This window comes from Pinus tabuliformis, chromosome Q (genome assembly GCF_031772625.1).
Source record: "Pinus tabuliformis cultivar Carrire ecotype Pingquan chromosome Q, CPIR1, whole genome shotgun sequence".
Classification (NCBI taxonomy): domain Eukaryota; kingdom Viridiplantae; phylum Streptophyta; class Pinopsida; order Pinales; family Pinaceae; genus Pinus; species Pinus tabuliformis.
In genome coordinates, this window is record NC_142296.1 from 1,268,418,989 (window position 1) to 1,268,563,167 (window position 144,179).

General features: G+C 38.3%; 1 pseudogene; it reads right to left on the minus strand.

Annotated features, from left to right (window-relative positions):
• Window positions 1-45,023: 45,023 nt before the first annotated feature.
• On the minus strand, window positions 45,024-120,827 carry LOC149224471 (putative serine/threonine-protein kinase At1g54610 pseudogene; annotated as a pseudogene).
• Between the last annotated feature and the right edge of the window lie 23,352 nt (window positions 120,828-144,179).

Consider the following 144,179-nt stretch of genomic DNA (forward strand, 5'->3'; position numbering starts at 1 on the left):
ATATGAGACCACTGCAGCGTAGGTCTCCCCATTGTTTCCCATGTATGATTAGGTAGGACATTTGCATTAGATCCTAGATCCAATATTACTTTGTCCATTTCATATTCACCGATTTGCGCAGCCAACCTCATCTCGCACCCCGTGCACTTCATATGCTTGCCAATTTTCCTCACATTGTGCTGTTCAACAAGATTCTTTTCTTTATTTGTGCACTTGTCGATTAACTCTTGCAACCCTTCTACTAATTTCCTATCACGCAATAACTTCATACAGGTCTTCATAAAAGTATCTAGTACCGAAGGATCTACCTCTTGCGTTGTACTAGTTTCTGGCATTTTCTCCTGGCTTCTTGAGGTGGAGGCCTCAGCGAAGTTCCTCTTTGCTTCCATGAAGGTCTCTTTAGCACGATTAAGATCAAAGTCTACTTCCTTCTCAGCAGCCTTGCGCACCCACTCGTTAGACTCATGCTTCTTGCCTTGATCTGCACCAGTGGCTATACTGCTTCTAGTTACTATATTTATGCTCTAATCTTCTTCGCAGGGCTCTTCCCTCATCATTTGAATGTTTTGCGTAGGATGCTATGGTTGTGCCTTCTTTTCTTGCCTCTTCGCCATAAGGACTAGACATTCTTCTATCACATGGTCAAATTATCGACAATACTGACATGACAGATGCGTGGGGTTTGTACAATCTCACGTGAAATGTCGTGCTTTGCCACAATTATAGTAGATTACATGCCCACGCCCTCAACTAGCTCCGCCCCCTCTTCTTCGTACTCGTCCCTGGAATCCTCCACGCGCTACTTCTACACCCTGATTCTAAGGCCAACTCTCTTCTTGCATTTGGTAGGTAGGGGTTCTATCCATCATAAAATCATAACTCCTACAATAGCATTCATCATGTCCCACACATTTACAAAAATTGTGAAACAACTATTGAGGGGTCTATACAATTTTTTGTAGTAAATGGGAATTATCATTTCCCTACTGTCCTGTAACCTAACAGATAGTGCACCACAACGCATATCCCGCGCTCATCCCAACAATATTCTCTGGTTTCATGGGAACATGCCCTCCCCCCATAATATAGTTCTTATAAATTGGGCAATGGTCCTTATCATATCCGTGGCTCTTGCACTTTAAACACCAAACTTCAGCGTGCACCTCTGGCTGGGCTTCCTTTCCTTTTTTTAGGCTCTGCAACTCCAAGTGCAGACTTTCCAGTTGTGAGTGAATCTGTTACACTCCAAGGTTTGTATCCTGTATGGGCAAGGCATTTAGCCTCATCGCAATTTCTAAGGCTTTAGCTTGCGTTGCTATCTTTTGTTGTGACAGAGGCACTCTTAAGTGTGGCAAGGGTGATGCTATATACTAGTCACGATGCTAGGAATATGTAATCACCATGTTAGCTTTGTTGATCAGGGATTTCAACCTTTGATTGAAATCCCAAGGTGTTTCATTTACCTTTTGTCGAATTTCTTTAAACTTAGTCAACAACTGCACCTCTAACTTAGGCTTTATGAACTCCTTATTCAGATCTTGCTGGGTCTCTGCTAATGTCACGGTGGGATTGTCAGTGCAATACTTGATACCATGTCAATGATCAATCTTTTAAGAATATGACTAGCTATGCTCTCTTGATGCTATCACCTATAATTTGATGTGCCATCCATACATCTCCTATGACAAACCAAAACTGTTAAGGATCTTCACTCCGTACTTTAAAAATCGACATCTTCATCGTGTTCACCATGTTGAATGGTGGTAGTGGAGGAGAAGGGGGTGAAGGTGTAGGTGTATGATGTGGAGGTGGAGGTGGAGTGGATGGATAAGGTATCCTCGGGATACCCTGCATAATTAACTGAATTGAACTTTGTGGCGTAGTAAGCATTGCCCCTTCGTCATCACTTGAAGGGGGTTCAATGAGCAGACTATATTCTGATCTTGATCCTTCGTTTCTTCTAAATAATCTCCCACTTCGTGTAGCCCCAAACATCAAGGTAACTGCATAACCCTATTTTCACATAACAACATTTTAATCCAAGTCTTTATTGACTTCAAATACTTACCTCACAGTCCCTTAAAGAGCCTTCGTTTCACTTCTCTATAGCTGATATTTCTATCGATCATGAAATAAGTCACAAAACTTCCCAGTGTGTGATCAATCCAATGATCCACAACCCACGATATTTCTTCCTGATGCCTCCAAACATCGTGCTAGTTCAGGAGTCCATACTATACTGCCATAAAGCATCGACGTCCCTTGACTATCGTCCAATTTAGACAATCAGTCGTGCAGTTCGTTAGGGAAGAAAAAAAAGAACATGTTGATTTTGTCTCTGCACAAAAAACTTAGCAACCACTTCTCCTTCGATAATTTAAGGCTCATGCTCTCTTGAGTCGCAAATTTGTGCATGTTTTGGTCAATCCAATTCTCAATCTCTTTGTAGGAAACCATTTATCACACATCTCTTAGATAGATCCTAGTCCTGGAAACAAAACCATTTATTGGCTTAAGGGGGCCTGACCTAGGCTCATAGTTATTCACACCAACCAACAAGACCATAACTACTGGCCCTTTCTGCAACAACCTGCATAGCATGTTCTATAGTCTTACTTGAAGCAGTATTGGGGGATGCTAGAACTAGGTTTTTGCATCCAGAGACTATGTGATAGTAATCTAAAGCCCTTGTAGCTCAGATATGCCTTCGCACAGATCTATGTATTCCTATGGTCCACTTCTGCAAATTTATGAAAATGGCTCTCATACCTTCACGAAGGTTTGTGATCAGAATTTATGGACCTAAAAGAAGTAGACTGCCCACTTTTGCGAAGTAATTACTAACCCTAGATCTACCTTCACGTAGATCTACCCGCTTTACATAGTTATCATAAAAAAATTTAACCATTGGCTTCACGAAAATAGATTATTACTTAATTCATGCATATGTATTGAAGATTTAACATATTCGCGCAACAATTACACTTTATTTCACAAAAAATAGATCGTTAAGACATAATGCATAACTTGAATAGAAATAATAATAAAACACAGATGCAAGATATTCAGTCCAAAATCAGTCTTTATTAGTTTCAATGTTCAAATTACAAACTCTTCCACCCTACACACCCAACTGCAGGGGCTTGCACACTCAGCTACGAACTTGCTAAGGTCTCTGTGCATTCAGCTGCATGAGACTTCCCCTTTCACTTAAGTACAGGAATGTTGGGCATGGAATCCCCCCAAGGCATGTTTTGGGGCTCAAAGCCCAAGTTTTGACTTGATATTGTTGTAAAGACTCTGCAAATTGCTGGCACGGAGCGCAAAATGATAGAGTCACAAGGTTGTTTGCCCTAGTATTGTAATGTAAGGTCAGCCTACCCATGGTCCGCGAACCATGGGATTATATGAATAGAGCGAGGCTCTAAGTGTAAGAGTAAGCAAGGAAGTAGGAGAGAAGAAAGAGTCTAAGTATCTAAGACTGTCTTTGGGTCATAGAGTAGGAGAAGGCTCTGCAAGTGAGTTCGCAGAGGCCTAGTAGTCAGCAACTGAGTGCGTGGACCCCTGCAGTAGAGTGCATAGGGCGGAGTCGAGTCTGTAACAAAGGAAGGAATTAATAAAGAGAAGTTTGATATCATATTTGTGTATCTGTTCTTGGGTCAATACATGTTTGATATAAATTTCAAATATACTATTTATTTACTCTGCACACCTGTATGAATGGTTTGTATTGTTAAGTATAACTTAAAGCATGCAAGTAGGCTAAGTTAATCAACTAACATTGGAATACTAGTAAGGACTTGGGTAATAACAATGTTTGGCCCCCGAGTAGGGCTGCGCAAAGGCAAAATCTCAGGCTATGAGGTATGGGAAAGTGCGTGTAGCGACGTGTGCACAGGGTCAAACTGCGAAACACTTGACCTCATCAGACATATCTAGGGTGTAGAAACCTGGTTCTAGCACACTCCCATACTACTTCGGGGTTGCCGAAAGGGCCAGTAGTATCGGGATTTGTTTGACTAAATCAACCCTGAACCTGGGTCAAGCCCCAACAAGCCAACAAATGGTTCCATTGCTGGGACCGGGATCTGCATAAGAGATGTCTGATGTCGTGTCACTGGAATTCGACAAAGAAAGAAATTGAAGAGTGGCTAGATAGGAAAATACACCTGTGAGTATCAAAGGAAGAGTTGTTAGAACGCTACTTATAAAAACAAATCCATGAAATTTTATTTGCATCCTTCTCCTCTGAGTCGTACGATTGCATTGCGAAGCTAGCAGACAATGAAGGAAGGTGCAGGCTCGACAAACCTATTGTGTGGACTCTAGAGCTGGTGTGCAGACTGGAAGCATCAGAAGATAAGATCGCGCATGTTGTGGACCATTGGCTCGATCAAATTATAGGAGGGTTTATCCCTGTGTTCGCGGTAGATACTTCAATCAGCTACAGCGAGGCGGAACGATGCTTCCTCAAGGGACCATGAGGTAAGTATGTTAAATCTTTGAATACTTGGATTAAATGCTATTGCGTGAAAAGCAAGTTATGAAAATAAATTGATGTTTGGGGCTACGCGAAGTGGGAGGATCTACAGAAACGAAGGTAGCGTAGAGATAGAAAATAGCCCCTTGATTTCACCTCCATGAGAAAGCGAGGAAGAGCTCGCAAAAGTTTCACCAAGAAGTGCGATCAATCTGATAAGGTAGTGAATTCCACACATACCACCCCCACCTACACCACCACTAGTTTCACCATCTTCACCCCCATCTTTGCCCACACCACCTCTGCCACCACCACAGTTCAATATGGTGAGCGTAATAAAATTTTCAGTGTTCAAAGGAGTGGGGAACGAAGATCCAGACCAATTTTGGTTCGTGGTAAAGGTTGTATGAGAAACCCAAGGAGTCACGGATGACAATATAAAGAAGGCAACACTGGTAAGTGTGTTGCAGGATTGGGCACTGATGTGGTAGATTAAGCATTCCAATGACAATCCAAACGCAGGGATCATGGATATCCAAGCTACACTAAACAAGGAATTTAGTAGGCCAAGATCAGATACACAGTCGATTGTTGGATTTAAGGAAATCGTGATGCTTCCAGGTGAGACCCCCTAGGAGCTAGATCAGAGACTGAAGGGTATGATTCGTGAAGCCAACATGACATTGACGGATGGGAAACACCATGCATGGTTTGTAGCGTCGCTAACGCTGCATCTAAGGACTACACTATCACAACAGAAGCTATCCACTCAGGCCGAGGCCTTGGAGATCACAATGAGAGTGAATGAGACCCCAATACAAGATCCTAACCTGGAAGCCCAACAGATCCATGCACAATTGAAAAAATTGTGTCTGGAGATAAAGAGTTTGAAACAAGATAGGATAAATTGCCCAGAGGCGTGCAAGGAGGTATGGTGCATAAAGTGCAAAGGCCAGGTACATGACAAGGACCATTGTCCAGTCTTTGCAAACTACCTGGTGGGAGGAGGGCCAATGCCATTGAGACCAGAGGCACAAGCAGGACTGAGTGCGGCACCTACATTATTGTGCGTGATATGTCAAACAGGAGGGAAGCATTCTACAGATAACTGCCATCTATTACAGAAGTATACGTAGATGTCCCAATAGTTGTTCGGTAATTTTTGCAGATTAGTAGGCCGTGATGAGGGCACCTACAGAAGTTATGAATTGATGATGGATCAGACTCCTACCTACAGAGTTCAGACCAAAACACGAGCCCTCGATCAAAATGCAGGGATGGCATTCACTGGATTTCAAGGGCACGGACACGGTCGAGGTGGAATGGGACCAGGAAGGGGACGTGGATAGCTGATTTGTTACAATTGCAGGGGGCCATGAAATTATGCCCACGATTGTACAAATACGACGAGAGCATCATGTTTATATTGTACCCAGTTTCATCATGAGACAGAGGACTGCCCCACACTGATAGCGAGGTTGTGCGATAAAGGAACACTCTAGCCTCCCCCGACTCAGAACTTGTAAATGATGAGGTTTGAGCCACGTGAGGAGGACCCGAATGTAAAAATTGTGCTCCAAAGTGGTATCATGATAGGAGATGACAAGGGCAAGAAACTTGAAGAGAGTGCCTAGGTTCGCAAGGCTCCAAAAAAGGAACCAGAATTTGATTTGGAGTGCATGAAGGAGACATTCATGGAAGCTAAGAAGAGCTTCACAGAGGCCTCCACTTCAGGTAGTAAAGACAATTTGGAACCAGGAATGGACCCGTCAATGCTCACTACCTTTCTGGAGACATGCATGAAGCTGTTGCGTGACAACAAAGTGGTAAAGGGCCTTCAAGAACTCATCACTAGATGTTCTAGACCAGGAGAACCGCGCATAGTCTGCGAGGTCAGAAAACACACAACGCAAACATGAAGGGAGATGAGATTGACTACGCAAATAAGAGAATATGAAATGGATCAAGTGATTTTGGATATAGAATAGGACACAAACTTCCTACCAAAATAGACATGGGAGTGCATGGGCAGGCCCGCGTTACAATGGTATCCTATTAAATTGCGAATGGTGAACCAACAAAAGATCCTACCGATGGGAAGATTACAAGGAATAACGGTAGATATTGAAGGTATGGGCGCGCTTGCAGATTTCGAAGTGATAGAGATTGTTGATGACAACAATCCTTATCCTGCGCTACTGGGAATAGATTGGGCCACTGACATGAATGGAGTGGTAAATTTAAAGAAGCACAAGATGATTTTTGAGAAAAGAATCACTACGTGTAGTGGTACCTTTAGACCCTGCGGAAGGATCGCGCTACATAGAGCCGGTGCGTGACTGCGAGAGCGATGACGATCTAGAATTTATCTACAAGATAACCACGCAGTAGCATGACTGGGTGAATCCCACAGCAGATGGCAGGATTTCATGGGAGCACAAAAGCTCCTGCACCTCAGATTCGGACAAAGAGATAGAACGATGGTAGAACCAGTTACACGAGGTAACCACGCTCAACTGAAACATGATGATAAGGTCACTAAGTTGCATGACAACAGAAGTAAGAGATCTGCCTATGTATGAAAGGTTAACAGTGGTGGATGATTTCCTGAACAAATTTGAAAAAGAAGTTCCAGATCAAAATCGGTTCGATGCTCTGAAGTGGGTACTACGCGCTACGCCCGCAGGGTGGTGGCATACGCATCAAAGAAGTTTTGAGGACTGACACGACTGTAAAAATATGATGCTCATGCGGTTTGGAAAGTCTCAGATGTGAATGAAAGCTAGTTATGATGGAAGAAATAGTCTACATGCCCACCTCTCCAGATGGGTACAAGCATATGGTACGCAACCTACATGAATGCACACCATTCTCATGATAGGAAATAGGACCAATAAGTAGGAGCAGGCAAGATGATGGCGCGAACGACAAAGTATGATAAGACCAAGCATGCCGCAGATTATCCATGTTGAAGCCTTTGACAAAGTATGCAAAGTACTGAACATGATCCACCATGTGAGACACACTGACTGGGACCTGCGTGTACCAACGGTTCTATGGGCTTATGGGACCATGTGCAAAACCATGACCATATGGGAACTTCCAACGCTAAAGTATGAAGTAGATGCTGTAATCCCTATGGAGCATGCAAAGCCTAGTCTACGCATAGCAACACCCATAGATACGATGGTTTGCAAAGCCCAGAAAGAGGGAATCACACAACTGCAAGAAACATAACACATGGGACTTGAGGAAGAAATCCAACAGGGAAATCTTAGACTTTGCGAACTTGAAAAAGAAAGGGTATGGTTAAGGAAGAAAAGCGCTTTGAAGGATGTGAAGATCAAAATACTAGAGGACGAGATAAAGGAATAGTTTCTCGCCGAAAAAACTAGGATGGTAAGGTAAGGTGAGTACAATCATACTAACAAGTTTGAGAACTATTTCCATGAATTGGTTAGTCTGATGCCTTGTCTTGGACCGCATATTGCTAGGCGTAGTGAATAGGGTAGTGCGTTGCAAATTGGGAAGTGAGTGATGCCGACCACAACCATAGAAGGCGGGGATTCTCCAAGAACCATGATGGAGGATAGGATGGAGCTCTACATGGGTGGTGCGACCACCTGACTAGCCAAGGAAAGGACAGTCTTAGCGCTCTAGGCAGTTGGAAGGGAGTGCGAGACTATAAACTATTCTGCCTAGGAGTTGTGTGTTATTGGAGATGAGCGCAGAGACAGAGAGTCGCAAGGTCCACGACTGCACACGAGGGGTTGCGCTGCCACGCAAGTTGGCCAAAAAGTGACCGTTGAAGTCACTATTCATGATGGGATGCTCAACTTGAGGCCAAATGGAGCGGGAGACAGGCATTTAAAACGCAATTTATGGGAATATTTGGGAAAATCTACAGCCAAGAAAGCATTAATGAACCAAAATGGGGGGGAACGGTCAAATTCGAATTTAAAAAGCACTATAAAACAAAAAGGGCTGCCCAAAAAACAACAATTGGGCATTTGAGAATTGAACGATTGAGCAGAGCCTTGAGCATTGTGAGCCAAGCATTGATTGAGCCCCTGAATTTGCGAGTGATAGATTACAACCCAGATATGATGACAACAACTAAGGATGATCTGGGAATAGAAGAGGTAATCGCCAGTAAGGCTGCGCAAGCCCTAACTATGGAGGATGTTTCAGAAGGTGTCGGGGTTGTGGCAGAGATCCCCAAATCACCGCATACGTTAAGACCCAAGAAGGATAAGAAAACAATGGCTCCTATACACGTGTCCCTGAGGAACCCGCTACGCAACAAACTATAGATGGAAGAAAAAGGAAAAGCTGTCACGATAGAAACATATGAGGAAGAAGAAGATTTGCAGGCCCTTATCATCACAAAGGAAGAAGACGAAGGCATGGAGGTGGATATTCAACCTACACACTCTGTGAAAAATTGCCCGCATATGTCTCGCCCGCGAAAAGGGAAGGCCAAAGTGCCCAAGAACTTGGATGAAACCAAGAGTTCACTCCAGACCTTGCTCCTCCCAGATGACATTATGTTTAAAGGCATGCACCTGGGCTGTGTGCCAACCATGAAATTTGAAGATTGGGACCTTGCCAATTGTAAGAAGTTCCCTCACTTGGAGACCAAGAACCTCATGAAGCAGAATACCGTGGGGGTGGTGACAACATTAGAGCCGCGGAAGTGGTTGCGTGGAGTGGAAAAGGCCGAGCTACTGAACCTACTATGGGTGTCGCATTTCCACTGCACCCCAATAGCCATTTTTATCATCAGGAAGCTGCTCTTCCTAGTGCATGATGGGTGTCTATGGCTAGAGGAGCCCATCCCCATCATGACAGACCTAATTCATCGCATTTCCCGGCTACCATACAAAGGAAAGGGCCCCAGAACAATATCAGAAGGGAAGGGTAGTGATTTGGCCCTCGCAGAGGCAATGAAGATGAAGTACAAGCTGGAGAAGAAGAAGAGAGGCTACTCCATCTCCAACATCAAGGACAAAGAGGTACATGTAGCAACCCAAATCTTGGTAGGCAAAGTTATGTGAAAGTGCCGCACAGATGAGGTGTGGAGCACTTGAAAGGTATGTTTTTGACAAACAATTTAGTGACTTTTCAGTAACATTTGTAACCTTTTCTGCATCATGAACTCAAAGAAACAAAGAATTCTAATAAAACGAGTGAGAACTAACATGGGAAGCTTAATCGCTAATAATTGTCATTTTTTCTATGCAGGGAAAGGTGGAAATGAAGAGCTGCCGTTCAAAAAGGAAAGACAAAGGAGGAATAACTGCTATCCCTCTAGAAGGGAACCGAATGCAAACGAGATCGAGAAGATTGAAGCAGAATGACCCAGGAAAGGAAGAAGGGATACCAATTCGGCGGAAAAGGGAAAGAAAAGTTAAGGATTAACAGCTTGGCGAATCCCTCAAGATCTTTGATCCTGAGGGATCACTGTTTTACTTATTTTGTTACCTAGATATCTCCGCCGTTACTTTTATAAAAAGGAACAACATCATTAAGCAAAAGAGACTTTTTGGATGTAATTTTCAGTTTCAGACTAAACTTTGATCATCGACTCTCTCCGAGACTTGGTTTACTGTACATTTGTTGATGCGTTAATATAAAAGACTTGGTGTTTATTTCATATTTGCGTCTGGAGTAATCTAAGGCGGTGTACCATTGGAAGCTAAGGGCCCGGCTCCGAAGGACACTTGCTTTTGTATCATTATAACTTGATTTCTGCGTGGTTTGCTTATCTTTATTGCTCGATAATCTGATATGATTTTCATGTGCTATTACATGCTCTGCTACGATTAATTCATTAACGGTTCTTTAAGGAAATCCATGTAGAGACTCTGCATTGCATGATTGAATCTTTTCAGAGTTGATTGCATGTTATTAGTCTAAACCAGCTATTTCTGTTACAGAGCATTTGTACTGAATATTACTGTTATTGGGTTCATTTGAAATCCTGATTATTGGAATCCGAAAGTAATGTTGTTCTATTTTGGAAACAGAGTCATATTCTCCTTAATCATCAGATTACTATATTAGCATGTTGCGTGTATGTATGATTGATTCCTGCTATTCCATAATTCATCAATGAGTGTTGTTCCATAAAGTGCATTTCATCCAATTTGCTTTAAGAAAGAAGATTGTTATTTTATCGCAGAGTGTGAGTTTGGTTCAATAGAGCAAGTTTGGTTCTGACTCGCGAGACTTAGTCTATTTATTTCTATTCCATTTACTGCTGTTCCATTTTAGACTTGCTGTTCCATTTCCTATTTGCTGTTCCATTTTACTTTTTTCCGTTCCATCTACTTGCATTTGCTGCTTTGGTGTGAGAGAAGGTCTAAGGCTGTAGTGAGCCTCAGCAGTCGCTGCCTAGCTCCCAGACCTATGGTCCATGCTCTAATTTCCTTTCCATCAGTTTCTAGAGGGATGGGTTATCGCTTCCGCACCCTTGACTGATAAGCTGTCTTGTGTGATTTTATCCTTTTGAAGTAATTTAGTCATAGTTTAGCATCCGTTTACTCTTGTATTTTTTGAACACTGTACTACTAAGCATTACTCTGACAAATAGCCTCGGATTGAGCTACTCTTTGCAATAACAAAACGTTCCCGGATTGACTTGTTAATGTGGGATAACTAGAGGTGAAAGAGACCCTTGTTACAGCTCTACATTTTGGCGCCGTTGGCGGGGAAAGAGTGTAGCCATTTGTCTTTTACAGAGTAGTGTAAGAATCTGCTAGGGGAGAGTTGGATTTTAAAAACGAAAGGTAAGAACCTGCGTACGGAGCATGTAAAAGCCCTGCTCCACCATCCGCTTTCCTAGCAGAATTGTTAGTTGAATAGGATCTAGTAGTTTATTAGAGTGCATGCTTAAGCAAAAAAAGCCAGAAAAGAGTATCAAACCTCCATTCAAACCCGAAAAAACCAAAGGGACGGTGACCCTTGGTCGAACAACCTTCATAGACGAAATCTATAAGAAAACTGAATCTCAGCCATCAGTAGGCCCCAGGAAAACCAATTCTAAATAGCCTACTAGCTCCCTTCAGGCCACAGGATCACCATCTGTAGCCTTTGCTGAGGTGAATAGTCAGACTGATGAATAAGACTTTCAAGAAATTGAAAATTCTATTCTAGAACGACTGCAGGAAGGGAATCTAAGCAATCTTTGTGAAGGAGAAGGGGAAACAGGGGAAGTTGGGGAGCCAAGATCTCCTCCTAGGATAATTCAGCCATTCAATAGCCCAGATAAGAGGAGCACGGTAAAAATTATTATTGAAGACACCCCATTTCCTCAGACAGAAATTCCAGATAGGGGAAGTGCTATTAAAACTGTTCCTGTTAAAAATATTCCTCCTCAACCTAGGAATACCCTCTTAGATCTTCCGGAAGGTTATTGGCATATATTTGACCTAACGGCTCAGAATCCGCCAAATACCCAAACTTCTACATTACAGTACCCCATAGTGGATTCTGCAGCAAATGCTCTTATGAAAGCAATCCCCCTTCAACACATTCCTACATTTCACGGGCTTACATCAGAGGACCCCGATGCATTCTTAGTTGAATTTGATGTGCTATGCAGGGGATATGATTACACCACTGACCCCCAGAAATTAAAATTGTTTCCCTCCACTTTGAAAGGGGCGGCTTTAAGATGGTTTATGGGTTTAGGTGGTGGAGTTATAAATAACTGGGAACAAATGAAAGAATCTTTCCTAAAGAAATATCAGGATTATTGTAGGTCTAGAGAGTTAAAAGATGAAATATTTCAAATGACAGCTAGACCAAATGAAACATTAGAGGAATACGTAGAACGTTTTCAGTATAATTTACAAAGATCTCCCTATGCATCATTACCTCTGCCTGATAATGTGTTAAAAACTGCATTGATCGGAGGCATGAAGGAACAGTGGATTGAAACATTAAATATCATGGGAAAAGGGGATATTTATCAAGAGAATTTTGCTGACATCATTGACTTATGTATCAGGAGTTCGAGAGGCAGCACAAGGATAAAACCAGCAGAATATGATCGGTTTGTCAAAGATAACAAAATATCAACAGAAGGAGTAACACGTGTAGAACTTGGAAATTTATTAGAAAATTTTAAAATTGATATTCTGGGGACATTAACTACACAACTTGATATTGTGCAGGCTAAACAGAAGCAGATGGAGGCAGAACAGAATTTGGCGATCTTCTGCCCCCGATGTAGAAGAAAACATAGCCACAAGGAATGTCCACTGGATGCAGTTCAAACATGTGCTATCTGTACAAAGGATCACCTTACTGAGAGCTGCCCCTCACTTCCTGGATTGAAGGCAGTATATAAGGAAGCGGAAGAAGAGCCAGAATCAGCATACTTCATTAACCAGCGTCGCCAATGGCAACCAAGGCAATCTGGTATGTTTACAGACCCAACTTCTTCTTTCCAGCCTCCGCAGTATAATGCTCAGCAATATAGTATGTGGCAAAACCAATCTCAACCCCCATTTTCGAACTGGTCACCACAGTCGTTTCCTTCTCCAAATCCATGGATGAATCAGACAAGCCAATTTGGTTGGCCGAATTTTCCTTACGCCCCACCTTATTGGCAGAATAACCCATATCCTCCACAATGGACTCCCCCTACTTCACAAGGTTCACCCTAGCAGACAAACTGGCCAAAATCGACATATCAGCCAGTAGGAACTATTCCGCTCCCTCAACCGACTCTGCCAGCTTTACAACAAAACCCCCAGTCTAATCTGAGGCCGCAACTCCTAGCCGAACCCAATCCCAATCCAAATAATAGACCGGTCCAATCCCTCCAAATCATGGAATCATCAGAAATCGGACCTGACCTGAGGGAGTGCAATGATCTTCAGTTAAGATCTGGACGTATAATAGAAACAGAGGGAGATAAAACAGTTCACATTGAAGATCAGTTACCAACAGAACAGCCGTTACAACAAGAGGGTGTAAATAAGGAGCAGACTCATCATCAAGCAAGTACATCCTCTCCTCCCTTCCCAGAACGATTAGTCATACCACGACCTATACAATATCCAGACTTTGACATCCTGGGAGAGTTACAAAACTTGTACATAAGAATTCCATTCCTCCAAGCCATTCAAGACATCCATATATATGCAAAAACTATAAAAGATTTGTGCATAAAGAAACCAAGGAGGAATGCAACCACTAACCCAAGAGTCCAAGTAGTCGGTACTTTATCTGACCTGTTATCAGGAACGCCCATTAAATATGAAGATCCGGGAAATCCAATCGTAACTGTTCAAATCTATGGTTAGACCCTGACTAATGCTTTAGTTGATCTAGGAGCTGCAATTAATATTTTGACAACTTCTACTTGCCAAAAGCTCGGCATTACATCGGTAGAACCTACTTCTACTTTGTTAGAATTGGCTGACCGATCTGTAGTTCGACCAGAAGGTACTCTATACGATGTCATGGTCTTTGTAGATTCCTGGGAATACCCAACCGATTTCCTGATAATTAATCCAAAAACCCGACTGGATGGACACCTGCTAATTTTAGGTAGACCTTCGCTTGCTACCGCCGATGCTTACATTGGTTGCCGGCAGGGAAATATGACTATAACCAGAGGACCAGATATTAAAAATCTAGTTCTATACCCTCCAGCACAACCAAGTCTTACAATGATAAAAACTAACCAGCGCCCTGTGTCATACCTTACTGACAATATCAGATCCCCATTGACTGTACAGAAGGCTCTAGACTTTAAAGACCAAACAAAAGACGATGCCATCAATAATTTCATTAGTCAAACTGAATCTAGATCTCACACACAATGTTTCATGATAGAAGCAACATTCGATAGTGAACTAGAAGAAGATCCTTTGCAAGATGCGCATGACCAAACAATACCTGTGACTTCTGTTGCCAATAGCAAAGTAGTGGAAATTGAACCGGGAAAGACTCTAAATATCAATGCCAACCTTACACCGGACCAAGAAATAAAACTCATTCATCTGTTACGAAGGTATCAAGAAGAATTTGCGTGGGATTACCCAGATATGAAAGGGATTGATCCCCAATTGTGCACCCACCATATTTATATAGAAAAAGATGCAAGACCTGTTCGTCAATCGCAAAGAAGACTCAACCCTCATCTAAAAGATGTTGTAAAAGCTGAACTTCAGAAACTTTTAGATGTTAATTTTATCTATCCTTTTTCCGATAGTAAATGGGTCTCTCCGCTTGTGGTGGTACCCAAGAAGAACGGGAAATGGAGGATTTGTGTGGATTACAGGGAGTTAAACAAATCCACACAAAAAGATCACTTCCCTCTCCCATTCATAGACCAAGTATTGGACACTTTAGCAGGAAAGAAATTCTTTTCTTTCCTAGATGGCTTCAGTGGATACAATCAGATCCAGATTGCCCCTGAAGACCAGGATAAAACTACTTTTACTTGTCCTTGGGGAACGTTTGCCTATTGAGTTCTACCCTTTGGCCTATGTAATGCTCCTGCTACATTCCAAAGGGCTGTCCTTAGCATCTTTGCAGATTTAATAAATGATGGACTTGAAGTGTACATGGATGACTTTACACCATATGGAGATGATTTTGATCCAGCTTTGGACACTCTAGAAAAAGTCCTACAATGTTGTATTGCTACCAGACTTTGCTTAAGCCACGAAAAATGTTATATGATGATGATTGAAGGGCTCATTCTAGGACACTATGTTTCAGTAGCTAGCATTCAGGTAGACCCCACCAAAATTCAAATACTTTTTCTTATCCCCACCCCCACTACTCAAACAGAGGTACGCAACTTTCTTGGATTTTCTGGGTATTATAGACGATCTATAGAACATTATTAACACATTGCCGCACCTCTATATGCACTAACTGGTAATGTTGATTTCTTGTGGACAGAAAAATGCGACCGTGCTTTCAAGGAATTAAAGAAGCTTGTATCAACAGCTCCAGTCCTTCGAGGACCAAACTGGAATTTACCATTCCAAATCTCATCTTATGCCTCAGATATAGCAATCGGTGCAATCCTTGGGCAGGAAGAGGATAAAAAACCATATGCTATCTATTATATCAGCAAAAATTTATCCCCTGCTGAATTAAATTACACTGTCACTGAAAAAGAATTCCTGGCTGTAATACATGTTGTCAATAAGTTTAGACATTATATCACAGGCTATCCTGTTATTTTATATACAGATCATTCTGCTAATATTTAGCAAATAAGCTTGTCACAAATTCTAGAATAACTAGATGGTTGATTTTATTGCAGGAGTTCGATATCACAATCAAGGATCGACTTGGCAAGGAAAACCCTGTAGCTGATTTTCTCTCACGAATACCAAAATCAATTGAAGCAGCAGCAGTGGAAGATCAATTTTCGGATGAGCACCTGTTTGTTGTTGCTGTTCAAACACCCTGGTATGCTGATGTTGCCAATTACCTTGTAGTAGGTAAGCTACCAAAACACTTAACCCCTAATGAACGTAAGCAGATTGTTCAAAAGAGTACTCAATTTTCGTGGATTGGGGGCTATTTGTTCCACACAGGGGCAGACATGCAAATTAGGAGATGTATTCGAGAAGATGAAATTTTCGACATCTTAAAAGCCTGTCATGACGGACCATGTGGGGGACACTTTGCTGAAAAAAGAACAACACATAAAGTATTGCACACAGGATACTACTGGCCTACAATTTTCAAGGATGCGAAGAAATTTGTCCAAGCCTGTGACAGCTGCCAGCGAGCAGGACGACCTGGTCAAGCCGACGAAATGCCTCTAAGGCCACAATTAGTCATTGAACCATTTGAACGATGGGTTCTTGATTTCGTTGGACCCATCAACCCATCATCAAATCAGAGAACATATATCTTGGTGGCAACAAAATATGTCACCAAATGGGTTGAGGCCGAAGCATTGCCTAGAGCTACAGAAGATTCTGTAATACAGTTCCTGTTCCATTTGTTTGTACGTTATGGCCTTCCGAGAGAAATAATTACAGATGGAGGACCACAATTTGCCGGAAACAAATTAGCTGCAACACTTAACAATTATCACGTCCAGCATAAAATTACTACCCCATATCACCCGCAGGCGAATGGGCAAGTAGAAAGTAGCAATAAGGTAATAGAATCAATTTTAACAAAAACCATTGCTTCACATAGGCGTGATTGGGCCGCCCGATTACCTGAAGCACTGTGGGCTTATAGAACCACATGGAGAAGTACCACCGGTTATTCACCCTATCAATTAGTGTTTAGAAAAAAACCTATTTTCCCCATAGAATTCGAAATCAAAACGCTACGAACTGCACAGGAAGTTGGCCTAGATCTAAGTGAGGCACAAATTAATCAATTACAGTAGATGAATGAATTGGACGAAATCAGGCTCTCTGCATTACAAAATACAGCACTTATTCAACAGCAGCGAGCTAAATGGCATGATGCACTTATCAAGAACAAAGTCTTCCATGAAGGAGACTGGGCTCTGTTATATGACTCTCGGTTTCAGGACTTCCCGGGGAAACTTCAGACTCGTTGGTTGGGACCATACGAAATCCAGAAAGTACATGATAATGGGACCCTTACTCTGATCACAATCGACGGTTCTGGATATGCATTCAAGGTAAATGGCCACCGAGTTCGTCTCTATCGCAAGCCACTCACTCGGGAATCCTTCTGTCAGCAGCTACGTCGAGACACTGATATGGAAATTTTAGGAGAGGAAGCAAAATCTTCCTCACCTATAATTCAGTAAGGAATTCATTTTCTTCTATAACTTGTACATAAGTTCTTTGTATATATGTTTTCTTAACATTTTCGTTGATCTTTCTCTTTTTTTCAAAACTTTGATTTTTGCATTCTGCGTGTCTTTGCTGTTCCTTTTCCAAAAGGAACAACATTTGCGTGTTTCTGTGTTTCTGCTGTTCCTTTTCAAAAGGAACAACATTTGTGATTTTCTGCTGTTCCTTTTCAAAAGGAACAACATTTGTGATTTTCTGCTGTTCCTTTTCAAAAGGAACAGCATTTGTGATTTTCTGCTGTTCCTTTTGAAAAGGAATAGCATTTGTGATTTTCTGTTGTTCCTTTTCAAAAGGAACAACATTTGTGATTTTCTGCTGTTCCTTTTCAAAAGGAACAACATTTGCGATTTTCTGCTGTTCCTTTTCAAAAGGAACAACATTTGTGATTTTCTGTTGTTCCTTTTCAAAAGGAACAGCATTTGCGATTTTCTGTTGTTCCTTTTCAAAAGGAACAACATTTGCGATTTTCTGCTGTTCCTTTTCAAAAGGAACATCATTTGCGATTTTCTGCTGTTCATTTTCAAAATGAACAGCATTTGCGATTTTCTGCTGTTCCTTTTCAAAAGGAACAACATTTGCGATTTTCTGCTGTTCCTTTTCAAAAGGAACAACATTTGTGATTTTCTGCTGTTCCTTTTCAAAAGGAACAACATTTGTGATTTTCTGCTGTTCCTTTTCAAAAGGAACAGCATTTGTGATTTTCTGCTGTTCCTTTTCAAAAGGAACAGCATTTGTGATTTTCTGCTGTTCCTTTTCAAAAGGAACAACATTTGTGATTTTCTGCTGTTCCTTTTTAAAAAGGAACAACAATCGTGATTTTCTGCTGTTCCTTTCCAAAAGGAACAACATTCGTGATTTTCTGATGTTCCCTTTCAAAAGGAACAACATTTTTGCTCTTCTACTGTTCCTTTTAAAAGAAACGGCATCTCAAGTATTTGTTTGCATGGATTCTTCTCTGCTGTCCCTTTTTCAAAAGGAACACCATCGGCATGTTTTTTGCTCTCTGTGATGATTTATATTGAGGATGATTTTCGCCCATGTTCTCTCCAGTCTTTAAGATACAGCTATGCACTTATGCAATGAACATAAATCACGACATACCGAAGTCAACAGATCATAGATTGCTATCTTTATAAGGCCTAGTATTGATAAGAGGACAAGAGGAGGGACACACTTACTTCTCATCTTCGTTGTCATTATCTTATTGCCGTTGCTCTGGTTGGTTATCTTTATCATGACGATTTCCCTAAAAAAATTCTTTGATTATTACTTAGGGAAAATAGCAGAGGATTTATCTCTTCCTGTTGGGATGATAAGACTTCTTCCACCATTCCCACTCTTAAGGAGTGCTGAACCACCCTTATGTGTAAATAAATAAGAGCAGTGCTCTGCAAAAAGAAAAAAGTAAATATGGATTATCAATTGTCAAATGCAGGATAGGGGGTCTCATCAAGAGCCAGCCTACCATGATCATAAGGATGGAAGCGAAGTGGCATTCCCATTATGGCCACCACACCAGGGATATGGTCCAAAAGGTACACTAAATAAACATACCTTGGAACAGGGGGTCTCACCACGAGCCGACCTGCCCACGTTTTGCACCTTCCCTGTGAATGGCATTATGGCTACCTGGTTGCCAAGCCAGCATAATGGCCTACATTTTGACAAAATACTCTTCACAATACACACAAAGGATCATGGTTCTGAGGGTGAAATAAACAACTCTGCCAAGGTTATGAACACCTGTCGGCAGCAAAGCTCTGTTAATGGTATCGAAGTTGTAATGGTTACACCAATAGGTATGATATCAATACTTCTTTGTCTCTTATATCCTATGAATAAGTCATATTTTATGTTCCGATGTATACATCGCATGAACACTCATTACCACCAATCATGGCAAAGGAACTGACAATGACCTCTGGAGATTTCGTACGATTGACAGACGTCCCATCCCCCGGCCTCGCATCATATCACACAGGATCTTATCTAAAACACGATCCACCTTTTTGCCTCGATCTCGGTATTTCGTTGTCCATCTAAAAAATGGCATAATTTCATATGCTGTTCCTTTATGACTGGGTTACAGAATGGCTGCTGCTCCTCTATTTGATGGCTGGGACAACCTATCATATTGCGGGGGGGAAGGTAACCTCATTACTCCACGAATTACATGTCAGCACACCATTCGGGGAAGATAGTGTACGAAGGTATGACATGGTTTAACGGTATGATAATTCTATTTTTACGAACGTTGCCATTCACAATCCATTTTTGTTGCATACTCTATTTTTTCTTGCGACGATCACTCTCTCTGCGTCTCAAACACCACAAGTAGTTGCTGTTCCATTTGGAATTCTTAGTGGAACCATGGGGGGAAAGGCAATCCGAAGAGAACCTCAGGAGTTGACAGTCTCCGCTGCTGCCTGGGAGATCCTGGAAAAGGCAGGATGGCTGAATTATTTTAGTCGCCTACAAGAATCAAACGAAACAGTGGCATTGGAGTTTCTGCAAAACCTGCAGGAGAACTGCTCCATAGTAAGAGAGAGGCGGATAGCGGTCACTGATGATATAATTGCAGAAGTCTCGGGACTACCAGCCGCCGGACCTGTATGGACGCTGAAGAAAGAAAGATTACAAAAGATTATGGAGATTTTCCAGGATGAAGGCCAAAACTTGACAATTAAGGGGAAGGGAGTTCTGCCAACAATGTTAGGAGAACCCTGGACCGAATTAGCAAAGATAGTGCAGCGCTACATCACTTGTGAAGGAAGGAAAGACGTGGTAAGACCACGTCATCTTAAACTCTTAGCTGTTTTGAAAGAAAAATGTTCTGTAAATCTTCCTGCACTTTTAAATTCATTATTGCATGATGCGGCCCGAAGCCTGAAAAAGGCACGGCACGTAGAAACAGTTGTTAGCCACCATGGATTGATTCGATTGATAGTGAGCCATAGTCTCACTCAACAGCAGAGCAGATGGGAGGAGCTTGTTGCAATGATCGAGGGGGGATTGGCTGCACCATCCCCAAAACCTAAGCATTCTTCAAGTACACAGGAAAGATCAGAAAAACGCAGAGAATTGGCAACAAAAAAACATGTTGCTCCAAAACGAAAACATTCTTCAAGTACACCGGAACGATCAGAAAAATGCAAAGAATTGGTAGTAGAAAAACCTGTTGCTAGTACACCCGAACAACCTGAGAGACCAAGAAAATCAGCCCGGCTAGCCCGGATACGAGGGAGGCTGGAAAAGATCCAGGAGAGCACCAGCCAGCCAATCGAGATTACGGACGAACCTCCAGAACCAGAAGGAGGACCTTTCGAAGAAAATGCTGAACAATCTGGGGGCGAGGCTGAGCAGCCCGGAGAAGGAGTCGAGGAGGGAAACGAGCACTCCGAAACAGAAACAGAAGCTGAACACTCCAAGGCGGTCACTGAGCAGGACAATCAAGAGGAAGAACTAGTACAGCCGGAGGGCAGCCCGCCGCGGGACCCTGTGGGTGAAGACGAATTGGCCGCAATCCTGGCCAATATGGGGGAGTATGGCCAACCCTCCAGCCCAGCAGGCCTCCCTGACGGACCTCCGGAGGAAGACACACCTGAGAAATCACATGCAGAAAAGGCAGGAGAAGAAAACCTGCCCGATCATGATGAGGAAATAGGAGACACCAATCGGGAACAATCTGTTCCCAAGACACTAGAAGAAATTCTAGAAGGAGTAGGAGCAGATTTGAGGGCCAGTCATGAGCCCTCTGCTGAGGCAATATAAATCAAGAAATTAAGGAGGAAACAGCAGAGGTTGCTGAAAACTATAGCCCAGCTCCGACAGAAAATTCGGATTCTGAAAGCCAACCTGAGGATACGAAGGAACACAAGGAAAAGAAAAAGGGCCACTGCAATAAAATCCCGTAGGACAAGAAGACGAAGGACTCATAGCTGCCCTATTGGTCAAAACCATGCTGGAAGACCTACTGCCGTTCCAAATGACACTGAAGAACAGACTGCTGTTCCAAATGACATTGAAAAATAGACTGCTGTTCCAAATGACGTTGAAGAACAGACTGTTGTTCCAATTGACATTGAAGAACAGGCTGCTGTTCCAATTGACACTGAAGAACGGACTACCGTTCCAATTGAGGCAGAGGAACAGGATGAGGTTCCATTAACAGGGGGACCACAACAACCTTTCATTCGTGTTAAGAAAGAAAAGGAGAGTAAGGAGATCCAAACAGAGGCACCACCCTCAGGGGTAATTCGGGTTCTGAACTCCAAACAGTATAACAAAAAGTTTCAGGTAAAACTCTCGGCCTCTACGGCTCTATGGAAAAAGGATCCGAAAACAAGAACCTTGCACAAGATGATGAAGCAAGCTCAGCAAGAAGCTGAACAACTGAGAGAACAAACAGTCCCCCGAGAGAAATATGAAGAGTTACAACAGCAACTTCGGGATATTAGTCAGTTCGAGAGCCAGGCCTTCGAAGGATGGCAAAAGGAGCAAGAAAAGGTTGCCAAGGTAACTCATCGATTAGATATTGTTATTAGGCAGATGGACACTGTGTGTTCTTTGTATAATGACGTTTTGACCTGTAGAGCCCCTGCTAAAAACTATGCTTTATTTTTGCTTGAACGATATTTACGATTAAAGATAAAAGCTGTTAGGGCGGGTGCCCCTATACAAATCAATACTGTTAATGATTTCATAGATTGTTGCAAGCATTATGGAATTAAGGTTCAAAGATTATTGTGTGAATTTTACTTGCACAACCTCGTGCTAGACCAGGAAAATGACTTAAATCCTGGCCCTTTTATTGGGGACATACAATTGCAAGCCTTCATTTCATTCGGGGTTAATCAACTGAAATGGCTCAGAGCTTATAACACTTTTCAGAGACAGGAAAATAGCCTAGACTTGTGGGTGAGAGCCGAGCCTAGAGACCCAGTGCTGTTATGGAGAGCACATAGGAACCTTATGAGAACCCCGAGTGTCATGGAGACATTAGGACCCATGCACGAGGACCTAATCTGACACAGTCTGGAATATTTTCTGACTATTAAAGACCTCGCCATCGATGCTGCAAAATTCCGATACCAGATTTCTAACCCAAACATCCAGCTCAGGGAACCATTCAAATACGAAAATTTTGAGCTGGCTGCCAGCCGATTGAACCTTTATGGCGAGCGTATTTTGCAAGCAGGGCCATCCTGGTTAGGGTATCGATTTCGTAGTCCAATCATTTGGCACCCTGCACCTGGATATCAGGCCTTGTATGAAATGCCTGAAGGTCAAACAAATCAGTTCTTTGATGATCTAGTTGCTCATCACGGTTGTAGGCCTCCACACGAGGTTCCCTCTCCGGCCTATTCTCTTACTGCCTTGCATGTCAACTATAATGTTTTCATGAGGGCATGAAACAGGGTAAGCAGGGGGGTGTGTGGAGCACTTGAAAGGTATGTTTTTGACAAACAATTTAGTGACTTTTCAGTAACATTTGTAACCTGTTCTGCATCATGAACTCAAAGAAACAAAGAATTCTAATAAAACGAGTGAGAACTAACATGGGAAGCTTACTCGCTAATAATTGTCATTTTTTCTATGCAGGGAAAGGTGGAAACGAAGAGCTGCCGTTCAAAAAGGAAAGACAAAGGAGGAATAACTGCTGTCCCTCTAGAAGGGAACCGAATGCAAACGAGATCGAGCAGATCAAAGCAGAACAACCCATGAAAGGAAGAAGGGATACCAATTCGGCAAAAAAGGGAAAGAAAAGTAAAGGATTAACAGCTTGGCGAATCCCTTAGGATCTTTGATCCTGAGGGATCGCTGTTTTACTTATTTTGTTACCTAGATATCTCCGCCGTTACTTTTATAAAAAGGAACAGCATCGTTAAGCAAAAGAGACTTTTTGGATGTAATTTTCAGTTTCAGACTAAACTTTGATCATCGACTCTCTCTGAGACTTGGTTTACTGTACATTTGTTGATGTGTTAATATAAAAGACTTGGTGTTTATTTCATCTTTGCGTCTGGAGTAATCTAAGGCGGTGTACCATTGGAAGCTAAGGGCCCGACTCCGAAGGACACTTGCTTTTGTATCATTATAACTTGATTTCTGCGTGGTTTTCTTATCTTTATTGCTCGGTAATCTGATATGCTTTTCATGTGTTATTCCATGCTCTGCTACGATTAATTCATTAACGGTTCTTTCAGGAAATCCATGTAGAGACTCTGCATTGCATGATTGAATCTTTTCAGAGTTGATTGCATGTTATTAGTCTAAACCAGCTATTTCTGTTACAGAGCGTTTGTACTGAATATTACTGTTATTGGATTCATTTGAAATCCTGATTATTGGAATCCGAAAGTAATGTTGTTCTATTTTGGAAATAGAGTCATATTCTCCTTAATCGTCAGATTACTATATTAGCGTGTTGCGTGTATGTATGATTGATTCATGCTGTTCCATAGTTCATCAATGAGTGTTGTTCCATAAAGTGCATTTCATCCAATTTGCTTTAAGAAAGAAGATTTTTATTTTATCGCAAAGTGTGAGTTTGGTTCAATAGAGCAAGTTTGGTTCTGACTCGCGAGACTTAGTCTATTTATTGCTGTTCCATTTACTGCTATTCCATTTTAGACTTGCTGTTCCATTTCCTATTTTCTGTTCCATTTTACTTTTTTTCGTTCCATCTACTTGCATTTGCTGCTTTGGTGTGAGAGAAGGTCTAAGGCTGTAGTGAGCCTCAGCAGCCGCTGCCTAGCTCCCAGACCTATGGTCCATGCTATAATTTCCTTTCCATCAGTTTCTAGAGGGATGGGTTATCGCTTCCGCACCCTTGACTGATAAGTTGTCTTGTGTGATTTTATCCTTTTGAAGTAATTTAGTCATAGTTTAGCATCCGTTTACTCTTGTATTTTCTGAGCACTGTACTACTAAGAATTACTCTGACAAATAGCCTCAGATTGAGCTACTCTTTGCAATAACAAAACATTCCCGGATTGACTTGTTAATGTGGGATAACTAGAGGTGAAAGAGACCCTTGTTACAGCTCTACATGAGGTACCTACACCGATGATTGCACTAGCTGAGCAGTGCATGGAGGGTGTCTAGTTTAATTGGGCTAAATTCCTCTGCACATAATTCTAGAAGAATTGTTGCGAAGCCCGGGAGCAGGGTAAAACCTTCCACTATGCATGGCTATTGCTGGCCATAGTGCTCATAGTAGGGGAATTACCAGAGGATAGTCAATTCCCCATAATTGACAGAGATTTATCGGAGGCCACAAAGTATGCTTCTCTTTGGGCCATGAAGGATGCAAAAAGGATATGCGACAGCAATATCTTCTGGGTGCTCATGGAGATGAACATCCGAATGTGGATCAACTAGAAGCCACACTTGTCGCCCATGGTGTATAACAGTTTATAGAGTTTTTCAGAATTCAAAGCAGAAATGCATAATATATACATCAGGGTGCGAAAGGATCCAACGAAATAGTGGACCAAACTACCCTTTGTGGCCACTAATGACACCATTTTCAATGTCTTGGAGGCATGGCCACCCAAATGGTGCACCCCAGACATTGCAAAACTTGAGAGGTCGGCAGCACAAAAGAAGATGGACGATGCCAAGTTGCGTGTCACACAATTGGCCGAGAAAGGGTGGAAGGAAACAACAGTAGTTGAGGTACATGCAGCGTGGGAAGTAGTACAGAAGGCCATTAAGTAGAAAAAGGATGTAGAAGCAGCAGAATGAACATAGGAAGCCACTACGAAGGCAGGCAAGGGCCAAGAAATGCCCTCGTAGGGGAAGGAGGCAGAGGAAGCAGAAATAGAAGAAGGAGGCATGGACCCATGAACCACGTCCACACAGTTGAAGCGCCCACACATGACAAAGTGAGCAGGACCAAGGAAGAAGGTCAAGGCCTCGAAATTGGCCATTGACCCAATCACCCTAACTGAGGGTGATCTGCATGACATTGGTGAGATGGTGCGCGATGTCACAAATGAGGCCCTTCAGGATTTCATGCAGGAGCACCAAACTGTGTTGGGGGCCCTCAGAGCACAGTTGTAGGAGTTATAGGTGCATACCCCTCAGGTGGGTACCCTTTCAACCCACCTCGTAGTAGGATTCTTGGTAGCAGAGCAGATGTTGCACGCATGGATGGCAAACATAATAGTGTTGCTAGAAGGGGCTCTAGTGACATCGAATGAGGCCGATAGATTTTCAGTTAGCATGATGAAAGGCCTTGGCCTTAATTTGGTTTCCCTTCCACGTGAGACACTATATCTGTTACAGGATGGGATAATGACAGAGCTGCGTTCTAGGGAGAGCTACACAGTCCAAGTCCTCAGTGAGCAAAAGATAAACATGGAACAACTCAGCTTGCAGCATGATGAATTGGTGTCACAAAATCAACAGTTGGTGCAGGTGGTAGATGATGCTTGCCGAAGCGTCCTGGAGCTGGCCATCCCAGTAGATCTACCAGTGGAGGTGCGGATCCATAGGTTAGCAACAGGAGTCCGCAAGGCCAGGGAAGAAACGACCAAGGTTTAGCTGGAGCTGAATCTTTAGATCACCGAGCTGTGGTTAAAGGTGAAACCATCCACTCCCCTGGAAATCAAAGAACAACGCGCTAGTGCTATCACAACAGGACTGGAGGAAATCAGAGGTGTAGTACAAGACTATACCAGCATGTTGGAATAAGCACTTGAGGTCCTCACAACTTTGTAAGAGGACCCCAACATCCAATGCTTGGATACAGAAGCGCGAGAACTTCAACAAAAATACAATAGTGTTCGAGGAACTACATAGATAGTAGTCCTCACCCAGCGGCTTGTAAGGATGTAGCAAGCTAAAGCACTGAAGGAGCAGGTGGATGTGGCGTGACACAAGGAGGTAGTTCTCAAAGCGCACATCCAGCCTTGGATCGATGAGGCTTTCGCTATCACAATAGCCATCGAAGGAAAGCTCGTGCATATACAAGGTATGCACGCACAGATGCAGAGAAGCACTCTAGACACAAAGGTCTCCGAATAGCGGATGCAACAAATCCAGCAAACAATAGCTCAATGCGTCACCGACCTTAGCACAGTACAATAACTGTTGGAGGGACTTCATGCAAATATTTCTGCGCCAACAGAGTGACTTGAGGGCGAGTCACGATGTTTGTGTTGGGGGCTTGTTGGGCATGGAATACCCCCAAGGCTTGTTTTAGGGCTCAAAGCCCAATTTTTGACCCGATATTGTTGTAAAGACTTCGCAAATTGAGGGCACAGAGCGCGAAATGTATGATAGAGTCACAGGGTTGTCCACCCTAGTCTTGTAATGTAAGGTCGACCTACCCATGGTTCGCGGACCATGGGATTGTATAAATAGAGTGAGGCTCTAAGTGTAAGAGTAAGCAAGGAAGTAGGAGAGAAGAAAGAGTCTAAGTATCTGAGTGTGTCTTTGGGTTGTAGAGTAGGAGAAGGCTTTGCATCTGAGTGCGCAGAGGCCTAGTAGTCTGCAGCTGAGTGCGTGGACCCTTGCAGCTGAGTGCGCAGGGCAAAGTCGAGTCTATAACCAAGGAAGGAATTAATAAAGAGAAGTTTGATATCATATTTTTGTATCTATTCTTGGGTCAATGCATGTTTGATATAAATTGCAAATATACTATTTATTTACTCCGCGCACCTGTATGAATGGTTTATATTGTTAAGTATAACTTAAAGCATGCAAGTACGCTAAGTTAATCAACTAACATTGGAATACTAGTAAGGACTTGGGTAATAACAACGTTCAACCCTCGAGTAGGGCTGGGCGAAGGCAACATCTTAGGCTATGAGGTACGAGAAAGTGCGTGTAGCGACGTGCGCGCAGGGTCAAAATGTGAAACACTTGAACTCATCAGACATCTCTAGCGTGCAGAAACCTAGTTCTAGAACCCTCCCATACTGCTTTGGGTGAGACTTCAGTCTGCGCTCCACGGACTATTGCCAAAAGGGCCAGTAGTACTGGGATTTTTTTTGGCTAAATCAACTCTGAACCTCGGTCAGGCGCCAAAAATCCAACAAGGAAAGAAAGCTTTCCTGCCTTACCACTTGCCCAAAACAATAATATTCTATCTCAGTTATCATATCAAGACTCACTATGACTCATTACAATACCATGGCTCGCAGCCTATGGGTGAGTCTCAAAACCAACCTATCACTTACCCATACAAGGGGCTAAAGCCCCTTTAAATATTACTTAGCTTCAAAATTTCGCGGAGACTTTACATTCTTTACAAAATCTTCTCAAAAATTGGTTAAACTAACCCAAAATTGACCCTAGGGACCCTATCCCAAAAAAGTGGAAGCATCTTAACTGCTCCTGTATGATCAAGAACTAGAAATAGTCAAGATAAACACAGTTCTACGATTACTAATTATTTTGAAAATCCATAAAGGATAACATAGGAGATATCATGTAGGGATATTGGAAATAATAGGCTACCATCAGCTAGTGTTTCTAATGAGATATTGGGTATAAATTATCTAAAATAAGTAACAATTTACATCATTAGCTAAACAATGCCACTTCATTTAGTAAACCTCATGAAAATGGTGGTTGCAAAGCTTAGGAACTAGATTCGTCCCCCAGGGCCTACGTGTCACGAATCTGGTGAATCCGACACGATTCATGTCTGGAAATCATGACATGACGTGTCTGATCGAGACACGATCAAATCCAAATCATGTCCCAATTGGACATGATGTGTCATGATTTCTAGACACGAATCAGAAAAAGGAGCGACTTGCCTTTCCTCACTTCTTTTTTCACATTCACTTGTTTACTTTTCTGTGGGTTTGTTGTGGTGTTTGGGAGCAAGGAGAAAATTGTATGGGATAATTTTCAAGGAGATTCAAGCAACAGGTAAGTGCATTTTCTATCTAATATTTTTGAATTTTTATTACAACAGTTTTCATATGTTTTTCTGTTACGCGTTTGTGCATTTTTGGTTTATTTTTTACAGCATTCATGGCTCAATCAAGGGAAATTGGGAAGGGTAAAAGGAAGGGGAAGAATGTACCCATTGGAGATGCCCCTCCTCTCCCAATTTCAACAGAGTCTATTGCAAGTAATGTTGAGGGAAGACTTCCTCCCAAATGTAACATTGACAAATATCCCTTGCGGAAATATGTCACAAGAGAGCAAGGGCCACTAAGCAAGGTGAAGGGAGGAGTTAATGTTAGTTGTAAATTTAGCTATTACCACAATACTTTCATGAGCACATATTTCCATGTGAAAGGTCATTTATTGACTTTACCAGGTTGTGGAATTGGAACTTGTACAAAGGTGCCTTTATCAAATAGGAAATAAATGGAAAGGGAGTCGAATATTGGTATGGAAAATGTAGCTGCAAAATAAAAATAAAAAATCCAAGAATGATGACCCCCTTCCATTCTTGAGGAAACACATAAACAAATTCCCATTTGAGAGTTATAGTGGGGAACAAGCAGTAAAAAGAAATTTAATTTCACTTGGTCCAATGGACAAGATTTTTCAGAAGGAGAAACAGGAAGAGCTTGATCTCACCATTGCCTTTTTTTTTTTCTATCAAAACTTCATATCCTTTAATGTTGCATGCTCACCTCTATTTATTGAGATGTGCCGAGCTCTAAGTCAAGGGGATTCATCAGGGTATGTTCCTCCTGGGTAGAACCAAATTGTTGACGAAGGCAAAAAAAGAGGTGGAAAAAATGCCTGAGACTATTAAAGCATCATGACCAACATCTGAGGTTGTAATTGTTTCTAATGGATGGACAAATAAAGCACGAAATAAACTCATCAACTTCCTGGTGTCTTCCTTGAATGGTCTAGTTTTCTCGAAAGTAGTGGATACACTTGGACAATACAAGGATGCACAATATATGGGTGAGTTGTTTATTAAAGTTATTTGAAGATGTAGGTGTTGATTCTTGTGTGCAAATTATTACAGATAATGCACCTATTTAGAAGGATGATGGAATTATTGTGGAAGCTAAATATCCACAAGTGTTTTGGACACCTTGCATTGTCCATTCATTGAACTTAGCACTGAAATTAATTGCTTCTGATGTGCTTTGGATTGGTAACATTATTGAGGATGCACGACATATCCATAACTTTGTACAAAATCATACAAATTCCCTCACTAACTACAAGGAGTACAACAACCTATCATTGTTGAATAATGCAAATACACGGGTTGCCTCTTCATTCATCATGTTGAAGAGGTTGAGGGTGGTCAAGGGCGCTCTTGGGAACATGGTTATTTCATAGTTTTGGTGTTTTTGGAGAAAGATAGATCAAGTAGCCTCTAAAAGAGTGAAGGACATAGTGTTAGATGATGCTTGGTAGGAGAGGGTAGATCTACCAGGTTGTGAAAGGTCATATGTTGGCTTTATCAGGTTGTGGAATTGGAGCTTGTACAAAGGTGACTTTATGAAAGAGGAAATAAATGGAAAGAGAGTCCAATGTTGGTATGGAAAATGTGGCTGCAAAATAAAAAAAATCCAAGAATGATAACCCCCTTCCATTCTTGAGGAAAGGAAGAAACAAATTCCCATTTGAGAGTTCTAGTGGGGGACAAGCAACAAAAAGAAAGGCAATTTCACTTGGTAGAATGGAAAATATTTTTCAAAAGGAGAAAAGGGAAGAGCTTGATCTCACCAATGCCTTTTTTTCTATCAAAAATTCATATCCTTTAATGTTTCATGCTCACCTCTATTTATTGAGATGTTCCAAGCTCTGACATAAGGGGCTCCATCAGGGTATGTGCCTCCTGGGTCAGAGAAGCTTAGAACCACATTGTTGATGAAGGCAAAAAAAGAGGTGGAAAAAATGCTTGATCCTATTAAAGAATCATAGCCAAAATCTGCGGTTAGCATTTTTTCTAATGGATGGGCAGACCCAACATTGAACCAACTCATCAACTTCATGTTGTCTTCCTTGAATGGTCCAGTTTTCTTGAAAGCAATGAATACACTTGGACAATACAAGGATGCACAATATAGGGGTGAGTTGTTTATTAAAGTTATTGAAGATGTAGGTGTTTATTCTTGTGTGCAAATTATTACATATAATGCACCTGTTTGCAAGGATGTTGGCATGATTATGGAAGATAAATATCCACAAGTGTTTTGGACACCTTACATTGTCCATTCATTGAACTTAGCACTAAAATCAATTTCTTTTGATGTGCTTTGGATTGGTAACATTATTGAGGATGCATGACATATCTGTAACTTTGTATAAAACCATACAAATTCCCTCACTATCTACAAGGAGTACAAAAATCTATCTTTGTTGAAGATTGCAGATACACAGGTGGCCTCTTCATTCATCATGTTGAAGAGGTTGAGGGAGGTAAAGGCTTCTCTTAGGGACATGATTATTTTAGAGTGTTGGTCTTTCTAGAGAAAGATAGATCAAGTAGCCTCTAAAAGAGTGAAGGACACAATGTTAGATGATGCTTGGTGGGAGAGGGAAAATCTACCAGGTTGTGAAAGGTCATTTATTGGCTTTACCAGGTTGTGGAATTGGAGCTTGTACAAAGCTGCCTTTATCAAAGAGGAAAGAAATGGAAAGAGAGTCCAATGTTGCTATGGAAAATGTGGCTGAAAAATAAAAAAAAAAGTAAAGAATGATGACCCCCTTCCATTCTTGAGGACATGCAACAACAAATTCCCATTTGAGAGTTCTAGTGGGGGACAAGCAAAAAAAGCAAAGGCAATTTCACTTGGTCTAGTGGACAATATTTTTCAGAAGGAGAAACAGGAAGAGCTTGATCTCACCAATGCCTTTTTTCTTCTATCAAAACTTCATATCCTTTAATGTTGCATGCTCACCTCTATTTATTGAGATATGCTCTACTCTAACTCAAGGGGCTCCATCAGGTATGTGCCTCCTGGGTCAAAGAAGCTTAGAACCACATTGTTGACGAAGGAAAAAAAAGAGGTGGAAAAAATGCTTGATCATATTAAAGCATCATGGCCAACATCTAGTGTTAACATTGTTTCTAATGGATGGATAGATCCAGCACGACACCAACTCATCAACTGCATGGTGTCTTCCTTGAATGGTCCAATTTTCTTGAAAGTAGTGGATACACTTGAACAATACAAGGATGCACAATATATGGGTGAGTTGTTTATTAAATTTATTGAAGATGTAGGTGTTGATTCCTGTGTCAAAATCATTACAGATAATGCACCTGTTTGTAAGGATGATGACATGATTGTGGAAGCTAAATATCCACAAGTGTTTTGGACACCTTGCATTGTCCATTAATTGAACTTAGCATTGAAATCTATTTCTTTTGATGTGCTTTGGATTGGTAACATTATTTGAGGATGCACGTAACTTTGTACAAAATCATACAAATACCCTCACTAACTACAAGGAGTAAAACAATCTATCATTGTTGGGGATTACAGATACACATGTTACCTGTTCATTCATCATGTTGAAGAGGTTGAAGGAGGTCAAAGTCGATCTTGGGGACATGGTTATTTCAAAGTTTTGGTATTTTTTGAGAAAGACATATCAAGTAGCCTCTAAAAGAGTGAAGGACACAATGTTAGATGATGCCTAGTGGGAGAGGGTAGATCTACCAGGTTGTGAAAGGTCATTTGTAGGCTTTACGAGGTTGTCTAATTGGAGCTTGTACAAAGATGCCTTTATCAAAGAGGAAATAAATGGAAAGGGAGTCCAATGTTGTTATGGTAAATGTGGCTGCAAAGTAAAAAAAGCCAAGAATGATGACCCCTTACGTTCTTGAGGAAAGGAAACAACAAATTCCCATTTGAGAGTTCTAGTGGGGGACAAGAAGCAAAAGGAAAGACAATTTCTCTTGGTCCAATGGACGAGATTTTTCAAAAGGAGAAATAGGAAGATCTTTATCTCATTATTGCCTTTTTTTCTATCAAAACTTCATATATTTTAATTTTGCATGCTCACCTCTATTTATTGAGATGTGCCAAGGTCTAACTCAAGGGGCTCCATTAGGGTATGTGCCTCCTGGGTCAGAGAAGTTTAGAACCACATTGTTGACGAAGGAAAAAAAAGAGGTGGAAAAAATTCTTGAGCCTATTAAAGCATCATGGAAAACATTTGGGGTTAGCATTGTTTCTAATAGATGGACAGATCCAACATGACACCAAATCATCAACTTCATGGTGTCTTCCTTGAATGGTCCAGTTTTCTTGAAAGTAGTGGATGCACTTGGACAATACAAGGATGCACGATATACAGGTGAGTTTTTTATTAAAGTTATTGAAGATGTAGGTGTTGATTCTTGTGTGCAAATAATTACAGATAATGCAACAGTTTGCAAGGATTCTAGCATGATTGTGGAAGCTAAATAACCACAAGTGTTTTGGACACCATGCATTTTCCATTCATTGAACTTAGCACTGAAATCTATTGCTTCTGACATGCTTTGGATTGGTAACATTATTGAGGATGCATGTCATATCCGTAACTTTGTACAAAATCATACCAATGCCCTCACTGTCTACAAGGAGTACAACAATCTATCATTATTGAAGATTGCAGATACACAGGTTACCTCTTCATTCATCATGTTGAAGAGGTTGAGGGAGGTCAAGGCCGATCTTGGGGACATGGTTATTTCAGAGTTTTGGTCTTTTTGGAGAAAGACAGATCAAGTAGCCTCTAAAAGAGTGAAGGACACAATTTTAGTTGATGCTTGGTAGGAGAGGGTAGATCTAGTTATTTAGATCATGGACCCTATCATTTCCTTGCTTTTATTTGCAGATACAGACCAATCCATCCTAGGAGAGGTTTATGAGGGATGGGGTTCCATGATTGAGTTTGAGAGGAGCATAATTTTACAAAGTGAGTGCCCCGAGTACGAGACATCATTAGAGGCCTTCTTTACCACTATAAAGGATATTATCGTAAGCCTATGGGACAAGAATTGCACACCTTTGCATTGTTTGTCTCACTCATTGAACCCTAAACAATACAACCATGAGTGGCTGAATGGTTGACCTCCCCACATATTCCCTCCTCAAATGGTTGGTTAAATCTCACGGGGGAGGAAATATGCATTTAGGTGGGCTTTTCAGGATCAAGCATCCCTTGATGAGGTGGAGGATGCCCTTGTAGAGTTTTCCACTGGCACTGATCGATTTGTAGGATATGATCTAATTAGAAACAGGGGGACTAAGAAGCCCTATTCTTGGTGGGAAAATCATGGGGAAACAAGCCCTCCTCTACAATTGTTAGCCATGAGGCTCATCTCTCATGTGACTTCATCCTCTTGGTGCGAGAGCAATTAGAGCACATATGGGAAGTTTTATAGTGTCAAGAAGATCAGGGTTGAGCAATGTATGTGCACACCAACATTCATCTTATTTACAGGAAGAGGGATGAGTGGTTGAAGGGAAAGAAAAATATGTGGGATGTCTTTCCTGATGATATGGGTCTAGACAACAATGTTGAGTTGGCATTAGCCAACTTGGATCTCAATGATCCAGTGCTAGAGCCTATTAGATTTGATGACAATGATAATGTAGAGGGGCCATCGTCCACACCAAAAGATGCAAATATGACTTTGGATATAGAGGAGGAGGATGCAACAAAGGAGAGCAGTGGTGACCATGATGACTAAGACAGTGATGCTGATTTTGATGATGACTATGAGGATTGATGACTCATGAGTCATGAGCTACCTACTTCCTTGAGGATTGTATACTTTTATTTGTTTTGTATTTTCTATTTCTATTTTCCATTGGCATTGCACTACCTATGTAACACATTTTGATTATGATGACTTAATGAGAAAACTAGAGTTGTCAGTACCTTTATCTTACTATATTGTCTTTCTCCTATTGGACCATTGATGAATTGAATATGTATTATGATTTATCATTTATGTCGCAATTGTATTTGTATGTGTTAAGCATAATGTTACTTTGTAAACAGTAAAACTTACATCTAGATGAAGATCTATGTTTGAAATCAATGAATTTGTATCATGAATGAAAATTTGTGTAAGAAATATCTAATTTTTAATATATATATATATATATATATATATATATATATATATATATATATATATATATATATATATATATATGTATATGTATATGTATATGTATATGTATATGTATATGTATATGTATATGTATATATATATATATATATAGATATATATATATATATATACATATACATATACATATATATATATATATACATATATATATATATATATATATATATATATCTATATATATATATATATGTATACATATATATACATATATATACATATATATACATATATATACATATATATATATATATATACATATATATATATATATATATATATATATATATATATATATATATATATATATATATATATATATATATATAAAATAATCTATAACGTATCTGAACATGTCTTGTTTCGAGGGGTCAACGTGTCTGTATCCGACACTCGAATCCCCGTATCCATCAAATCCTGTATCCACATGTCAGGTGACTTAGTTGCAAATTTGAAAGTGAAAAGGATAAGGTGATCTCCATGGTAAAATATCACATGAAGCGCACACTCACAAGTGAACATATAGGTAAAAGCATCTACATTTTTCCTTCTTTTATGGTTTGTCCCTATAGAGTTGATTTTACTAGGTGTACATTGTATGCATCTCAAAATTTCTCTTTACGGAATCCTATTTTTATTCCAAGAAAACCTCTCCAGGGAAACCCAATGGATGTTTCCCGACATTCATGGATGGCATCCTTGGTAAACCCATTGGCATTGACTAGTGCACTTCACCCAAGGGATTTTGAACAGGGCACCTGTCAGCACAAAACTAGTCAAATACATAATAACATTAATGACATCCGGTTGGGCTAACCCCTTGGGCTCAATAAATCATAATCAACTACACTATTTTCCACATTAACATATTGACTTGTTTAAGATTTTTTTAGAGTAACCATAACGATCCAATCATATTCCTATTTTTAATTTGGTTTTTAATTCTTCAATAAAGTAGTGGTACACATTCATAAACAATATATATGCATGAATAACATAAGGACCAAAATCAACAATATGATTCTTCACAAAATGAAAATAAGTAAGGTTGTCTACTCAATGAAACCATGTAATAATTCCACCAGTACAGAAGTGTTTGCAATATCAGCAATTTAGGAAACCAAATCCAACTGAAATTATGATATGTTACTAAAAAATATGTGAGCTATATTAATCTATTATCTACTATGCTATTCCGGCTTACTGCATAGGATTCTAACTGTAATGTCGATAATCTTTAGGCTTAGAGAACAAGAGCTCAACTACCTTTCCTCTGGGTACCTGTAGCCCAAAAGGGTAGCTTGTTCAACTCTCTACACAATATATAGTCATAGAATTATTGTTGGAATGGATCATATGTCTGTTGTAGGGTGTGGTTTCCATAATGTTGTTACTTACAGTCCTGGGAGGGCTAATTCCAAGGTTTTTCCTTCAAAAAAATCATAGAATAACTTCGGTCCTTTGTTGTTTCTTTATTGTGCCTGGAATGAGCCTCAAATGTACCTTTGTTGTTCTTAAACACACCCTAGAAGATTCACAAACCAAATTCTTCTTAATGAGTAAGTGTTGTGCTATCTTGGTTAGCGTTTATAACCTTAAGGAGGACTTCTTCTGCCCTATATTCCCTTGACCAAATAAACTAGAGCTTCAATACACTACCCAACAATTAATAACAACCAAAATATTGTAACACGCCCCCTTATAGCCTAACCCAAAGGAGGTGGTTATTAGGTTGACCCAACTCCGTAGGTGCAATTAAAATAATGGAGTGCATTTTTTTTCCTTTTAGATTCCAAATATAAAAGTCTCCAAAATATCAGAATGATTAGGGATTTCTCCTCCATTCCAACCATGAGTACCAATGAGGAAATGCATCTCTATTTATAAAGAGATGCTCAACTAATATTTCAAGGAAATTCCACTAATGTAACCTATGAAGTAAAACACACTTCTATAACATTAACCAATCCAAAATAAAGAAATTATTTGATGTTCAAGCCACATGTTTAGTAATCAAGCGAAACAAGCCCCAAATAGAAAGTGATTGGATCCAATTGCATTGTTAGAACTAGTCTATCGAAATTGGATGCAGAAAGCTCCATTTGGTTGAAAATAGAAGTAGTCCTCAAGCACTATAAGAGATATATCTACCATCACACCATTCAATAAATTTTAATACAATGGAAAGATATACCACTTGAGGTGGCACCTTCCAACCTGCTAACATTCTACACCAATTTCCACATCCCAACTCTTGAGGATATGGTTGTTCTCTACGGGGAAGGACTTGCTAGGGTCCTAGCCTCCCTAACCCTTAATAGATAAATTAATATATGGTTATATAAGAAAAGTTGTCATTATTGACACTGATGGCAGTAGTGCGATTGCAACTATTGTGAGAGGAATTCCTAGAAGGTTTTCCTCCTCTAGGATGTTCTAGAAGGCTAGAAAGTAGTACATATAAAGGTAGAAAAATTGTAAAATATGTCCTTGAGAATTATTGTAACTAAGATTTACTCTACTATAGGTTCCCCCTAGAAGAGTGTTATGCTCTTTACCTGCAAAATAATACCCAAATACAGAATATGCGAAGAAAAAGATACCCAGAACACAGAATAACAATGATTTTATTATTCAGAGAGCAATGTTCACATGCCTCTTCGAGGGGGAAACCTCCAATAGAGCAGAGCTCGATTACAAAAATAAGACACAATGCTCCTCGTAGGGAGTCTCTATCCTTTATATATGACTCATACATGCAATACCACGGGCCAATACCGTGGGTTTTATTAATACCATCTATCTAATACGACGACCCATTTGCAACTAACTGTGGTCCCGTCATTAATTGCGGGTTAACCACTTACAAATATTAATATGGGCTTTATTGACTCTTGACTATGACGTGATCCCATGACATAAATAAAGGGGTTAGGGTGGGACCCTAACATGCCCTCCCCCTTAAGACTAGCCTTGTCCTCAAGGCTGAAGTTGCGGAAACTGCTGAAGAATAGTGGCTAGTTCCCAAGTTGCATCTTCCGGAGAGGTGTCTTTCCATTTGACGAGGACTTCCTTAATCATGCGGCCGCGCAGGTGCTTGTCTCATGTATCTAGAACCTGTTCGGGTTGAAGCCAGATTGACCCTTCTTCGTCCAATTCAGGTAGACTGGTTTGAACTCGGCAATTGTTCCCAATCACTTTCTTGAGGCATGATACATGGAAAACTGGATGGATTTTTGCCGTAGGTGGCAAAGCCAACTTGTAAGCCACTTCTCCAATGCGCTGTAGTACTTGGTATGGTCCGTAGAATTTTGGAGAGAGCTTTTGACAACCCTTGTCTTTGAGTGATGTTTTCTTATATGGTTGTAGCCTCAAAAAGACCTGATCCCCTTCTTGAAATTGGCTCTCTGAGCGATGTTGGTCGGCCTGTTGCTTCATGCGGTTCTGAGCTTGATGAAGATTCTCTCTAAGATGGGCGAGCATGGTTGCACGGTGTTGTAGGAGTTGATCCACTGCTTATACTTTGGAGCACCCCTTGAGATAAGAAGTAGGGGAAGGCGGAAGTTGACCATAGACTGCTTCATAGGGAGTCATTTTGGTGGTGGCATGATAGTTGGTGTTATACCACCATTCAGCCAGAGGTAACCACTGTACCCAAAGGTGTTGCTTTTCTGAAGTGAAACACCTAAGGTAGGTTTCTAGACATTTGTTGACGGCTTCGGTTTGACCATCTATTTGCACATGATATGAAGTACTGAGTTTGAGTTGAGTGCCTTGTATTCTGAAGAGTTCCTGCCAAAAATTACTGGTGAAGATCGGGTCGCGGTTGGACATAATAGAAGTGGGCATGCCATGCAATTTGAAGATCTGATCCATGAAAGATTGAGCAACCAAAGTTGGTGTAAACGGGTGGGGTAGGGCGCAGAAATGAGCATACTTCGACAGTCGGTCCACAACCACCATGATGACTGACTTGTTCCCTGACTTTGGAAGACCTGTAATGAAATCCATAGAAACCTTCGTCCAAATTGATGCCTGAATGGGCAATGGTTGTAATGAGCCTGGTGTGTTGACGGTTTCCCCTTTGTGGCGTTGACAGACATCACATTTTGCTACGAAAGTAAGGATGTCCTGTTTCATGCCTGTCCAAAAAAATGATCTTCTGGTGCGAGCATACGTCTTCTGAAAGCCCCAATGTCCTGCAATGGGAGATGAGTGCAATTCTGCCAAAATGCGACTTTTGAGGGTGGATGTTGGTGATATTACAACTCTGTCCTTGTAGCGAAGAATATCATTCTGCCACGAGTAGCCCTTGCTGGAATTAGGATCTACCTGCAATTGAGAAATGAGTTGGGAGAGCCCGGGGTGTGAAAACCATTCCCTGCGAGCCTCTTCAATCCAGTCTGGAATGGGGAGGGAAATTGTGAGCAGAGTACTTTCCTCCTCAAATTGGCAAGATAATGCATCTGCTACACTGTTGTCTTTCCCTTTCTTGTAAATTATCTCATAATCATATCCCAGCATTTTGGCTAACCATTTATTTTGTTGTGGGGAGGATAGGCGTTGCTCCAAAAAATATTTAAGACTGTGATGGTCTGTGCAGATTTGGAAACGTCGCCACAATAAGTAAGGTCGCCAGGTCTCGGCTGCATGTAAGATGGCCATCATTTCCTTCTCGTAGGTAGATTGGCCCAGATTCCTCCCACTGAGTTGTTGGCTTGTGAAGGCCAATGGTCACCCTTCCTGCATTAAGACCGCCCCAATACCTGTACCCGAAGCATCACATTCAATGACAAAGGATTTGGTGAAGTCAGGTAGTACTAAGACTGGAGTGGAACACATGGCGTTTTTGAGAGCGGTAAATGCTTGTTGTGCTTCCTCATTCCAGAAGAAGGAATTTTTCTTTAGGAGTTGAGTGAGGGGCTTCGCTATGCAGCCATAGTTGCAGACAAATTTACGATAATAGCCTGTGAGACCCAAAAATCCTCTCAAACTCTTCAAGGTCTTAGGTTGAGGCCATTCTTGCATTGCCTGGATCTTTTTTGGGTCCACCTTGACACCTTCACGCCCCATAATGTGGCCCAAATACTCAACTTCTTCCATGCCAAACGAACACTTAGACATCTTGACAAATAATTTATGCTTGCAGAGTAGTTGCAAGAGTAGATCTACATGCTGAAGATGTGCCGCCCAAGTACCACTATAGATGAGGATGTCATCGAAGAAGACAAGGACAAATATTCTGAGATATGGTTTGAGAATGTGATTCATAAGGCTTTGAAAAGTAGAGTGGGCATTACAGAGACCAAATGGCATGACCAGGAACTCATAATGGCCTTCATGAGTTCTGAAAGCCGTCTTGGGAATGTCGACTTCCTTCATGTGAATTTGGTGGTAGCCTGAGCGAAGATCCAACTTAGTGAAGAATTGAGCCCCATTGAGTTCGTCCAGCAAATCGTCAACCACCGGGATGGGAAATTTATCTTTGACTGTCAACTTATTGAGGGCCCTGAAGTCGGGACACATCCGCCACTCCCCATCTTTCTTGAGGACCATGACCACTGGGGATGAATAAGGACTAATGCTGGGACGAATGACACCTGCTTCCAACAATTCCTTGATGATTTTTTCTATTTCATTCTTTTGGGTGAACGAATATCTGTATGGCCGCAGATTTGGGGGTTGGGCCCCTAGAACCAAGGTGATGCTATGATCATGTTCCCCTCGCGAGGGTGGAAGCTCATGAGGCTTGTCAAAGACCGTCCGATGGTTATTTATAATCTGTTGCATCTCAGGATGAATTGGCAGAGACATGGTTTCGACTACCTAGATGGCATTAAATTGAGCGACCACTCCATGATGGCCCTTTTTTAACAATTTTTCCATCCTATGCGAGATGATGATAGAGGGGGCTCACGCCTGGAGTCCACAGAGGGTATGTGTGGAGTTGTTCTGCTTAAAACTCATATATAACTCCTGGAAATCCATTGTGATTGGCCCAAGAGTGCGGAGCCATTCAGCGCCTAGGACAATGTCGCAACCCCCCATGTGTATGGCAAACATGTGGGTTTTCAACTGATAATCCCCCATTTGAAGTTTGACATTTTCACAACGGCCTTCACATTTCATTGTGCCCCCATCTGCAATTTGGATTTGGAAGTTAGAGACTGCCCATACAAAACAATGCACTGCTTTTGCGATTTTTTGATGGATGAAATTATGGGTACTTCCACTATCAATCAAGACTACTACTGGGCGATGTTTAAGAAAACCACTAATTTTGAGAGTTTGAGGGGAAGAAATTCCTGCCAACGCATTCAGCAAAATAACTGGTTCGTCAGATACAATCTCCTTTTGGTTGTCTTCTTCGATCGCCTCCGGTTCCTCAAGTGGTGGATCTTCCTCGGTGGAGCTGTAGTCAGTGGCATCTATTTGAAAAAACTTGGGCTCCTTGCATTTATGACCCGAGGAATATTTTTCATCACAGTAGTAACATAGTCCTTGCTTCCTTCTTTCGGCCATTTCCGCAGGTGACACCTTTTGAATCTTAAGTGTCTGAGTCATGTTGGGAGCCTGTGGGGGACGACCTTTAGCGGGGAAATTGGGGCGGCTGTATTGGGCTGCTAATTCACGTTCCACCTTACGAGCTATCTGGCAAGCCTCTGTCCACGTGGGAGGGTGGTGGAGTAGAACTTGAGCTTTGATGGCTTCTTTAAGACCGCTGATGAAACATTCCATGTAGAACTCATCTGTGAGACCCTTAGTGCGGAAGGCTAAGGCTTCAAAAGCGGTAATATATTCATCCACTGTACCCATCTGTCGGAGCTTAGTGAGATGCCCCAAGAAAGAGTCTTCCTGTTCAAAGCGATTTCGAAGAGCTTTGGTAAATTGGGCCCAATTCTGAAAAGGTCCATTGCAACGTTGATGCCATTCCCCCCATTGCCATCGTTCATTGTCCAAGTACATGGTCCCCACCATAAGCTTAGTCCAATCATCTAGGATATGATTCAATTTGAAATACTGCTCCATTTGTGCTAGCCATGCGGACGTGTGAGAACCATCAAATTTATGCATATCCAACTTGGGAGGTCGCTGACTGGGTGGTGGATGGGTGGGCTAGACGTGAGGAGAGTGGCTAGACTCACCCTCATGGTATTCATGGCCATTATACGCCTCCTCATGGGATGGCTCCTTGCCCTTCTAGAGTGCTTGCTGTATCTGGAGACTTAGTCCGCTAATCTCACGTTGGAGGGAGCTCATATTTTCTTCAAGTTTGTCCAGCCTTTCATTGGCCATCTCTTGAGCTCTAGTTTCGACCATACACCAACTTGATGAAAAAATTGGGACCGCCTAAAATTTTTTTTACTAATAAATTGAATGGTACCACCTTGCTTAGCTCGTCATCCTGATGCTGATGGGCTAGATCACCAATAAGCGCCTCGGAAGATCTCAGACTCTTTTTTTTTTTTTTGGAAAACTCCTAACGGAGTTTTACTCCTTCTTGATCAATACTGTAGTCGCCAAATCCTCAAAATGTCAATGCTGCCAAAAGTCCTGCGAAAAGTATACCCCGGTATAGGAACCCTTCACCACAACTCCGATCTGGTGGATCTGAGAGATCTGAATGGTGGAACAACTACTGTTGCGGATCTGATGGAGCTGCGGGACTGATGTCTGCTACTGCGACACGTCTTTGCACACGCGGATCTGGAATAGATGATGTGTGATCCCCCGATAGAAAAGGGAACTATGGTCTAGAGGAGTGTCAGGTGCTACAGATCGCAATATACATAAGGGTCTGACAATAGTACTCGGCCCAATGTTTCAGGGCTCTAACTAAGGAGGATCGACCGTACCCTTAGCCGTACAACCCGACTACCCTATCATACGGGTGAGTAATCTCTCTGAGTGCTGTTCTCGATGTACTGTAGCCACAAGATGGCCGAAGGTTTATCTATGGCGAGGTTTCAAGGGAGCCTAGGGGGCTTCCTATATACCCAGAGGGTACGTGGAAGACAGTCCGTGCACGGTTCTGTCTAATGCGCTACTACTCGAAGGGGTACCCATAGGGGTTACAAGGGAGTCCAACAGACGTGACCACCTCTTGTATTTCCTGCGTGCATGCCTCCCCAAATCCGCATGTTTATGCGCTTAACGACAGATCCCATGGTTTAAAGACGTCGGAACACGTCTCTAACCAAAAATTTTTTTGCTAAAAATTGGAGATCCCACCGAGCCCTGGAAAGTGCTCTGATACCACTTGTTATGCTCTTTACCTACAAAATAATACCCAAATACAGAATATGCGAAGAAAAAGATACCCAGAACACAGAATAGCAATGATTTTATTATTCAGAGAGCAATGTTCATATGCCTCTTCGAGGGGGCAACCTCCAATAGAGCAGAGCTCGATTACAAAAATAAGACACAATGCTCCTCGCAGGGAGTCTCTATCCTTTATATATGACTCATACATGCAATACCACGGGCCAATACCGTGGGTTTTATTAATACCATCTATCTAATACTACGTCCCATTTGCAACTAGCTGTGGTCCCGTCATTAATTGCGGGTTAACCACTTACAAATATTAATATGGGCTTTATTGACTCTTGACTATGACGTGATCCCATGACATAAATAAGGGGGTTAGGGTGGGACCCTAACAAAGAGGCAAGTGAACATTATGCTCCTAAAAATCAAGGTACCTTATTTTGGTTACCATTACAATTGCATTGATTATTTTTATTTCTTTATACTAAATATTTGGATGTTATTTTCCTTTATCTTTTTTTTCTCTATGGCATATTACACTTATCTTATAATACAAGCTTTGAAATCCTCAAACTCTACTTATATATCTTGTGAATTCCATATATGCTTACCACATTATATCGTAGAGCTTGTTATATTAATTTCTTATCATAGAGTAGATGACAACCCCTAGGAGGATTATCAAGGTTTGGAGAGTAGAATACAAACCCTAGTAGTAATATCAAACTCAAGTTACTAGGATTGGTTGGTTTTAGGTGAAATTACACACCCAGTGTTTGGAGCCTATCCAAATATTGATAACATTAGATTACTCTCTAAAGCTGAAAAAATAAATATTTCTCTTGTCCTTACCTTTGAACACATTTGATAATTTGAGATTGGTTTTGGTAGAGTGCCAATGGACATTACATTCTCTCACTGGATAGTCTCATTTACAAGAGGTTTATTTACCATGCTCATCTAAAGTCTATCCTTGCAATATAGAACCACATTTCCCCTGATTTGATCCAAGCCAAAAAATCCATTGAACTTTCTTGTAAATTAAGGCATCCCTCTAGTATGACATCATCTTCCCTAAACAACCTACATGTATGAGCACTAAGCATTGTGGAAAAATATTGACTTTCAATCTTCTTCCATTGATTTTCTCGCTAGTAGTCCTAGATTGGATCCTTTCTTGTCCTATCAATCAAGGGAGAAGATAAATCATATTACAATTCAATATGATTTAAACTTGTCACCAAATATAGCAAATGGATTGTCATTGAACCAATATATTAGCAAGAGGGGCCAACAACCCAAGGTTATATCTCCACTACAACTAATGTAATTCACATGTCAAAGAAGAGACTTGGTGTGCATTATTGAATCAGAGGTCGAATTGGGCTTATAGGAATGTCATAATTTTAAACATGTTGGTCTTAGCTCACTTCCTAAAATGTTATGTTATAGATTTAAGATGCACACTCCATTCTTTAATAACCTTACTCATATTCTGTTTGTTCGTTATATGTCTTCAATCATGCAACTAAGTTTTCTAACATCTTCTACACTCTTCATAATTTAATCATTGTTTCCAATAAACTACAATAGATCCCCGGTTGTAACATTTAGTGCTAAAAAGTCTAACATTTTACCTTGCCTGGAAGGAATGGCTCAAGGGCTTTTTTTCAACTTTCTTGGATTCTCAATTGGCACATTGTTTCTTCCCTTTACTAGTTTTTAGTTGACATGTATAGGAACTCAAAAGATCTTGGGATTCTACAGAAGGAATGGAACTATAACTACCTTGATATTGAGAATATGTTTAAATAAAGAGAGCTGTGATGATCTCTATAGTACTCAACATCCCTCTGCAAGAAATATTACTACATTGACATTGTTATGCTTTTAACTCTTGTTCATCTTTCAATGCAAGTATCCAGTTCACTGGACATTACTACTTTTCCATATTCAGTATCCATGATAACCTTTAGGTTTTAAACATTGGGCCATCCATCTAGAGTATAAACTATTATTCATTTCAACCACTTTATGGTAGTTTTCAATTTTCATAGAGAAATATTCAAACAATTATACATTGAGGACTTCATCTCAATGGAATAAGCATCACACAAATTACAATTGCTGAGAGGGGTGCCAAGGAATGACTTTTAGAACCATTAGAAATTGACCCAGGAACCATCTAGAAAATTATGTCGCACCCAAGGGAATATAAACATTATCTTACATCTTGCACATCTAATTTATTTTTTCAAAAAAGCTAGTAGTTGCATTGGGAAATTCTCAAGAAAGACCCAACCTGGAAATTTACTAGAATTGTAGCAGTATATATTTTGCACGCAGAGAGACTGACCTAACCTTCATTCTTCAGTGTAGCAGAAGCAATACAATAATCTGTTGGATCAATTGACAGAATAGTTTCAATAAGTGATAAGGATGATGATGTGAATCTTTAAAACTCTCTCATATACACCATGTATATGGTTGTTGTGGCTTGAAAATAGTTGCATGTAGCAATTTCAACTTTTTCCAATACTCCTCTGATGGTGAACCACATATCTTAAATATTTTGTTCAACTATTCTACCTCTGTGCATCCATGAATTATTGGTTTCCCTGCCAATAATTATACTAGGAGGAAACAACACTCCAAAGATAAATAGTTGCATCATACTCTGTAGCCCCAACAATAGTTCTGGGGGTCGATACCAAAGGGTAACTATACTACTAGTCATAGGTTGCTTCTGATTGGGATAGTAAAATGTAGCCAATCCAAAATCAACAATTTTCAAGGCGCCTCCATTGTAAAGAAGCAGATTGGAACCCTTAATATTATGATGCAAGACACCTCTATTACAATATTGTTCAAGCCATGAAAGAAACTATTGCAAATAGCATTTTACCTGAGGTTTAGTAAAAGTACTTATTGGAGAAGTTGTAAGACCTACAAGGTCATGCTCCATGTATTCAAATACAAGGTACACTACAAGACATTCTCGAGCTTACCAGTCCCTCCAGTTTGACCAAATTAGGATGATCAAGCCATTTCAAGACCAAAATATCCCTTGCCATAAACTTTACACTTCCAAATTCCAAATTGTCAAAACGAACCTTCTTTAGGGCAACAATTTTCCCAGTATCTATATCTTGAGCCTTGTAAATGTTGTTGTATGTCCCAAGTTTTCCTAGTATCTATATCTCAATCCTTGTAAATGTTGTTATATGTCCCTTAACCAATCTTATTGAGTTTCCCAAAGGTGTTAGCTCTACATGGAATCCAGCCTTTAATTACTTCTCTAGAAATGGTAGAAAACCATGTAGGCCACCCGGCCACAACTTGTTCACCCTCAATATGCTTTGGAACATTTCTTGATCTTGTAATCAAGTCCCATAGCACAAACCACCCTTCTCGTTTTTCTTCTCTAATAACCCATCTCCATTTTCAGCTGCCATGTGGCCATCCTACCCATTCTTTTGGTCAATTCCCTCTTTCTAATTCTTAGCATTCTCAAGGTTAAGGGACACATTATCAAATTCCATGATAATCTTGACCCTTGCACTAATAAAAATTTGCAAAAATATTATGAGTTTATAATCAATCATATCATAACAATGCATAAAGATAGTTGCATTTGTGGATGATAGCCTCATTAATATATAGTAACTCCATTCCACGATTTTCATCACTACAAAACAAAACAGCCACAACCATAGTTTCATAAGGTTTTTCCCTGGGTCTTCTTTTTTTCGAAAATAAGACTATCACTAATGGTGCATTCTTTGTCAAATTCAAATCCCATTCATATGCATGGCCTAGTGTTTGCATGAAGTAGCTTACTCTAATTGAAAACTTGTTTACAATCAGTTGGTTTCCCATGGCTCTCCTGATTCGGTCTACCTCATCAGTCTATTTGAAATTTCATAATGGTACTTGAGACAAATAAAAAAAATTCTTCATCATTGTCCAAAATCCATTTATAATTTATTTTGCAGTGAAACACAAAGAGGTTTAAGGAATTGGTTCATTGATTATACAGGAAATGGACCAACAAACAACAAAGGGATGATTAGGCTGTTGTAGGGGATGCTTACGACATACTGCTGGAGGTGTGTACAGTCTGTGTGGCTTGCATATGACTGCGTACAATTCTGGTGCAGCTTCAGAAATTACATTTGGTTTGGGGGATGTCTATAGGCTCATGGACGTCCAACTCTAACCTTGAATTTTCCCAGCAGAAAAAACATTTCTAAGAGGAGAGGGGACCAACCTAGGAAAAATGAAAAACACCCAGCAATGCTAAATATGCCCAACAGTCCACTAGACTCAAGTAAACCAATTTGGAAACCTCCTATGTAAGTGCAATGACTCTGAGATGATTTCCATTGATCTTCAATCTCTGAGTATAATGGATGGAGGAAAATAGTGAGCTGTTGAAATTCATTAAATACTAGTGGGGATTATAGGATGAAACTCTTTATCATAACCATGTGTGCAAATGGCACTAACAATACACCATAAATGACAACAATAATCTCACATAGAGTACATAACATTAAAACACACAGATATGGAGAGATTTTCTTGGAAACCCAACTGGGAAGAAAACTGGGTTGATTGAAGATTTTATTAAGCAGGAAATTAATTACAAAAGGGTGAGCTATACACATATTTAGTGTATTATTACTCACTGACAGGAAATTTGCAGATGGTTATGGCTCAACAACAATCTTCACTCATCATAGGACAGAATATGTCCTCCTCTCATCTAATCATCAAGCAGATTACTTCTTTGAGCTCTCATCTCTGCTATTCTCCATTTCCTTGTCATCTCTTCTCTCTATTGAATGCCCTTCTTCTCTAGAGCCTTCATTTTTAATGGACTACCTTTGAAGGCCAACCATTACAATGGTTTGTTTCAACTTCCAAGTGAATTATGGACATTTCCTCAACTTTTCCAAAATAAAAACAATTAAATGCTTGTTACAAAATTTACAAAGAGATTTTGGTGAAGATCCAATTCAATCAAATTTCCTCTTTCTCCATTTGACCTTGTTTAGTTTTTTCTTGTGGTCTAGGACTTTGCTACTAACTCAGTTATAATTTTGTAGCATCTTCTATCACCACTATTTATGCTCTCAACACCTATAGAACATCATAATTTTTTAGCTACCCCAATGGTTTCCATCCCCATAGCTTTTGCTTCTTTTAAAATTTGGAGGTAGAGCTCAAATGCTTATCCCCATTCTTTTCCAAAAACCTTTCCTAATTGCAGAGCTTCAAATGCCATCATTACCAATCATGAAACCCCTTGTAAAATCCACCAAATCTATTTCAATATCTAAGATACCTCTTTCCATGTAAGGATACCTTCTATGTTACAATTTCTTACACAATTGATGATGTCATGCAGATAAAGGGTTCCTTGATGCTTTGTTGATGCGTAGCTTGTTCCATCCTATTTTAATTTGATATTTGATGAGAAAGTTGTTTTCCTGATTCTATTTTGGTAAGACTAAAGCTAATGTATCTTTTGGATGTGTTTTGTTGCTAGAATAGACAACGTAGGCTTATTAATACTACCAAAACACTTTTCATTATGCATTACATTGTGGGTACCACAAAAAATTCGAATTTAAGAATGAACATCCTTGACAGATTTTTCCACTTGGACATTTTTCTGGTATCGTTCTGAGATTTTTTTCAAATTGGACCATTGAAAGCAAGCCTTTAGTATATTTTCCCCTGGAGAATGAGATCTTTTTGATAACATAATATGGATTGTGTATTAATTCCCTTCTATTATCACTTATGAAATTCTATCTCTAATTGGTCTTTCCCAATTTCCAGATTCATTACAAACTCTAACCAACCATGTGCCAAGTTTTGTATTATCTAATGTGTATGAATCATGCCAGGCCCTCCCTTTTTGTAGTCATCTCTTGAATCAAGAAACTAATAACATAATTTTCTTCTTTTTCCTTGCACCAATAAAAAGGTTGTGAGAAGACTGTCCATTTGCAAGTAATGTATTTGGGAAAGAATCTAACATGACCAGTAGGCATGGATGGTAGCTATCACTCCTGAAGTGTGTCCCATAATAGGCCTCTTTGTATAATGTGTTTATTAAGGGGTGAATTCATCCCCATTTGGGAGGGAATCATCACCCATTCCACATTTATTATTTGTTTCCTAAATAATTATGAATATCCAAATTGTAGAAATATAGAATTTTGTCAAAACTGTGGTTGTAAGTTGCTTGATATTACTTTAAAGTCTTTATACCACAATCAATGTTGCATTGTTTTGAATTTTCTTCCTAATCCCTTGATATCTTGATCCACCGAAAATGAAAATTATATAGATATATGCATCATTTTATTTCAAGGTAGGTCAATATGAAAGATGGTGAAAAACAATCATGACATTTACATAGTCTAGGAACCTATTGTTGGTAGATGTTGTCATAGTTATCATGCTAGATGATTAATGGATGAACTTGCATTGTTGAACTTCCCCCATCTTCACAAAAAAATCCTAGTTTTTTGTAGCTTAATGCAATATAACACCACAAAGAGAGCATTTTTCATCCTGTTTCATTAAATCTGGCATTTTCATGGGCTTATACTATAGCCTGAAATATAAAGAAGTCGAGAAAGTGTTCAAAATGTAGAAATGGTGATGCTACAATCTTCTAGTTGGAAATATAGCTTCACATTGATTTAAATAGCCTCTGCATTACTTCATTCAAAAAATTTAAGTTGAATGAAATAATTATGTTGATCTCCTTATGGATGTATGATATTCCATATAATATATAAAAGAAATTTTTTTATTGGGTTGTGTTGTTCCTTTATCACTTCATTCTAACTCAAATACCCGTTTGTTTGGGATGCATTGACTGTAGTCCTGTGTTTATAAGTACAGAGAGACAATTGACTGAAATTTATATAATTGAAATAATAGTTGTTGCTCCCAAGACCCTTACAGTTCCAATCCAAACTGAGACATTTTAAAAACATATGTTCTATAAGATGACTTTCAACCTCTGGAATGGTATTTTCCTTTGAATAATTTCTAGTGATGACTTGATAAGTGAATTAATTGCACTATTTTGTTCTTTCTCAAATCTTGAACCCATAATTTTTGTCAATGGTTTAATGGCTTTCCTTCAAGCATTACTTCTGAAGCAACGTCCATAGTAATATCTTTCATGTTGGGAAAGCCTTTTCAAAATGCGATCAAAACCATCCACAACACTAATATTCCATAAATAGTCTCTACACACTAGATTTATAGCCACCGATTTCTTAAGGATATAATTGACAGTGCAAGGTATATCTAATTTTATACACTAGCACATGATGTATTTGTAGAAAATAATGGTACATTGCACCATCGAAAATGAGAGAACTAAAGAAACAATAGCAAAGTTGAAAACTTTATGCCCCTTTATGGAACTAGAATGCCAAGAGCATCTTGAGGCAGAGAACATTTGACATCTAATACTAAGGAGTTACACAGGTAGGATGTCCTTCTCGATTTGGGAAATACCAATGGTAAAGGAAACTACTCTTTCATTAGGATGATGTAAAATTTGAGCAAACACAGAAAAGAGAATGTAATGCATAGGACCTTGTTGTGACTCCAAGTATTTTATATGTTGTAATGAAAACTAGAAATGTTGACAATCAAGTATTACCAATTCTGAAATCCCTAAAATTGTTAATTCTATTGAATTTTGAATGAGATGAAATTCTACTTTCTCCATATAAAGTATGAAGAGATTGGAACCACTCTCGAATATCCTGAAACAGTTAATGGCATTGCTAAAAATTTAAGTCAAATTAACATTCTCTTGATCTTAAAGAGAAAGCTACTTTCACTTTATGAATTTAATATTACCATTAATTTGTTTAAGGGTCAAGAAATACCTAACAACATGGTGTTGGTTAATAAGAATGAAGAATCCATCGGCCCATTCTTTAGAGACCTTGAACTATAGGTATATTTACTTCGTGTATGCCCCATATATATAACAAAGTAAACTTTGAAATGGGAACTATAAACTCAAAACGGGAACTATGGCCAAAAAACCTCGTAAAATCATCAAAAACAGTGCAAAAAACGAAAAATGTTAATGCTGAAATAACACCTTTTTTTTCTAGGATAAATTTTCAACATGTTTTAAAAATGGCGGTGAAAACACTTTTTTGTGCAAAATTGTCCAAAAAACACCCTCAAAACGAAGTGTTGATGTTCAAATAACATTTTTTTTTCAATGGTAAATTTTGTGCAAAAAAACCCTCAAAATGAAAAGTGTTGACGCTGGGATAACAAATTTTTTTTCAAGGGTAAAATTTCAACATTTCGAAATAATGGCATAAAATATTTTATCATGACCCCGAAAAACATTAAAATTTCAAAAAAATAATGAAAACATAAAAAAAAATTAAAAATTAAAACAATGAAAAAACACAAAACAAAGATAAAAGTAACAAAACATAAATTAAAATATATACTAAAAAAAAATCAATCATAAAAATGTAAAAAATAAAATAAAAGATAAGAATTAAAAAACTAAAAAAAAAAAAATTATAAATTATAAACAAATAAATAGTAAAAGAAATATATTTAAAAAAAAATGGAAAAAATAGATATATATATATATATATATATATATATATATATATAAACCATAAAAAAAATTGGGAAAAGAAAAAAAAAAAACATTAAAAAAAACTATAAAATTAGGTAGGTAAAAATAGAAAAAATAAAAAAACATTAACAAAAGCCAAAGAAATGAAAATTAAAAACAAACTAGATTTAAAAAAAAATGGAAAACTAAGAAAACAAAAATTAAAAACTACAGAAATTAAGATTAAAATGTTGATTACTTAAAAAAAACAAATATAAATATATATATAAAAAAATTGACAAACAAAAAAAATAAAAAATGTTAAAAAAATTATCTCATAAATCATAAAAGAATTTGGAATATATATATATATATATATATATATATATATATATATATAAGTAAGTAAAAATAGAAAAATTTAAAAAACCACTAACAAAAACTAGGAAAAAAAAATAAAAATAAAAAACAAACTAGATTTAAAAAAATAGAAAATTAACCAATTTTTTTTTTTAAACTAGTAAAATTACTATTAAAAACATTAAAAAAAAAACACAAAAAAAACGAAAATTTTAAAAATATATGTCTTTTCAAATTAAAATTAAAAAACATTTTAAACTTATAAAAAAATATGTGTTTTCGAACTTTTTTTTTTTTTTTTTAATTACACTTTCATTGTTTATTTAAAAACAAACAAATAAAAAAAAGTTAACATTTAAATTTGTTTTTTTAAACAAAATTTTGTTTATTTTATATATATATATATATATATAGTTATATATATATTTATATATATCTATATATATTAAAAAAATATAATTTTTCTTAAACAATTTTGTTTTTATTTAAAAAGAATTATTAAATTTATTTTTTTTTAAACATATTTAATTTTTTTATTTAAAAAAAATTCATATTAAAAAAAAAACAATGGTTTAAAAAAAAAAATGCCCGCTGCCCCCGTGTTGGCTCAAAATCACCCCACATCTAGCCCGCTGCCCAATGGTGACGCGGCCATGGGCAGAGGGCCTTGGCTGCAAACAGACCCTCCGCCCATGGCTGCGCCACCATCAGGGGACGGGTGAGCTGTGGAGCGATTATGAGAATCTCCCCACAGCCAGGGCCTGCACGCAGCTGCGACACCACGGGGGCGGCAGGCATTTATTTTTAATTTTTTTTTAAAAAAACCCATTTGTTTGTTTGTTTGGTTGTCTTTTTTTTTAATATGATTTTGTTTTTTTTTTTCTCTAATAAAAAATTAAAGATGTTTAAAAAAAATATTAATTTTTTTAATATATTTTTTTAAATAAAAACAAAATTGTTTAAAAAAAATTATTTTTTTTAATAATTTTTTTTTTAAATAAAAAATCAAAATTTTGTTTAAAATATATATATATATATATATATATATATATATATATATATATATATATATATATTTTAAATTTTTTATTTGTTTGTTTTTAAATAAACAATGAAAGTTTAATTAATTTTTAATTTTAATTTTATTTTATTTTTTAAAAATCGAAAACACATATTTTTTTATAAGTTTAAAATGTTTGTTTGCTTTTTTGTTTTTTTTTTAAATTTGAAAAGACATATATTTTTAAAATTTCCATATATATAATTTGAGTTTATTTTAAATGTTTTTAATATTAATTTTACTAGTTTTTAATTTTTTTTTTTTGTTAAATTTTTTTTTTTTTTTCTTCTTCTTCTTTTTTTTTTTTTTTTAAATCTAGTTTGTTTTTAAATTTTTTTTTTACATATATATATATATATATATAATTTCGGTTTTTTTTTCCAAATTCTTTTATTGTTAATTTTTTTTTTAACATTTTTTTTTGTCTTTTTTAATATATATTTTTATATTTGTTTTTTTTTAAGTAATCAACATTTAAAACAAAAAAAAAAGAAAAATAAAACAACTTGAAAATTAATCATAATTTAAAAAAAAAATTAGACATAATAAATTTTAAAGTGTGAAAAATAAGTCCTCTAAAAAAAGGTATGCATCAAAACGTTGCATCTACACGTTTCAAAATCAACATGAAAATCATATATATATATATATATATATATATATATATATATATATATATATATATATATATATATATATATATATATATATATATATATATATATATATATATATATATATATATATTTGATACATAAGAAAATTTAAAATGTCAAAAATATGCTCCCAACAAAAAGAAGTTTATTCTGCATAACCACTTTTGAAAATCGGGTCACGTTTTTAGTACCCCTACAAAACGGGTAATCACATTGGTTATTTTAAATGCCAAAAACTGTGCTCTAAAAAAAATATGTGTGTTCTGCATCGCCCCTTTTCAAAATCGGGTCAAGTTTTTGCTATCTCTATGAAACAGGTAATAGTATGAGTTCTCGTTTCAAAGTTTACGTTGTTATATGGAATGGGGGTGGGAAGCAGAGAATGAATGCCATTTTATCCCTATTCCTAGTAAACATATGGGCTAAAAGGCATGGGCATGTATTCTTTATGAACAGTCGGGATTCAATAATCAATCTCCGCACCATAGCAGTAACACCAAGGCCATCCTTACTCGAGTGAGTATGCAAAAATAAATAATCATACCCTAAGTTGTTTGATAATAAGACCAGAAATTCACCTTGGCCTTAAGACCCTTGGATAAGCTCTAGTTATTATCCCTAGCCTAAGCCCTAATTTCTCAGAAAAGAGCTCTTCCTTCTCTTGTTAGATTAGGACCAAAATAGCATCTTCTTTCTAAATCAACAAGTATTGGTTAAGCTAAAGTTGGTATGTATGTAGGTGGATATGGCACTTTCTTTGCTAGATGTATCAGCACTTGGAGCAATGGGAGAGGCACAATAAGAAAAGGAGATAACAAAGTTAGAAACACCACGTAATATCTCCAATTCCTAGGGAAAGAAGTAGTGAGATCCCCGAAGGCGGATGTAGATGAAAATGCATATAAAGATTCAGGGTGAATAGTTCCAAATCCAAGCGTGGACTAGAAGGTAGCCATTTTGAGAGTATAAAAAGGCATGCCAATTCAACTAGGCTCTCGCCTGGGTGTTGGGTGATTGTCCAACTAATGGAAAAGAATGCATCAGATCAAATGTAATTGCAAGTGCGATGTAGAAATTCTAACTGTATATTAACCTGATAATGCAATATAACTAAAGCAAAATACGTTAATCTACTTCTACAATCAAACTTGCAGAAGCTTAATATATTTGAGCAAGATCAATCAGAACACATATAACCAAAAGAAGAATCAATGCACATGAAACACAGAAGAATACTCTGGGGAAAGCCTCCGCTAAAAACCCTACTATCTGTATTATCATACAAGGTGGAAATATCTCAGAATTACACAAATCCTTAGCTCCCACAGCTAACCAGCTCTTAGCACAATCCTCCTGGATGCCCATAGGCAAACAAGGCTTCTCACAAACCTTCTCCTCTACCCTCCAAGCCTCCTATTTCCTTGCAATGTTTCTCCTGGGTGATCCAGCTGTTACCAATTGTAACGTTGATCACTCACACTGATCTAACACCCTGTAAAACTGCGCAATCCTCAAGGAACTTTGTTCCTTCTGCATGGATGAGTTTCCTTTATAGGAAAACCCATGCAATTGATAGTACATTGTCCCTATATTTAATCTCAACTGGGTCTTTCTCTGAAAAGACATGCATGAGTTTCTGATGAAAGAATCTTCAGTTATCTGGAGTACACTAGTTGGATGCATGCATGCATTAACTGACTGAACTCACAATTAGTTCCTCAAACTGTTTGGAACTAATTTAACCAGATTTAACTCAGTTAACTGAGCTAACTAATTACAACTCAAATACAACTCAATCTTATCTCCTTAATTAAGGGATAATCTCCTTAATTTAAGGGATAACTGTTGCATGAATTCACAAATACTTCTAGCTTGAATTTTTCCAACTAATTAATCCAAGATGAATTAATTAATTATTTTTCAAGTAGCTGGTGAGACTAAATTCGAATTTTAATTCAAGGACAAAATAAAATTGGAATATACTGGATTCTTTTATCATTTCTGGTTGCTATTTTTAACACTCCCTCTCAACAAGAAAGGAATTCAACTTGATCCGATCCTTAACCTTTGGAAGGTTCTGCATGCAACACTTCTCTCTAGTGTTGTTGCTCCAACAACTCCAGAAACAAAAAAAAAACATCCAACTTGAATCAATATGATGCATCTGTCATCAAAGTCTCTTACTATTATTGCCTCTGTCAACTGAAAACTGTGTGCTTCGTCTAACTCTGCCTTTCTGCACTGTTGTCAATCCTTCTCTGCACTCTTCAGTATCTGACTGCTCTAACCTCTGTCACTTTGATCTCTGACTGCATCAATCCCACTAATTCCTCTCGCTACTACGTACTTTGGGCTCCCATAGGAAGGTACGATCCATGAGATAAAACCTCTCAATGAACCCTACCCAATTTCAGCCTTATTGGGACTATCACTTCACATCGCTCCACCTCACACCTGGAGGTATGGTTGCATGTGATTCCTCTGTCCACTTGGATCAAAATTTCCCCCTACTAGAGGTCTCTGTATGAGTGTATGCCTCCACTCAGTCTCCTCTCAGCATCTCCAATTGTGGCTCCTGTTGGAAATAATACTGAGAGGGGGGGTGAATCAGTATTATCAAATTCTTTTCAATATTCCCTCTAGATTTGTAATTTAATTTATTCTTTAGATGTTGACCATTAATTTGAATGTCAGTACCATATAATAATGAACAGGAACAAGAAAAACAGATAGTCACACCAAAGAACACCAGATATAAGGTGGAAACCCAATGTGGGTGAAAACCACCTGCTGCAATGTGTCTCTATCTTCTTTCAAATAGAAACTTATTTTACAATGATTTTGTACTGCCGCAGTCCTTTACCAGTACGCAGGCTGCAACTTGTAGAGAGCTACAACCCTCTCTCATTTTCCAGACTCTCTTGGAAGGGAGCTACAAACCCCTTAGCTCTTGTACTAGCTAAGCTACTAGTACGTAGGTGCTAACCTACTTCTTTTCTTCCAGGGATCACGTTTCATCAATTTTTAGACTGGATCCATAAACATCAAATAATCATCAAGTACATGTGAATCAACCAATCTCCTTTTACAATCAACTAATGAATCAACCAATAGCTTCTCAGAATGCAGTAACCAGACAAGGAATACCAGTAATCTAAACCCAGAACTCTGCAGCAATAGACAAAAGGTAGCCAACAAATATTTCAAGAAAAGTCCGCAACTTCACCAATAGAAACCTGTGAATATCCGCACTTCTTCTGTGTCTAGCCTGCGCAGCTCCGCACCTGCTCTGTCTACTCGACAGCGCACCTCCGCACCTGATCCGTCTACTGGACTGTGCACCTCCGCACCTGTGCCTTCTACTGTACTGCGCACCTCCGCACTTGCGCCGTCTACTGGACTGCGTACCTCCACACCTGCGCCGTCTACTGGACTGCGTACCTCCGCACCTGCGCCTTCTACTGCACTGCGGACCTCCGCACTTGACCCGTATCTCACCTGCGGACCTCCAGATATAAACACTTTATCAGTCCTCAATTGTACCCCAGTCTGTCGAATTCACAGATCTGATCATGCGCCAAAGAGACCTCGACCTATCAGTAGATCCGCCTTACAATTCATGGTTTTCTCCTTGATTTAGATCTAGCTTCACAAACCGATCACCAAAATTTCAGATCTTAAGATATTCAATGTTCACAAGTGTGTGGGCCAAATGATCTCCTTCCCTTTTTATAGTCTAGGCCTTTCTCAAACCATGGACCAAAACCATTGAGAAACAATACCACAGACTCAATACTTGGGTTCAACTCTTTTGAATGCAATACCACGGACCAAAACCATAGGATCAAAAACTTCGGACTAATACCATGGATCAATCATAAAAATTCCCACGTGCGCACGCTTTTCTGCATTGAAGTGAGTGAATTTGACGTCCGCACCTTTTGTTCGAAGAACCTGCGGGTATGTCCGCACTTCTTGTTTGGGGCACCTGCGGGTCCGCAACTTTTGTTAGGCGCACCTACGGGTATCTCATTTTTTATTATTATTATTTTGAGAGCCTGAACAGTGATTTGCCACTTGAGAGAGTTGCCATCAAGGACAACACCTGTGCCATAGCGCCAAACCTGAGTCATAATGCCAACAACTCCTCCACAATTGTCTGAGACTTCTTCTGGGGCTGCAGGTTGAGAGGTAATTTACTCTCCCTCTCAACCACCAAGTCTCTAACATTTGCCTTGCTCCTCAAGGCTCTGCATGCATATTGAACCTCAAGAGCATACAAGTTCTTAACTCGTGAACCAATCTGTTCCACCTATCCCATGCTGATGTGTCTAAGGAAAACCTTTCCCTTACTGAAGACAAATCGTAGCCTCCAACATTGCAATCGATACCAAATTATTCTTCAGTCCAGGTACACACTTCACATTTGACAAGGTGATAAGAGCTCAATTCTCCCTCTGAAAAGAAACCATGCCCACTCCTGAAACACTATACCTTTCATCGTCACCCATCTTTATGCGCATCTTGAGGTATTTCTCCTCCAAGGTACTGAATAAAATTTTATCACCGGTCATGTGGAATGAGGCTCCACTGTCAAGAAACCAACCACAATCCATCATCGATGACACCACGCATGCGATGAGGGTGAAGTCCATCTCGAACTGAGAGGTTAATGCCTCACCTTTAGATCCTTTCGAGGATCCCTTCTTAGACTTCTTCGATGGGCAATTAGTCGCATAATGACCCATATCATGACAATTAAAGCATCTCACTTTAGACTTGTCAACCTGCTTCCCTCCATGAGAAGAATTCGATTTGGAATGAGAATCCTTCTCCTTCCCTTTCCTTGCCTTACTTGCTAAGGCCAGATTTTCTTCATCATCCTTGGATGAAGAACTATCTTGAGTGCTCCTCCTGATCTCCTCCGGCATGAGATCTGACCACAGTCGTTCCCAATCCGACAGTTTCTCCCTTCCATTCACAGAGTCCTAGTAGCTATTCCAGCTCTTTGGAAGGCCAAGGAGAGTGAGGCTCGCCATATCGTCATCAACAATAGCTATTCCCACACTGCTAATCTCATCTCTCCAAGTGGTGAGCTTGTTCAGATATGTGGAAATATCATCACAGTTCTCCATCTTGATTCTTTGAAGCTTATCCTTGAGTGCCAATTTCCTCTGGTCGCTAATGTTCTGGTAGAGGTCCTTCAATGTCTTCCACATTGAATATGGAGTATCCTTCCCATGGAGACTTGAGACAATATGGTCTCGAACTCCTCAGGGATGATCCATCTCACCCTTGCCACACACTTCTTCCATTCAACCAACCCTTGTGCATTAGTTGAACCTGGCTTTGGGATTTCTTGATCAATGAAATCCTTCAAGCTATTGTCTTCTAATACAGCCTCCATGCGATCTTTCCATGCTACGTAATTTGAGCTGCCATCCAAGGCATACTCGAGTCTCAAGCCATAGAATGCCATTGACCAACCTTGAAGTATGAGATGAATTCAATTTGAACCTGCAACCTTGAACTTCAAATTTCAAATTCTCTTCTCAGTTTACTGTTCACCACTCCGATAAACTTGGCTTCGGAAGCATGTTGAAATTTCTACACATCCAGCTCTGATAAACTTGGCTCTGATACCATGTAGAAATTTTGACTGTAGATTAACCTGATAATGCAATATAACTAAAGCAAAATACTTTAATCTACTTCTACAATCAAACTTGCGGAAGCTTAATAGATTTGAGCAAGATCAAGCAGAACACATATAACTATAAGAAGAATCAATGCACATGAAACATAGAAGAATACTCTGGGGAAAGCCTCAACTAAAAACCCTACTATCTGTATTATCATACAAGGTGGAAATATCTTAGAATCACACAAAGCCTTAGCTCCCACAGCTAACTAGCTCTTAGTACAATCCTCATGGATGCTCACAGGCAAACAAGGCTTCTCACAAACCTTCTCCCCTACCCTCCAAGCCTCCTATTTCCTTGCGTTGTTTCTCCTGGGTGATCCAATTGTTACCAATTGTAACACTGATCACTCACATTGATCTTACACCCTGTAAAACTGTGCAATCCTCAAGGAACCTTGTTCCTTCTGTATGGATGAGTTTCCTTTATAGGAAACTCACGCAACTGATAGTACATTGTCCCTGTCTTTAATCTCAACTGGATATTTCTTTGAATAGACATGCATGAGTTTTTGATGAGAGAATCTTCAAATATCTGGAGTACACTAGTTGGATGCATGCATGCATTAACTGAGTGAACTCACAATTAGTTCCTCAAATAGTTTGGAACTAATTTAACTGGACTTAACTCAGTTAACTGAGCTAACTAATTACAACTCAAATACAACTCAATCTTATCTCCTTAATTTAAGGGATAACTGTTGCATGACTTCACAAAGACTTCTAGCTTGAATTTCTCCAACTAATTAATCCAAGATGAATTAATTAATTATTTTTCAAGCAGCTAGTGAGACTAAATTCGAATTTTAATTCTCAATTTTAATTCAAGGAAAAATTAAAATTGGAATATACTGGATTCTATTTTTATCATTTCTTGTTGCTATTTTTAACACGCGAGACAATAATTTCCCTCCTGCATGGGAATTTCAATGCATGTTGATGACGTGTCACACATATATGAAATTAATTAAGGACATGTAGCACATATATGACATTAATTGAGGACATGTAGCACATATAAATACATAAGCACAAAAATATACTATATCATATACATTAATATTTAATAATATAAATTAAAAACATGGAACTTCGTAACATAGTTGTCAACATGTTTAAATTACTAAATGTGATACATGTAATTTGTTGTTGTTATATAGCACAATGCTCTGCCCTTGGTCCTCAATTCGTCAATGCTCATTTTCCTGGTATGCCTTTGTTCTCAAGGTGCTTTAATTGTAGAATCTCTTCATGGACAAATCTCCCTCTCCTTTTGAGTTCTCCTTCTAAGTTGAGTTCATTAAGGTTCACAATAGTTAGTAAAAGAGGCAATATAATGTACCTTTTTTTTTGGCTAGTGAATAGCGAGATGTAACCTACAAGACAAACAATAATGTTGTTTATATCTGGCATAATTTTGCTCAGAATTTTGGAAAAGTGACCATTTCACCTGAATCAGTTTGTCAGTCATGTGTTGGCATTCACCCATTGATTTTCAAATCTTATTTAGTTTATCAAGAAAATATGCTCATCAATGATTTTATAAATTATATCTATAAATCCATTTTCCTTATACTGACTTTTTTGGTATTGAAGAGCAATGACCTCCCAAACTAGTGAACAATTCAAACTCATGAGTGGAGGACATCTTAGACATTAGAACATTAGAACAAGGGGACATTAGAACATTGTAGGAGCTACAATCTAAAGATAATATCTAAATTTCTAGACCCTAAACTCTATATTTATTTTTCCTGTGATAAATTTTTATGTCCCTTATGCCATCCATTGTACTCTTTGGAGTTTTACTGAGTCCCTGAGATTTAGCGTGGTAAAGTTAGGGATAAGGAGGGAGTTGGTGTTATATATGTCTAAACATAAATAACTTAAATTCCCTTCTTAGTCAGTGTAGCATTCTTTGTGTTTATGTCTACACCCCAGTTTTGAAGTAATGTAAATTAAGAAATTAAAAATAAAAACATACCTATAGAATAGGGGAAAGAATGAAAGTCGTAAAATCAATATCAATGTTGGAAACAATACCCAAGGGATTTAGGGATGGTGGAGAAAAATATGCTTGCAGAATTAGAGATAATTTCTCAACATTTTCCCTCTAGAAAATATTCATCAAATACAAGTTGGTTAGCCCTATAGTCCAAATGCACTGCAAATTGACTTGTTGTTCAACCACTCAAAATAACAAGGGAAATTAGCATTTTTGGCATGAAAATTGGCAAAAAGAATTTGGGATTTGACGGAATTGCAAAAAATATATGTTAACATTGTACAATCTAAATTAAGATGTGTACAATTGTGGAGCAGTAGTGAATTTTCTTAGCTCACCAACAATCATATAATTTATTGACACCTTTCAAAGGGTTCCATATAATAATCTATTGATTCTGAGCAATGTTACAAATATCTTGGATTTCTCTCAAAATATCTTGTATTTCTCTCAATAATTTCCATTTTTTCCAAGCTTTTCAGTTTGCCACTGTTTCTCATATTTTTTGAGGTTGTCAGGCCAAGTTTATGTTGACCAATAATTTTCAATAACTTCTAATATTTTCCCCAACATTTATGATTAGTTTATTTTGGACCCTTAGAGATAGATTCCCCAAAACAGTATTTACAACATTGACTCTGATATCATAAGGATATGTTGCTTTAACTCATGTAGTGTAGCCTAGAAAAATGTCATAAAAGACGTAGGTAGATGGAATGTTTTTACTATCATCCAAGATCAATCTCTCTACTCTCACAGTTAATAAATTAGTGATGAAAGGTCAAATTATACTTCTTGGCATGCTCCATAAAGGTGCCTACTAGGAGTTTGGATCTATTGTCTCATAGTCTTAGTAGATGATTTATACAATTGCGTAGATCTTTGAATGTCAGCATAATGTAGAGCTTAATCATTCCAAATAGGGGTGGAATTGATTGAAAGTAGGTAGAAAAATAGTAAAGTACATCATCCATAAGGGAATCTTCTCTCTCTACCTATGGAAGAGAAGATCTGCATTAAATAGGGAAGTATTCTTCTGCTGGTATAATATGCTAGAGCTTTAAAGATAGTAATATATTTACACAAGGGGGATTTAAAGATAGGTACTATATCAATTGTGCCCTAAAAGTCATAGAAAAAACTTCCTCTTGTTGATTTTGTCTTTGACATGTACATTGATTTGTAGTTGGCTAACACTACCTATTCCATATTGGTGTAGGATACAAATATTTGTAGCAAAAATATACACTTAATAGTCTTGATTTTATTCATTGGAGCACACTTGGAGAATAACCATATTTTATACAAAAATAGTTAACTTAGTTCATATAGATTAGGATCTAAATCATGTCCTAAGACTTCTTATAGATTGGAATAAATGTATTCTACTTGTATGTTTGGTATTTCCCAACACCTCATTTACATTAGTTTATTTACATATACTATGATGTGATTATTCTAACATCCCCCTCAATTAATTCAGACTCTTAGAAGTACAAGATAGAGAATCTTGGAATTCCTCAAGATTTTCACATGCAAGTCACTTCGTGAAGATATCTGCACACTGATATTGAGTGGAGAAAACTGGAGGTGCATGTTGTATTGTTGAACCTAATCTGGGAACATATCAACCACATAATTATCTTCCTTTTGTGATTCACTTCATTCACAAGGTTCTAGATTCTTTTTTCTAAAGGAAACCTTCAACCTTTCCACATATCAAAGCTTAAATGTCCTAATATTAGATGATATATTTGAAAGGGATGTATGCACCTCACAATTCAGAAACAACATGGAGGTAAATACTGGTGAAGATACTGAAAATCACATTCACATTAACTTATATCAAAGTTGTATATGGAATTAAAATTCTCAAGAGTTGACAAGGAAAAATTAGATACTAAAAACATTGCAAGCCCTAGAGAAGTTGAATTCATTGAGGTTCATAATAGTTAGTAAAATAGACAATCTATTTTATCTTTGAAATTTCGTTTTGCTAGTGAATAACCAGATGTAGTGTGGTTTACATTTGGCATAATTTTCTTAGAATTTTGGAAAAATGACCATAACACCCCAATTAGTTTGTTAGTGGTGTGTTGGCATTCCCACATTAATTTTCAACTCTTATTTATTTTCCAAAGAAAATAGGCTCATCAATGATTTTATAACTTATATCTACAAGTCAACACAATATTCTAACATCCACCTCAATTAATTCAGACTCTTCGAAGTATATGAGAGAGACTTGGAATGCCTCAAGATTCTCTCATGCAAGTGACTTGGTGAAGGTATTTGCACGCTGATCTTGAGTGGAGAAAACTGGAACCATATGTTGTATATGAACATGTTTTCATTTGAATTGGTATTGAATCTCAATGTATTTTGTGCACTCATGAAATAGTGGATTGTAAACAAGTTATAAAACACCTTAATTGACACACTACAATATAGTTTGATGTATTTGTGGTACACCCAATCTTACAAGTATGCGATGTAGTTGGTTTGTAGACAGATCCTCCTATTGTGAAATATTTTGCTTCAGTGGAATATTGAGAAACAAATTTCCACTTCTTGTTCCCCTATGGCATAAGACTAGATCCTAAAAAGAAACAAATCTAGAGGTGGATTTCCTTTCATCAATACAACCTCTACGATCTGATTTCATGTATCCTTTCAAGAAGAAATAATAATTTTTTTTGTATTCTAAGTTGTATTACATAGGACATTGAACATCTTTCAATTTTTTTTTGCTAGTTTCTAGTGGCTCAGCTTTGGTTCTTGTGTGAATCATAAAAAATAACAACAACATTGCTAATTTCTGGCCTAGTGTATGTTTGTTTGTTTGTTTTTTTTCTATATAATACTACCTAAGCACCCATGGGGGATTTGAACTGGTGACCTATCGCAAGGAGTGCCTTAAGAGTACACCCATTCACCGTCAATCCAAAGCCCCGTGGGCCTGGCCCAGTGTATGTTAGGTAAATAAGGTTCAAACAATTGATGATAGAAATTCGCATTTACCTACGATTATGGATCAAACTGAATGAGTTTCACCATGATTTCCTCAGCCCTTTGCTCCATGTGGCTACCCAATTGTCCAGATTGGACACATGTTCTTCTCTTGATTTTTTGTTTGGCTTGGCTTCTTGCATCTTGTTGATGCTTTTCTCATATAGGAATTGAAGCCAGCTGAGAGAAATTTAAGTGAAACGACTATAGACAACATTCCTCTGCATTATGCAAGCAATTATTGGAGAACAAGGTTAGTTGCAGGCCTATTAGGTATGCTAAACATTGCATAATTTGAGGAGGCCTTACTTTGATTAGAGTTTTCTTTTTTGTTTTATTACATTATTTAAGTTATGCATGTATATATGTTTTTGTAATTAGATATACAAGGTAGGCTCGTTACTTCATTTTTTTCCTATGTGTTATTTTAATAAATGTTTGCCCTATATTCTATGGTTTATAGACTTTATTGTTTTTACATTGAACTTCCTAATAATTTGTAATTGTGATGATTGTAGACTTTGTCTTGCTTTTACATTGAACTTACTAATAATATGCAATTGTGATGTTTATGTACTGTGTGTTTCTCTTACACTAAAATTCCAGATAATATGTAATTGTGATGTGAAAGTAGTTGGGATGTTCATGGATATTATTTCATTAACACTATTGATTATGTTTTCTTATAATCTTCACAAATCTGGTTGAGAATTGTTTATGTAAATTGTCTCAAATGTAGTGCATTATAACACAAATCAACAATGTTATTATCGTCATATCTATTATCATCCAAGAATGAAAAACAATAGTATTACAATATGGAAATGTTATCTTGGAGATCTTGATGCAATATTTCACTTCAAATATCAATATAACTCGTTCTGCCTTAATGTTGGTTCATTGGATTTTGATCCGCACCTTTTTTTGCATAATTTATTTTTGTAGTTTTTTTCAAAATAATCAACAACTTACACGACTATGGAATACCGAGTTAGATCGTGTTTATGATGTTGATGATAAAATTGTTTCTTCAGGTGCCTTTTCTTGAAAACCTCTTCTTTTACCTGATTAGGAGTTTTGAAGACGAAGTATAGAAAGCACCAACATTGTAGTATATTGTCCTACAAAATTAAGTTGGCAAGGACTTGTTGCCTCTGCAACCACTCTTGTTTTAATGTTGGAGAGTAAGCATAGAGTGTAGAAAAAAACCCCAATTCCATACATAGAGGATTTATTCTAGAGGACAATAGAAAAGAGGTTGGGATTTTCTTCCTTTTTACTAAAGAAGTAAATTCCATTTTATCAAGTGTATAATCAATCATGATGGGTGCTTTTGTTTCCTCTAATCTTTGAGTACATGTGGACACATGTTCAAATTAGTAGATTTCGTTGCTGCTTTTTTTTTCTTATCATCTTTATTTTTCCCACTATAATCCTATGGATCTTTTTGTTATTCCCCTAGATCTATTCTATAAAGGTAGAGGGGGAATGAACTGTATTTTTGTATTGTGTAGTTTTTTTTTTCTTTGAGGTTCTTGTCTTCACACCTCTTTGCCAGTTGAAGTACTTGTAGGAGGAAATAATTATCATTAAGAGGTAGAGAGTGCTTTCCTTGTATGCATGCAATTGCATATTTGGATACTTATGCTTGGAGTGGATTTGGAAGTGTTTGAATACTCCTTGGATATTTTGTTAGTGTAACAAATATTAGAAAAACTTTGTGCTTACAATTTTAACATTTGTTCAGTGGTTACATTTCAGGATCATTGTTATTGGTCATTATATTTTGAAATTTTGAATTTATTAATAATGAGAAGCACTCCCAATTAGTTTTCTAGATCCCATAGCTAGTGGGGTTCAAGCATGTAGATCATTATTCATAATTATATCATATATACTCATTTTTTTTTTACTTTTTGGCATTCAAATAAGTGTTTTAGAGGTAGACTTTTATGCTGTCACAATATATTTACATGATTCACAGGTGTTATAGACATTTTTGTGCCTTACAGCTCTAAGCATGAAATGTCCATAAACCAAGGGATCCTAAGTCCCTAAAAGTGTTGTTCCGGCCCCTAAAGGAACAAGGTCAACAAATTACAGCTTCTCCCAGAAGTTCTCCACCAGAAACTACTCAGAACTAGTCAAATCAGGATCATTTCAGCTGCTCCACTAGCTAGCTACGTTGCAAAGCACCCAAATACACTAGCTAGGTGCGTTGCAACGCACCTAAATGCACTACCAGGGTGCGTTGAGCGGGAAATGACAAGTGGCAAAGTCATTCCACGAGGTGGAGAGACAATGGAAGCTTCCAGAATCTTCCCCAATGACACTTGCCTCACTGAATTCGACCAGTGATGAGTAAGAGGCTCTCAGTCTCCAAGTGGAAGCAAGAACTGACAGAGAGAAGCCACTAATCAATTCATGAGCTGACTCATCCTCTTTGCATACATCTATATATGGATCCCTCATCCAAGAGATCTAGAGGCTGGAATTTTGTACATTGCAGAGAATTGCTGTTGGTTTTGAGATAGATATCAGAGTATTGGGTGATTTATGCTTTGTTGGAGGTGAAGAGGGGATTCTATGCTGGGAGGTTGATGCTGGATCAGGAATCATCGGTTGTAACTCCTCCTGGATCTTCTTGTTTTATCAATAAAACTATTTGAGTTTCTCCTACATGCTTGTGTATCATTGATGTTTGTTACATTTGTATGTTTAGCGTAAATCTGATCCTAAGCTATTTATGAATATAAATCCATGTCTTTGTGTAGTTTCCTTCTTCTGTGATCTTACAGGAACTTGGTGAAGCTGGGCAAGTAAGGGAGCAGGTAGCTGGAAGCTGTCAAAGAGGAGAGAGATTGGATCAAAGGACTAGCACAAGACACAGGTTGGTTCATCCTATTCCTCTTCGTTTATAGTTTATAAAGAAGAATACGAAAGTAGTTTTCTCTGTTTGTTTCTGAGGTCACTGTCACACCTTCGTGGGATAGGGTCGTTCTGAATAGACACTTTTCCCATTAACAACAGGGTGAGGAATCAATCTCTGGTGTAATTGTAGATTTTAGGTTTGATAATTATAAGTCATTTATAGGTTATAAATGTATTCAAAGTGTTGGGTCCCTATAATACTAGTGATTACCCCATTACTATTGTAGTTATACCCCTTATTTATATTGTTGTGCCCCTATTACCCCCATGTTGTTATTTCTATGCCCCATAGAATCCCTCTATTGTTATTTTTGTGGCTTTATATTATTATTGTTAGGTCGGCTGGATTATATTGTGACTCCTTAGACTCCTATATATAGAAAGGAGGTTTTGTCATTTGTATCATCCAAGAATTGTTCATTTATGTAATGTAAAGGAGGTTTCCCCCTCGAAGAGGCTGAATTCTAAGGCGTTGATCTATCTTTTCTATCTTTTCTTGAGCTGGTTTCATAACATTTGGTATCAGAGCTTTGGATTCTAGGGTTTCGCTGCTCCAAACAGGTCATCGTGGCATTTTCGCTATAAATTTTTTCTGTGACGTTTCAGAAGTCGCAAAAAAAACCCATTTGAGAAGAAATCACGCTGAACCTTGGGTCCAAATTTCAGAGTTTTTTGCGCGATATTTGCGGAGATATGATCTGAGGAAGTTGGTCTTTTTGCAGACTCCTGAATTACATTCAAAACAGGTGACATGGGGAAAATCGTCATAACTTTCTCTCTGGGGATTGGACGGACTGTAGTTTCTTGTATGCATTTTTCAGATCCATAGGTCGAAATAGTGACTCGTGGCACGTTGTACAAGTTCGCTCTACTAAACTAGTCTATAATCAAGTCACTGTGGGAGATTTCGCATAACTCTTCCTTGGAGAATCCAAATTGGGTCAGACTTGTGGCATTGGAAAGAGGACATAGAAGGCTACTACAGGTCGCAATTTTGAAAGGAGGATTTGGAATTACAGAGATACATCAGATTTAATATCAGGATTCTACAAAGTGAAAAAAGGTGTGTAGTTTTTTATTTTTTATTTTTGTGTAAGCTGGGTTTGAAGGAATTCAAAGGGCATAGTAAAGAATTATTATCGGTAACTGATGCCCCGAGGAAAGAAAATGCAAACACCTAGTAAGGAACCTAAAATCCCTAGCATGACTCATGAAGAAGAGGAAGAAATGCTACATGATATATCAAAATTACAAGAACAAGTGCAACAAATGTCACGCTCACAAAAGCTAATAGAAGCTAAGATAAATGGCGTGGAATCTAAGATAAAGGGCATGGAAGCTAAGATGGATGATTTGAAGACAGATTTGAAGACAGACATGGCAGATTTGAAGACAAATTTGACAAATTCTCTACAAGAAATACTTACTAATGGTGAAAAGGTTGTAAAGGAAACTCATGATGTGAACAAAAGTAATGTTAATCATGATTCCATAGACTCTAATGTTGGATCGAAGACCCACCATATTCCAAAAATCGATATGAGGAAGTTTGATGGCAAGGATCCCGCCACATGGATATTACAGATGGAGCAGTTCTTCGATCTCAATAATGTGCAAAACACACAAAAGGTACGTATGGCAACTGTATATTTGGAACCAAATCAGTTTGTATGGTATCAATGGCTTTGCTCTCGTAAAAAATTTATCACTTGGGAAATTTTTACGGAAGAATTGATAGCACATTATGAAGATACAAAAAGCAACACTTTTTTTAGCCAATTGATAAGTCTCAAACAAAAGGGTTCAGTAATGGAGCACATTGAGGAGTTCCAAAAATTGAACATAAGGGTAAAAGATATTCCAGAGGAGCATAGGATTGATGTGTTCATAGGGTCTTTAAAGGATAATATCCAACATGATGTTCGCCTTTGGGAACCTGATTCATTAGAGAAGGCATTCAGGTTAGCAAGAAAAATGGAAAGCAAAATTATGGCAACCAGGAAGCATACCACTCACAACTATAAAGACGGAAGTGTTGTTGCCCCTAGTCTTCCACAACCTATAAGGTTGACACCACAACAATTGGAAGAAAAAAGAGCAAAAGGGCTTTGTTACAGTTGTGATAACAAATACACTAAAGGTCATAAGTGTGCTGAGAAGAAATTATTCTACATAGATTGTGAAGAGGAAGAAGAAAAGGAGCAAGAAAGGTCAAAAGAAGAAGATATACTCCAGGAACAAAGCCTAGATGAAGAACAAATAAATCCGACCATATCTTGTAATGCATTGGCGGGAATTACCACTCCTCAAACCATCAAGATAGAAGGACAAATCAAGAAGAAAAAGGTAATAGTGTTGATTGATTCAGGAAGAACCCACAATTTTATTCATTGTAGGGTAGCAAAAGAATTGAATTGCTTCCTATATCCAGCACCAGAGTGTCAAGTGATGATTGCAAATGGAGGAACAATAAATTGCTCTGGAAGGTGCCATAATATCAAGCTATCCATGGGAGAATATGTATTGACTAGCCCAATGCTTTCCATTCCAATGGGAGGTGCTGATGTTGTACTAGGAGTCCAATGGCTACAATCCTTGGGTACAATAGCTTTTAATTTTCAAGAACTTTTCATCAAATTTTCTATGGAAGGAAAGGAAGTTGAATTAAGGGGTATTGCAGGGAAACCAGGAAAGATAATCAGCTCTAATGGTATGACAAAGCTTCTAAAAAAGGAGCAAAGAGGTGTAATTGCACAATTATGTTCGCTAGATGTTTCCACATTGGAATCATCTATTTCTCCAGATCTCCAAAAAGTCCTGGACAATCATTCCAAGGTATTTGAGACTCCCAAGGGTCTCCCACCTATGCGTGATCATGATCATGCTATTCATCTGATTCCAGGAAGTGTTCCTCCAAACATCAGGCCGTACAGATATCCCTATGTCCAAAAAAGTGAAATTGAACGTATGGTTGCAGAAATGCTAGAGGCTGGTATAATTCAACCAAGTCAAAGTTCTTTCTCTACTCCAGTAGTATTGGTGCACAAGAAGGATGGATCATGGCGCATGTGTCTGGATTATAGGGAGCTCAACAAGCTCACTATTAAAGATAAGTTCCCCATTCCTGTCATTGATGAATTACTGGATGAATTGCATGGATCAATTTACTTCACCAAGTTGGATCTTCGTTCAGGATATCATCAAATCAGAATGAAGATTGAAGACATTCCGAAAACGGCATTTAGAACTCATGAGGGTCATTATGAATTTTTGGTCATGCCTTTTGGCCTTACCAATGCACCTTCAACATTTCAAGGTTTGATGAATTCAATTTTCAAACCATTCCTTAGAAAATTTGTGTTAGTATTTTTTGATGATATACTAATCTACAACAAGTCTTGGAAGGATCATGTTGAACATGTTGACAAGGTGCTACAACTATTGGAGGAGAAACAATTATATGCAAAAAGATCCAAATGTTTCTTTGGAGTCCAGGAGGTGGAATATTTGGGTCATATTGTATCTCATGAAGGAGTTAAGGTAGACCCTAGCAAAATTAAAGCCATTAAGGAATGGAAAATCCCCACATCCATAAAGCATCTGCGAGGATTTCTTGGGTTGACAGGGTATTATCGCAAGTTTGTTAAGAATTATGGGAGAATAGCAGCACCTCTAACAACATTATTGAAGAAAGATGCATTTTCATGGACTCCGGAAGCAACAAAGGCCTTTGAACATCTTAAAGAGGCAATGTGCCAAGCACCGGTCTTAGCTACACCGGACTTCACAAAAACCTTTATTGTGGAATGTGATGCTTCAGGAAATGGAATTGGTGCTGTTCTAATGCAAGATGAAAGACCCATTGCTTTTGAAAGTCGTCCAATCAAGGGAAAGTTTTTAAGCAAAGCTATTTATGAGAAGGAAATGTTGGCAATACTCCATGCACTTAAGAAATGGCGACCCTACCTAATGGGAAGACACTTCAAGGTAAAAACGGATCATGATAGCCTTAAATACTTTTTAGAACAAAGATTATCCTCTGAAGAGCAACAAAAGTGGGTCACAAAGATGTTGGGTTATGACTTTGAAATCATCTACAAAAAAGGGAAGCAAAATGTGGTGGCAGATGCACTCTCAAGAAAGGATGAGGATGTGGAAGCATTGTTGTGCGCCATTTCTATTATCCAACCAGATTGGATAAACGAAGCAAGGGAGGAATGGAAGAATGATGAAGAAGTGTGGGCACTTATTCGAAAGCTACAACAAGATTCCAGTACGTCTGATACATTTAGCTGGAAAAATGATTCGTTATGGTACAAAGATCGCTTATACCTCTGTAAGAATTCCCAGCTAAAACAAAAGATTCTTATGGAATTGCACACTTCTCCCTTAGGAGGGCACTCAGGATTTTTAAAAACTTACCACAGGGTTAAGAAGGAATTTTTTTGGGATGGCCTTAAATCAGATATTCAAAAGTTTGTGGCAGAATGTTTGGTTTGCCAACAAAATAAAGTTGAAACAATTAAGACACCGGGTCTATTACAACCTTTATCCATTCCAAGCCAACATTGGGAGGAGGTTTCAATGGATTTTATCACAGGTTTACCCAAGTCTGAGGGAAAGAGTGTCATCATGGTGGTAGTTGACAGACTTACCAAGTATGCACACTTTTGTGCATTATCACATCCATTTAAAGCCAGTACAGTTTCTACTGCATTTATGGAAACAATTCAAAAGCTACATGGAAACCCAAAGATTATTGTAAGTGACAGAGATCCCATTTTCACTGGAAATTTTTGGACAGAATTATTTTCTTGTCTTGGTACTCAGTTAGCTCATAGCTCATCTTATCATCCTCAATCTGATGGGCAAACTGAGATAGTAAACAAATGTTTGGAAGGATATCTTCGTTGCTTTGTATCTGATAAACAGACACAATGGGTCAAATGGTTGCCTCTGGCTGAATGGTGGTATAACACTTCCTTCCATACAGCAACAAAAATGACCCCATTTATGGCACTTTATGGGTATCAACCACCATCCATCACATCATATTTAAGAGAAAATTCTAAGGTTCAGGCAGTGGAACATCACATCGAACATCAACAACAAGTCCTCCAACTCTTAAAGGATAACCTCGTGTTGGCACAAAATAGAATGAAACAACAGGCAGATCAACATCGCAGTGAAAGAAGTTTTGATGTAGGTGATTGGGTATTCCTACGGCTACAACCATATAAGCAAATGTCCCTAAAGCAAGCTAAGAAGGATAATAAATTATCACCAAAGTATTATGGTCCGTACAAGGTGTTGCAAAAGATTGGTACTATGGCATACAAATTGGAGCTTCCTGCAGCTTCTCGATTGCACCCAGTTTTCCATGTTTCATGTTTAAAGAAGGTTATAGGCGACAAGCTCCCAGTTCAAACAATATTGCCAGAACTTGACGAGGAAGGAAAAATTATATTGGAACCAGAAGCAGTCACAGAAAAAAGAACTCGACAGCTACGAAATCGATCAATTTCAGAGTATCTTATCAAGTGGAAGAACTTATCCGCTGAAGATTCCACATGGGAGGATGAGAATTTTATGCAGAAGTATCCAGAACTACTCAAGCGTTGAGGACAACACTTTTTTGAAGGAGAGGGGCATGTTGGGTCCCTATAATACTAGTGATTACCCCATTACTATTGTAGTTATACCCCTTATTTATATTGTTGTGCCCCTATTACCCCCATGTTGTTATTTCTGTGCCCCATAGAATCCCTCTATTGTTATTTTTGTGGCTTTATATTATTATTGTTAGGTCGGCTGGATTATATTGTGACTCCTTAGACTCCTATATATAGAAAGGAGGTTTTGTCATTTGTATCATCCAAGAATTGTTCATTTATGTAATGTAAAGGAGGTTGCCCCCTCGAAGAGGCTGAATTCTAAGGCGTTGATCTATCTTTTCTATCTTTTCTTGAGCTGGTTTCATAACACAAAGTTTCACTTCGAATTGATTATTCAAATGAACATATTGAGTATCATATATGTAACTATTTTCCCCTCCACCTACTTTTCATAACTTCCATAATCATTAGGTAGGGACTTGCAACTTTGATGTTATTTTTCTCGTTTAGTAAAATATTTTCCAAGGCTTCACAATGTTTTATAATTTATTGAAAGTTGTGTAATTTACAATTTATAAAGTTTCAAGGCGTGATTTTTAAAGTCTAATTCTTTAAAGGGTTCTAGTTCAATGGAAGAGCACTTGCTTTACAAGTAGGAGGTTGGTGGTTCGATTCCATCGTGCCCTGATATTCATTTGGAATGACGACTATCAATTTTTGGTGACAAAGGCTATTTTGACCATCACCAATGAGTTTATGGTGATATTTTTCAACCCTCACCCAAATATGAAATGGTGACGATCAATGAACACCACCATATATGTGCATCAATAGTGATGACCATGAAAGGTCCATCCCCATAAATTGTTGTTGTTCATATGAAATTGTGACGGTCACGATCTGTCATTATAATCATTATTCATGACGAACCTTGAATGTCACCACATGTATACTTTTGGTAATGAAACCTTTGTTGACATTCAATTTTTTTGTGATAGAGGCTCTTTTGACCATCACCAATGAGCTTATGGTGACATTTTTCGATCTTCACCAAAATATGAAATGGTGACGGTTAATGAATGTAGCCATATATATGCATCAATAGTGACAACCATGAAATGTCCATCACGATAAATCATTGTTGATCATATGAAATGGTGATGGTCATTATCCGTCATTATAATCATTACTTGCGACAGACCTTGAATGTCACCACAACACCTATACTTTTGGCAATGCTCAATTTTTTGGTGATGGAGGCTAAGGTATATCATCATTGCTCATATGAAATGATGACAGTCATTGTCTATCATTATAAATCATTATTAGTGATATACCTTTATGTCACCATAACACCTATACTTTTGACAATGCCACCTTTGGTGACGTTCAATATTTGGTGACAAAGGCTCTTTTGGCCACCACCAATGAGCTTATGGTGACATTTGTTTACCCTCACCAATGTCCTTTTTTCTTGTATTGGATGCTCCTGTTATAATTGAGGCCATTGTTTTCTGGGTTTAAAGCACACTATATGAATGCACATTGAATGCAATAATGCACACTACATGCATCACGAGGAATGCACACTGAATAAATTGTGAGGAATACATGTTGAATGCAAGAATGCACAAAAAGCAAATCATGAGGATTGCACACACAAATGATATATTTTTTTAAATTTTTGGTTTATTTTTCTATAAACCACTTCTATAAAGAAACAAATTTTCTATTAAGTGAATAAAATTGTTTGTAACGTGCTTTAATTTTGCTCCTTTACTCCTATTTTTCCTCAGACACATAATTAAAAATTAAAATTTAATATTTAGATATAAGATATAATTTATTAAAAATAACACTTTTAAAAATAGGGTTGCAAGATTTTGATGGCATGTAAGATGGCCATCACTTCCTTCTCATGGGTAGAATTTACCAAATTTCCATCATGCAACGGTTTATTCATAAATGATAGAAAATGGGGCTTTTTTCATTAAAATAGCACCCATACCTTCCTATACTAAATGTCCTAACTAGATCACTTGACTTAATCTTAAACTTTAAACCCTAAAAAATATGTACAATTTAGAAAAACACTAAAGTAGACCCTACAAACCCTAGGTGTTATCTCTTTATATATCCCTTAGCAACATTTAAACCTAATTACTACTAAAATAATTTCATTCAACCTTACTTATAGGGTTTTAACCAAGAAACTACAAGTTTCAACTATTAAAATTCATGTTTTATTTTTCTTAGTCTATCACCTTGTTCCCAAACTTTCCTAGTGTGCATTTATTTGAGGCACACAAAACTTGCCTTTTACCCTTTGAAATCCATGCAATTTGGAGTATTTTTGAACAAAAAAAACATATATGTGAAAAATAAAAAATATTTAATTGCATTAATGTTACCTATGGCTAAAAAAAATTCTCCAAGTTCAGTCACTCGATTTGGCCTTGAAATGAAGGTTGGGTGTGAATTTTTGTGAAGCGGACCAAAATTGCCTTGCTTCACTTAAATGCATGCCCAAGATTCATTTATCGACCAATCTGATTGATTCAATTTATATATTGTTTATTTAATGATTTTATACACTTTTGCATTGTTATATCTATTCTTTGAGTTTAAATATTTATAGTTTAAGATGTCACTATAACATTCTAGGTTTTGCTTCGACTTGCCTTATATGAAATTTGTGTATAAGTGGGAAACATAGTTATGTAAAATACTTTTTCAGACATGATGCAAGGTTATATCCTAAGGTTAGGTATTTTCCAATCATGTCCCATTTCAAAATTCATTACAAAGAGTGTAATTGGTTTGGCCCAGGAATGCACATTTGTTCCGACTTGATCATTGGTAGATATGATGAATTGCTACATTAAAAGACCTGGATTTTAGTGAGTAAGATTTCTTTTAGGATAATGAGTATCATATGTTGTAGAAAATGTTTGTATCTTTAGGATGGAATGATCATTATTTCACTGCCAATTAATTACAGGTCCTGGTGTGCATTTATTTGAGGCACACAATCCCTTCCTTTTACCCTATAAAATCAATTCATTGTCCACCCAAATTTAATGAGGATGTACTTCATGCTATGTGGGGAGTCATGTTCCCCACATATTTTGAATGTCTCTTAGGTCTTGTATAAATAGGAAGAGACTTCTAATTTGTAAATCACAACACATTGGTGACAAGAGGAAGGAGTTCACTTTCTTTTACCTTTTGTTTTTTCTTGTTTCGAATTATACTACTATTGAGGAAGAGTAGCACTATTGTGTAATTAATGCTCATAATGATGAAATTTGTTGTTTTATGAGATAGGTTTTAAGTTTACATCTTTTAATGATTTGTTTAACATTGAAATGTTATGCATTTTATTAAGGTACTATCATGGCATGTTAGCACCCGGGTGGATCTTAAATACTAAATACTAGTAGAAAGTCCCTATTTGATAATGAATCCCATAAGTTCCTTCATTATAACCCTATAATTCTAGTCACCATTTTCATGTGTGTTGGAAATTCCTATTAAGGTCTTTTCCAATCGATGAGTAGCATTGAAACCCTAGATCTACTTAGACTTCATTGCCAAACAAGAAATAATAACTAGTCCTATTTGTCTCCATTCTACCTACCTATTTATCTTCAAACCCTAACTAGGTAAGTTATCCTAATCATAAACTTAAAACCCTAAAAAATATGATAATATAGAAAAACCCTAAAATAGACCTTGCAAACCATAGGTGCTATCTCTTTATCTATCCCTTGGCAACATTTAAACCTACTTAATACTAAAATAAGGTCATCCAACCTAAATTGTAGGGTTAACCAAGAAACTACAAGTTTAAAATATGAAAATTCAAATTTTAATTTTCTCAGTCCATCCCCTTGTTCCCAAACATTCCTAGTGTGCATTTATTTGAGTCACACAAAAATTGCCTTTGAAATCCATGCAATTTGGAGTTTTTTAACAACAAAACCATATATGTGAAATAAAAATATTTAATTGTATTAATTTTATCTATTAGTAAAAAAAAATACTCTCCAAGTTGAATCATTCAATTTGGCCTTGAAATGTAGGTTGGGTGTGCATTTGTGTGCAACAGACCAAAATTGCCTTGCTTCACTAAAATGCATGAACAAACTTCATTTATTGGCCAATCTGATTCAAATTTTATATATTTTGTAATTACCTAACACACTTTTTGAATTTTTATATCTATACTTTGAGCTTAAATATTTATATTTTAATATTTCATACAACATTTTAAGTTTTTCTTCGACTTGCCTTATTTGAAAATTGTGTATAAGTGGGAAAGATAGTTATGTAGGATAATTGTCAGACATGATCAAAGGTTATATCCCGAGGTTAAGCATTTTCCAATCATGTACCATTTCAAATTTCATTACCAAGAGTTTAATTGGTTTGGCCCAGAAGTGAATTTGTTCCAACTTTATCATTGCAAATATGATGAATTGCTACTTGGTAGACTTGGATTTTAGTGAGTAATATTTCTTTTAAAATAATGAGTATCATATGTTGTAAAAAATGTTTGTATATTTAGGATGGAATGATCATTGTTTCATTTCCAATTAATTACATGTCCTCATGTGCATTTATTTTAGGCACACAATCCCTGCCTTTTACCCTATAAAATTAATCCAATTTGGAGTATTCATGCATAATAGAATTTAAGGAGGATGAATTATTCTCCACCCAAATTTAATGAGGATGTACTTCACGATATGTGGGGAGTCATGTTCCCCACTGATCCGAGTTGACTCAACTCCCAGATTTAACCAAGATCTTTTACTTCCATGATGTTGTTATAATTTCATTTAAAAGAGCATAAAGGAACATATATGCATGTTGTAAAGAAGAGGGAACATGACAAGAATCAGTAACATAATACATAAGACATTGATAACGGAGTTTGTCCAGGAGGGACTATGTCTCCGAGCCCCGGTGTTAAGATGGTGTAGGTCGCTGCATTAAGTGCTGGAAAGAGTGATGATGTACATGCATGTGTTTTCTCTATCATGCAAGGAATATTCCCTCACACAGGAGTGGCTCCACGAGATGTTCCGCTGTAGGAACTCTCATTCACAAAAGGACTCCTATCAACATGACATAATTTCACGTATGATAATAATGAGCATCCTGCCAACATGGCATCAAAGGGATCTCAATTCAAACATACATGGCAACACATGCGTATCTCGTCAACATGGCGAAAAAGGGATCTCAATCAAAACATGACAATAAGTACATCTCACATCAACATCAAAACAAGATCCCACATCAAACATCAAACAAGGACCTATATAGCACCATGCATCTCAAGCAAAGAGACAAATAAGTACATGATCACATTGCATATACCTCACATCAAGGAGTTATTCGAAGAAGAGGATTATAAATTGCTGGATATGGTTGTACCATCAATCTCGTGGCGTCGAATATCATTGAAATGATTGCTCACAAATTGAATGCTAACACCTGCACTCCACTTTGAAAAGTGGATGAAAAATGGAATGATCAAATGGAAAATCTGATTACACCATCAGATTTGTGGCATCGAATAATGTAAAATCGACTGTCAAATTTATGAATTCTGACAAAGTGAAAATCTGGGGCTACAGGAATCTTTTAGATTCCCCCTAGATTCCTCAAAGATTCCCTCCTCTGGGTCATCTGAAGATCTACTGCTCAGATCAAAATTATGTCTACGCCATCAGGTTCATGTCACCGAGAGGTGTAGGATTGACATAAAATTTGTTCAATTTTGACACTGGAAAAATTTCGCCCACCTGAATGTTGGGCTCAATCATGGTTCCACCTGCAATTAGTTAAAAAATTGTCTCGAAAAGCGTGCTTTACCTTGGCATCCCACACACTGAGGAAATGAGGGTTTAAATAACAATCCCTCGGCAGACTTTCCAACAGAAGTTATTTGGCATTGTGGTAAGAAAGGCAAATGGTTGAGGAGGGGTCGAGGGATCAAATCTCGCCCCTCTATTTTTATTACCATTTTGTTGTAATGGGGGTGGGTCTTCCGGTCTAGTGGCCCGCTCACCCCCATCTCCACCGTCAAATCTGACACATGGTAACCATTGATGTGAATGTTACGTGTTGGTGCGATATCGTTGGAGTTGAATGTTACATATATATATATATATATATATATATATATATATATATACCACACATTTTTTCTTGGTTGTATTGATGTGTGGGTTGGTGTTAGTTATGATGTGGGCACCTGACTGGTGGGCTAGCCATCCCGTCCTGACGGGTTCAAACCCCATCACCCACAGTCTTGTTGACAAGTGACAAATGGGTGGGGCATGGGCCGAGTCCACTAGAGGTGGCCTTGTTATAGACATTTTTGTGCCTTACAGCATTGAGCATGAAATGTCCATAATATAAGGGATCCAAAGTCCCTAAACATGTTGTTCCTACCCCTAGAGGAACAAGGCTAACAAACCACAACAATTCACAAAAGTTCTCCACCAAAAAACTGCTCAAAAACAAGTCAATTCAGGATCAATTCAGCGGCTCCACTAGCTATCTGCGCTGAATGTCAAAGTCAACACTGGCTACCTACACTGCAACGCAGGTAGAAGCACTACCCAGGTGTGCTGAACGAGAGTTGACAAGTGGCAAGTTCATTCTTCAAGGTGTCAAAGCCCAGGAAGCTTCCAAAATCTTCCTCAATGACACTTGCCTCAGTGAATTCGACTATGATGAGTAAGAGGTTCCAAATCTCCAAGTGGAAGCAAGAACCTCCAAGTGGAATCAAAAACTGACAGAGGGAGAGGACACTAGTCAGATCTCAAGCTGACTCATCCTCTCTCCAAACATCTATATATGGATCTCTCCTCCATGAGATCTGGAGGCTGGAATTTTGTTATTGCAAAGAATTGTTGTTGGTTTGAGATTGGAATCATTGGGTGCTTAATGCTTTGAAGGGAGGTGAAGATAGGAATTTCATTTTGCTGGGAAGGAGATGCTGGATTGGAGCCCTCTGGGTTGTATCTCTTACTGAACCTTGTTATTCATCAATAAAGCTATCTTGGTTTCTCCTATATACTGATGTATCTTTGATGTATGATTGCATTAGTATGTTTAGTTTACTTCTAATCCTGAACTAGTTATGATTATGAATCTATGTCTTTGTGTAGTGTTCTTCTCTTGTGATCTTGCAAAGACCTGTTGAAGCTGGGCGAGCGAGAAGACAAGTAGCTGTGAACTCCCAAAGAGAAGAGAAACCGGATCGGGGGACAAACGGAAGACACCGGTTAGTCCATCCATCTCTCTTCATTCTTAATTCATAAAGGAAGAATACTAGAATAGCTGTCTCTGTTTGTTGCTAAGGCACTGTCACACCTTAGGTGGATAGGATCGTCCTGCATAGGCATTTTTCCCCACAACAAATTGGCGACTCCGCTGGGGAAATTTGTTTAGTCATTTTATTTGTGTCTCTATCATTGTTTGTTTCATAGAATCAACAGCAACAATCGAACTGTATCTGCTCTTCTCAGATGCAAAGTAGACAGTTGCTGCTTTGATCCAATCACTGGATTTGTCTATGATCTGAACAATGGATTCACAAATGATTTGATGATCCTTTGTGATAGATCTTAGTACCCCCTCAAAGCATCCCTTTGATTATACCTTGCTTGTTGCTTTTATTTGGCCTGAAACCGTTGATTAATCAGCAATCTGTGACCCAGAACCCAGTGAGAAACTCTCGTTTCTCCTTCAGCGCGACCCCTGTGAAGGGATTCTGCATTTTAACGCAGGTCCCGTGAAGGCTACCTGCGCTGAATGTCAAAACCCCTGTGTTGAGGTTGCGCTGATCCAGTTTGGCCTTGTGCAGCTGGGGTTCTCTTCTCTGTGTTGCCTTGTTTTGATCTCTGATTTTTGCAGCCTGTAACCAGCATAGGTACCAGTCTGATAACTCCTTTTCTCTACTTAAATTCCACCTCCTTTTGTACAAAAAGACTGTGAATGTTTTTATGTGTTTGTGGCATCATTTACAGTTTTCCTTTGCATGCGTGAAATAATCATCCTGAAGCCCTTGATTCAGATCTGTTGATTGTGATCTTAGGAGAGAGTTCATTGGTTGTTTACAGTTGATTATACATTTGCTTTTGCTTATTGGTTTGAGTTTGTCTCTTTTAAGTGTCGAAACAAGTGTTCATTTCGAAAGTCGTAAAGTGTTGTATTCTCTTCTACCCTTTCTGATTTCGAAAAAGTAAACTTGTTTGTATTTTTCATTTAAAAGCAAATTCAAAGTTGTACAAAAAGCTTTTTTTGTAGGCATCAATACTAAGAAAGCGGAAAACAAACACCTGCATTGTGCATTTGCATCTTGATAGTTTGCATGTTTGATTTAGGAAAAGTGCATTAGAGTATGCTGATTGCTCTTTGAGAAAAGATGGTGTCTTTCTTTTCCCTTAGTAGCTAGGATTTTCAAAGTTGAAAAGATATAAATCTTGCTTATCATCTTTAGACTGCATTTAGGAATTGTATCATACATCTCGTGGTGATCCAGAAAGGCAAACTTCTAAAAAGATCAACTTAAAATAAACTGAATGAACTTAACAATGCTTTGCAACATAACGCACAACATAGAGGTCCAGGCTAGAGACGTGTTCCGGCGTCGTAAAGCCTGGTGACTGTCGATCTCGTTGAAGGTGGGTGATTCCTCCTGAGGGACGATAGCGCCAGTATGGATTGTGCTCCCACGTACTGTCGCGTATATATTGGGAGACCCCTATAGGAATATAACCTTTATCCTTAGGAAGCCGTGTCAGCTGCCCTACTGATCGCAATGCACTGAACACAGCATTCAGGAAGATCGACTGCCCGTACCTTAAAAAGTATTCTGCGGTTTTGCGAAAAGTTTGGCACACCCTCTACCTAGAACTCCAGAGCAGTTCCTTTTGGCCTTTTTCAGACTCTATAACGGAAAAAGTTCATTCGAGCATTTGTCACTTCGGGCTCGTTAAAACATCGAATGAGACTAGAGTCATCTTTAGCTTTTTCTCGACTCTTTAAAAGTGAAAAAGCAAGTTGTGTCTAAGCGTCGTTAAAAATTTATTTTAAACGGAACAATCACCCTTTATTCCCGCGTTGATCTTTAGGTTGAAAAGATGGAGCCCACCAACCAAGGAATTCCCCTTGGTGGAAATCCTAGTCCCTTCTCCTCTTGGGGAGATGTTGGTACGCCCCATATGGCCACATTGTCGCTTCCAGGACTGACAATTGGCCTGCCGGTCTGGCTCTTTTCAACCGATGTCGTTCAGAACACCACTATTCCTGAACAGTCGAGTCAACAGTTAGACCAGACCAGAGTTACCCACCAGCCTTCTACTTCATATAATTCTTCCTCTCCTCCTTCCTCTTCACTTGACAGAACTGGTAAAACAAAAAACCGAGTTCCTAAGGAGAAGAAGGAAAAGAAGAAGAAAGAGAAGAAGGAGAAGGAGCCAAAAGCGACTGGGGGCAAACAAATGTCGTCTGACAAAAATCCACACACAGCACTGACTAGGCCTAAATCGCCATGTGTCATATGCAAGGGGACCACTTACACAGAGATTGTCCCTACATCCCTCGGATACTAAGGGACTGGTCTCCCCGTTTGCACAATTCGGTGGCGTCAATCTCTGATAGCCATGTTGACAACACACCGTCAACTAGTGGAAGTGAAGCCCCAGGACAGAGAGGGAAAGCTAAATTTCCCTGCAAACTGTGTGAAGGCGATCATGACATCCACCGTTGTCCCTTCTTAGACAAGGCTAAAAGAGTTTTGGAAGATCGCCCGATTTTACGAGCGCAACTTCCTCCTGGATATCAAAAACTCCTGCCAAGTCCTTCACTAGTTGAGAACCCGGCTGGCCCGTCCAGGTGGTCAGTCGAAGCACCTATCATTGAAGATGAACCATCTGAATCCATACCTAACGAAAGTCAAAAGGTTGAGGCGGCAGTTGACCCATTTTTGCCTTCAGAGGCTCTATCTTCGAATGATACCATCACATAGGAGAATGAAGACGACACCGTCCAAATTCTTTTCATCAACACTGACTCCGATGAACAAGGGGGTAATGCCCCCATTCCTGTATCGCAAGAAGGAAGTTCATCAGAGCGATATCCGGCCGTCTATTCGGTCCCACCACCAAGCAACCTAGTTGTCTCGTTCGACTAGAACCAACTAGGCAGACCCCGGTTGCCAGCCAGTATACCATTCAAAATTATCATTCAAATATATAGAATGGTAATGGCTAGCACTATCATTGATGAGGGGGCATCTGTGAGTATCCTTTCCTCTATTGCTTGGAAAGTGCTTGGTTCGCCAACGCTTTTGCCTGAAATGAGAAATCTATCAGGCTTTGATAAAGGAACCAGTCGACCTTTAGGGATCCTCCCCAATGTGCCCATAACATTGAAAGGGAAGACCGTTCAAATGAACGTGATGGTTGTTCAAGGACCCTTGGATTATAACCTACTCCTTGGACGAGACTATATATATTGCATGGAAGCCATCGTCTCCTCACTCTTTAGAGTAATGTGTTTTCCGCACGAAGGAAGAATGGTCAAGCTCGTGGACCAACTTTCATTTCTCGGATCACGCATCGCAAATAGTCATGTACCATCCCTAAATGGTCTATTCACGCAAGAAGTGTCTCAAACCACGGTCCGTCCTCCTGATGAGCGCGAGTAATCCGGGAGGATATGACTGGAACCCAGGGGGCATGCGTCCTGGTCTGCTTCGGCAGGGAAACTTTGGGTATAGAGTAGGTTTCCGCGTGATAATATGACTAGTCTATACCTCGTCCGTCTAGGAAGAGGGGTTATTCTAGAATAAGATTCTTTTGTCAAAGTTATGTGAGTTGGCAGGCTACGTCGCTCACCTCTGTCTATTTCGGTAGACATTGCCGAGGAAGTGTTTTGTTTGAAAGATTAACGAGACAATCTTTGGGTAACCTGAAAGAGGTAGGCCTCTCTCGGTGAAACGAATGTTTTGACGGAAATGAAGTAGGGGTAACCTTGAAATCGTACTTTATGTCTAGGGGCATGCAAACCTTTTGGAGTGCAAGCAAGGGGTGGTTATTTATTTTTTAAATTTTTAGGTCCTCCCTTTAAACCTATAGGTCTAACCCTTTAAACTCGTAGGATTAGTCGTTTCCGAACTTGCATAACGAAAGGATCCGGGGCAAAGCTTTGTGAGATGAAGCTCCATAAAAAATAGAATCTCAATGAGACACTCTTATCATATGACTGGGTTATTCGATCAGTTTTAGCACACAGTTCATGCTCGTTAAAAAATAAACGCAAGATCTGAGCAGTTTTAACGCGGACTTCATGCTCGTTAAAAAATAAACATAAGCAATGAGCAAGTGTTTCCACCAGCGTTTAAGCTCATTTTAAAATAAAAAATGAACCACTACCCGGTAAATAAACACTGTGAATGTAACCTTATCAGCCATTAAAGCCTTGGTCGTGTTTGCACCGTCACCTCCACTTTTCATTTGGCCGATCGTTCACCTCCATATGATTGTTTACCCATTTTGAGGAACAGATGCGAAGAGTGATTTCACCTAGCCATCCTTGTGACACTGCCGTGATTGGAAAATTCCAACCTGTACCTGGAATCAGCTGCTAACCCTATTTATCACTCGTTCCTCAAAAGACGAGTCTTATTTAAGCTCTTTTCAACTGACTCGTAAAATATGAAAAGATTGCCGAGTCCTTGGCCTTCCAGCTCGTTAAAAGGACAGGAAGTGCTATCCCTCCTCTAGATTTTAATCTTTTTGGACCTGAGGGATTATTGCACAAAAAGATCGAGCGCTTTTTTTGTTCAGCTCGTTAAAACTATCGAAAACTCATCCCTTTTGTATTGTTTTATACTTTTTCGGACTTAAGGGATTAGATGACGAAAAAGGAATTTTGGAGTTAACTTTATGTACCTTTTCAGACTCTCTAAAAATGAAAAGGACCGACTTATCCTTGTCGTTAGACTCGTTAAAATCATTAAATAGCGACAAACTTGTCTTTAGACGAGAACGAGTTTCACTATCACTAGGCTCGTTAAAACATAGCGATGGGCTTGCCCGAAGGCCAGGTTATAGAACAAGCATATGTTATCCTCCTCAAGCTTGACAAAAATAAAGAGGTACTGGTCAGCAATGACTGGGGAAAAATTGGGAGAAACTAAAGAAAACTTTGATGGTAGCAAGTCGCTCTTGAACATGAAACTTTTCCTCCGTACCACAATCGGGTTGGGTTGTTTCATTCACCGGTCACATCGCCATGGTCTCGCCATACAATCCATATTTGGGGTAATGCTACCGATCCATCGCATCAGTGTCGCCATATGTTCAAGAGAAGTCGTTCAGAAAAAGTCAACCGTGTCCCATCCACTGCCGTACATTATCCTTCATCCTTTCATGACCGCCACCCTGAATCATATGTCACAGATCGTTTTCACCTCCATCAAAATCATTAGCTCCGTTTCGTGTCACTGATGTGGGATACATTAAGGCCCTCCTTTGACGGATCGCTTCTTGTCTACATCAGCTCATTATCCAAGAAGTTGATCTAGGAACAACCCCTTCAGTACTTTGAAGCCTGCATACCTCAATGGCAAGTTTCTCACTTCCGGCGACAGGTATACATCAATGACCTTCGACCGAAAGATTTTGCGTGGTGTTCGACGCCAAATCCTTTATTCACACCACGTGAATTGTACTGCAGTACCTTGAGGGTCATTATCATTATCGGTGATTCCTCTCGCGCTTGTTAACGGTTTACCTCATTGACCGGTAATCAAGCGATGTCTTTCCATGTTCGACTTCAAAACATTTCTCACATGGATTGACTTGTACTTAGCGTGAAGATCGAACGAGTTTGAAGACCCCGGATCTAGTTTCATCCATCCGGGCTGCGATATATATTCAGGAAAGATAAAGACATTGACATGTACATCATTGCAGCAGATAATCATCCTACCCAAAGGATGATAATTTCATCAAAATTATCGGTCTACCATCAGACGATTGTCTGTTCTATGTACAGAAAATGAATTTATAAAGCTGAGCATGGGAATGCCCGCCTCAGCTAGATCATGAAAGTAGTATGAAAAATAATTTATTGTATTGTATTTTATTACAGGTCTCCTCCCAGCATTGGATGAACTTTGGATCCTCTTGGATAAAGCATTTCACCCGATAAACGGCCTCATACTTTAGGGGGCAACTGTTATAGACATTTTTGTGCCTTACAGCATTGAGCATGAAATGTCCATAATCTAAGGGATCCAAAGTCCCTAAACATGTTGTTCCTACCCCTATAGGAACAAGGCTAACAAACCACAACAATTCACAGAAGTTCTCCACCAAAAAACTGCTCAAAAACAAGTCAATTCAGGATCAATTCAGTGGCTCCACTAGCTGTCTGCGCTGAATGTCAAAGTCAACACTGGCTACCTGCACTACAACGCAGGTAGAAGCACTACCCAGGTGCGCTGAAGGAGAGTTGACAAGTGGCAAGTTCATTCTTCAAGGTGTCAAAGCCCAGGAAGGTTCCAAAATATTCCTCAATGACACTTGCCTCAGTGAATTCGACTATGATGAGTAAGAGGTTCCAAATCTCCAAGTGGAAGCAAGAACCTCCAAGTGGAATCAAGAACTGACAGAGGGAGAGGACACTAGTCAGATCTCAAGCTGACTCATCCTCTCTCCAAACATCTATATATGGATCTCTCCTCCATGAGATCTGGAGGCTGGAATTTTGTTATTGTAAAGAATTGTTGTTGGTTTGAGATTGGAATCATTGGGTGCTTAATGCTTTGAAGGGAGGTGAAGATAGGAATTCCATTTTGCTGGGAAGGAGATGCTGGATTGGAGCCCTCTGGGTTGTATCTCTTCCTGAACCTTGTTATTCATCAATAAAGCTATCTTGGTTTCTCCTATATACTGATGTATCTTTGATGTATGATTGCATTAGTATGTTTAGTTTACTTCTAATCCTGAACTAGTTATGATTATGAATCTATGTCTTTGTGTAGTGTTCTTCTCTTGTGATCTTGCAGAGACCTGTTGAAGCTAGGCGAGCGAGAAGACAAGTAGCTGTGAACTCCCAAAGAGAGGAGAAACCGGATCGAGGGACAAACGGAAGACACCGGTTAGTCCATCCATCTCTCTTCATTCTTAATTCATAAAGGAAGAATACTAGAATAGCTGTCTCTGTTTGTTGCTAAGGCACTGTCACACCTTAGGTGGATAGGATCGTCCTGCATAGGAATTTTTCCCCACAACAAATTGGCGACTCCGCTGGGGAAATTTGTTTAGTCATTTTATTTGTGTCTCTATCATTGTTTGTTTCATAGACTCAACAGCAACAATCGAACTGTATCTGCTCTTCTCAGATGCAAAGTAGACAGTTGTTGCTTTGATCCAATCACTGGATTTGTCTATGATCTGAACAATGGATTCACAAATGATTTGATGATCCTTTGTGATAGATCTTAGTACCCCCTCAAAGCATCCCTTTGATTATACCTTGCTTGTTGCTTTTATTTGGCCTGAAACCGTCGATTAATCAGCAATCTGTGACCCAGAACCCAGTGAGAAACTCTCGTTTCTCCTTCAGCGTGACCCCTGTGAAGGGATTCTGCATTTCAACGCAGGTCCCGTGAAGGCTACCTGCGCTGAATGTCAAAACCCCTGTGTTGAGGTTGCGCTGATCCAGTTTGGCCTTGTGCAGCTGGGGTTCTCTGCTCTGTGTTGCCTTGTTTTGATCTCTGATTTTTGCAGCCTATAACCAGCATAGGTACCAGTCTGATAACTCCTTTTCTCTGCTTAAATTCCGCCTCCTTTTGTACAAAAAGACTATCAATGTTTTTATGTGTTTGTGGCGTCATTTACAGTTTTCCTTTGCATGAGTGAAATAATCATCCTGTAGCCCTTGATTCAGATCTGTTGATTGTGATCTTAGGAGAGAGTTCATTGGTTGTTTACAGTTGATTATACATTTGCTTTTGCTTATTGGTTTGAGTTTGTCTCTTTTAAGTGTCGAAACAAGTGTTCATTTCGAAAGTCGTAAAGTGTTGTATTCTCTTCTACCCTTTCTGATTTCGAAAAAGTAAACTTGTTTGTATTTGTCATTTAAAAGCAAATTCAAAGTTGTACAAAAAGCTTTTTTTGTAGGCATCAATACTAAGAAAGCGGAAAACAAACACCTGCATTGTGCATTTGCATCTTGATAGTTTGCATGTTTGATTGAGGAAAAGTGCATTAGAGTATGCTGATTGCTCTTTGAGAAAAGATGGTGTCTTTCTTTTCCCTTAGTAGCTAGGATTTTCAAAGTTGAAAAGATATAAAGCTTGCTTATCATCTTTAGACTACATTTAGGAATTGTATCATACATCTCGTGGTGATCCAGAAAGGCAAACTTCTAAGAAGATCAACTTAAAATAAACTGAATGAACTTAACAATGCTTTGCAACATAACGCACAACATAGAGGTCTAGGCTAGAGACGTGTTCCTGCGTCGTAAAGCCTGGTGACTGTTGATCTCGTTGAAGGTGGGTGATTCCTCCTGAGAGACGATAGCGCCAGTACGGATTGTGCTCCCACGTACCGTCGCGTATATATTGGGAGACCCCTATAGGAATATAACCTTTATCCTTAGGAAGCCGTGTCGACCGCCCTACTGATCGCAATGCACTGAACACAGCATTCAGGAAGATCGACCGCCCGTACCTTAAAAAGTATTCTGCGGTTTTGCGAAAAGTTTGGCACACCCTCTGCCTAGAACTCCAGAGCAGTTCCTTTTGGCCTTTTTCAGACTCTATAACGGAAAAAGTCCATCCGAGCATTTGTCACTTCGGGCTCGTTAAAACATCGAAGGAGACTAGAGTCATCTTTAGCTTTTTCTCGACTCTTTAAAAGTGAAAAAGCAAGTTGTGTCTAAGCGTCGTTAAAAATTTATTTTAAACGGAACAATCACCCTTTATTCCCGCATTGACCTTTAGGTTGAAAAGATGGAGCCCACCAACCAAGTAATTCCCCTTGGTGGAAATCCTAGTCCCTTCTCCTCTTGGGGAGATGTTGGTACGCCCCATATGGCCACATTGTCGCTTCCAGGACTGACAATTGGCCTGCCGGTCTGGCTCTTTTCAACCAATGTCGTTCAGAACACCACTATTCCTGAACAGTCGAGTCAACAGTTAGACCAGACCAGAGTTACCCACCAGCCTTCTACTTCATATAATTCTTCCTCTCCTCCTTCCTCTTCGCTTGACGGAACTGGTAAAACAAAAAATCGAGTTCCTAAGGAGAAGAAGGAAAAGAAGAAGAAAGAGAAGAAGGAGAAGGAGCCAAAAGTGACTGGGGGCAAACAAATGTCGTCTAACAAAAATCCACACACAGCACTGACTAGGCCTAAATCTCCATGTGTCATATGCAAGGGGGACCACTTACACAGAGATTGTCCCTACATCCCTCGGATACTAAGGGACTAGTCTCCCCGTTTGCACAATTCGGTGGCGTCAACCTCTGATAGCCATGTTGACAGCACACCGTCAACTAGTGGAAGTGAAGCCCCAGGACAGAGAGGGAAAGCTAAATTTCCCTGCAAACTGTGTGAAGGCGATCTTGCCATCCACCGTTGTCCCTTCTTAGACGAGGCTAAAAGAGTTTTGGAAGATCGCCCGATTTTACGAGCGCAACTTCCTCCTGGATATCAAAAACTCCTGCCAAGTCCTTCACTAGTTGAGAACCCGGCTGGCCCGTCCAGGTGGTCAGCCGAAGCACCTATCATTTAAGATGAACCGTCTGAATCCATACCTGACGAAATTCAAAAGGTTGAGGTGGCAGTTGACCCGGTTTTGCCTTCAGAGGCTCTATCTTCGAATGATACCATCACAGAGGAGAATGAAGACGACACCGTCCAAATTCTTTTCATCAACACTGACTCCAATGAACAAGGGGGCAATGCCCCCATTCCTTTATCGCAGGAAGGAAGTTCGTCAGAGCGATATCCGGCCGTCTATTCGGTCCCACCACCAAGCAACCTAGTTGTCTCGTTCGACTGGAACCAACTAGGCAGACCCCGGTTGCCAGCCAGTATACCATTCATAATTATCGTTCAAATATATAGAATGGTAATGGCTGGCACTATCATTGATGAGGGGGAATCTGTGAGTATCCTTTCCTCTATTTCTTGGAAAGCGCTTGGTTCGCCAGCGCTTTTGCCTGAAATGAGAAATCTATCAGGCTTTGATAAAGGAACTAGTCGACCTTTAGGGATTCTCCCCAATGTGCTCATAACATTGAAAGGGAAGACCGTTCAAATGAACGTGATGGTTGTTCAAGGACCCTTGGATTATAACCTACTCCTTGGACGAGACTATATATATTGCATGGAAGCCATCGTCTCCTCACTCTTTAGAGTAATGTGTTTTCCGCACAAAGGAAGAATGGTCAAGCTCGTGGACCAACTTTCATTTCTCGGATCACGCATCGCAAATAGTCATGTACCATCCCTAAATGGTCTATTCACACAAGAAGTGTCTCAACCCACGGTCCGTCTACCTGATGAGCGCGAGTAATCTGGGAGGATATGACTGGAACCCAGGGGGCATGCGTCCTGGTCTGCTTCGGCAGGGAACTTTGGGTATAGAGTAGGTTTCTGCGGGAGAATATGACTAGTCTGTACCCCGTCCGTCTAGGAAGAGGGGTGATTCTAGAATAAGATTCTTTTGTCAAAGTTATGTGAGTTGGTGGGCTACGTCGCTCACCTCTGTCTATTTCGGTAGACATTGCCGAGGAAGTGTTTTGTTTGAAAGATTAACGAGACAATCTTTGGGTAACATGAAAGAGGTAGGCCTCTCTCGGTGAAGCGAATGTTTTGACGGAAATGAAGTAGGGGTAACCTTGAAATCATACTTTATGTCTAGGGGCATGCAAACCTTTTGGAGTGCAAGCAAGGGGCGACTATTTATTTTTTAAATTTTTAGGTCCTCCCTTTAAACCTGTAGGTCTAACCCTTTAAACTCGTAGGATTAGTCGTTTCCGAACTTGCATAACGAAAGAATCTGGGGCAAAGCTTTGTGAGATGAAGCTCCATAAAAAATAGAATCTCAATGAGACACTCTTATCATATGACTGGGTTATTCGATCAGTTTTAGCACACAGTTCATGCTCGTTAAAAAATAAACGCAAGATCCGAGCAGTTTTAACGCGGACTTCATGCTCGTTAAAAAATAAACATAAGCAATGAGCAAGTGTTGCCACCAGCGTTTAAGCTCATTTTAAAATAAAAAATGAACCACTACCCGGTAAATAAACACTGTGAATGTAACCCTATCAGCCATTAAAGCCTTGGTCGTGTTTGCACCGTCACCTCCACTTTTCATTTGGCCGATCGTTCACCTCCATATGATTGTTTACCCATTTTTGAGGAACAGCTGCGAAGAGTGATTTCACCTAGCCATCCTTGTGACACTGCCATGATTGGAAAATTCCAACCTGTACCTAGAATCAGCTGCTAACCCTGTTTATCACTTGTTCCTCAAAAGACGAGTCTTCTTTAAGCTCTTTTCAACTGACTCGTAAAATATGAAAAGATTTTTTGAATAATTGACCGGAGAATCCACAGTTTTGTCATTTTTGAACCAACGTTTCAAATCCCAAGTGGGATCCATCATCAGGATGAGAGAATGATGATGACAGAAGAGCAGCGGAGAAGTAATAAATAGTGATGAGAAAAACATTTAGGAATAACAAACCTGTCAGCTCAATTATTAATTTTTATTTATTTTAATTAATTTTAATTTTTTTATTTATTTTAAATTTTTAATAATATTAAAATGTTTTAAAAATTTTAAAAAAATTTTAATTTTTTTTTTTTTTTTTTTTGATAATTAATATTAATCTTAATAAGAAATTAAATTCTATTTTGATTTGATAATTAATATTAATCTTAATAAGAAATTAATTTCAAAATAATTTAATTAAATTATTAATAATATTAATGATACTAATTAATTATATTATTAATATATTATTAATATTAATTAAATTGATTATATTAATATTAATATTATTATATTAACTAATTAATAATAATTGTATTAATAATATTAATCATTGTTATTAATTAATTATATTATATTAATTATTTATGGTTATTGAATATATTATTAATCCTAAATATATTAATTAAATATTATTAATATATTATTAATACTAATTATTATTAATTATATTAATAATATATTATTATTGTTAATATATTACTTAATTAATATTTAATTATATTAATCATATTATTAATTATAAAACTAATCATACTACTTATATTATTAATATTAAATCTATTTATTTTTATTTTTAATTTGTTTAAGTATATAATATTAATTTAATTTGTTTAAGTATATAATATTAATTTTATTATGAAATTAAATTAATTTTATATCTGGGGAAGAAGTAATTCTAATAAGAAATTGAAATAAACCTAGGGGAAATTAATAATATTATTAATAATATTAATAATATTAATATAATATTATTATTAATGTTAATTATTTGAATTATATAATATATTGTTATTCTTAATATTAATTATATTAAATTATATTATTATTAATATATTAGTTAATATTATTAATAATATTAATTATAATGATTATATTAATTTTTATTATTAATTAATTAATTATATTATTATTTATAATTATAAAATAATTCCTCAATATATTAATTAAATTATTATTAATATATTATCAATTATATTATGATTATTAATATATTAATTAATATTAATTATTTATTTATTTATATTAATTATATTATTTATTAATTATAATATTATTAGTAATAATTCTTATTAATAAAATTATTATTCATATTGATTTGTTTTAATATATAATATTATTAATTCTAAAGTGAGATTAATGTTATACCTAGGTAAAAAGAATTCTAAAAAGAAATAAATTTTTAACCTAGGGAATATTAATGCCAAAAGGAAAATAATATCTAGGGTTAGAATATTCTAGAATATTACCAAAGTCCTATACCTAGATCTAAATGAAAACAAAGATTAAAGACACAAGAAAGGAGAGGGATAACTTACTTGCTAGAGGCCTTTACCTATTACCAGGGGAAGTGCTTGCGCTTTTTATTTCCTTGATCAAGGGAAGCCAGCTCCCGCTAATCTCCACGCCATTATCTCTGTTCAGATTATGAGGATGTTTGATGATCTCAAGCGCTTCTCTGATCTTTCGTCTCTGATGTTGCTCTTCCCTAGCAATAATTGATGCGCTTTCGAGACAGATATGGTGTTTTGTCTTTAAGGATTGCCGAGTCCTTGGCCTTCCAGCTCGTTAAAAGGACAGGAAGTGCTATCCCTCCTCTAGATTTTAATCTTTTTGGACCTGAGGGATTATTACACAAAAAGATCGAGCGCTTGTTTTATTCGGCTCGTTAAAACTATCGAAAACTCATCCCTTTTGTATTGTTTTATACTTTTTCGGACTTAAGGGATTAGATGACGAAAAAGGAATTTTGGAGTTAACTTTATGTACCTTTTCAGACTCTCTAAAAATGAAAAGGACCGAGTTATCCTTGTCGTTAGACTCGTTAAAATCATTAAATAGCGACAAACTTTTCTTTAGACGAGAACGAGTTTCACTATCGCTAGGCTCGTTAAAACATAGCGATGGGCTTGCCCGAAGGGCAGGTTATAGAACAAGCATATGTTATCCTCCTCAAGCTTGAAAAAAATAAAGAGGTACTGGTCAGCAATGACTGGGGAAAAATTGGGAGAAACTAAAGAAAACTTTGATGGTAGCAAGCCGCTCTTGAACATGACACTTTTCCTCCGTACCACAATCGGGTTGGGTTGTTTCATTCACCAGTCACATCGCCATGGTCTCGCCATACCATCCATATTTGAGGTAATGCTACTGATCCATCGCATCAGTGTCGCCATATGTTCAAGAGAAGTCGTTCAGAAAAATTCAACCGTGTCCCATCCACTGCCGTACATTATCCTTCATCCTTTCATGACCGCCACCCTGAATCATATGTCACAGATCGTTTTCACCTCCATCAAAATCATTAGCTCCGTTCCGTGTCATTGATGTGGGATACATTAAGGCCCTCCTTTGAAGGATCGCTTCTTGTCGACATCAGCTCATTATCCAAGAAGTTGATCTAGGAACAACCCCTTCAGTACTTTGAAGCCTGCATACCTCAATGGCAAGTTTCTCACTTCCGGCGACAGGTATACATCAATGACCTTCGACCGAAATATTTTGCGTGGTGTTCGACGCCAAGTCCTTTATTCACACCACGTGAATTGTACTGCAGTACCTTGAGGGTCATTATCATTATCGGTGATTCCTCTCGCGCTTGTTAACGGTTTACCTCATTGACCGATAATCAAGCGATGTCTTTCCATGTTCGACTTCAGAACATTTCTCACATGGATCGAATTGTACTTAGAGTGAAGATCGAACGAGTTTGAAGACCTCGGATCTAGTTTCATCCATCTAGGCTACGATATATATTCAGGAAAGATAAAGACATTGACATGTACATCATTGCAGCAGATAATCATCCTACCCAAAGGATGATAATTTCATCAAAATTATCGGTCTACCATCAGACGATTGTCTGTTCTATGTACAGAAAATGAATTTATAAAGCTGAGCATGGGAATGCCCGCCTCAGCTAGATCATGAAAGCAGTATGAAAAATAATGTATTGTATTGTATTTTATTACAGGTCTCCTCCCAGAATTGGATGAACTTCGGATCCTCCTGGATAAAGCATTTCACCCGATAAACGGCCTCATACTTTAGGGGGCAACTGTTATAGACATTTTTGTGCCTTACAGCATTGAGCATGAAATGTCCATAATCTAAGGGATCCAAAGTCCCTAAACATGGTGTTCCTACCCCTAGAGGAACAAGGCTAACAAACCACAGCAATTCACAGAAGTTCTCCACCAAAAAACTGCTCAAAAACAAGTCAATTCAGGATCAATTCAGTGGCTCCACTAGCTGTCTGTGCTGAATGTCAAAGTCAACACTGGCTACCTGCACTGCAACGCAGGTAGAAGCACTACCCAGGTGCGCTGAACGAGAGTTGACAAGTGGCAAGTTCATTCTTCAAGGTGTCAAAGCCCAGGAAGCTTCCAAAATCTTCCTCAATGACACTTGCCTCAGTGAATTCGACTATGATGAGTAAGAGGTTCCAAATCTCCAAGTGGAAGCAAGAACCTCCAAGTGGAATCAAGAACTGACAGAGGGAGAGGACACTAGTCAGATCTCAAGCTAACTCATCCTCTCTCCAAACATCTATATATGGATCTCTCCTCCATGAGATCTGGAGGCTGGAATTTTGTTATTGCAAAGAATTATTGTTGGTTTGAGATTGGAATCATTGGGTGCTTAATGCTTTGAAGGGAGGTGAAGATAGGAATTCCATTTTGCTGGGAAGGAGATGCTGGATTGGAGCCCTCTGGGTTGTATCTCTTCCTGAACCTTGTTATTCATCAATAAAGCTATCTTGGTTTCTCCTATATACTGATGTATCTTTGATGTATGATTGCATTAGTATGTTTAGTTTACTTCTAATCCTGAACTAGTTATGATTATGAATCTATGTCTTTGTGTAGTGTTCTTCTCTTGTGATCTTGCAGAGACCTGTTGAAGCTGGGCGAGCGAGAAGACAAGTAGCTGTGAACTCCCAAAGAGAAGCGAAACCGGATCGAGGGACAAACAGAAGACACCGATTAGTCCATCCATCTCTCTTCATTCTTAATTCATGAAGGAAGAATACTAGAATAGTTGTCTCTGTTTGTTGCTAAGGCACTGTCACACCTTAGGTGGATAGGATCGTCCTGCATAGGCATTTTTCCCCACAACAGGCCTGCCCACCCCATATACATATACGTTGTTACATGCTTTTTGTATGGTGGTTGGGGGGCCGGCGAGTGTCATGGCCCGTCGACCCATATTTAATTTAAAAATTGTTTTTTAATATGTGGGAGGTCCGATAGAGGTGGCAGGGGTCATTGCCCGCCACGTATTTTAATATTTTATTTTTTATTTTTATTAAATATAAGTCACTTCTTCAATTTTGTCTAATATAAGGGATATTAGACAAATTAAAGAGGAAAAAATTTCATTTGCTCTCGGGAGCCAGATTCCATGTATGGGACTTGGTCAATTTGCAAGACACTTAAACCTAGCCCATAGCCCAACCTTGACAAACACTTTGACTGGCTCTTTCTCCCTCATATGAGCTCGGATTTGTGTGTCATTCGTACCGTTGGAATCAGGGAAACAGGCACTTCGATCTGGTGTTGGTTTAGGAGTGTTTTAACCACTTTGAATTTTGACCCTTTCTAAGTCCTTTGAGACTTCTGCATGTGTTTGGAGCCACCTGGATCATGCACACATTTAAAATGTATCTTCAGTCATGTATAAATAGGAAGAGAATTATAACTTGTAAATTGTAACACATTGGTGACAAGAGGAAGGAGTTCACTCTCTTTTACATTTTTCTTTTTCTTTTTTGGAAGTATACTACTATTTATGAAGTGTAGCATTGTTGTGGAATTGATGCTCATGATGATGAAAATTGTTGGTTTATGAGGTATTATGTGTTTTTATGAGATTGGTTTTAAGTTTCCATCTTTTAATATTTGTTCAACATAGAAATGTTATTTATTTTATTGAGGTATTATCATGGCATGTTAGCACCCATGTGGACCTTAGTTACTGAATGCTAGCATAAAGGCCCTAGTTAATAGTGAATCCCATAAGTTCCTTCATTCTTTTAAACCCTTTAATTCTAGTCACCATTTTCATGTGTGTTGGAAATTCATACTAAGGGTTTTTCCAATCGATGAGTGGTATTGAAACCCTGGATCTACTTAGACTTCATTTCCAAACAAGAAATAAGAACTAGTCATATTTGTCTCCTTTCTCCTTACCTATTTATCTTCAAACCCTAACTAGGGCGCTTAACCTAATCCTAAACTTAAAACCATAAAAAATATGTACAATATAGAAAAAACCTAAAATAGACCCTATAAACCCTAGGTCTTATCTCTTTATATATCCATTGGAAACATTTAAACCTAATTACTACTAAGATAACATCATCCAACATTACTTATAGGGTTTTAACCAAGAAATTACAAATTCCAACTATTAAAATTCAAGTTTTATTTTTCTTAGTCCACCCCCTTGTTCCCAAACATTCTTGGTGTGCATTTATTTGGGGCACACAAACCCTCCCTTTTACCCTTTGAAATCCAAGAAATTTGGAGTATCTTTTAGCAACACAAACATATATGTGAAACATTTAAAATATATAATTGTATTAATGTTACCTATGAGTAAAAGAATACTCTCCAAGTTTAATTATTCAATTTTGCCTTGAAATGAAGGTTGTGGATGTATTTGTGTGATGTAGGCCAAAATTCCCTTACTTCACTAAAATGCACACCCATGCTTCATTTATTGGGCGATCTGATTGATTCAAATTGTAGATTGTTTATTTAATGATTTTACACACTTTTGCATTTTTATATCTTTACTTTGAGCTTAAATATTCATACTTTAAGATTTCATACAACATTCTATGTTTTGCTTCAACATGCCTTATGTGAAAGTTGTGTATAAATGGATAACATAGTTGAGTAGGATATTTGGTAGACATGATGAAAGGTTAATCCTATGGTTAGGAATTTTCCAGCCATGTACCATTTCAAATTTCATTACCGAGAGCGTAATTGGTTTATCTTAAGAGTGAATATTTCTTCCGACTATGATCATTGGCTGATATGATCAATTGTTATTCTGACAAACTTTAATTTTAGTGTATAACATTTCATTTATAAAAATGAATATGCTATGTCGCATAAAATGGTTTTATATTTAGGCTGGAATGATTGTTATCACACAGTCAATTAAGTACAAGTCTTGGTGTGCATTTATTTGACACACACAAACCTTCACTTTAACCCTATGGAATCGATCCAATTTGGCATATTCTTGCACAACATAAATTTCTATATGAAAAAATATTGTTAGTTATGAGTAAAAGGTAATCTCTAATCTGAATCATTCAATTTGGCCTTGTAATGAAGGTTGGGCATGCATTTTTGTGAAGTAGGCAAAAATTTCCTCGCTTTACTAAAATGCACACCAATGCTTCATTTATTGGAAAATCTGATTGATTCAAACTATAGACTATTTATTTAATTATTTTACACACTTTTGAATTATTATATGTTTACTTTTATCCTTCAATAATTTTGCATCAGATTTCATACAACATTCCATGTTTCAATTTTAACTTGCATTATGTCAAAGTTGTGTATAGGTTTTGCTTCATCTTAAAAACAATTGTCCTTTTAATTCAGAGAAATAGTTTCAACTCTTCACAGTAATTCTCAATTCGGGTAGGATTTCTTATTGCAAGGCTATTACAAAAAATACAAATAGTTCTAGTGAATGTCAAACCCAATCATTGTAATCACACTCTCAAAAACTCAATACTCTGGTTGTTACACTCTCAAACCTTGTTGACACTCTCAAGAAATAAAAACGCAATGAAAAATAAAACCACTCTTTCACATTGTCACTCTTATTTAGAAAATAAGAGCACTCTTGGAAACCATTCTCTCAACAAATGTTGAAACACACATTAAAATGAAATTAATGCACCATCAAACTGTAACATGAATTAAAAAAGTTTCACACTAACAAAGGGACTAGTCCAAGACCTATGCTCTTACACAATACATAAGTTAAAATTTTACAATCATTAAAGCATGAAAATGACTAATAATAAAAATAATAACAATCACACATGAATTATAACCAAGAGGAAATAAATCAAATAACTACAATACCATCCCAAATATTGATACCTACCAAGAAGGAGGGCGCTTCCTTCCTAGTAGTGGTTGGTACACTACACAACACAAAAGCTAGTAAAAAAAAAGGTATGGTGCCATGAATGATTGAGATTGCATTAATAAAACATACAAGATTATAATGATGGTGCTCTCACCCTCTATCAATGTCTATTTGTGTCTATATGTCTATCTCATGTGGGCAGAGAGTATGCCTCTCTATAATTTCATATTGCAATTATAAGATCATCATGAGAATCTCTTGATTCTCATGTGATTTAATTTGAGAATACACATTAACAATTTGATAAAAATTTCCAAGGTTAGGACAAAGTTGTAACAACTTTTCCAAATTACAATAATTATCAATAGAAAATCCTAACTATTTCAGCTACGATGTCCATAAACTTCTCCTTTGACAATCAAACTATCTTTTGACTAGATGCTTTCCAAATTTGTCTTCATAACTAATTGAAGGAGGCAGGCACATCCAAAATAGTGCTTTATGTGTAACAATAATGCTCAGTGAGTCCTTCTCTTGCCCTTTGCGAGGAAAAACTAGAAAGTGTAATCCTACAACAACATATTAATAGACCACAAACCCTGTAATAACCCAGTTGTCAGTTTTACGAGAAAAATTTCCTAAAACAATAGTTTTCATGCCAAATTACAAGTAGAATTGTCTCATAAGGATGAAATATAAAAAGAGACATACCTAGGTTGATAATGGTTGTTACAGTGGAAAAGTATGGTCTTGAGAATAAAAAAAGGTAGGAGAATGAGTGCAAATAGATTCCAATTTCACGTCCCAATTCCAAACCCCCCCCAATATTAAGTATCTTCATATCCATATTTGCGTGATTTCACATCTCAACATCTCCATCCCACTCTTCTTCAATTATTGTTTCTTTTGTAATAACAACATCTTCAATAGGTTTTTGTGGAACAATGATTTAGAATTATTCATTCTCTCCAACTTGATTCTAATCGAAATAGTGGTTGGCCTTTCAAAATCATCTTCCTCTAATACTTCCTTACATCCATCACATAATCTAATGAACAATACTTCTACTGCTTTTTCCAGGGTTTCTATTCCATTTTGTTTTTTAGAATGAGGCTGCCCTTCAACCATGGTACGTTGTTTCCTTAGATTCTCATATTCCTCCAATTTATTAATTTTCTAAATAAGGAGGTTAGTTTTAGACTTACCTGGTAAAGAGACATCTTCACATTCCTTTTTGAGCTCCTCCTCTTTCTATTGTTCCTTAGATTCTTTTGATTCAGGTGGAACAAATTGAACTTCAAGTGCCAAGGTATGTTATTTTACAAATTTTTCTTCTTTCTCTTCATTCTACTTCCCTTAGACTCCTTTGGTTTGGATGTATCAGTCCATTCCTTAGATATTGGGGTAAATGATGGCATAACAATCACCCACACTATCTTGTTGGGATTATTTCAACCCAACGACTTCTGCAATTTCCTATTTTTCACCATAATTTGTATAGGAGTATATTTTTTAGATACTTTCTTAGATTCCTTAAACATTTATATTTCGGGAACCCTTGCTTCAGTTGATGTTGCTAGGTGCCCCTATTTCAACATCCTTTGCCTCAAGCCCTTCTTCTTCAATAGGGCATCCATGATAACTATCCTCATATTATCCACTGGGTATATCCATAGGTTCTTTAGTGCATGCTCTTTTTCCTTTAGTGGATGTACCAGCATATGTTCTTATGGAACTCCATCTCTTAGGGTTTTTGTGATGGGGTCTAGGAGGTGTAAATTATCTTCTTTATCTAGGAAGTGTAGCTTCTCTAGTTTTTATGGGAGGTATAACTACTCTATATTTTGGTGTTGGTTCAACACCTACCTCTCATTCTTCACTTTCTAACTTCTTCAATTTCCTCTTCTTTACCGCAATTTGTACATGAGTAGATTTTTCGGATACTTCCTTAGATTCCCTAGGAATTTTTGTTCCAGGAACCCTTGCTTCAACTGACACTATGCCAGGTGCCCTTGTTTCAACAGTTTCTACCTCAGGCCTTTCTTCCTCAATATGGAATCCATAATAACTATCCTAATATTTTCTACTGGATATATCCATAGGTTCTTTAGTGCATGCTCCTTTTCCTTTAGCAGATGTACTAGCAGATGTTCTTATGGAACTCCATCTCTTACGATTTTTGTGATGAGCTTTAGGAGGTGTAACCAATCTTATTTTTCTAGGAATTGTAACCTCTCCACTTTGTGTGGGAGGTGTAATTGATCTATCTCTTGGTTTTATTTCAACACTTACCTCATGTTCTTCACTTTCACTTTCCTTTATTTCAGTAGCTAGTGCATGTGACCTTGATAATAAACCAATCCATGTGCTTCCCTACTATTGTAGTGAACGAATTACGATTAACTTGATGAATGTGTAGAAAATATGTGATAGGTTAACCCGATAATGCAATATAAATCAAAGCAAAATACTATAACCTAATTCTACTATCAATTTGCAAAAGTTTAAAGATCGAGCTGAACAATATAACCAAAAGAAGAAGAATCAATGGCACAATACACATGAAAATACTTTTGGGGAAATCCTCAAATAAAAACCCCACACTATTGTATTATCATACATGGTGGAAATACATAGGAATTACACAGAGCCTTAGCTCTCACAACTAGCCAACTCTGAGTACAATCCTCATAGATGCTCACAAGCAATCTTGGCTTCTCTCCAACCTTCCTTTATTCCCTCCAAGCTCCTATTTCCTTGCGTTGTTCCTTGTGGATGATTATCATATTACCAAGAGCCTTAAAAACTGCGCAATCCTCAAGGATGAATCCTTGATTGCATGCATGAGTTTTCTCCATGAGAAAACACATGCAACTAATAGTACACTATCCTTGAACATTAATCTCAACCGGGTCTTTCTCAGAATAGACATGCATGAGTTTCTGATGAGGGAATCTTTAGTTAACTGGAGTAGCACTAGTTGAGTGCATTAATGCATCAACTGACTGTTAACTCACAATTAGTTCCTCAAACAGTTTGGAACTAATTTAACTAGACTTAACTCAGTAAAATGAGTTAACTAATTAAAACTCAAATATAACTCAATCTTATCTCCTTAATTTAAGGGATAACTCTTGCGTGACTTTAGAAAGACTTCTAACTTGAATTTCTCCAACTAATTAATTTAAAAATTAATTAGCTAATTATTTCCAAGTAGCTGTTAAAACTAAATTCGATTTTAATTCACAATTTAACTGAAGGACAAATTAAATTGGAATATTCTTGTTTCCATATTTCAACACTCCCTCTCAACAAAAAAGGGATTATCTACCACCCTGATCCTGTCTATATGGAACTCAAATTTACACTTTGATAATGCCTTTGTCAAAATGTCAACATCTTTCTCCTCTGTCGAAATATACTGCAGTAATGAGATTTGTGAAAAGCCACGGGAAACAAATCTTGCCTTATGCTTCTCCACACCACCATCAGCAGCTTTCTTTACCTTGTAAAGCCAATGGGAACTCACAACTGACTTGTTCTCCGGTCTCAGAACCACGTCCCAAACACTTTTACGAACTATGGAGTCATACTCCTCTAGCGTAGCATCAACCCAAATCGACTGCTGCGCTGCTTCCTCAAAGGAAGATGGCTTGGTCTCAACACATTCCCCAGCAAGGGCCATGTATCTAGTGTACCTCTTAGGTGACCTCCTCTGTCTATGCTAAGAAGATGGTGCTCTCACTTTCTCTCTCGTATCCTCCAACAATCTGTTAGCTTCTCTTATTCTCTTTTGTCTATCTGTGGAATACTCTGCTTGAGTGGATGTCTCCACTCCTGGAACCTCTGCATGCAGCTGCTCTGCATTAGTCTGAGGCTCCTCCTCCTTAGGAACCAATAATTCCTCCACAACCTGTAGTTGGAGCTCCCTCTCAAGGGAAACTCACATGGCCTTCTGCTCATCAAACTTGAGATCTCTGCGAACCATTGTCCTCTGACTAGTAGGCAAGTACATCTGATAGTTGTGAGGTGTATCAGTGTACCCCACAAATATCCCCAACTCCGCTGTCGGCTCAAGCTTCTTCCGTGCATCCTTTGTCACATGGCAATATACCGATGAACCAAAATCCTGAAGTGACCCACATCTGGTCTCTTATCAGAGAAAGCTTCCTCTGGTGTCTTCATCCCAAGTATGCGATGCGGGCTTCTATTCTACAAATAGACCACTGTGTTGCATGCCTTAGCCCACAAGTGAAGTGGTAGGCCTTGGTCATGCAACATTGCCCGTGCTACCCCTACAATAGTTATGTTCTTCCTCTCGGCCACCCCACTCTACTATGGGTTATGAGGTGCCGTCAACTCTTGTTTAATTACTTCTGCTGCACATAAGTCCTTCAAATCTTGAGAGACATATTCTCCACTGTTGTCACTTCTTAAGGCCTTGATCTTCTTCCCTGACTATTTCTTGACCAAATCTTTGAACTCAAAAAACTTTGTGAAATTTTTGTCCTTCTTCTGCATGAAATAAATCCAGCATTTACGAGAATAGTCATCAATGAAAATCACATAATACCTTTGCTTCACTGTGGATGTCATAGATAATGGTCCACACAAATAAGTATGAACTCGCTCTAAGATAGCCTTTGCTCGACTGTCTCGATCATGAAAGGAAGACTTGGTGTACTTTCCCAAGGTACAACCTTTGCATGTGTCAACTTGCTCAAGTTTACCTTTGGGAAGTCCTGTATATATTTGCTGCATTATATTCAAAGCCCCATGATGCAAATGGCCCAACTACCTGTGCCACAACTTGCCAAGGTCTTGGCTTTGCACCAATTATGCTTTTGTGCTCAATGCTGCACAATCATCTACCTCTAGTTTATAGAGATTCTTCACACGAATCCCTATCCTCTTGGTCTAACCTGTGGCTATGTGTCTTAGGAATGCCTTTCCTTTACTGAAGACAACATCGTAGCCTTTGTCCTCCAACATCACAACTAGTACCAAGTTCTTCTTCAGTCTAGGCACATACATAACATCTCTCAAGGTGAGAGGAGCTCCATGCTCCCTCTGAAAAGCAACCGTGCCTACTCCTGAAACATTATACCTTTCGTCATCACCCATCTCTATGCACATCTTGAGATCTTTCTCCTCCAATGCACTGAATAAATTTTTATCACTGGTCATGTGGAATGAGGCTCCACTGTCAAGATACTAGACACAACCCATCATCGATGACACCATCTATGCGATGAGGGTAAAGTCCATTTCGAACTGAGAGGTTAATGCCTCACCTTCTGATCCTTCCGAGGATCCCTTCTTGGACTTCTTCGATGGGAAATTAGTCGCATAATGTCCCATCTTGTGATAATTAAAGCATCTTACTTTAGACATGTCACCCTTCTTCCCTCCATGAGAAGAATTAGATTTGAAATGGGAAGCCTTCCCCTTCCCTTTCCTTGCCTTACTTTTTAAGGCCAAATTTTATTCATCATCATTCTTGGATGAATAACCATCTCGTGTGCTCCTGTTGATCTCCTCCTGCATAAGATTCGACCACAATCATTCCCAATTAGACAGTTTCTCCCTTCCATTCACAGAGTCCTAGTAGCTATTCCAACTCTTTGGAAGGTCAAGGAGAGAGAGGCTCACCATATCATCATCGGCAGTAGTTATTCCCACACTGCCAAGCTCATCTCTATAGGTGGTGAGCTTGTTCAGATATGTGGAAATAATATCGCCCTTCTCCATCTTGATTCTTCGAAGCTTATCCTTGAGCATCAATTTCCTCTTGTCATTACTATTTTGGCAGAGGTCCTTCAATGTCTTCCACATTTAAAATGGAGTATCCTTCCCATGGAGACGTGAGACAATATGGTCTGGAACTCCCTCAAGGATGATCCGTCTCACCTTCGCCACACACTTCTTCCACTCATCCAACTCTTTTGCATTAGTTGAAGCTAGCTTTGGGATTTCTTGATCAATGAATTCCTTCAAGCCATTGTGTTCTAATACAACCTCCATTATATCTTTCCATGTTATGTAATTCGAGCTACCTTCCAAGCCATACACGAGTCTCAAGCCATAGAGCGCCATTGGCCAACCTTGAAGTATGATATGAATTCGATTCTCACTTGCAACCCTGAACTTCAAACTTCAAATTCTCTTCTCAGTATATTGTTCACAACTCTGATACCATGTAGAAAATCTATGATAGGTTAACCCGATAATGCAATATAAATCAAAGCAGAATACTATAACCTACTTCTACTATCAATTTGCGGAAGCTTAAAGATTGAGTTGGACAATATAACCAAAAGAACAAGAATCAATGGCACAATACACATGAAAATACTTTTGGGGAAATCCTTAGATAAAAACCCCACATTATTGTATTATCATACATGGTGGAAATACATAGGAATTATACAAATCCTTAGCTCTCACAGCTAGCCAGCTCTCAGTACAATCCTCACAGATGCTCATAAGTAATCTTGGATTCTCTCCAACCTTCCCCTCTTCCGTCCAAGCTCATATTTCCTTGCGTTGTTCCTTGTGGGTGATTAGCCTATTACCAAGTGGAAAACCAGTCTTCAAAACTACGCAATTGATCCGGAATAAACAGGAACACAACAAATTACAGAGATAACCATATACACAAAGATGCAGTGGAAATAATACTTCATTTCATTAATGGAAAATACTGAAATATGCTTACAACCAGAAATGGAAATAAACTAGCTAGGGCGATGGTAGCTTATCTCTGAGAAGAGATGTGGTGGCTACATGCCTCTGAACTGTGTTACAATGAGGCTCGAAGGCCTATTTATTGTTGAGAAACAATGGAAAACCCTTAACATTCCAAAACCTAACCCTAGGAGATGAAATGCCAAACTGTGGGCCCCATTTGGGTAAATTGGTACATCAACTTCCCGGGGTCGTAAATTTGGCATACGATCTCCGTTTGACGCGTACAATAGCTCGTTAGAAAGATCTATCCAAGCACTACCACTTTGGGAAGGGAAACATCGGTCCATGGACCCATGTTGCCCCCAGATTTCCCAAAAAACGTCGTTTAGGGCCTCAAAACGGCTCCAGAAGTTTAGGACCCAAAAAACTGCTAAAAATAATAAGTTGTGCTACAATTAAGGAAACTGAAAATGCTGAGAGAAACAATGGTGGGGGTCCAGGTGGACTTGGCAGGTGGCCACCAATATCCACCTAGATCATTCCTCCCCCCTTAGGAAGAAATGGTCCCCATTGCGTTGAGCTCCTCCATGAAATGAGGAAACTTTTGCTGGACTTGTTCTCTGGTGAGCCACTTGCCCTGCTGAAGGAGTTGGCCTGCTTTAACAACTCGATATAGTTGTATATTCTGTTGGCGAGTGTTCTTGATCTGTGTTTCCATGATCCGATCAGTTGCAGCTTGTTCCATGCAATCTGGATTTAATTCTGTGGGTTTGAGCTGTTCTGCAATGTCGGATGTGTCTAGCAATGGTGGAAAGTATGGCCGAAGGCGGTCCACATTGAACACTGGGTGCAGGCCAAGGAATGGGGGAATGCTGAGCTCAAATGCATTGTCTCCCATAGCTTTAGTAATGGTGTAAGGACCATATCGGAGTGGTCTCAATTTCCGATAGGCTCCAGTAAGGCGTTCCTTTTGCAAATGCAACCAAAATTTGTCGCCCACCTGAAACTTGTGTGGCACCCGATGTTGATCATGTCGCTGCTTGTACTTGGCATTTGATTTCTCTAGAATGTCATGGACCTGCTGGCGAATATGTTGGATGCGCTCAATGAAGCTGGTGGCCTTATCTATTTCAGACTGGACATGAGCTGAATTTATGTGAGTAGCTACAAGTGGCATGGCCACATCAATGGGGCATAGTGGCTGGAATCCCAAACCCACCTTAAAAGGGCTATGGCCAGTGGAGCTGTGAAGAGCTCGATTGTAGCTGTGTTGAACATAGGGGAGGCTCTCGTCCCATGTGCTTGGATGCTTTGAGTTATACATGCGCAGAATGTGCACAATCATTCTATTGACAACCTCTGTCTGGCCATCAGTTTGAGGATGGAAGGCTGTGGACTTCGTGAGTTTGGTGTCCAGCATTGACCAGAGACTGGACCAAAATGTGCTGAGAAATCGATTGTCCCGATCTGAGATGATAGACTGTGGGATCCCAAAGTGCACCCACACTCGTTCAAAGAAGAGTTTAGCAGTGGCTTCTGCTGTGATATTCTTCTTGCAGGCCACCATAATGGCCATCTTCGAGAACCTATCGATGACCACAAAAACACAGTCATTTCCATGCTTAGTGGAAGGAAGGCCTGACATGTAATCCATGGAGATAGATTCCCAAGGTCGACTAGGGGTAGGCAACGGGGTATAGAGGTCGTGCTTCTTAATGGTTAGTTTGGCAATGGCACAGGCAGTACATGATCTGATGTACTTCCCAACATCCTGTCGAAGATTCGGCCAATAGAAATAATTTTGCAGTACTGCCACTGTTTTCTCGACCCCGAAATGCCCAGCAGCCTGACTATAGTGTGCTTCCCAAATCATCTTGGCACGCTCGCTTGAAGGAACACAAAGGTGACCCAGGTGGCATAACAGGGCATCCTGGAGGTGAAAATCTGGAACATGCCGACCCTCCAAGAGTGTCTGGTATGTGTGGCCGAATTCTGGGTCGCTTTTGTAGAGAAGTGGCCAATCAGAAGTCTCGTGCCCACAAGAGTTGAGCACGATGGTTAACGCCATGATCGGTGGTCGACTGAGGCAATCTGCAACATTATTGGTGCTGCCCTTCTTGTACTTGATATTCAAGTGGAACTGTTGCAGGTATGTAGACCACTTCTGATGGCGATCATTCTGCAATTTCCCTTGGGTCTGTATGAACTACAGGGGTCGGTGGTATGTGTGGATGACCGTTTCCTTCCCCAAAATGTAATGCTTCCATTGTCGGCAGGCCTGTACAATGGAATACATCTCTTTATCATAAGTGGGGTACTTCCGGACTGTGTCTGAAAGTGTTTCACTGTGATATGCCACATGATGTCCATGTTGAGTAAGGACTACCCCAATAGCATAGTCAGAGGCATCTGTCTCGACCTCAAATGGTTGTTGTAAATATGGTAATGCGAGCACTGGTGCCGTGCAGAGGCGATCCTTCAACTCCATGAATGCCTTCTGTTGAGATTCAGACCAAAAGAATTTTGCTTTCGCCCCTCCCTTGGTGACTTGACTCAAGGGCCAAGTAATATGAGAAAACCCCAACACGAACCTGCAGTAGAAGTTGGCAAGACCTAGAAAGCTGCGGAGCTCTGTTAGAGTGGTTGGAAAGGGCCAATCCCGAATGACTTGGATCTTGGCTGGATCGACATGCACCCCCTGTTCATCAATGATGTATCTCAGATACTGAACCTGGGTCATGCCAAAAGTGCATTTCTCCAAATTGGCACATAGCTTGTGTTGCCGCAGTGTTTGGAGAACCTGTCGGATGTGGTGGAGGTGCTCTTCCCAACTCTTGTTGAAGATCAGAATGTCATCCAAGTATACTACTACAAAGGAGTTGGTGAATGGCCGCAAGATGTCATCCATTAGCCTCATGAAGGTTGCAGGAGCATTCGTCAATCCGAAAGGCATAACCAACGATTCGAAAAGGCCCTCCTTGGATTTGAAGGCAGTCTTCCACACATCAGAGGGTTCGATTGGTACCTGGTGATATCCTGACTTCAGGTCGATCTTGCTGAAATATTTCGCCCCCTTTAGTTGGTCCAGGAGGTCATCAATCCGCGGGATCGGGTACCTATTACGGACAGTAATCTTATTCAGCGCCCGATAGTCAATACAGAGTCTCCACGTCCCATCCTTCTTCTGTACCAACACGATCGGGCTCCCACAAGGCGATGAACTCAGACGGATGTGACCTTTCTGCAGGAGCTCCTGAATCTACCTCTTGATTTCATTGTTCTCCAGAATGGAGCGCCGATAAATTGGTCCATTGGGTAGCGGCGCACCTGGGGTCAGATCGATGGAGTGCTTGACCTGACAGTGCAGAGGAACCCCTGTAGGGGAGGTGAAGATGTCCTCGTACTCCTCCGCAACCTTGTCCATCTGTAGTTGTCGTGCAGAGGGACCCCGTCTGGAGGCCACGGCCACCATCTTCTTCTTTCCTTGAGGGCGTATCATCAGGAAGACAAATTTCCTGGTTTTGGAAATGATCTTACTACATTGTTTTGCAGTAATCAAAGAGATGGCGGTAGGTGGCACTACCTTTGGTATCCTGTACAACTTATTTCCCAATGTAATAATAACAACACGGGGCCTTGATTCATACACAACATGTCGCTTCCACAAGTATGGTTGTCCTAATAAATCATCACAAACTTCAAGGGGAGCAATGTCACACAATACCTCATCCGCGAAGGGCTTGATGTTGTATGGAAGGCGACACTGCTGGCTCACGCAAACATCTCGTCCTTGGTGAAGCCACCCGATGGTGTATGGTTGTGGATGTGCTGTGGTCGGTAAGCCCAACCACTTCACGACCTCTGCCGAAATGAGGTTCTTTTGACTCCCGCTATCAACACTGAACTGTATCGGGGAGCCCTTTACCCACATCTGGGAGTGGAAGAGACGCTCCTCCTCCTCTGGATCTTCGGGTTCATTTTTCTGGATCTTGGTGGTAGCAATAGTGGCGTTGGGATCCGCATCAATGATCTGCTTCCCTTTTTCATTCCCCTTATCGGGTTCTGACTCAGAGTCAGAACATGCATCTGATTCTGAGACCTTTAGCTCAGCCACCAGTGACTGTTTGGCCCGACACTCACTTGTGTTGTGAGTGGAGCTCTTATGGAACTCACACCATTTTCCATTGTCCTTTTTTGGCTTTGCGGCGTTGTTCTTTGCTTGCAGCTTCGGCGGGTTGTCTTGGGCTGTCCCGCCTTGGCTTTGTCCTTTGTTCTGTGGTTTAGGGGCACCTTTCCCCTGCTTTGGATTCGGAGATCCAAAGTCTCGCTTCTTTTGTTTAAACTTCTGCTCGACCTTGACGGCATATCGGTATGCTGCGCCGAGCAAGGAGATGTTCAGGAATTGTATTTCTTCCTGGATGTACTTGTGCAGGCAGCCACGGTATTTGAGTATCAAATGTTGCTCCGAATCCTTGATACCCAACTTTGTGCGAAGGGTATGGAAAAGATTGGTGAACTCCGGCACGTCTTGCTCCCTTCCCTGCCGCAGCGTGGTCCACTTTATGTATTCATCCTCATAGCTTCCGACAGGGTAGTACTACTCCTTGATGGCATCCCGGAATGAATTCCAGGTGGGTGCGGCTGAAAATAGTGAGCCAGTACTTTCATCCTTCTCCTCGCAGTAGGTTTCCCACCAGTCCTTGACATGGGGGGCTGCTTTGAGAAGAGCGAAAACAATCTTTTCCCGACTCGAAAATTCATGAACAGAAAAATAACCCTCTAGCAGATTTAACCATTTATCTACGGCATCTGCGTCTATCTGACCCTCGAATATGGGGATTTCAAAATTTACTTGTACCTTAAAGGGTGTGGTGTTTCCAGAGTAGCTGCTGGAAGCCGATGCGTCGCTTCTGGGTAGCTGCTGAAGGATCTGGGCAAAGTTGTCCATCATCGCATTCCGTTGTCGCTCGAGGGCTTCTTTGAGCAAGATTTTGATGGGATCTCCTGCCCCCTCGTCTTTCTTCTCATCCGCCATGGGAGGCCGTCAGGATTTACGAGGCTGGTCTTGCAAAGGTTCAACCAGTTCAAGCCCTAACTCCTTATATCCCGACCTTGTTGGGGACATGCAAAGAAAAACAGAGAAAAAGCAGACCGCTCTGATACCACTAATCCGGATTTAAACAGGAACGCAACAAATTATAGAGATAACCATATACACAAAGATGCAGCGGAAATAATACTTCATTTCATTAATGGAAAATACTGAAATATTCTTACAACCAGAAATGGAAATAAACTAGCTAGGGCGATGGTAGCTTATCTCTGAGAAGAGATGTGGTGGCTACATGCCTCTGAACTGTGTTACAATGAGGCTCAAAGGCCTATTTATTGTTGAGAAACAATGGAAAACCCTTAACATTCCAAAACCTAACCCTAGGAGATGAAACACCAAATTGTGGGCCCCGTTTGGGTAAATTGGTACATCAACTTCCCGGGGTCGTAACTTTGGCATACGATCTCCGTTTGACGCGTAAAATAGCTCGTTAGAAAGATCTATCCGAGCACTACCACTTTGGGAAGGGAAACATCGGTCCATGGACCCATGTTGCCCCCAGATTTCCCAAAAAACGTCGTTTCGGGCCTCAAAACGGCTCCAGAAGTTTAGGACCCAAAAAACTGCTAAAAATAGTAAGTTGTGCTAGAATTAAGGAAACTGAAAATGTTGAGAGAAACAATGGTGGGGTCCAGGTGGACTTGGCAGGTGGCCACTAATATCCACCTGGATCAGCAATCCTCAAGGATGAATCCTTGACTGCATGCATGAGTTTTCTCCATGAGAAAACACATGCAACTGATAGTGCATTTTCCCTGAACATTAATCTCAACTGGGTCTTTCTTAGAATAGACATGCATGAGTTTCTGATGACGGAATCTTCAGTTAACTGGAGTAGTACTAGTTGAGTGCATTAATGCATCAACTGACTGTTAACTCACTATTAGTTCCTTAAACAATTTGGAACTAATTTAACTGGACTTAACTCAGTAAACTGAGTTAACTAAGTACAACTCAAATATAACTCAATCTTATCTCCTTAATTTAAGGGATAACTCTTGCATGACTTCAGAAAGACTTCTAACTTGAATTTCTCCAAATAATTAATTTAAAAATAAATTGATTAATTATTTCCAAGTAGTTGTTAAGACTAAATTCGGTTTTAATTCACAATTTAATTCAAGGACAAATCAAATTGGATATTCTTGTTGCCATATTTCAACAAAATGCATGGTTGGTTAAGAAAATATTTGGATGTTTTTCCATATGCACCACCTATGAAATATGTTGTAAATATTTTAGCAAATAATAGGGAAAATTTATTAACTATCCATTACAAAGAGGTGCCAATAATTGAAAATGATAATTAAACACTATCCCAAAATTTCACACACAAGTAATGAAGTCATGAATAAAGAAATCCACATTATCCTAAGGGTGAGTAAGGGATGTTCTATCAATACCTCTCCCCTTGATCCTTACTTCCTCTCCTCGCTGTAAAATTTTTGATATAACTGCTGGAATTATTATTTTCCCAGAAAACCATTGAGCCCCTGTCTGAGGTAAACCTACCACCCTGAAAATTTATGTCCTTTGTAACAAAAATTATGAATCATCTAACATTTTAATGTTTCTCCTGCAAAGCCTACATGAATTCCATAACAATATGTTTGTTGAAACCCTGTAGCTTCTCAAAGTAGACTAACCACCTAAATTCCAAAATATTTCTAGGGCTTCTGGATTTTGTAGTAGCGCATTAATGGTGTCTAGTTCATGATGAAATTCCACTGCTCCCATGGTTGTTTTACAAACTTTTACTGCTCAGAGACTCTTACAAGGCGGAACTTGGTTAATGCAAACACTTGGGTAGAGAATATCAATTTAATGAAATTTGGTAATGGGTAGGGAATAATTAAGGTTAGCATTTCAATGAATTAAGTCATTTCATCATGAATGACAACTATCAAGAATGATTTCCAAGTAGTCAAATTGATTTTTATAAATTACAGTAAGAGTAACGATGAAAGTGGGTAATTACTAATTTAGGATAAGTGTTTTGTGCATCCACCATATGGTAATTATTGAATTTGTCTATATTCATAATGTATCATATGATACATGCCCTATGCTCCTTCCCCCAACTTAATTAAAAAATATGTCCTCGACATGTGTAACAAAAGAAATCATATCCAATGTCATAACGAGGAGAAAAATACAATGTTACAAAGGAAGCTAAAACAGTCGCTAAAATAAATTCCATAAATAGGAACTGAATATGACGTTACACAAGAAGCTATACATGAAGCTACATTAAGATCTAAAGAAAATGTTAAATTTGGTGTATTAGTCAATGCTATTTAGCACCGATTTTAGTGTTGACTATTTGTGATCAACAAAAAAATGCCAAAATTAGCACCATCTTGATAAATAGTATTGATTTTTTTGAAAAGGCGGAGAAAAATACACTAAAACAGTTAGTGGAAGCAAAAAAGGGAGATAAAGAGGAAGATAATCACAAGGGTTTGTTGTAGTGTGTGATTGATTAGTAATAACCTAAGAATTTTTAAAAAAATTTAAGATTTACATAATACTTATTCACCCCCCCTCTCATTATTGTCCTCGTTTCTAACATAAAGGCCTTGAAAAATAGTCATAATCAAGAACTGGTACCTAGTACCCCAAATCAATGACCTTCTTGACTAGGTCAAGGGGGGAAATTGCTTCAATAATATTGATTTGAAGTATGGCTACCACTAGTTCCTAATATAACCAAGTGATGTATGGAATATTTCCTTCAAGTCCAAATAAGTTTTTTTTTAATGGTTGGTCATGCCCTTTGGTTTGAAGAATTCCCCAACAAATTTCATAAGGCCAATGGATGAAATCTTATGGCATTTCACAATTTTTTTTGGTGCTATATATGGATGATATGTTATCTTCAACAGGAGTTGGGAAACACACTTGAATATTCAGTAGGTCCTTCACACTTTACGACAACACATTATTTGCTAACTTGGAAAAATGATTGTTTGGTTTGAACAAGGTCTAATACTTAGGATACATTGTTGATGAGCATGGTGTGCATGTAGATCTAGCCAAGGTTCAAGTCATACGTGCTTGGCTAACCCCAACACACTAACTAAGCTTTAACGTTTCTTGGGCCTTTCCGAATTCTAATGCATGTTCATGTTAGGATTATTTCGCATTGCATGGGTCCTCAGAAAAGTGGAAAAGGGTAGTGATAAATAAAATTTGATGTGGGGAAATCATAACATAAAGATTTTGATGATTTGAAACATTGCTTGTGCTCAACCCTAATGCTCTCCTTACCTGATCTACAACAACCTTTTGAGATTGAAACATATGCTTCAGACTATGTTGTGGGCACAATTCTCACTTAGCATGGTCATCCAATGACATACCATAGTGATACAATATCACATGCCATTCATAACTATCTGACATATTGTTAGAAATTAAATAACAAATCAATGGAGTGAAAATATTGAAAACACAAAAAATCATAAAACAAGAGAGACACAGATATATGTGGTTCATCCAATATGAGCTAAATCTATAGAGAAATAAATATTCCTTCCTTTTATATTATCCAAAAAACTGAAGGGATAAAGCCTACAACACATATGTTTTAACTTCCTCTTCACTCTCACATAATCTCCTCTCTTTTTACACAAAATAATACAAAACTGCAATACAATTCCCTCATACAAATCGAGGGTTGCCTTCTAGGGAAAATAAAAACTAAATTAACATAACTTTTACCTTTAGATATTCCAAATAATGAATGGTCTAAATTGACTAAAAAATTACAATATTTTCACAAGGCAATTTTCTGACCTCGTCAGGGACTGGGATCCAACCATGCCTGAAACAAGACCTCTAAATCAGGAAGATAACCAAGCTCCACAACTAACACCTATGACGAAGAAATGTATTCCATTGTATGAGCCTACCACCAATGGAAGCATTGAATTATGTGGAAGGATACATTCATCCACACTGATCATAGGTCTTTGTAGTTCATGAAGGCAAAAGGAAAATTTTACAATGACCACCATCAAAAGTGGTCCACATAATTGCAACAATTTCATCTCAATATCAAATATAATATAGGGAGCACCCATCACATTTTTGACTAACCTAGTTGAAATAAAATTGCAACACTAACCATGGTGCTCCACTCTTGCGTACATAAGGTCTCTAGGTGGCCCCAACTTTATTGGAGAAATCTTAAATTTGCTACAACCTACCAAATGTTAAGCACATGCACGGCCATCACTTATTTTCATCTTTAGGATGGAATGTTATGCCATCTAGGCCATCTCTATGTTCCTTCGAGTGAAAATGAAAATATTATTTGGGAACCTTACTCTAGTGGGATGGCATCATACTTTGGCGTGGGGAATATAATGGATATGCTACAAAAGTATTTTTATTGGGAAAAAATTCAATAGGATTCCAGCAAGTACATCAGGTCTTACATTACTCATGTCATTGCCAAACCAACCATTAAGAAGCAAGGCCTGCACACCCCTATGCCTACTCCTCATAGGCCCTAGGAATCCATCTCAATGGACTACATGTCTGGTCTTGCTTCAACCAATTAGGGAAATGAATATGTCTTCGTGTTTGTAGATTTATTTTTGAATATGACCACTCTAGCAACCTACAAGAAAATTATCACAATCAATGCCACTGCTAAGATATTCTTCAAATAGGTGTGGGTACATTTTTGGATACCACAAACCATCATATCAAATCTAGACAATATATCCCTAGGCATATTCTAGTCAACCCTCTAGTCATTGTTGGACACTGAGCTCACTAGGTCCACTGCCTTCCACCCCCAAACTAATGGCCATACAAAGGTTTTTGAGAGGAAGATTATGCATGTCTTGTGCATGTAAAACTCTAGGAATCCACACATATGGGATGCAAGTCTCACCTACATTCAACACAGATAATACAAAACCCTCCACATCAACTAATCATACCCCTTTCATGGTGGCACTTATATTTCAAAGATCAAGTCCTATTGAAGTCGCACTACCCCTTACATCCATACAGGAAACGTATTCCCATTCTCATTCTGAGGCTTACAAAGACACTAAATTAATTGAATCAATTTAGCACATCGTTCAATAGTTCCATGAAATTTTATTTAAATCCAACACTAAGTACAAGTAGTGCCATGTTCAACACTGAGTGCCACACAAATTTTAGGTGGGAGGAGAGGTTTGACTGCATTTGCAGAAAGAGCGCCTTACAGTACCCCATCAGAATATTTTTCCACTTCACTATGGACCTTACACCATCACCAATATTGTGGGTGACAATGCTTTTGAGCTAAGTACTCCCCCTTCCTTGGCTTACACCTAGAGTTTAATGCTAACCTCCTTTGGCCATACTTTCCACCATTATTAAACACATTTGAGATAACAGAGTAGTTTACACCAATAGATCTCAACACCAACAACATGGAATAGGAAACCATTGATCAAATCATGGACAAACAAGTTAAGGAAAATCGCCAATAGAGGATCAAAGTTTATGGGGTTGTCAAAGGAGGGCAATTCTTGCACCAAGGCAAGTGGCTCACCTAGGGCCAAGTGTAGTAGAATTTTCCCCATGAAATCAATGCAATGTAGACTATTTCTTCTTAATGGGGGATAATTTATCTAGGTGGATATAAATGGCCATCCACCTAATCCACTAGCTTAAAGAATAGTTATTCATCTTGGTAGTTTTTCTACAATTTTTTGGGTCCTAAACTTTTGGGTCATTTTGAGGATGTTTTTGACATGGTAGGGACTAAGGAAATGCTCATAGTCTCTTTTTAGGTCTTTGCAATGTTTAATTCTTGACTATACCTTTCCAATAGGCTATCGAGTGCACCAAATAAAGATGTATGCAAATGTTATGGCCCCAAGAAGTTGATGTACCAACTAACCCCATTGGGACCCACAAGCCTTTTGGCATTTCATCTCCTAGGATTAACTTTTTTGATGTTTAGGGTTCCCTCATGGTTGCTTATGTTAAAAAGGGCCTTTTTGCCTCATTATAATGCACTCTGGAAAATGCACATAACTATCACATCTCTTCTAAGAGATAAGCTACCACCTAGTTCAAGAAAGTTTGTTTCATTTCACATTTTCACAATTTCATAACTTTCCATTTATTAGTAGAAGTAAGGTTTCACTATATATTTGTATTATTTTTATAAATATATACTTAATTTTTTCCCTTCATAAATTTATATCAAGTAAGCAAGCTCTAGACTTACACCTCTAGGATGCACTCTTGTGCTACTTGGGACACCTTTGTGTTCTTGCAAATAAGCATGCTAAGATGATTTGAGAGGCACATTATAGTAAAGTGGAAGGAAATTTTTTGTGGAGAAGATAATAGTAGTACTTCAAAAATATTTCTATTGGCCATAGCTTTGAAAATATTTCTAGCGGTATATAGGATTTTTCACTACCTGTGCCATTGCTAAACCAACCATTAAGAAGCAGGTGTTGTACACTCCTCTACCTACCCTATACAAGCCCCGTGAGTCAGTATCCATCGATTACATGTCAAGCTTTTTGTCCACCAACCATGGTAATAATTGTGTGTTTATGGTTGTTGACTATTGCTCTAAGAGGGCCATTTTGACACCTTACAAGAAGAGTATCATAAATGAAGCCACTGCTAAACTCTTATTTGGGTGTGTTTTAGTTCATTTTTTGCTACCTTGGACTATTATTTCAGATAGGGATAATAGGATCCTCAAAAGTTTTTGGTCCGGCCTACGGTGATCTAATTAAGAATATTAGTTTTGGTGTGCTAAGATCCTCCTCGGATTATAAACAAAATGCTACTCATGTGCTTAAGGATTCATGAGTTTATTACAAGTGAAAATGAGTTTTTATGTTAATTGTTTGAGCAATTAAACATAAAATAAAAACTAAACAACAACATACCCCATGCGGATTCCCACCATCACCCGGCCCAGAAGTTTGGTGTTCTAAACACCCTTGCCATCAGAGCCCTTCGAATTTCCGACTCAGAGCATCTGAATGAAGAAAAGAGGCATTTGGTTTCAGTTTTCAAGAGTATAGGCTACAAAGAGCATGAGATTAAAAAAGCCATAGAAAGAGCTGAAAGAAAGTTGTCATCCCATGAGCATAAGGCGCAGGATCAACCTCAAGGAAAAATTTTTCTTCCTTATATCCTTGGTGTTACAGACAAAATCGCTAAAATCCTAAAAAAGAAGAACATTTTCACTCATTTCTCAGCTCCCGGTACCATCAGACAAGGTTTGAAATCTGTTAAAGATAATATTGACAATCTTCAGCTTAAGGGAGTCTATAAGATAGACTGTTCTTGTGGAAAAAGCTACATAGGTGAAACAGGCCGCTCCCTCCAGACAAGGCTCAAAGAACATGGCGCTGATATCAGAAATGGAAGATCTCGTACCTCAGCACTCGCAGAACACTCCTTGAAGACTAAGCACCATATTTGCCTGGAAAATGCTTCTATTATAGCAAGAGAGGAACACCATCACAGACGAAAGATCAGAGAAGCTCTCGAAATTATGAAGTATCCTCAGAATCTGAACAGAGACAGTGGTTTGGAAATTAGCGGAAGCTGGCTACCCTTGATCAGAGATGTTAGAAGTCGTCAGCCCATCCCCAGGTAATGCGTCCTCAGGTATGTTGTCCTCTGTTATTCTAATATTTTATTTCTTTCCATTTTAGCTATCCTTTAGTATATTCATTACATTAGTTAACTATATTTTTACTATTCATGTTTCTAATAAAATGTAAGTATATAAATATATTAATCTATTCTCTAAAATAATTATTATAAGAATCATTATCTTAATTAATATATTAATAAGATATTGATTTTATAATAATATTAATAATATGATAATAAGTGATTAATTATATAATAATTGAATAAATATAATTAATTAAATATAATTAATATATTGATTAAATATAATTAATTTATATATTTAATTAATATAATTAAATATTAAATAATTAAATAAATAGCTTAAACAAATATAATCAAATAGATACAATTAATTAATATATTATAGAAATATAAATAAAAAAATATATTAAAAATATATATATATATATATATATATATATATATATATATATATAATTGAATATAATCAAATAAATATAATTTATTAATATATTAAATAAATATATAAAAATATATTAAATAAATATAATATAATTAAATATAATTAAATTAATAGAATTAATTAATATAAATGTATTAAATAAATAAATATAATTAAATACATTAAATAAATATGATCTATTAATATATTAAAAATAAATATAATTAAATATAATAATTTTATTAATATATGAATTTATAATAATTTTATTAATATATGAATTTATATATATTAAATTAGTAATTATATTTTATTAATAAAATCAATTTAAGTTATTTAGAAAATAATTGATAATTATTAATTTAATTTCATATTGATTTATATATTAGTCATTTTATTAATTGAAATTATCACTATATTTATCTATTTTAATTACTAAGTATTTTTACTTTCCAATATAATAAGATTAAAACTAATATATTAATGAATAAAATTTATTATTTGGTTAAGCTATTAATATAATTTAGTTATTATTATTATTATAGTTTTATTCATATTACTTTAATTATTAATTTATAATTATTATTATAATATTTAATTATTATTTAGTAATTATTAATTACTTATTATATAATAATTTATTATTATCATATTAACATTATATTAATTAGTGTATAAGTTATTATTATAGTAAATTATTTTATTTTAATTAATATTTATTAATAATATTAAAAAAAAATATATATATATATATATATTAATAACAAATATTACATTAAATTTAGGGTTCTAGCCGACTGTTTGTTCTTCCATTTGAATTTTCTTCCTCCTTAGTATTTATTCCTCCTGTTCGCTCTTCTTTTTATCATCATTCTTCTACCCTGATGATGGATCCCACTTGGGATTTGAAACGTTGGTATGAAAATAATTCTACTGTGGATTCTCCGATCAATTCAAAACATATAAATGTACAAAACATCACCAAAAACATACCACAATAGGAACATGATGAAGGAGTTCATCCATCCTAGGCTATTTCTCCTTGGTCAAGCTTCCAATGGCTTGGGCCTCTTTATTATGATCAAATGTGTAAAAAGATGTGTTTACAATGCTCAAATGCTTCTGAAACCTACTCCAATGAGTCCAGAATATCCAAAAATGGCTACGTAGCCTCTTTCTCCACCCAATTTGGTCGAAAACTGGAGAAGTTATGACCTCTCCTAGTTTCTCCACTATTCGCTCCACAAATTGCCCAAGATTCGGAACCGAACCCTCATTTTCGCCCTGTTTTCCGCTAATGGGCCACCAAATCTGCCGAAATCTAGGCAGATTAATTGGATGGTTAATTTGGCCACTGAGGCCTAATAAAACGAAAAATAGGGTCATATGGGGGGGCCATACACCCAGGTGCTAGCCTCCAGTACTAGCCCCTCCCCTTCAACAGTCACAAAACCTTGGTGGTTAAAGGTAAGGTGTTCACATGGGAGGTTAGCCTGTGGGCTAGCCCCATGCAGCTGGACCCTTTTCTAAACTCTACGCCATTCAAATTCAAATATACCCTGTGAACATAAAGGATAAGTGAAAATGGTGTGGCACATTGGCAATGACTATGCATGTGTGTTGGAAGGTCACAGTTTCTACCCCTGCTGCCTCTGCTTAGACTATGGCAATTATTTTGGTGGCTTTCCGGGCTGCCACGTGGTGGCCTTCGGCTGGGCCACGTGTCAGCCCGTGGTTGGCCATCATTCCAACCAATGGAAAACCACAAAATTTTGACCAATACAAAGGTGTCACTTGGCACGATATAATTCGCCGAAATAAATTGTTGACCGGTCAAACTACATAGTTAGCTCTCCGACCTCATCACCCAATCAACAGTATGGATGCATAATTAACAATACGGACTACTAACTGGGCTGTCCTTTTTTTTTTTTTCCTGTTTGGGAAAGTGGAAAAAACTTGTTTCTAGAGTCATACGGAGTCTGTTTAGCCCAAAACGAGTTGCCAGATTCTAGAAGATGAGAACTGTGCGGTTGTCCAGGTTCCACACCAATCCATCAACTTTGAAATTTTAGCTATTTTTTGAGCACCTGATCATATGGTCTCAAATGGATTTCATGTTGACCAAATCGAATTCCACGTACATAAGATGATTGGACGTTGGTAATCATGTTCTCGGAATCGGATAGACACCACCTGACTGCCCATGGGGGTGCGTCCTTGGGCAGCGAAGCTGCATCACCCCAACGGGTAGTCAAGTGTGGCACTTGAATCCACATACATAAGATGAAATCATTCCATCTGTTCATTATAACTATAACATAGTCATCCATAGCTTTAATAGCCACAATCCTTTTCAAGTGTGCTCGGGGTTCCAATCATTGGCTCCAATTGATGTAGCTATGCCCATTACATCTTCATCGACAAAGTCCTCCCATGCTCAGGTCAAGGCAAATAGGGAAACCAAAATTGTTTAATGGATTCAACACCTCTATCAACAAGTCCATGATATCTTACATAAATCCAATGCCTAGTACACATAACAACATGACCAGCCCAGGGGTCCACATAAGTTTTAAGTTGGTTATAAGGTGTGGTTATATTTATAGAAAATTGTCTCACAAGCCCTGATAGGAATCTTATACCACTTTGATATGCACCTTACATGATCATTAAGGTTGCGGGTGAAAATTATTTTGAACTGAGCATTCTCTGATTCCTTGGCTTACAATCAATATTTAATGTGGAGCTATTTTGAGCATATATTGAACCTCTGTTAGACAGCTCAGAGGAAGCTAAGAAATTCACCTCCACAAATCTCAACCTTTTCTACATTGAACATGATATAATGGACCATATCATGTACACCAATACAAAGGATACCCACCAGCAACACATACCAATCTATTGGGTTTTCAAAGCAGGGTAGCCTCTTCACAAGGAAAGTGGCTCACCAGGATCCAATTTCAACAAACGTTTCCCCATATGATGAGGGAACTTGATGTAATTGAGACCATTACTTCTTAAAGGGGGAGGTATGATCTAGGTGGATATCGTTGGTAAACCATCTCTTGCACTACCTCAACAATTCTCTATCTTCTTAGCAAATTTTCTATGATTTTTGGGTCCCAAAATTGTGAGGTTTTTTTGAGGCCCTAAATGATGTTTTTTGGAAATTTAGGGGGCTATGAGTTTCCATGGAATTCCCTAGCCCTGCTTTAAATTTTAATTCCTTGGATAGTTCTTTCAAATGAACTATCATGCACTTGAAACAAATATTGTATGTAAATCAGGAAGATGATGTACCAAATAACCACCTCGGGGCTTGCAAACCTTTTGGCATTTCATCTTACAAGATTATATTTTTGAACCTATAGAGTTTTATTTTATGTTAAAATTCCATTCTTTCAACTTCTTATAATAGCTTTTGAAAATGGGCATAAATGTCATCTCTATTTGTTTAGAGATAACTACCACTATTCTAGCCAATTTGTGTTCTACAATATTATGCTATTTCTATTACTAATAGAAGTTGGTTTTCATCATATTGTTGTAATCTCTACTATATTTCTCTGTGTTTGTTCCATTTACTTTCCTACATTTCATTTCATTCCGTGTACAATCTGGATTAGAGACTCATAAGCAACATGACATATCCACATACAAGGCTTTTGTAAAATAATAACACAAACTTTAAGTGGGGAAACATAACATAATATCTCATTGGATAGGAAGCATTCCTATATGACACAAATGTTTCATCCACGGATCAACCAAGAAATGTTGTATGGTTTGGGGTGTGGCACTATTAACAACTTCGATCTCTCGATGACAATAGTTGAAATTTGGGTTCTTATAGCTCTCACTATTAAACAATGTAAACTTTGAAATGGGAACTATAAACTCAAAACAGGAACTCTAGCCAGAAAACCCTAAAAAAACATGAAAAACAGTGCTAAAAACGAAAAGTATGTATACTAGAATGATGGGTTTTTTTAAGGGTCAATCTTAAAAATGTTTTAAAAATGGTAGTGAAGACGATTTTTTTGTGCAAAATTTGTGCAAAAAACACCTTGAAAATGAAAAGTGTTGATACTCGAACGATGATTTTTTTTTAGGGTCAATTTTCAACATTTTTTAAAACTGCGAGTAAAACCGAATTTTTATGTGCAAAAATTGTGCAAAAAACACCCTCAAAACGAACAGTGTTGATGCTAGAATAACACTTTTTTTCTAGGGAAATTTTTCAACATTTTGAAATAATTGTGTAAAATATTTTATCATGACTCTGAAAAACATTAAAATTTCAAAAGAATAGTGAAAACATAAAATTAAAAATTAAAACAAAAATTAAAACAATGAAAAAAAAAGAGTTAAAAAATAGCAAAACATAAATAAAAATATATATTAAAAGCAAAATATTAAAAAAAAAAAAAATCAATCATAAAAATGCTATAAAAAAATAAAAATAAAAAAATTGACAAATGAATTTATATGTGATTTTGCAGAAATTATTCTCACAAACATATTATGGATCACAGAAGTCTAAATTCTATAACAAAATTAACCTATAAAAGTAAGAATTAAAAAAATAAAAAAAATATAAAGAAATAAATAATAAGAAAAACATATTTAAAAAAAAAAAACATTTTTTTTAATTTCGTTAACTATAAAAAAATTTGGAAAAAATAAAAATAAAAATTAAAAAAACTATAAAATTAAGTAAAAATAGGAAATTTTTAAAAAGCATATTATATAGATATATATATATATATATATATATATCTATATATATATATATATATATATATATATATATATATATATATATATATACAAACTAGATTAAAAAAATAGGAAATTAAAAAAAAAATTAAAAAACTACTAAAATTAAGATTAAAAACAATTAAAAAATATGTTGAAAAAAAGGTATATATATATATATATATATATATATATAAATTAAAAATAAAAATAAAAAACATTTAAAAAAACAAAAAAAATATTTTTTTTATTTAAAAAATGGAAAACATTTCAAATTTTATATTAAAAAAATTAAAATTTAAATTTAAAATTTAAAATTTCGATTTGACATTGATTTAAAAAAATAAAAATAAAATTAAAATTAAAAAACATTTAAAATTAAAAAAATGCGAAAATTAATTTTACCCCGATCAGGGTGATAATGGCGGCAATGAGGGCAATTAATACAAATCAGGTAAGGGATGATGATGAGGCAAAAGGAATAGGGGTAATGATGAAGGCAAACAGAAAGATCCACAGAAATGATATCATTCCGAGGAGGAGCAGAGATGAAGTAATGAAAGACGAAGTTGGTGGAGGTAATGCTGCAGAGATTGGACGTGGGTACGATGGCACAGAAGAAGGACGAAGGGAGGTGGGCGGTCATGAAAACGGCAGGTGGCAGAAGAATCGGGAGAAGAGAAATGAGGAGAAATGGCGGAGGAGAAATCATAAAGGAGGAAGGCGAGACAAAGGAAGGAGGTCGTTAAATGAAACCGCAGAGAATTTGCAAAGAGACAGGGTGGTGAAAACTTTAGTTAGGTTCATAGAAAGGCAGAGGAGGCAGAGAGAACAACCAGGCAGCGCCGGAAGGAGGAATCGAATGGCAACAAGGAGGAGAATGAGAAACGAAGCGGACGAGGAGAATAGAGGTCGGAAAAGCCCGGAGAAGAAAGGGAAAGGAATCGAGGCTGGAGAAAATATGGAGCAGTATCAGACAGTTCAGGACGATACCGAGGATGAAGTGGAAATGTTTGATTCTGACCATGACAGATCTGAGCAACCAAGAAAGAGGGTATGGAAGGACGAGAGGATATCAAAGGACAAACCACAGGAAGCAGGGAAAATTTTAAGAACCCCCCCTAAATTTATAAATATAATAAATGGGCGAATCTCCATGGTATATAGGAAAAATGGAAGGCGATTTTATCAATAATATAATATGTATATATAATTTTTTGGCGAATCTCTCACCAGGCATGGTGAATATTTTACTCAATTATAAAATCTTGTAAGATCTTGGAGAGTCTTTCACTAAATAATAAAACTTTGTAAAGTCCTAGTGAATCTTAGCATATGCTACATGCTGGTTTAATTCCCCCATTTAAATAGGCACATTCCAGGTGAATACCATGGGTCAATACCATGTGCCATTTTGGTGAATACCATGGGTCAATACCATGTGCCATTTTTATTTTTATTAATTCTAATATTAGGGTTAATAATGGTTTTTTGCATGGTATTAATAACAATCTAGTCCATGGTATTTGTCCCATAGTATTTTGGCCATAGGTTTCACCTAAATATAACCCATTTTTTTAGTGTTCGTAAATATAAGGTGACTTATGGAGTAAATATAAAAAAATGTTTTATTTGTTTACCATACCTCTCTTTTATTTATATTTTTATTAATTTACCATACCTCTTTTACAAATATGGTATTTGGCCCATAGGATTCACTTAAATAAAACCTCTTTCTTGAGCCTTCATAAATAAAACGAGGGTTATGGACTAAATATAAAAAGAGTCTTTATTTATTTACGATACGTCTAGTTTATTTATATTTTTATTTATTTACCATACCGTTTGAGTAAGTATAAAAAGACGTTTTATTTATTTACCATACCTCCACTTTACTTATATTTTTATTTGTTTGCACCATTACATGTATATAGGTGACTTATGGAGTAAATATAAAAAATGTTTTATTTATTTACCATACCTCTCATTTATTTATATTTTTATTAATTTACCATACCTCTTTTATAAATATGGTATTTGGCCCATAGGATTCACTTAAATAAAACCTATTCTTGAAAATGGGCGAATGGAATGTTGTAAGTCCTAATTTCAAGGGGTAAATTTACCTTTTTTACCCTCTCCCTTAAAATAAGGTGGGCTATTTGAGGTGATTTGTAAAAATGTACTATGATACAAAATATTCGCCCACTAAAAATTTAAAACCCCTTAATTTCGCCAAAGGGCGAACATTCGCCCCTAAAATTATCCTTGACAGGAAGAGAGGAAGTATGGAGATAGGAGAAGCAAAGGGCGAGAGGAGGGAGGCGACTTCAGGAGCACTTAGGGTATGAAAGGTCTGGGAGGCAGGGGAAATTATAGGAATAGAGGAAGAGCAGGACGGGGACGAGGCTGACGCAGTAGAGGAAGAGGATGGTCGGAAGAGAAACGGGAGGAGTACGAATCATTACCAGCAAGAAAATATAGAAATACATTGAAGAAGAAGATATAGTTCGCAGAGCAAGCCTACTGTGAAAACACTAATGAAGATATCAGAAGAATAATACAGCAATTGGAGGAAGAAGCGACCCAGGGCCAATCAGGATCAGAAATGGAAGATTGGGAATACCTGCTACCGGATCCAGGGAATACTAGAGGACGTATGACACTGTATAAACAAGCCCTGCATGTATACTGGGTTATGAAAAGGCTGTTGGCTAAGGCTATGGAGCAGGTAGCCATGGAAATGGCTGAACTGTCCCAGGGAATTCCTAATTTGAAGAAAGAAATGCAGAACATTCAGGTCACCCTGATAATGCAGGACAAAAAACTGGAAGAGATACAACAGCAGATAAAGAAGATCAACCCGGGTATAAAGAAAGAAGATGATCAGCAGGAAGCCATGGCTGGTTAATATCTGAAGATATGTATATGCTTTCCGTAGTTTTTTTGAATGCTGGTGGATAGGTTTTGGTTCCAGTTTCAGTTTATAATGCAAATAAGAAGCAGTAGTAATCTTTTTGAATGTTTAGTTTACTTAGCCTGGACAAGAAGAATTAGTATTTTTTGTTTTTGGATGGCTGTCAAAAACTTAAGGTGGCCAACAGACCCAGTTTCCCTTCGGGGCGGGTTGAGGCCACCATGAAAATGTACTGGTTTCAATTCGAATTAATGGAAAAAGAATGGTCCCTCCTTAGCTTACAAAAAAAAAAAATGCTAGAATTAATTTTGATTTTTTTTTAAATAACATTTAAAAATATTTTAAAAAATATGCTTTACAAATATATATAAAATTAAAAAAAAACATCTAAAATTTAATTTATTTTTTAAAAAAACAATTAGCATATTTAATAAAATTTATTTTTTATTAAGAAAAAAAAATTATCGGCCACTGCTCGACCGCCTGTGGGGTCGTAGCCCTGGGTGGCTGAGCTGCGTGGGTCGCACCCACACGGTCATCCAGGTGGTGGCTATCCAATTTCAAAAATTGGATAGTCACCGCCCAACCACCTGTGGGGGTGACGCAACTCCGCTACCTAGGGCCACGCCCCCACGTGCGGCAAGGAAGTGGCTATCCGATTATGCAGCTCCGTCGCCTATGGTCACGCCCTCACGGACGGTCGGGTGATGGCTATCCAATTCTGAGAATCGGATAGCCACTGCCTGGCCACCCATGGGGGTGATGCAGCTCTGCCACCTAGGGCCGCACCCCCACGGGCGGTCGGGCAGTGATTATCTCATTCTGAGAATTAGATAGCCACCCCCAGGGGCGGCCGGGCAGTGGCTATCCGATTTCGAGAATCGGATAGCCACCCTCATGGGTGGTCGGGCGGTGGCTATCTGATTCTAAGAATAATATAGACACCCTCACGGGTGGTCGGGCGGTGGCTATCCGATTCTGAGAATAAGATAGACACCCCCACAGGTGGCCAAGTGGTGGTTATCCGATTCCTAGAATCGTATAACCACCGCTCAGCCACCCATGGGGGTGATGCAACTTCGTTTCCCAGGGCCACACCCCCACGTGTAGCCGGGTGGTGGTTATTCGATTCCGAAAATATGATAGCCACCCCCACGGGTAGCCAGGCAGTGGCTATCCGATTCTGAGAATAGGATAGCCACCCCCACGAGCGGTCGGGCAGTGGCTATCTGATTCTGAGAATCAGATAGCCACCCCCATGGGCGTCCCCGCGATGGCTATCCGATTCCGAGAATCGGATAACCACCCTCACGGGCATCTGGGTGGTGGCTGTCTGATTCTCGGAATCGTATAGATACTGCCCCGTTGCCCATGGGGGTGGAATCAGATAACCACCGCTCGACCACCCATGGGGGCGCGACCCTAGGTGACAAAGTTGCGTGCATATATGTTTTTTAAAGTTTTTATCATAAATATATGATTTTTAAAGTTTTAAATGTTTTTTATTTTTTTAAAATTGAATATATATATATATATATATATATATATATATATATATATATATATTTTTAAATTTTAAATGGTTTTAAAAAAATCCAAAATATATATATTTCTTAAAATTTAAAATGTTTTTAGGCCTTTTTTAAAAGAAAAAATTATATATATATATATATATATATATATATATATATATATATATTTTTATTTTTTTTTTAATTTGAGTATATTTTAGTTGTTTTTATTTTTTTTAAATTAGATTTTTATTGATTTTTTTTTGTTTTGTTTTGTTTTTTTTTTAAACGTTTTTTTAAATAATTTTACTTTTAGTTACTTAATTTTATAATTTTATTTTTTTTCCAAATTTTTTTATGGTTTACGAGATAACTTTTTTTTTACATTTTTTTTTTAATATATATTTTCAATTATGTCAAAAAGAATTTGGCATAAAAAAATTTAAAGTGTAAAAAAATGCAACATTTAAAAAAAATTCACACGTAATACATTAAAAAATTTAAAGTGTCAAAATTTGTTAAATTTAGAAAATAATTATTTACATTTCATACATTAGAAAATTTAAAGTCAAAAGATAGGTCTTTTAAAAAAAGGGTCTGATGCAGATTCACCACGTTTTTAAATAAGCATGCAAATCACTAACATTATAAAACATAATATACATACAAAAATTTAAAGCACCAAAAACTATGCTCTAAAAAAACTGTGTTCTGCATCATCCATTTTCAAAAAACTGTGTTCTGCATCGTCCCTTTTCAAAATTGGGTCATTTTTTTGCTATCTCTACGAAACGAGTAATAGTATCAGTTCCCGATTGTTTTCATTGTTATTAGTAATGAAATGTAGTGGGTTTCCCTTAATCCACATCTATGATTGGAATAGGAATCCCCACATCTTTAGTCTCCTCTGACTCTTCCAGTTAGGTCATTGTGGTCTTGATTGTAGCAATGGGTTCAATATTGATGATTTGCTTTCCTTTATCCTATTCTAAATCAGAATCAGAGCTAAAGTTTGTTTCCTTTTTTAAGATCCACCAACAATGGTTGTTTTGAGTGGAACTTATTAGTGTTGTGCTACGATATTTTTTGGAATTCACACCATTTTACAGTATCCTTTTTCAACTTCCCATTACCCTTTATTTTCTATGACTTGGATTAGTTGTCTTGAGGTTAGATCTCCTTGTTCTGCATATTGTTCTATGAGTTTGTGCTACTTTTCCAAGTTTCTATTTTAGTGGAAGCACTTGTTAATGACATTAATTGTTACCAGTGAAATTAGCTTGAGACCTAACTCTCTCTACCCTAACCCTTTTAGGGACATGCACTAAGAAACAATGCACCAAGAAACAACAAGGAGAATAACCCTAAATTGAATAATAAAAGAAAATTTTGATAAGGGACGGATTATTTTATGAAAATTCAAAAAATGAAGGGGTTGTTATTAAGGTAAAATGGATTTTTTAAAAATCACTGACTTTTCAATGAATTGTTTTTATGTAGTTAGGGATTCACACCACTAATGTAAAATGTTCGTAAATTCTACGGTGCTTATTTGATTGGCTCTTATGATGACAATATGAAATGTCAAAACCGCTTTAGATCTATTAGCACGTGTTTGAAAAAAATCTATGAACATTATTAAATATATCCAATTTGCAAATCATGTGGTAGTCATGTAAGAAAAAGGCCCAAAAATAATTAATTTTAAATTAAGGATAACTCGACTTTGTAGAATCCATTTTGGAGAATATTTTTTAAATTTGAATGTTTTTAAATAGAAATTCAGATTTTTGGTCGGTTTTTTTGAAAATTTGCGCTTAAACATTTAGAAATTGACAATGGTTTCATTATCTCGCTTTGGTTTCCTATCTACAATGCAATTTGCACATAAACATTTAGAAATCGACTTGAATCGTTTCATTATTTCTCTATAGTTTTCGATTTAAAATATAACAAAAAGAAAGAAAAAAATTTTTACTTAAAAAAAGTTTTAATACCACTTGTTACTAAATTTGAGTGTGTTAACTTTATTGGGATCAAGGTTGGAATTTGATGGGAAAATTGCTCGTCATGGGGTGATTTGCTTTTCAAATATAGGTTAAAAAATTACAAAGCCGTCAAAAATCTGCTTTGAAACTATAAAAACATGTTGAAAATTCTGAAAACGTCAAATTTGACGAACTGGTCTTTTTTGAAATTCCAACCCTGATCGGGATGAGAGCGAAACTTGATTCAATAAAGCACTAGCACAAATCGAGAGTGTTAAGGCTTTGATTAAAATACTACCATAGATTTGAGTGACTAAGGCTTAAGAAAAAATACACATAGATTTGATTTGAGTGACTAGTTTCCAAATGTCTTAAATATTTATGGAAATTACACATTATTTCCCAAACAAAGTGCAAGTTCTCTACATTGCTAAAATTATAGTATTTTCAATATTATGTACTCTTATTTTTAATTTGATCAATTTTGTCATTTTCAAATTTTTATTTTTTTTTTAAAAAACCTTTATATTTCCGCGAAAAATATGCATCGTGATGACTTAGAAAGATCTATCCTTAGACTGTTTTTTCAAAAAAAAAATGTATTTGTAAATTGTTTTTGACATGATTGTTCAAAATATATATTAATCTTGATACTATGATAATCTTCTATAACTATAATTTTTTTTTAGAAATAGATTAATACGAATTGATTCATAGATTAAACCATTTACACAATCTTTTGAAAGATGATGAACAAAACTATTAAGCTCCCTATATATATACTTACAAGAATACCATTCCAACATTAGTGAGATATAGATTGATATAATTCCTGGAAACTGCTATAGCAACATCTAACTTACATCTATAGTAATGATGTTTTAAATTATAATGTTATAATTTAATTGATCACTAATAGACTTTTTTTTCAATCATTTATAAAATCATTATTACTTGATATTGTAATTCTCTTATTCTTGTTTTAACCCTTGATTGATAATAAAAAAGTCATGTAAGGTTGACAAAAGACATGTTGTGAACCTCAAAACGTCAATGCCTTCCTGCTTCACTTAGTTTAAGTTTTCGATGACCTATAACTGATATTTGAATACTCACATATCACAAAACATACATTTCTTCCCATTCTAATTATTGGAATTTGGATGGTTGCAAAGCTCACGTTAACTACTTTTTAGATGAAACAAATGCTAATACGCATTGCATTTTTTAATATTATTTACAAAACTTATTATAATAATATTAATTGTGTTTTTTTATTATGTTTTTATTAATTTATTAAAAATGTTAAATCTTGTCCGCATGGGGTAGCTCAAGTGGCAATAGTTGTGGAATGAAGTCTCTCACTGAACCGGAAATCTTGGGTTCGATTCTTGTGCTGCCTCCCCTAGAAATGGGGTGAATAACGAACATGTAAAAACTGGAAAATAAGAAGGTCCTACTGGAGCTTACCAAAAAAAAATGTTAAATCTTGGGAATATAATTTTTTATTAAAATGATTTAAGATTATCATAAATATGTTAAAATAAACTTCTAAAACTATATCAACATGAAAGTTTTCTTTCTAGGTAAAAACGCTATAGAAAATTATTAGCTAAAATCAATTAAATCAATTCTCATATATATATATATATATATATATATATATATATATATATATATATATGAATGTTCATAAATTCATAATTTGCATATAATTATTTACATGTATAAGGAATTCACATAATTGTAGTTTTTCCAAATGTTTTATTTAAAAATATAATGGAAGTCTTTCATTGTCCAATTCTTTGAGTGTCTAATGTGTTCTCTAATTTTTTATTTTAATTTTTTGTAGTTTTTGTGTTGAGAGTGTAGAAAATCCTGTAGATTCACAAGCTCATGCAATGTACCAAAGTACAGGACAAGAATCTACTTTTACTTTCAACCAACAGAGGCCAATAGATTGATGAAAACAATGTGAATAAGAAGAAGATAAATCAATGGCACATAACACAAGTTGTATCTGGGGAAATCCACTGCTCAAAACCTCGCTATCTGTATTACATATATCAGAAATATGAGTGAAGATACAAAGCTTGTTCTCACTAGAACAATTCCACACAAGTATGCTCAACTCTCTCAACTCACAAGCTAGCTCAAGCCAAATCCTTAGCCTATTCAGTAGCTCTCCAAGCCCCTAATCTCTTGCGATATTCCTAGGATGAATAACCTATATTGAAAGGGAATTCATGCTTCCAAAACTGCACAATCGAAAAGTAGGATCAATCTCTGATGCATGCATGGTATTTACACTACAGTGGATAATACCATTGATAGTACACTGTCCCTACACTCTAGTCTCAACTGGGTCTTTCTCTGAACTGACATGCATGAGTTTCTCATGAGGGAATCTTCAGTTATTTAGAGTAGCACTAGTGCGCCAACTGATTGTTAGTCCTTTATTAGTTCCAAAAACAATTTAGAACTAATTTAACTGAACTTAACTCAGTAAACTGAGTGTTCTAATTTCCAACTTAATTTAAACTCATACTGGACCCATAAAACTTAGGGAGAACATATACATGACTACAAAAATAATTCCAACTCAAAATTCCTAAGCTAATTAAGTTAATTAAACTTAATTAACTATTTAGAAGTTGCTGAGGTCACGGGAAGGATTAGGTTAGGGTTTCGGCATTCTGCAGTAGCTGCTCGACGCCCTCCGTTACGCGCCCGCCATCCACTGTTACCGGCTCACCCTAACCGCGGAGATCCTGCCGTTTACTCGCTGGTAGCTTTATCGGAGAGCAGAAGACTGAACCGCGACATCCGGCGACTTACTGTGACGATTTTTGAACAGCTTGCACGGTCCGTTACTGAACTGCAAACTGTCGTTTTCCCCCGGTTTACTCTCCGTTTCGAGGTGTTCGCAGATCCGAGAAGCAGCTGGCAATGGAGGACATCGAAGCCGTTGATTATTCCGCTGACCCATTGGAAGGGGTCTCCATCTGGCGCACTCCTTTTGCCACTTCCGGAGGTATGTATAGCACGGGTTTCTCCGATCAATTTGCTCCGTTTCCGTTTGGTGACCAGCATCCGCCTAACCCTGTGGTCCTCCCGGATGATCCACCGACTTGGCCTGCTCTCTCCACCCCCCCTCATTCTCCGGCAACCCTAGGGTTTGTCTCCGGTTGCATCAACCCTAACCCTGGTTCCTTTCCCCCGGCAGCGAGCTCCTTACCCTTCCCACATCAAAACCCCTCTTTCCCCTGCCCCTCCGCCGGCATCCCGGGCTCCTTCGGTCATACTTCTGGTAGTTTTACATCCATACCTCCGCTCTCGGGCCACCCCTCCGTATCAGGCATTAGCGGCCCCTCCTCTGCACATCAAATCCCGGCACCGCTGCACGCTAGCACCCCTCCCTCCGGTCGTCCCCAGAGCAATCCCCCTCCTCGGGGCCCTAAACGGAAATACAAGTGCTTCAAATCCAAAGAGGACGACGTCTTTCTCAGATTGGAAGAGGACATTCGCTGGGGTGAGACTATGGATTTTGCTGATCGAGTTTTGGTCGGGCGCATCAGGGGACGAAGTTACTCGGCAGCACGCTTGAAGACTTGGGCAGCTGAAGTTTGGGGCCACCATTTGGTGGATATCCCCTTTGTGCAGACCTTCGTGCGGGGATGGTTCGCACTGAGATTCGCTCGTGCTGATCATACCAACTGGGTTCTGTCCTCCTACTGGCACTTTGACCATGCCCCGGTGCTCCTGAAGAGATGGTCTCCATTATTTGACCCAGAGACAGAGCAGATAGGCATCGGACCGGTATGGATTCGGCTTCCAGGGCTTCCACTTCATTACTGGTCAGAAGACATATTCAGGAGAATTGGCAATGCCATCGGTACATACATGGGCTACGATAAAACCTATCAGCAGACGGGTATGATGGCCTATGCTAGGATTCTCATTAACCTAGACACAAGAGGAGGACTGCTAGAATATATAACCATTCAGTGGAGGGATACAGAGCGCAAGCAGATCATAGATTACGAAGGCGTCCCATATCGCTGCCGCAGGTGCCATAAAGTGGGCCACTTATATAGGGACTGCCCACTCCTCAGGAAAGCGATGACGACTGACAAGGAAGATGCAGTCGAACAGCCTCAGGACAATCCCCCTAGGATGCAACCTGTCCAGTCCAATGGGGATCATGAACGCACTCAGAATGTGGAGGAACCTCGGAGCATCTCAGAGACAGCTGATACTGCTATGGATCCCTCTGTTCCTCTTCCTGCATCGCCAGCACCTGTGCAGCCACCGACTGAACAAGCGGGCTTGGAGCAATCGGGTAAGTCTTACACTATCCCTTCTCCGACATCTCCTACTTCTTGCATGTCATTGGGCATCTCATCTCATAATTATATTGGCTCTGAACCTATCTCTGCTAATTTATCCTCTGCTTCATCCCCCCTGAGTTACCGCACACACACTTCACTCATCTGCTCCCTTCCGTTCCCTTCACCGGTGGCCCCTCCATCGCGGATCACTTCGACCCTGGCAACCCTTTCTTTTCTTTCGACCCAGTCCTCCCCCCGTTATTCTCTCCGACCCCGCACAAAGGACAGAGGTCCGGATGCTGTTGGCCTCGACCTGGCTAACATCCCCATGGCCCTCAAGAACTCCCGTGGTCGACCCTCTCGCATTACCAAGGCAAGACACACTGCTGATGAAGAAGTTGCCCTCGGGCGACAGCAAACTATCTTCAGGGCCCTTAGAGCGAAGGATGGCCCTTCTCCCTTCCCCTCATGAAGTTTCTCTCCTTCAATTGCCGGGGGTTTGCTAGTTTAGCCAAAAAACTAGCGCTTAAGAGACTGCTCTTATCATCTCTGCTGGATTTTATATTTCTTCAAGAAACACTCTGTCAGGCCGAACCCCTCATCCATACCCTCTCTTCCTGGCTACCTAACTGGACCTTCCATGCACTAGATGCGTCCGGACGATCAGGGGGCTTGGCCATTGGGGTCAATAACAGAGTTGCGGAGGTCCGGAATATTTTTGGAGGAAGAGGTTTCATTGGACTAGACATTAGTTCGCATTCTGCAGAAAGGGACATTAGAATAATCAATGTCTATGGCCCTTGCGCTGACCGTGCCAACTATTGGCGGTCCTTACTAGAATCTGAACTCTTCCAAGCAGACAACATTATTCTTGGAGGGGATCTAAACTTCTCACTTGGTTTCAGTGAGTCATGGGGGCACTTAGCACAGGTCGACTCCCTAACAGATACTATGTCCAGCCTACTAGAGGATCATCAATGGGTGGATATACCGTCTGCTAGACTACAATATACCTGGTCAAATAACAGAAGTGGAGATCAAAGCCTTGCCAGGAGACTCGATAGATTTCTTATCAAGGAATCTTTGTTTAATAACCTCCCCAGAGTTCGTCAATGGGTTGGATCGGGAGGCATCTCAGATCATCGGCCTATTTACTTAGAAGCAGAAGACAACACCCACAAAATCAAAAGCCCCTTCAAGTTTAATGCCTCTTGGCTCCAGGATCCCTCTTACATCCAATTGGTCCATAATTACTGGCAAACCAATCTCATCAGGGAAGGAGAGGATATCTCAGTGGGTTTTGTCAGGAAACTTACAGAACTCAAGCAGATTACCAAAAACTGGGCTCATCAAAAGCGCATCCAAGATAATCAGACCATAAAAGAGGCAGAAAGGGTCATTGCCGAATTTGAAGAATCGTCAAATGGGACCTTCCTCTCCCCTGAAAGCAAGGAGAATTACACCTCTCTCATTGCAAAACGCTCACAAATCCTGAGAGAAAGAGAAGAAAGTTGGAGGCTTAGAAGCAGAGCTATTTGGCTCACGGAAGGGGATGCTAATACAAAATTTTATCACAAGTTTGCTAATGGCCGGAAAGTTATCAATACTATCTGGGAGTTAAAGAACGACCAAGGGCATCCTGTTACTTCTCAGCGGAACCTGGCCAGGCTGGCCACAGAGCACTTTAGAGGCATTTATAAAGCTCCTGAAGAAGTTAATATCTTAGAAATCATGAGAGTGGCCGAGCTCTTCCCTAGATATATAGAACAGGAAGAATCTGAGGAACTACAGAAGGAAGTGACCATGGCAGAATTGGAGGCTACACTGAAATGGTTCAAAAAAGATAAAAGCCCTGGCCCAGATGGATGGACCATTGAATTCTACCTTGCTTTCTTTGAAATCCTGGGTAATGACCTTCTGAAGATTGTAGAAGACAGCAGAAGGAGAGGCAGAATATCCTCTGCCATTAAATCCACCTTCATCGCTCTCATCCCCAAATCAAATGCCCCGAGCACCTTCGATGACTTCCGCCCCATCTCCCTCTGCAACTGCCTCTACAAGATCATAGCCAAGACCATCGCTAATCGCCTCAAGCCCATTCTCTCGCATCACATATCCTCCGAACAATTTGCTTTCCTTCACCACAGACAGATCCACGAGGCTATAGCCACTGCCCAAGAACTTATGCACACCTTGCAGATCAAAAAGCAAAAAGGAATGATCCTAAAAGTGGATCTGTCCAAGGCATTTGACAGAACTAACTGGTTATACTTAAGGCTGCTGCTCACTCATCTGGGGTTCCCCTATGACTTCATCAAATGGACTATGAGCTGCATCACTGATGTATCCTATAGTGTATTACTTAATGGGGAAGCTACCTCGTTCTTTACTTCTGAGAGAGGACTCAGACAGGGTTGTCCGCTCTCACCTCTGTTGTTTTTACTTATTATGGAAGGTTTAAGTAGAGTTATCTCATCTGCCCGTGACAGGCATCTTTTGTCTGGCATTAAACTTGCGGATAATTTCTACCTCACCCATCTATTATTTGTTGATGATATCCTGATCTTTTTGAATGGCAGTATTGGGGATTCCACTACCCTCCATAACTCCATTCTTCTCTTTCAGCAAGCTACAGGTATGAGGATCAACGATAATAAATCCACCATTACTACAATTGGCTGCTCTATACATGAAACAGCTTTTGCTACTCAGCGATTCCCCTTTATCAACTTGACCCTGTCGGATGGTATAAAGTACCTTGGTTTCAGATTGAAACCTAATGGCTACAGAATTGCTGACTGGTTATGGCTCATAGCTAAGGTGGAAAAGAGACTCCAGGTATGGTACCATCGATATCTCTCCCGTGCAGGCAGACTGATCCTCATTAAAGCTGTGATTGAAGCCACGCCAGTCTACTGGATGGCCCTTACCTGGATACCTAAGGGCATACTGAACAGGTTACAACATATTTGCAGCAGATTTCTTTGGAAGGGACATCAGCCAGGTAGACTATTTGCTTGGGTTAAATGGGACACCATCGCCAAACCCAAGCGCTGGGGGGGATGGGGTATCAAGAGGCTCGACCTTTTCTCCAGGGCACTGGCTGCCAAACTTGGGTGGCAGCTCCTTACCACTGATGGACTATGGACACGGGTAGCATATACAAAATACATCAAGCCCCTGAACGTGCTGGACTAGATTTGCACTCAACATGGAACAAATCATCACATATCTATCATATGGAAAGCGGTTATTGGTACTTTACCTCTGTTACGTGAAGGACTAACTTGGCGCATTAAGGCAGGCAATGCGGTTCGTATAGGTCAGGACCCATGGGTCGGATGTGGAAACATTCATAGACTATCAGCTGGCCTCATCAGGCACCTTAATGACAGAGGTATCATCAACATCATGCATATTGGAGATCAAGCAAACTCCTCCTTCCTTCATCAGGCTTGGACCAGTGCGCAAGCATTAGAAATTCCGGCACAGTGGCAAAATGAATGGATAGAGTACACGGACGCGCTCACACAAGCCCACATCAGGCTCACTGAAGGACCTGATGAAATCATATGGGCCTTTGCTAAGCATGGAGCATACGTCCCGAAGCTAGGCTATCTAAAACTCATGGAGCCACACAAACCTCAGAATATCCACCCCTCATGGAAAGCTTTATGGAAACTCAAGTCAGCCCCCCGTACTCGATTGCTAATGTGGAACATTCTGTTTGATAAAATACCAACGGGCACAAATCTCATGAAGAGATCCTTTCATGGACCTTTTCGCTGTCATCTATGTCATGAGGAGGAAGAAAGCACTGTACATTTATTCTTGAACTGTAGCATTACATTACAGTTTTGGCATGCCCTCATCACTCACCTCCCGCATTTGAAAAATTGGCAAGGCAATAATATAATGGATGCATGGGAGAACTGGAATCAGAACCACTCAGGGAAATCCATCAATATTCCGCTGCTTGCTTGCTGGGCCGTTTGGATTGCCCGAAACCAGGCTATCTTTAACCTTAGAGCCCCTCATTGGCCCACTATCCTTCACCACACTATTGCTGATTATAACATGATACCTGACGACGAAACCTCAGGCCCAGCTCGTATCATAAGACAGGTGAATATTGACAAATCGAAACCATGGGCATTCTTTGATGGCTCGGCGCAAGAAGTGGGTTGCGGAGGAGGAGCAATTCTTTATCTCAACGAATCACACTGCTATAAAATACAAATAAATTTAGGCAGAGGCACAAATAACTATGCTGAACTGTGCACAGCTAAACACATCATATACTTTGCCATCCAAAAACATTGCAGGCACCTCCAGCTGTTTGGAGACTCTAAAATAGTATGCAATTGGCTGAATGATGCATCTCATTGTCATGCATTTTCGTTGAGACACATATTAGATGAAGCAAAAAGACTGACTGCTTCCTTTGAATCATTTGTCTGTCGTCACATCTACAGGGAACAAAACACCATCGCCGACCAACTCTCCAAAGAGGCAGCGCACAGACAAGGAGATAACTGGCTGATACAGGAGGAAATCGATGGATCATACTATCAGCATTATCACAGACCCTTTGATGATCATATGGGTGATGGGCTATAAAAGCCCATTACAGACTTTTCTTTTTTGTTGTTAATAGCTTGTATATATTTCCTTTGTCTAGTTCTGAGTACAGCACTATACTTTTGATATTAACAGCATATATATATGGCTCTCTGCGAAGAGCAAGGCTACAATTTTGAACACTACTAGTATACAGTTTTGGAAATGCTCCCTGTGTGGAGACAACTTGTGTTGGCATTATGATTCAAGTGTTGTCCTTGATGGCAACTCACTCAGAGGATGGTACAGGTGCTCAGAGGTTGGTACAGGTGATGGCAACTTAATCAGAAGACAGATCTTAGTACAGCATGCCAAGGAAGTTCATATACGCATGTTCGTTAAGCCCAAGTCGCGTGTACACGCAAGTTGGTTTCAGAAAAAGCGCGTGTATGTGGAAAAGTATCTTTGGTCCATGGTGGTTAGTCCTTGGAAGTTGTGCCTATGATTTCGGACCATTGTGTCTCGACGGGCGTGTCGATCCCTAGTTTTGAAGTTGATGGTATTGTGTTACTATGGTTTTGGCTCTTGGTATTGAGCTAGGCCTAAGACTATATAAGGAGAAGAAGATCATTAGGCAAAATCATCTTTCGACAAGGCTTGAATATCTAAGAGAGAAAGAGATCTGATATGCAGGTTCTGAGTTGCTTGATCTAAGCCAAGGAGAGATCACATCGGTTGATGGAAGACTAGATCTAAGGATAGATCGGGATCTAATGGTTTGAAATGCACTATCATGATATGGTTGATTATGCGTATTTCTAGATCTGCATATTGTCGCAATGTTACATTTTGGGTCTAACTAATGTCTGGTACAGCTGCAAATTGAGAAAGTTTATTTTTAGATCTGTACGCAGGTTGGCTTCGGTAAAAGCGCGTGTATACGCGGGTTTTGCTCATTAAAGTAGCGTATATCTTTTGAAGCTTGATTTTGGGTTTACAGTGGGGTCTGACTGTTATTGCAGAGTTCTGTAGTCTGCTCTGTGTTCTGGTAACTGGTGATTGACAGGGTTCAGTGGTTAAGTGATTCAAAGTTTGGTTGTTTTATGCTTCAATGATTTGTTGTGGAAATTGAATGAATTGTGGTCTTCAGATTGTAATGTTGTGCTTCAGGAATATCCAAGTCTGAAAATGTATGAAAAGTGATACCTGAAAGAAGGAAGATTGTAGGTCAGCACCTACGTACTAGTATCTTGGCTAGTACAAGAGCAAAGGGGGTTGGAGCTCCCTTCCAAGGAAGTTTGGAGAACGAGAGAAGGTTGTAGCCTTCTGCAGGTTGTAGCCTGCGTACTGGTATAAGGCTGCACCAGTACAAAAGATTGTAAACTGAAGTTTCATATTAAAGAAAGATAGAGACAACTTGCAGCAGGTGGTTTTCACCCACATTGGGTTTCCACCTTATATCTTGGTGTTCATGTGTGTGGCTTTTTTATCTGTTCTGTTATACTGCACATGTTTACTGTTAATGTGGTGAATAATGTCCTGATGCACTTAATTGAAGAATAAGCTAACTAAATTGTGAGTTTTCTTCTTATACGCTGTTTTACTTCGTCACAGTAGCGTGTACACGCTGGTTCACTTAACTGAAGTAGCGTATATGTTTCTGAGCATTTAAAAAGTTTGATTAATCTGATAATACTGATTCAACCCCCTCTCAGTATTATTTCCAACAATTGGTATCAGAGCAGGTCCTTCAGAGAAGCTTGATCGCTTGAAGGAAGATCATTCATCATGAGCAACTACGAGAAAGAAGCATCAATCAGGCCACCGGTTTTTGATGGAACAAATTTCAATTATTGGAAGGTAAGAGTTACTGCATATCTTCAATCTCTTGGTACAGAAGTTTGGGACATTGTAGAAACAGGCTATGCTTTTCCTTCAGCTACTCCTACAGATCCAGCTGAGAAAAAGGCATATGAAACAAATGCAAAAGCAGTCAGTACTCTATTAGGAAGTATATCTCAAACAGAATTCATGAAGGTCATGCACTTCAAATCAGCAAAAGAGATATGGGACAAAATGATCACTAGCTATGAAGGAGATGAACAGGTAAAGCAAGCTAAACTTCAAACTCTCAGGATTCAATATGAGACCCTCAAGATGTATAATGATGAAAGTGTGGCTAATTATTTTCTTCGGGTAGATGAGATTGTTAATTGTATGAAAAATTTGGGTGAAGAAATAAAAGAGACTATAGTAGTTCAAAAGATTCTAAGATCATTATCCCCCAAGTTTGAATCTAAAGTATCTGCAATAGAAGAAAAGGAAAATCTCAAAGTTCTCACTATGTCTCAGCTACATGGAATTCTAACTGCTTATGAAATGAGAAAGGGAGGTCCATCAGACAGAAGGGAAGCTGCTTTTAAGGCATCAAGAAAAGAAGATTACTATGAAGCAAGCCATGTTCCAGAAGAAGAGGAAGAAGAATCAAATTTTGTCAGAAATCTTCAAAGGGGTGCTGGAAGGTTCAGAGGTAAGCTACCTTTCAAATGCTTTGCTTGTGGAAGAGTAGGTCATTATGCTGCAAAATGTCCTTATAAGGATAAAGGAAAAGAACCTGCTAGATGGAACAAGAAACAAAGTGCAAATAAGAAAAGTTACTACACCCATGAAGATAGTGATGGCTTATCAAACAGTGATGAAGATGAACAAGGTAATAAATATAAGCTGTTAATGGCATTTGAAGATGATGATTATGAGGATGCTGTAGATGTGGATAATCTCTATAATGAAATCACTAGACTCAAGAGAGGCATAGAAGAAAAGAATGTGATCATTGATACTTTGCAATTTCAGATTGATGAAAAGGAAAAACATCTTGAAAAACTAGAAGGTGAAATTGTTGGTCTCAGAAAAGAAATTGAGAAAACAAAAGCTATTAATCTTAAATTTGTCAAAGGATCTGAAACTTTGGATGAGATTATCAGTGTGCAGCGGTCTCCTCTAAACAAGACAGGTTTGGGCTATAATGGAGAAACCTCTCAAGCATCCACCTCAAAAAGTTATCTTGATGCAGCAAGAAGAAATGAGCGGAAGAACAATGAAGATAATCAGGTAAAGCAGGGACGAATTACAAACAGAAACTATCAGGGACAATCCTCCTTAAGGATGAACAAAAGCTACAACCAACCACAGGTAAAATCTTCTCAGTTTGGCTCAAGAATAGATGAAAATAGAAATTACAATCAGTTGGCTGGTAGATTCAATAACCGCAGAAGCTTCTTCAATGGACAATGCTTTTCTTGCCATAACTTTGGTCACAGAGCAGCTCAATGTGTTGCATATAAAACAATCATGACTAGGGAAGCTCAAAAACAAAGAAGTATGACAGGGATTACAAAAAGGACCTATAACAACTTTTCGGTTCTTGAAAATGAAGTTGAATGTTCTATTTGCAATAATTTTGGTCATAAAGACTCTGAATGCAGGAGCAGGTTTCAGGAGAAAAAGGAACAAGCCACAAGCACCAAAACATGGAGAATAAAGGAACCTCAAACAGAAAGATGTGGGATAGCATTTTATGCAGAAGGACAGGAAAATCTATGGTACATTGACAGTGGATGTTCGAAACATATGACAGGTGATAAAGAAAAACTTGAATCTTATTCTACTTTAGAAAAGGGAAAGAAAGTTTCTTTTGGAAATGATACTCCTGCAACTATAAAAGGAAAAGGTATTGCTCCTTTGAAAGAAAAGGTCAAGGCTGGAAATGTTTTGTATGTTGATGGATTGAAGCATAATCTTCTAAGTGTCAGCCAGATGTGTGATCAAAAAACCGAGGTTATTTTCAGATCGAATGGATGTCTTGTTCGTGATCTTGATACAGGTAAAACAGTTCTCAAGGGCAAAAGAACTCCAAATAATCTGTACATATTTGAAGAAGGACAACAACAATGCTATCTTAGCAAGGATGAAGAGCACTGGTTATGGCATCGAAGGTTGGGACATCTAAGCTTCTCACAAATAAGGAAAGCATGCAAATATCAGGCAGTTCGCGATCTTCCAGATATCAAAATTCCAGACAACACCATATGCAAATCTTGTCAGTTTGGAAAGCAAACCAGAACTAACTTTCCAGAGAAGGAAGGATCAGCTAGCTTGCCTCTTGAGCTAGTCCATACAGATGTATGTGGTCCATTTAGGAAAAGGACACCTCGAGGAGAAGAATATCTGATATTATTCATTGATGATTTCTCAAGGTTTGTTTGGTTAGGGCTTATGAAGCACAAAGATGAAGCATTCGAAAAATTCAAATCCTTCAAAGCATTGGCTGAAAATGAATCAGGACACAAAATTAAGTGCCTCAGATCTGACAGAGGTGGGGAGTTCACATCAAATGAATTTTTCGATTTCTGCGATGAACATGGGATAAGAAGAGAATTCTCTACAGCTAGAACTCCTCAGCAAAATGGGGTTGTGGAAAGAATGAACAGAACTATCCAACAAATGGCTCGTGCTATGCTCGATGAATCAGGTACTCCTGCAACCTTCTGGGGTGAAGCTGCACATGCTGCTGTTATTATTCTTAACAAAACAAATGTCCGAGTAAACAGCACTCAAACACCTCATGAGCTTTGGAGTGGTAAAACTCCTTCCGTGAAGCACTTCAAAATCTTTGGGAGCAAATGTTATATTAAGAATACTGATGAGCAACTTGGCAAACTTGAACCTAGAGCAGATGAGGGCATTCTTCTTGGTTATTCTCCACATAGCAAAGCATACAAGTGCTACAATAAAAGACTTGGCAGAATTGTTGACAGTATTGATATAGTGGTTGATGAGAAGGGATATATTCCTAGGCAAGTTCATCATGAAGACATTGAAGAAGATGAAGGTTACTCTCAAAGGCGAAATGATGAAGAAGAAGAACCTCAAGAAGAAGAAGAATCTCAAGAAGAACCAGAGGAGCAGACAAGAATAGAAGAGAAGACTCCATCCAGATATGTCCAAAAGAATCATCCAGAAACTCAGATTGTGGGGCAGAAAGAAGCAGGAGTACAAACAAGAAGGACACTTGCAGAAGCTTCAAGCTACTTGGCTCTACTCTCCTCCATTGAACCACAAAATGTGAAAGAAGCATGCAAAGATGAATGTTGGGTCAAAGCAATGGATGAAGAACTTGAGCAAATCGAAAGGAACAACACTTGGGAATTAGTTCCTAGACCAAAAGATAAGAATGTAATAGGAACAAAATGGGTCTTCAAGAATAAGTTAAATGAAAATGGAGAAGTAATTAGAAACAAGGCCAGACTTGTTTGTAAAGGGTATGCACAGCAAGAAGGAATAGATTTTGAAGAGACCTTTGCTCCTGTGGCAAGACTAGAGGCCATCCGAATGTTCCTTGCTCTCTCAAGCTTTCAAAACTTCAAGGTATTTCAAATGGACGTGAAATCAGCCTTCCTGAATGGAGACTTAGAAGAAGAAGTATATATTGAGCAGCCAGATGGGTTCATTCTTGGGAATGATCCAAACCTTGTATGCAGATTGAAAAAGGCACTCTATGGGCTCAAACAAGCTCCAAGGGCTTGGTACTATCGGTTGGACAAATATCTTCACC